The sequence below is a fragment of the Argiope bruennichi genome, chromosome 1 (genome assembly GCF_947563725.1).
Source record: "Argiope bruennichi chromosome 1, qqArgBrue1.1, whole genome shotgun sequence".
Lineage (NCBI taxonomy): Eukaryota > Metazoa > Arthropoda > Arachnida > Araneae > Araneidae > Argiope > Argiope bruennichi.
This window is the reverse complement of record NC_079151.1, coordinates 113,388,322-113,532,500: the sequence shown is the minus strand read 5'-3', so window position 1 is coordinate 113,532,500 and position 144,179 is coordinate 113,388,322. Positions and strand designations below refer to the sequence as shown.

Genomic DNA, 144,179 nt, shown 5'->3' with positions numbered 1-144,179 from the left:
TTACTAATGCATTATTATCTTTTAAGAGAAAAGAGTATTTCTTTTAAATTCTCTTACGTTACATGCTCTCATATTTTTAATCGCAATTGTTCAATTCGGAGTTAAAAGCATCATATATTTTTTCTTTAATTTTACATTTGAAGAAAAATGAATAATATTGTATTTTATTAGTTTATAAAATTTATCTTATTTATTCAAAAAAAAAATTATGTTTGCGTTAGAATCAATTCTCCATTGTCGTTATTAGAATCGCCTCATCAAAATTCTTTTAGAAGTGTTTTTCTTGTAGCATATTTTCTTAGATTTATTTAAATTTATGATTAAAGTACCTATCTGCACATTTGATAATATGTTTTTAGAAAGATATAAGCTGCAAAATTTGATTTATAGAAAAAGGTTGCCATGGTTTCGTAACAAGATATTTTCAATTTTACCTGGTATATATGGGGGTTTTATGAGAGGTTTTTATTCTTAAGACGATTTTATAGAAAGAGAAAACGTTTTCTTCAATAAACGGCATAAACATAGGTCGAAACCTATCCTTCCAATTTTCACTCTATTTAAGCATTTAATATTTCAGGGCTGCTAACAAAAAATAAATGTTTTTTGCTACAAACATCTTACTCTTTAGATAAACAGCCGAATAATAACTTATTTTGACGCTTGCTGAATGGTACAAACAATCCCACACGATTCACCTTTCCAACTTAGTTATTTGTCATTAAAGAATGGTACCCCTAACAAAACCAATGCAATCAATCATCAAAAGTCTTGACAGATAATCGAGTCTCCACATAACGCACACACTCGTCACAAAAAGTAATCCGCTTTTCCAAGACATCCAAAAGAGCTTTATTAACTCCCAAACACCCAATTAAGTTGGATTAAAGCTCGCGTGGCACACTCAGGTAACAGAATATATTTGTCATGCTGAAAGTGTGGTGTTTGATTCGACACTCACATAATCAGAAGATGCAAGATAATAATTAAAATATTTATTTACAAACAGGAAGAATTAATTAAAATATTATAATATCTATTTTACGTTATCTTCAATATACTGAATTCATACGGACTATTATGCATGTACATATATAAAGACTGTTGAAAATACTGCAGACCACTGTTACCCATTAAAGACAACCTGAAGCCCAGAGAGATCGAATGCTGCCAGCAAGAAAGGAGAGAGTTCTTCTTCAATCTTCACAATAAATGTATCCCACTGAAATCTGATGGAGTTATTCACAGATGATTCCAGATTATTCCGACAGAATAGTTGGTTTCATAAATTAGCGCATGTTTGCGAAAAATGACGGAATGTCTGGCGACGCAAACTGGTAGATTGGCTGGAGACGTAAATTAGCACAATGACTGCCAACACAAACTAGCAAAATAGTTGGCGGCCTAAACTGGCGGAATAGCTGATAGCATTCAGATAATAATTCTCTGTTTCTGAACCGTTACATCTTTGACAAAAAGAAGACATAATGGAAGAGATCCCCATGCATTATACTGCTCCAGTCAATTTTCTTGAAAAGGAACTTTATCAATCGAACTTCGATAAATTGATGGAACAACAAAGACATAGGAGGGAACGGATATATCATCCTTCAAAAGGCTATTATTCCCAGCATTATAACGTCATGTTTGTAAAAAGGTAATGATTCTTTCCAAACTTATTTTTAAAAAATTTAGCAACAGAACAAATAAATGATCAGTGTAATTGTGGTGCATTGGAAAGCCTTCTGAATTTCGCAGCCAATTGCAGTCAAACGAGTTTATTCGACTTATTTAAGTCTTCAAACATCATAGAACTACTAAATGGGAAAGAAGAAACCCTCTATCAAGTCTAAAGTTAAAAAATAAATAAAATATGCCTCTTTGAAAACGAAAATATTCTCTTCTCATCCAACTAGCATGATATATTGGGCTTTTGCTCCACTAAACCCCAACATTCCTCACTTATTCAGACTAATATAAAAGATACATTTTACTCAACCAGGTACTTTGCTCCCTGACTATCATTTCCAGCAATTTTCTTAAATCTATTTTTTTTAATTATTACACGATGTATTTTTTCTTTTCAAATGTCTGTACTTTTATTTTTTTTTTCTTTATTTTGGTTCATATCTATTCTCAATGTTAAGATACGGTTCGTCTTCTTTTCGAGTATTTTCTTTGGCATTGTTTCCCTTCTATGTTGCCAATCATATCCCTATTTCTTTATAAAAATGCCAATCCTGCATCAGACTCTGTGAATTCAAAATGTCTCTTTTATGTTCATCTGTAATCAAACGAGAAAGCTCTTAAAGCATCAATTCAATTGTTCGCGATTGTCTTGATCATTGCTGTTCCGACGAATCGATCGGGGAGCATCAGAACTACATATAACTACCAGCTGACAAAGAATATTTCAAGTTTCCAACTGGAAGGCGGGGGTGGGGGTATACAATCGCAATAATATTAATGTAAAATTTTTCTGAAATGTAAGTATTGTGTCAAATGCTGTTAGTATTTCTTATTGCGAAGGAGTTTTGTTACTTATTTTCTGTCATCCTCAACATGATGATGTTTTGCAGCGTATCATGTATTATATGATAGTCAATAATCATAGTGCCTTTATCATCATGGTGAAAATTAGATAGATACCCTTCAAAAGCTGTTTGTCTTTCAGAAATTGTCACTTTTCATAGCAATCAGCTGATTGATACTTATTAAAGCTTCGAATGATGGAAATTCCCAAAATATGAAACAAAACAATGGAAAAACTTTATTATATAGAAATTATTTTCATAATATGGTGAGAAAATAATGTATGAGGTGTCATTGAAATTCAGGGTTCTCTATAAAATTTCGTTAAATAGAAATCTTTGTTAAATGGTAAAGATATATAGTATATTTAGAAATTCCTGTATTCTTCTTTAAGTGTGTTTGCAATCAAGAGTGAAGTAAATAGTTGCCTAGAAATTCTTGCACAAAAAAAATTAAAATACAGGTAATTTTGATAAGTATATTAAAGCACAACATAATAATGTTAAATATGAAAAGTGTAAAATTTGAAATTACCATTTATAATGCAAACACATTTATCACAATGCTTACAAAAGAATTCTTTTTAAGAATATTTATTCGTTATAATGAAAGTCCTTATTCCAGATTTACAGAAGGACATTTTTTATTCAGTATGGCAAACAAGGATTACATTTTCTTTCTTTTTGATGAAGCAAAAGTCAAGGAAAAGAATATTTTCTTGTATTTCATTTTAAAACATTCATCTTTCGTTATTTTATATTCGAGCTAAAAATAACATAAGACGAAAGCTTTTTCTGATTTAAAACCTCAAGGGAAATTCAGCTTTCCCCCTTTTTTGGAAAAATGCTGAGTTTTGTCAGGAAGAATTCAAATATTTAATGTAAAGCTGCAGCACGTTCTCATCCGTTTGGCTTTTGAAATTTAAATTTTCTCCAGCATAACTAAGTTGTTTGTAACTTTTTGCAACAAAATGAACATCTGGAGTCTAAATATAAAGTTATGATAGATTATTACAATTTTTTTAAATCTTTTTAACAATTCATTCGTATAATAATGATGACCACTATCCACAAACTTCATATAAAAAAATGGGTTATATTTGGAAAACAGGAGAACAATTTTAGAATTTTAGGAATCGACTTTAAATTTACACGAGTAAATAAAAGTTAAAATCTACTTTAATGTGTTCTTTCATATAATCAATCATGCCTGGCCGCAAATGTTTAAAAAACGAGAGAGAAAAAAACCGACACATCTGCTAAGGCAAACAATCCGCGAACCTAAGGCATAAGTCACCAATGGGTTGCTAGGGGCATTAATCCATTGATTGTTTGGTTACCATATTGGCGAAAATCTCAAGGAATACAATAAAACAGATTTCAAACTAAATCAATTATATCAAGGTCTTTTACTAACAGAAATTGAGTTTAATTATGTTGCTATGAAGATCATGAAGCTTAAAATTTAAATAATCATTTGGCATCGCATTATACCACAAATATTATTTGTTTATTAACACGATGAGTAAATTAACATGCAAAAATGAAGTTGTTCAACGAATAATCTTAAAATCTTTCATGATTTAAATTGTCAACCTATTGAAATTTAATAATCTTCAAATGCACATTTAGATAAAGTATGGAAAGTCGAGTATGGAAAAGAACTTAAAAAGTGGAAATGCCTCAGCTAAAAGAAAAAATCCGATTAATTGAATTCTTTTCCAACGTTCTGAAAATTCTCCCAAGATGTGAAACCATTTCAATATTGAATGCTAAGTGAAAAAATGACTTTCTGAAGGTATTTGTTCAATTTATCAATGAGTTTTGAGTTACTAAAAGCAATTTTTATATTTACCTCTATAAATATTTTTAATATGAATTATTTGTTATTTAATATATCTTTCTCTTATCCAATGCGTTATGTATTTCAATGTACTAATATCCTCTATTCTGTCTGATTTTTCGAATATTTTTTTTTTCTCTTTAACCTTTTAACTGTTTTGCCCTAGTGCCATACGTACATCGATTTATCGAATTTTGATTGTTGTAAGCAAAATAATAAACCAACGATTATAATTCAATAGTAAAATTACTTCGAATGCATAGATAAGTCAAGCATTCAATGGATTTCCATTTGAATCAAAATAAGAAAATATTTCCAAAATGGAAGGCGTCATCTTATTAGACAGTAAAGAAAATAAAACAGTTAAGGGGTTAATCAGTCTAAGTGATTTTCTTATAGCAAATCCAGAAGTCTTAAGAAGATTTTCTTTTAAATGAATATTACAAAAAGAGGCTTATAATTAGCCGTGAAATAAAGTCGAATTCTGTTAACTTCTAATGACAAAAACTGAAGTATTAAACCGCAAACTTCAGTTCCTTTTCTATTTTAAGCACAAAGAGATCACCTTTAATCTCTTTCAAGAGTACCAAAGTCAAATATAAAGCCTGGTTTAAAACCAGCCCAGGGAATAATTTAATTAAACGCTCGCGGATGACTCTCCTCCAATGGCCTGCGAGGACCTAAGAAGGTTTAAATAAATGGTGCTGCCGTCACAATGACGTCACAGGGCCCGATAGCAAACATTGCTATGACGTCAGACTCCTATCGAATCACAAATCTTCGTTTTTCTCATCAGAAACCGAAAGAAGCGAAAATAACCCGGGGCTGATCCCTAGGGGTTCCGCTCTCTCTTTCTCGTTTCCTTGATTTGTTGCAGCGCGTGAAGATTTTTGGTAAAGACGATAGTCTTCCTGAAATCCTATTTTTGAACTGTCGTCTAAAGAAATAAAAGACGAAATGGCGTCGTTTAGTGTTTCGTTCCGAGAAAAATTACTGTAATTCGAAGGTACAGAATAAAAGAACGGAAAAAAAGGTTCCTTTGGCTTTCTTAGCGGTTGTCTTTTGGACAGAAACTTTGTATCTGATGCTTCGCTGTCAGTGGCGTAATTTTTTTATTTGGCCTCTAGAGAACTCACGACTTTCACCTTTAGAGAAAATTTTATCATAGGTAATAACTTTTCCCTTGAGTTTTCGTAGTATGTCTGAAATGATATTATTTCCGAAGTTTTTCAGGAGCCTTCAAGTGTATTGTAAGAATAAAGAATAAATAGTTACTACAATATACATCTTGGTTGTTAAGAAAGAGACATTCGATTACCAGTATGAATGTTTTTTAATGTTATTTTCTTCCATTCCATTTGGCAGAGAGATTGTCAACAAGATATTTTTTTTATCAGTGATTTATTCATAAATTATTGCAACCATAACTGCAATCACCAGTCTTCCCAAATAGCAGAAGATATTCTACATTATTGCAGTAAAATCTTCAACATATTTTAAAATATTTAAAACGATGCAGCAATAATGTAGAGCTGCAATTGATATTTCTGATAAGTTTACTTTGATATGTGAATATTTGCCATTTCTAAAATAATAATCAACTAAGGTTTTCTAAATTTTTAAAATATTGCAATAAAATATGAATATACTTTTGTCAATCATCATGCATTGCCCAATGAGAAATTGTAACCCTACAGTGTATCGTGTGGTAGTTTGGCTACACATTTTTATTTCCATTTATAAGCTTCACGTGATTGTTCCAAAGGAAACAATGAATATTTGTAAATCCTTTTTAAATGCTTTTTGATGAACATTTATAGAAAAGACCGATATATTTCAATAGCGGTACTAGAATTAAATGCAAACTGGGAACTTGGTAAAATACCTGGATGGTTGTTGCTTGAATAACTTCTACCATTGAAAAAACTTTCAAAATATAATTTTTGCATTCAAAAAATGGTAAGTCAACCATCTAACTCTCCGACCCGCCACGAAGGCACACGGATTTAAACCATAAAACTGAATGACCAGACCGCCGCAACAGCAACATTGGCTGGAACTGCGGTTGAATCCTAAGAGCCCTCACCGGCCACGGTATAACCCTCCCCGAAGGAAGGAAGTCCCATCATCGATGGGAGGAGTCAGATCCCCCACCTATTAGTGTACCCTCCAGGGTGGCGAGATCCAACCACCATGCCGGAAGCATCTTATCCTCATTTCGAAGTGCGTCCCGGAGGTCTTCAAAAAATGGTAGAAAGGGTCTTATTTTTGTTACAGAATTGTTATAATATAATTTCTGTCGCTGAGATATTGTTTAATTCATAATGTAGCCATTTGGTACATCTTTATTTTCTTAATTTCATGGGGGAGGGGGGGGAGTAACTAAAAACTTTTTCAAACTGTTTTCCAAAATTATGGGCAGCTACTCAAAACGTTTATATTTTTGTAAAAAAATAAAATAAATAAAAAGTTGTGCATTCTAGGGTTAAAGTCTCAATATCATTACAAGGATAAAAAATATTGATGATTGAATTATTAGACTCTTTACAACCGCCTTTTCCTTTCTGTTCATTCTTTAATTAATGAATTTAATTGGACAACCCTGCTGTAATCCATATTCTGTTGTAAAATCTTACACAGTTTGGAATAATTTGTTAAGCTCCAATATGATTAATTAAACAGCATATCTAAATATAGCACATCGCCGATCAACCTGACAATGGTTTTAAGCTGGCATACTTTCTGCAAATTGCGACAAGCAAATTCAAAAATAGTTCAAAACACTTTTCATGAAAAGCCGTTGCATTTACAGCGGCCAAATTCGGCTCATAATTGATTTTTGGATGGCAAGTGCTAATTAGGAAACGTTTTTCAAATTTTACTTAGAATTTTAATTGAAGATTTATTGTTTTTCTTCAGTAATTATTGATTCAATTTTAATATATTATTGATAAATTAAAAACTATTTTTACATTACTTTAAAATTTAAAAATATAACTTTTTTAGGGATAGCATTTTCCTTCCACTCAATTTTCTGCTTAACTTTTTATATTAAAAATATTTAAATGTATTTTGCTACAATACTTTTTGATGTTTTAATTATTGAATTTCTATTCGCGCGGATTGTGCTGTCACTTAACATATTTTTTTTTCACTACTATATAAGAATGAATAATTTTTTTAAAAAATAAATAAAGGAAAATAAATTCAAACCTAAAATATTATTATACTAAAAGTTATCATTGGATGTTCTAAGCCCACATTTTATTTTTTATTCTTATTTTATTTTCATTTTTATTTTTGTTGCATTTTTGATTAATTCTTAAATAAACAGTATCAAAATTATATGAACTTATTTTTAAATAAAAAGAAATCAGGAAATTGTTATTGTTTTTTATAGTTAAAGATTGAATAAATAAAATAACAGCAAAGCATATTAACATACATAAAAATTCACTTCTATCGAAAACTGCTTAGCTCAATATATTCTGGAAAACAAACCACCATGAATATTAAATATAAATAGTAAAATAACACAAAAAAGATTTTTCAAAATCAGACTTTAATTTCCAATTTTAAGTTTTGTTCAATAGAATAAAAATAGATTTCGAATAAAATAGATTTTAAATTTAGTCGAATAAAATAGAATAAAATAGATTTAAAATTTTGGAATAAAATAGATTTAAAATTAGAATAAATAGATTTTTAAAAATAGATTTCGAATTAAATTGCCCTCATTTTCTCATAAAAAAACAAAATTTTCGATTTAGTTATTTGATTTTATGAGGAATAATTAATCGTTTGCTTCTAGTTCTCGTGTGTACTCTAAAAATATATTTATTCTTTTCGCCAACGTTTATTCATTCGCTTTTGCTTTCACTCATATGACTCAACAAACGTAGCTTCATTTTTTCCTCCTTTATGCTTTTGACTTCATTTAGTTTAATATGCACTCCGTTAAGCAGAAAATCTTATTTCTATTTCGAAACATGACTTAATTAATAATTAGTTAAGTCTTCCGAGTCCTGAAATCTTAGTTTTGCAAGTTAATTGCTGAATTTTTCATTATTTCATGTTACGCCAACAATGAATTATTAGATAACTCTTACATAAAAGGTCTAGGAAAAGCCGTTCTAGCCTAATAAGATAAAAATCTGCAGTTGATTATTTTTAAGATGCATGAATTTGCTCAGAGAATCTTGGCATTATAACGTAAATTATTAAATGTGAAGTTTGAAATCATAATAATCGTTTATTGTAATTCTCTGGAATATTTATTATTTTAACAACAAAAATTATTATTATTATTATTATTATTGCAGTTTAAATAAAGAAATGTCGGCAAACCTGTGCGAAAATTTAGAATTATTGGAACAAGATTTTTAGGATGCGAAAGCTTATAAAATGTTGTTAAAGGGAGATGATCTTTTATAATACCATAATTTATTTAGAAGTGGTAGGGGAGGAAATAAGTACTAAAATCTATTCTTAAGCATTTCAATAATGACGTGAGCAAACTCGATCATTTCCATGAAAAGGCGATATTGAAAATATGTTTGAAAATTTCGAGTTGTTCGGAGAGTATATATTTTTAGAATTTGAATGTTTTGTCTATGCAGTAGCCTTTTCCACTGTTTATTACTTTCTCGTAAACAAAGTGTAGAAGAAATATTGCAATCTCCAAAAAAATTCGATCTCGAAATTTTGATGTATTTCTAAATTTTAGGCCTTCGCTAAAAAGACATTTTTGGCACTATCCCAGTCTGTCTGTCAATCTCTCTATCTCTGAACAAATAACTCAAAAACGCCTTGAGTAAGACAAAAGAAATTTCGTTTATAGACTTACGACCAAATTTTGAACGAAATCCATTCATGAAATGGTTCCCTGACTGGCTGTTCGATTAAAACTGAACTCGATAACTCCAAAAACGCAAAAAGCTGAATAGATAAAATTTGGTTCATAGATTTAGTATTTAAAATGAAGATTATCATCAAATTTTGAACCAAATTTGTCAAAGGATGACCGTCTCTCCGTCTGTACATGTAAGCACAATAGCTCATTAATGATATGACTTAACCCTTTAAAGGGCCATTTTTTTCTAGTCATATTATGTTAAAATATTTTTAGGCTTGAAATTAGAATAAGAAAAAGGATTCATTTAGCTTATTAGATCAATTTAATTTGATTAATTAATTGATTTGGTTCATTAATAATTAAGTAACAAATCAAGACACATCATTTTGTGTGAGATAAAGAACTGAAGTATTTAAATTTCTGCCTTTCTAAAAAAAGTTGTCAGAACTTGTGCCAACCTACGTAATTTCATACAAATATTGATAAATTTGGTGGGAAGCATACTTCCCACGGCCATAGAAAGGATTAAATCAATGAAATTAGATATGACATCTTGTGACTACAAATGTAATTCCGTGTCAAATTTTCGGTTTCGTTTAGTAGGCAAGAAAGCTTTCAAAATACATATTCGCACGATAGAGTCAGTAAAAGTGTTAGATCCATGCCAAAGATCAATATTTCGTAAATATTGCTTGCTAATGCCACGCAAGGCAGTTTCTGTTTTACCCAAGTTCATTATTTTATGCCAGAAGACAGGGTTAAGATTTTAATTCGAGAGTAAAGAAGAAAATTTCAGTGAGACCATTTTCTATAGTTAATTTATGATTTATGTAAGTTGAGATCGTAATTTCACCTATCAATATATGTCAATGCACAATAATTCAGAATTTATAAAACGATCATATTAGTCTCGTGACCAGAATAAGTTTGGATTTCAATTTCCCATAATCTCTTCCTAATGCAAGGCACACGAAAATAACTTGTGCAAAAGAAACCACCCTGAGATTTAATTTCTCCTCAAAATAAGCCAAGTGCTCGAAACCAGTTGTCTCTATTGTTAAATCAAAATTACTTGAGCTCCTGGAGCCGCCTCGCTCGATGCCAGAGGCGGCTCCAAAATCCTTCGACTGCCAAACTGTGCATTTGTCCTCTGGTGAACTTTCGAAAGAAATTCTCATAAGTGTCATCATCATCTGACTAAGATTTAGAACTACGAGATCCATCCCAGAATAATATTTGTACAGCTTCTAAAAAAGGACTTCTGGATAATTATTCATTATAAATCTTCACAACCCATTTGAATTTACACTACTTGCGGATTAATATTTTGTTGCTTTATGTATGTATAGATGAATTATTGACCAGAGATTCCTACATACCATTTGCCTTCATAATACTCATGGATTAATATTTGGTTGTTTATATGTTTATACTGAGGATTTATTGACAAAGTTTTCACACACCATTTCAGTTCGCAATATTCGTGGATTCATTTCTGATAATTTTTACTGTTTATTTGCATAAACAGAAGAAGTATTAGAAAATCCATTTAGAAATTTCTCTGTGAATCGTTCTGAATTTTCTGCTATCATGCGGTTAAAGAAACATTTTCTTTCTCCCGTTCTCCTAACTAGGCAGTATCTCGTATCGGAAAAATTCAGAGGTGAACGCAGAAAGAATATGATAAAGTACGAAAGGAAAAAAAAAGGGTGGTTGTAAGGAAAGGAAATTGATTAAAAGCTCTTGGAATGTCGCTTCCGTTTCCCAGAGAATAGCCTTCAGCCGAAACCCGAAGCAGGAATTAATTACTATTCACGTGTGCGTGGAATGACTTAGAATCGGTCGTTTCGGCACAAGGTAATGTGACTTTTCTTTCAGATTATTTACGAAAATACGGTACTCCATTTATTTATTTTTTTTGTTTCAACATCGAAATGTGCAGCAAATGCGCATTTCTTAAATAATGCAATGGTTGCTTTTCCATTAATCTTTATCATAAAGCATTTCTCTTATTATATTTAAGTAATCTTGTCATAAAAGATGAGAAAACGCTTTGCATTCCACTGTAGTTTTATATTTATTTCTTCAAAAATAATTAATGAAAATAAAACACGCGTCCTTGTTTCCGAAAAAAATTTTATTGAAAAATCTCGAATGAACATTTTTTTTTAATATTGTCGTTTCTTTTATAACTATATATTAATTATAATTTAGTTGCAGTAGATATGTCAGAAAAAAATACGCTCCAAAATTACATTTCTATAATCATTTTTTGTAGAGGTTACAATCACTATAAACAAGAAACACTGGAAGTATATTAATCCTCCAAGGGATTATTCCACGATTGTCGCGGGCTAATTTGTTAGTCTCTTAATGTTTCAGAATTTCTTTATATTATATTATTAAAGGTTAGTATATGAATGACAGTTCTCTTCGTTTTTATGATATTTGAGCTAGTTTGCAAACGTTGAATGCTCAAAATAGTTATTTTTAGGAAACTGCTAGTTGATATTGTCTTCTTAAATTTTCTTGATACCATCCAAAAAAAAAAATCTTTTTGCTATTCCTAACTGCATATATAAATAACAAAAATATTACAATAAATAATCATTTTATAATAAACAAAAAAAATTAATTTATCTTATTTGTGAAATTTAAATCAATTGTTCCAAATCAAGATACCATTTTGAAACCTTTTTATCTTATATAATGATATCAAACTATTAATCTTTTTAATAAAAATTACTATTGCCTGTATTTTTGAGTCCCTAATAACGATAAGCTATTTCATTTAGAGGAACCTATCTTAATTTAAGAAACTATAATTGTAATGATACAGGTTATAGAAATCTACATAATTTCTGAAATGCAGTATTAATTGCATAAGATATTTTGTTGTTAATTGAATAATGTTGTTTTCTCAAGAAAAAAGATATTGACTATTTTTATGTCTTTGAAGAAAATTATATTGAGCCATAATCAGTTAAATAATTCGGTATTATTATTTTGTAGATTTTGGGTACATTTTTTGAAAGCTTATGGCTTGTAATTTGTTATGCAAATTTACACTACTCCCAACCGAACAACCTTTTTTAAATGCAATTTTATAACAAGCTTCGAAAAACGTAAAATTATAAACTTTTTGTGTATTGTGTATATTTTCTGTTTTCCTTAAAATGTGTATTTTTGCAAATGGTTCCTCATGCACCTCAGTATTCAGGTGCAAAATATTTTCTTAATTTTTTTTAATGTTTCATTTAAATTTTCAATTTATTATAAATTTTGAAAAAAGAATTTTGATAGGAAAATTAAAAAATAGTGCATATGTGCGTATACTTATTATATCTTATTTATATTTAAGGTATTCGACTACGTTGAAAACACTGGTTATAGACCACATTGGCGAATTCCTTTTTTATTATTATTTCTTGTAGTTCAGGCTTTCCTCTTTCCAAAATAGTATTTTCTAGGAGAAGGAAGGTCTGATCTATCATCCAGGATAATTTTAAACACTTTTTAGCTAAAATTTTTCTTCAATTTTCTCAAACTTTAATTTTTATAAAAATTATAAACCGTTAACATGATATCTCAAAAACTAACAGAGGTATTTACATAAAAATTTCAGCGTGTGTTTTAAATACTGTGGGCAATGAAATGAACCAAAAGTTTTATTGTTGGTGAAATACTTTTTCATTTATAGGTGTTTTTAGAAAAATTAAGTTGTAAATTTATGGAAAAAATGTATATATACGTACATTTTTACACATAATTTCTTTGCATCTCAAAATGTTTCTTAGATTTTGGTTCATTTCATTCATCATTATATTCCATAACTTGTGTACAAAGAAAAATAGGATTGCTGCATTACAATTTTGTGTAGAGTATTAGCCGTTTTGGTTAAATTTCATTAAAATTTACTACAAATTTTTCTATTTCTCAAAATATATTATATTTCCAAATAATTTTTTTTGTATTTATAGTGTTTATAATTGACAATATATCTAAGAACCATAAATAGTTTTTAAAAAATCCAATTGTTTAAAAATATTCCTTCGAATGTAGTCGGTTACCTTAATAAAGTTCCGTTGCTTTTATCGGAAACATAACTTTACAGTTTTCTTTAAAATTCCATTTGTGCCCCCGCTTTAATCAAGAGAAAATTATTTAAGTTGCATTCAAAGATAAATTAATAGTTTTTCTCGACTAATTTATCTTTGAATTCGTACAACTGACATTCTAATTCCGTTATCGTTTAAAAAAGTTTTGAAGTCTTTCTTCGAACGTTTCTCTTATAATATAACGTTTCTCTTTAGTCTTTTAATTCGAACGTTTCTCTTAGAATGGTCGAGTTATTATTTCACTATAGGAAACAAAGATCCATAGGAAGAACTTTTTCTTCTTGAATCACTTAGCACTGAGTCAAATTAGGAAATAAAGTTTCATTTTAGTTATTTTTCTATAATTCAAATTCTAATAGCATCACTTGCAGCAAACTTTCTAATTTTAACATTTCTTTCTCTGTTTTAAACGTTTTCATTTTCAGTTATTTGTTCCGATTTTTCTCAATTAAAAGTCACCGGATAATATAATTATCATTTGAAAAGTAACTGAACAAAATCAGCCTTATTTTTTTACTACGTTATCCTGATTTCATTTTATGTTATTGTATTTGAACTTCGCTGACATTCATCTTATCACGGCATCACTATGCGGGTTCTAATACTTGAGCAATACAGTTACAGTGAAGATGTCAACGGGAAAAAATATTAAGCAACTATTGCCTCTAAATCTGCCTGCATGTAATCATTTATCAATTTCTAATAAGCTTTTACTTTTTTTCTACAAATTTTAATGTACTAATTTGCATATTACGAAATTAATGAAACGTGATTTTTAATTTGTTTCGCTTTGAAGGATTTTCTCAAAATTTCTCGGATATTTCTCGGAAGCACTTCAGATAGAAAAAAATAAGAAAAAAACTGATGATTTATAAGTAAAAAAAAAAAAAAAAGATCCAGAGAATCGCAAGAATTAATGACTTACTGCTGAAAGCATGCTGTAAAATATATACAAGACTTACTACACAGTTAAGTTCTCTTTAAATTGAATGAAGGCAACTTAATAGCGATACCATGTTTATTTAGTAATTTAAGTGGAAATGAAAGTGAATGAATAAACATGGATGGAATAAATAAATAATTCTGAGAGTACATATGAGAGTTAGAGGTAAATGATTAATGGACGTAATAGTAATAGTAATGCACTATAGAATCAAATCCAAATTATCATTTTAAGAATTAACGAGGAACAGAAATAGAATATAGAGGTGATTAGAATCCTTAATAGGAAATATTGTAATTTAAAAATAATTTATGCTTGATTTGTTTAATTTTATTTGATTTTTAGAATTTGTTCTTAGTTATATATTAGCAGTGATAATGTGTACGGAAAAAAAGTATTTAATATAATCAATAAATTTCGTGAAGTGTAAAGCCTGTAAGAAAAATTAAGGAAAAACATTGTGTAAAATGTATCCTTAAAAATGTTTTAAATATCACTAAGAAATAAATATTTTCGATTTATGTCGTCTATAGTCATAATCATTTTCATCTTTATTATAAGTATTAGATAGATATAAATTCAGTTCTGCTACATTTATAACCAATTTTTATATTTTTTCCTGTGCAGTTATAATAATTAATCTTAATAAAAATTAAATTTTATGTTTTTCAAAAACAAGAATTTTTTTTTTTATGTTAAGCAAAAAAAATGTCAAGTTTTTTATTTACAGATTGTAATATGCTAAAATTATTGAACAGATGCAGATTGTTCACTCTTCTTTTAAGCCGAACATTTACGATCACTCTACGTCATCCCAAAAATCTGTTGTCAAAGCAGTAAACTTAGTCTGAATTGGCATTACGAGGATGAAAAATTTGATAACCCCATTCTAATATTTCTCATTTTTATCATACTATTGACTGAGGGTAAGTGGGAAAACAGATATGTGGGATGCATGGAGAGGGGACTTGGGTTGTAGCAAAACGATCAAGAGACGGAGAAACACTCTTACGTGGAGTGATCGTAAATAATTGGCTCAAATGGATGAGTAAACCAGCGGGAGTGGTCTCTCAAAAACTTTCTCGCATACTCTCTTATAAAATGTTATCCCAGAGAACGCCTTGCATGGAATTGGCGTACAATTGTTACGAAACATTAACCTTTGGCGTGAATTTAGCATTTTTGCTCAATCTATGGTGTTATCCTTGGCGAATTATTTGGCGATTAATCCCTAGCATGCGCTAATAGTATACATAAATCGGATTTGTGTTTCAGCCACGTTTTTCCCAACCGATTGAAACAGAAATTTGATTCAAAATACACTTGCAGTTACAAAATTATATGTCAAAATTGATATATTTAAGTCATTGTGTTTTCGAGTTATCGCCTTTTCAAGTTTCTGGAAGTGCAGAGGGACAACCGTAGTCGGATTTTGCTCGAAATTTGATAGATGTCTGCACTACAGATGCTTATTCTGGGTACCGAGTTTTATCGTTCTAGCTCTCTTCGTTTTATATTTATCATGTTAACTTACATTCGAACAGCCTGACAGACGTACTTTCTCTGAATATATTTTATTCAAAATTTATTAAAGATCTGCAGATTAAGTTTAAAGCCCGTATACCAAAATTTAACCATCGAGCTCAAATAGTTTTTGAATTATCTTTGTTGAGACCGACGGACATTTTCCAAAAATGTGTTTTTTGAACTCAGGAAAGTCTAAAACGTGGAGATTAATCAAAAATTAGAGTTTGAATTTTTGACTTTCTCTGTACTGGGTATACCAGAAAGTAATGGAATGACGTAGAATTCTAATACTGCTGTTGCTGTTTCTTATGGCGCTTGCCATGGACAAACCCACTGTTACGAAGACAGAAATTTTAAGCCGATGGGGGAACGTCTCTTGTTTTTTTAGTAGCGCCAACTAAGGCCAAGAGTACGAATTTGCCACTCACGCATCACTCATTCGCTTGCACAACCCCTTTTTACAGGAGGGCACATTCACACTTCTCACAGATAGAACAACGGAAGAACAACCACGCCCAAACCGGGACGCCCAGATCACGGGGAAGACGCGCTACCCCTATGCCAGGACGCCGGCATACTAATACTCCATTGGCATGGCGTGAAGTGAACGTGAATGATTGGTTTAAGTGGATAGGCAAGAAAATTGAATGGCATGGAGTGCCACCATTCCATTGGTATGATATGAAGTAATTGTGAATGCTCACCTTTTGATATTGTGACTATAGGATGATTAAAGTAAATATTTTGTTAATTTTAATCAAGAGAATTCATTCCTAATGACTTATATTTATTTTATTCTAAATAAAAATGCCAAAAGCTTTTTTTCCCTGGCGTTAAAATCGTTCATTATAAAATAACAAAGCTTCTTTTTCTCACAAATCCGGGATCCCTGACTTAAAAATGCTTTGTTATCTTTCTTCCTTCATGAAAAAAGAAAGAAAGAAAGAAAAAGAGTTAAAACTCTTTTTTTGGTTCAAGACTAATGCAGTTTAGAAGTTCCATTTCACGCTTCGTGGCTCTTTAAAAAGAAATATTTGTTACGCTTTTCGGCCCTGTGTTACAAATTATCCCCCATAAAAAGAGTAGGAAAATACTTCCGTTGTAGTGCTGCTGTTTCATCTCATAAATTATAAGAAATCGTTGGAGCATTTATTTGTGAACATTTATTTTAAAAGGTGAATACAAATTTTGCGGTATCGTAAAGATACGGATAATTTGGTGTTTTATGGGTAAGTAGAGTTTGGCTTAAACTGAAGTCGATAATAATAAAGTTTGAGAAGTAATTCAAACAGACGAATGAAAATGGCGTTTTGAAAAGAAAACAAAAAGTTCTATCTTAAATATTTCAAGTAGTAGTTTAACTTAATTAAAAAAAAAAAAAAAAAAAAAAAAAAAAAAAAAAAAAACTTTTTTTTTACTCCTTTTTACTTTCTCGTATACGTAGTCTAGTGAAAGTATAGTAATCGCCAAAAAATTCGAGACTTTGATGAATCTCCACATTTTAGACTGTGGTAAATAGCTTATAAGCCAGTTAACAACTACGCTGCACGAGCAATTGCTTTTGTATCATGGGCATGTTACTAGACTGCGAACCACAAGGTCCCAGGTTCTATTCTCGCGCATTCCAACTCGCCACATTGGTGACCCGGACGTGATTTGAAAACGCAATCTTCTGATCTTGAGTCAGACTCAATTGACGCAGCAACAGCAACCACACACGCTCGCCATAACGCTTAGCGCTACTCAAATGGGTACAGGCGCATTAGAATCAACAGCATAATACATGACCAATCAACAGCCATATCGTGCGTCTCACCTCCGTCTCACTGAAGGGAGAATCTGCGGTGAATAGCATATAAGCCAATTAACAACTACGCTGCACGAGCAATTGCTTTTGTATCATGGTCATGTTACTGGACTGCGAACCACAAGGTCCCAGGTTCCATCCTCACGCATTCCAACTCGCCACAAGACCTCCCTGAGTTCGAAAAACACATTTTCTGGAAATTGTCCGTCTGTCTGCAGGCGACAAAGATAACTCGAAAACGCTTTGAGTCAGACGAATGAAATTTGGTATAAGGTCTTTATTCCAAGTGTGTAAATTTTGAGCAAAATCCGTTCACGAGAAGTTTGTCTATCCGGCTATTCGTATGTAAATTGACACAATAATTATAAAACGAAGAGTGCTAGATGGAATAAATTCGGTACACACATTTAATATCTGTAGCGTGCCGGGGTTCTGGAATAAGGGTAGCGCGTATTCCCCGTGATCTGGGCGTCCTGGGTTCGAGTCCCTGTTTGAGCATGGTTGTTCTTCCTGTTCTATCTGTGAATGTGCCCTCCTGTAAAAAGGGGTTGTGCAAGCGAATGAGTGATGTGTGAGTAGTTAAGTCGTACTCTTGGCCCAAGATGGCTCTACGATAAAAATAAGAGGCGCTCCCCCTTAGGCTTAAATCGGCTGTCTAAGTCTTGTCAGGCAAGGCTTGTCCATGACAAGTGCCATAAGAAGCAAAAAACAGCAACAATATCTATAGCGTAAACACCTATCAAAGTTTGAGCCAAATCCAATTAGTGGTTGACCGTCTGTCGGTCTGTACTTTTAGAAACATATAATGTGATAACTCAGAAACGCAATGACTTAAATATATCAAATTTGGTATGGGTCATTGTGATTATTAGTGTAGCTTTTTAACAAATTTTTGTTTCAATCGACTGGGAAAAACGCATCTAAAGCGCAAAATCGATTTTTAAATTACATTGATCACATGCAAGGGCCTAATCGCCAAACAACTCGCCAAGGATGACACAATACATTCAGCAAAAATGCTATATTGACGCCAAAGGTTAATATTTCGTAACTATTGTAAACCAAGGAGTTCTCTGGTATAACAACTTTATCAGAGAGCATGCTGTTGAAAATGTTGGGGGCCACCCTCTATTTCTTATATTAAAACATTAACTGAGTGTAATATTTTCATTGCTAATTTTAATTTTGCTAAATTGTTAATTTTAATTTTTCATTGCTAATTTTAATTTTTCATTGCTAATTTTAATTCATAGTAATTTTAATATGTCCAAGAGAAGAAAAAAGAAATATTCTTAAACCAAAAAATTCCAAAACGATTTTCAATTATAAAACTATAATCTGATATTGATGATTGGAAAAGAAAATATAATTTTACTTAACTACATAACTTTACTTAAAGTGCCAATATAAAATTTCTACATGGTTGAAATTGGTTCCTCTTCTTTTCACCACTAGACATCAAGTCGCCATTCTTAAAAAGGAAGATGGCTATTAAGGCAATTAATGCAAAAGAAAAGTAATAGTTCGAGATTAACTGCATAAAATTTAAAAGATTTTTTTTTCTTTTTTCGATTTATTTGTTCTGTTATTAGCACACATTGCCCATGAGAAAAGGTATGAAATAGTGAATTTCAATCAAATAGAATTTTAATATGCAACTCTTTGAATTATTATTTTTGTATTGACTTTGAAAATTAAAAACGGTGAAATTTTACTAATTAGATACTCTTTAGTATGATTACTCGAAATTATGTAAGAAGTGAAGGTGAGGGTTCCAATAAGCTCAATAATGGATGATGACGCTTTAATCCACAATAAAGCACCAAAACACAGCTAGATGGCAGCAGAAGTGTGCGCAAAGCCAGAACTTGAAGAAATCTACAACACATCTTAGCAAGCAACAAATCGTATTAAACAGCAGCAAAAGTTAAATAGTACAACTACAAAGCTCGCTTTGCGATCAACAATCAAAAGATTTCATTCTCATGCGAATTCATCCCTTTATATAGTCTTTATGACAAATTATGAAATTTCCTACAAGGATCCGTAGATCTCGGCTTTTAATAGATCTATCTCTCATACATTTCCATCTCATACTTTTCCGAACGATCATTTTTATCGTTTAAGTTGTGAAGTCGCTAAAGAGTGGACAAGTTCGTCTCCCCGATCAGCGTTCATTGATCTGGCATCCATTAAAAATATTTGTAAATCTCTTGAAATCACTCTTGGCGAAATTTTCACATCTTACGTATTATAGAGATTGGCGGTCTCAGCGTAATCTAATAATCGACAAGTAACTCCCCTGGACTGTAAAAATAAATAAAAGCCAATTTAAATACTAAACTATTTAATACAATTAAATTTAATTAAAATGTGATTAAATTTGCAAATAAAGTAATGAGACCAAAACGATAAAAATTGAAAGAAATTCATATTAAACAGTGTTTGCATTGCGTAATAAATTGAAAAATTAAAATTATCGGTAGATAGTGACTTAACTTTTAATATTGGCAAAAACACGGGCACGAAAGATAATTAAACAATGAAATAAATTTAATATTTAAATAAAAAAAGTTGTTTAAATAAATTGTTGCAGAACTAATTCTGTAAAATCAATTAAAAAGCAGAAGATAAGTGGACAAAAATAGAATTCATTACATAATTTATTTATTTTTTAAATTTTAAGATGAAGCAAAAATAAATTTTTGCAGTGTCATGTTCTGAAGCAGCTGCGTGAAAAATCAAAATCATCTTACTATGGAATGTAATTGTCTACTCACTTTTTTTTCTGTCATTCGTTTGTCAACGGAGGTTAAGGGTTCTGAGTTCGCGCTCTCCCACAAATCGGCATTTTCATTTTACGTAATAACATGATCTAATATCCAAATTATCATGAACTGAATCAGCTGAAATTTTGAGATGAAATATCTCTGTCTATTTTTGTCTTGCTGAAATTAACCTTTATGCGTTTTATGGATGCGTGTACGCTTTTATTAAATATCAATGCAAAACGGGAGACCATATAAAAAGATTTTATGTTTTTTTTTTTTATAAAATTGGATTTTTACTTTCTAAAATCACATAATATGAATGGTTAAATTATTTGAAGGATTTTCGTGTTTGGAATGATATGTTTTCCACCATCAATTGCGAAAATGAAGGCCGGGTAGAGGTAACAGATTGCACCTTGTGTGGATAATCGAGTTTATTTTTGAAGTGAGAGTGTGAGAATTTTTGTTTCTCTTTAGGTTTCACTTTGAAATAAACTAATTTGTTTCCTAAAGTTGTATTTTTTTCATGACAATATTGTTACATTAGTGTAAGCAGGATTTAAAAAATTCTACGTCAATGGCAGTGCGAAGTTAGCTATCAGAAATAGTTCTTTTATATTAACTCAAACACTATGGTTTCTCCTTCGTGTAACTAATATCGTTATCGTCGTTTATTTCACCTTACTGATTCACACAATTCTCAGCAGTCTGACTTAGTTGCAACTGTCTGCTCTGGAAACTTATCGATTATAGAAACTTTCTGTCAGTAGCTTCTGAGGTATATATATCACGAGTTCTTCAAAATTAATAATTATAAATGTTACTTTTTCTTTGTCAGTAAGTTTATTTTTTTTTATTTCGGTTACCGTCTTTTTTATCCAGAAAAACAGCTTTTCTTTTCACTTTGTTTCTCTTTTCATTTTAAAATATAAGGATTATCCTTTAACTTAGGAAGAGTTTTACCCAGTACAAGTTTATAGCTTCTCTAAAACGTTTAAAAAATATGTTAAAAGGAATATTTTATGTGGCAATGTTTTTTAAAATAATTCTTTCATCCTTTTTGGGTTCCTCAAAGATATTTGTAAAGTACATGAGATAAAAACTTGCATTCCCTGTACACTATAGAATTTCATGTTTAAGAGCAAGAAAGAAGTAAGGAACACTTTTTTTTAACAGTTAAGAACTTCTAACCTGTTCAAATTCTTGTAAAAAATTGGATTTATCTTTCTGTTTTCTGGAACATATCCCTTGAGAAAAAAACAACCGTTTCACACTGGAACTCCCTAAATAGACAGAATTTTCTCTAGAGAAATCTTTTTGATAATACTTTGAGTGTAGTTTCGTATTCTTTTCATGTAAGAAAATAAAAGTAGTTTATAGAGTTCCTATACAACGCAGTGCTTTTTATAAATACTATCGGTCGTTGGTTTTTAACAGAAAAATTTCTGAGTATATGCAAGTTTTACGAAAACTGTTATTCACTCATATTCGTTAAGATGTCTACCATTTTACACAAAACTGAATGCTAAAACTTTGAAATATTGTGTCTTAAGAGAAATCTCAAAATATTGTTCCATCAGTCCGTGAGAATGGCATATTAGAGGCCTCTACACGAGTTGTTTTGAACTACTTTGAGGATTTCTATATACTTTTCATGCATACCACAAAAGAATCATTGCTTATTTTATACTTCAAAGGGAAAAAAAATAGATTTTTTTTCCATCTTATGATGTACTAGTTTCAATCTTCAATTCTAGATGGCATTATTTTATTTATTGCTGCCGCCAACAATTTTAATACAATGAAATATCTATGCCATAAAACTCTGAAGTTGCTATATTTTTCTTTTTTTGGTCTTCAGGTTTTTGTAGGAAAATATGCTCCACATGTTGATCTTAAGAGATCAATAGTGTATTTAGACATTTTGCCACTTTAGGCAATGCATATGATGAGGTCACTCTTTTAATAAACTCGTCAATTTAATTTGAATTTCAACTAATTTAATTAATTTTTAAATTAACATGCTAATTATTTATATTAAGTTAAATATTATTTTATTAAAACTGAGAAAAATATTAATTTTTGTTAATTTATTATTACTCAAGACAGCGTGGCATCCACTTTCATATACAATAATATTTAAGAAGACATTCAATATTTATAAATGCTTTAATAGCCAACTGGATGTGAAAAACATTTACTAACCTTAACAATTATGTTTAATGAAGAAATAATACTATTCTAATATTTTATAATCCATAATCGTATTTTGATAAACTTTTTTTATTTGGCAAGTTGTGTTTTAATTTGCCTGCCTATGAATTCAGAAATTCTTCAGGAACAGGTTCTAGGCAGCTGTTTAATCAAATTTTAGTCCTCCTAGACATGATGATGATAATAGTTTATTTGAAATTTCCATACAAAATATATTGTAGGCTCTAGGCAGCTGTCTAATCAGATTTTAGCACTGTTAGACATGCTGATGATAACAGTTATGTAAAATATATTGTAGTCTCTAAGCAGCTGTCTAATCAGAGTTTAGCACTATTGCATATGATGATGATAATAGTTCACTTGAAGTTTCCATGTAAAATATATTGCAATATGATTCCTATAATAAGTCCATTTTGACAGCACCCTTTCTTTCATCCCACAGAAATCTATCAACCGCCATGGGCTGCATTTGTTCCTTCTTCAAAACCCTTACTTCTTACCACGGCAGCCACTTGACTGCTCACCAAGTGTCCAGGCAACGCCAGCAGAGAGCACGCAGACTCCAGCAACCTTCCAGAGATAGCCCACCTCCGATGACCCCGCAGGACAAGGACCCTGATCGAGTGTCCACACCACCGATATTAACGAACCTGAAGCCTCCCCTCAAGGGGATGGGTCACATGGAAGAGGAGAGACTACTGACTTTCAGCCCTCAGAAACATAAGCTGGGAGACTGTGGAAAGCAAAGCAGCTTTTCCCAATCCAAGTTCAGCACTTCCTTCACCAAGTCTTAATCTGCGACCTTGATAGACAGATAATCAAGGGCAGTAGTTGTTGGAACTGATGTCTGGTCCGAAACTGGATCGGTATAAACTCTGTTGTTTCATGTCGTGATGACTGTATAAATAATATTAATCTTTCGTCGTAAGTTATGATTATGTGTATGTTGTGTCTGTGTCCGGACCGGCGGGGTTCGATATTTAAAGAAGGTGCACTATTATTGTTAAGTTTCGACTGTATTTTATTCAGATGGCATGATTTATTATTTGTTGTCAAAACTGTTAATTAAATTGTGTCTCTTTGTAAATTGTTTCTAGTCGATGTGTTATGATAATCAGAGCCATTATGTAAAAAGGAATCCTATTTACATAAAGAAGAAGAGTGTTTTGTTTTTAAGTGTTTAGTCCATTTCACTTTTCTAGCCCAATGACCATTATATATAATTATGGTTTTCAATGTAATTTTATTTTCATTAGTATTGTTAATCTAAATAATGATGACATTAAATTTAATTTAGAATCCAATATTCAAGCTTCATTCGCCAGCTAAATGCATGAAAATAAAGACAAAAAGATTTTTCTTTCGCCAGCTCAAAACCTAAAATAAAAGAACAATTAAAGTCTTTACGAACATATTACATCGCAGTATAAAGATGAGTCAGATGTGAGAAATAAAGACCTCTCTTCCTAAATTAAATAGTCTTGTTTTGTAATCTGCATTTTTTTTCTTAAAACCATAACACAGGGGAAAATGCTTCTGTAAAATCTATTCAAACTCGAACATTTTTGCATATTTTTGGTTCACACCGGTTAACTCAGTGACTAAAACTTGTCTTAAATATCAGATAATGATTTTTATCTTGAAAATGAGTGTTTATAGTTTATAATGCACGAGCTATAATGCATCAGCTACTCTAAACTTTACGCCCTTTGCACTATTGGTGATAACTTTGTGGATTTTCTCACTTTATATCTGAGTACATAGTGAGTAAAACTAATGATATAATAAGAATATTATTTTTTCAACATCGTTCTTTGTCTTTACGATACAATAAGTGCAGGTGCCCACAAATTTTGCATTCTCTGGGATAAAAAGTTCATTTGATTCATTGCCCAAATACTAACGATCCGCGTCTTATGACATCCGCATAGTGTATTAAGGATTCCAAAATGGTGGATGGAATGAAGACCAAAATTCTAGGATTAAGTACTAGAATTTCAAAATCTAAGCAACAAATAAATGCAGTGCCATGTCTTGCTTTAACTCCATGAATCCTGACCTCCCAATATCGCCCCGTTCGACAGGAACCTGACTCAGTCTCTTTGGGGCGATTAAATATGTTTAAATGAATTTAAATGAGCACTCGTCGAGAATTACATTTTAACCCTTAAACTCATTTAACCACTCCAAAGCGCCTGAGATAGGCCCCTGTCGAACGGGGCGATATTGGGCGGTCAGGGCTCATAGGGTTAATATCACTTTCAGCAACAACAGCACTAGGCAAGTGATGCTGATGACGAATTTAACCGTCACTACATTCCGGTCTTTGATTAATTTCAGCTCTTGGAGAATCCCCAATCAAAAGAAATTGAAGATGGTCTCCTGGGTCTTTTTAAAGTATGCTGCTAGTGGTTTTCCCTTCGAAAAAAAAGGAGGGGGGTGATGCCATGATAACGTTCTCACATGACCATAATATTATAAATTCTATGCAAGCACACACAGAAACCAGTCTTTGCATTAGAACTATTTTTTAAACTCTAAAAATAACTTTTATCTTCTCTATATAATTTAAGAAAAAATTTAATTTCTTTTGATGAAAAATATAGCTTTTGAGTAAAATATTTTGTTTTTGAGTGGAATGCTGAATAAATAGTCATGAACATCTGAACCAAACTAGCTATAAATATAAAACACCGAGCCATTATATCGAAGACGCAACGGAATAATCATGAGTTATCTAAAAAAATCAGTTACCAAAATTAAATGAAATCTAAAATTAAATTAAATATCAATATTCTTTTATAATATAAATATATAATTCCTTTCAAAACCTAAAACCACATTAAAGAGAATCGCTTCCTTTTTTAAAATTGTTCAGAATTACTTTCATTTGACTATACTTTATGACCCGGTCATCATGAATTTTATCAGTGGTTTAGAGGCACCTTCATAAGCATTTCTGGATTTGAATCCACGAATCCACTTTCTTATTTTTGAAAAGTGGAAATGCTTAACTTAATTGCTTTGTTTCATATGCAATATAAATTTGTATCTTCCTTATTTTGAAAGCATGTATTTATGACATATTAGCATTCCTTATGTTCACAAAACTATAATTTTGTTTTAAAAGAGAATTACTTTAAGAATTCTAAGTGATTTCACTTTGTAAATATTAAGTAAATCTTAAAAAAATCAATATGGTAATCGTAATGAAACCAATCATTTCAAACTCCAAGCGCAATTTATGCGAAGCTGCATCAAACTTATTACTTTTATTTTATAGGCAGCTATGAAAATAATTAAGAGAAAAAAATAGAACTATCTAAAAGAAAGACTCTCTGATGTATTATGTATGAAACTTTCATGCAAGCTACTCTTTTGGCACATTTTCTAATTACTATAAGCATTGTGCACATGATTTTTCACGATAAGCCCATTTTCTACTTATTGGTAATTAACTTTTTAACTGAATATTGATAAGCCTTTACAAATGTATGCAATTTTTCATCTTTATTTTTGAAAAATTGGAATTATTAAAATTTCTCAATATCTGATGCTATTTCAAATATTTTAGTCGAACTATAATATTTTATGATTTTTTTTTGACAAATGGTAACTTTCTTAACCAGCAAGTCGTTACAGAATTGTGCTATATTTTTCAGTATATCCGTCTTTTTTGTTTTTAAAATGAACAAAAAGTATAAAATTGTGAATCATTTGTTTATTTGTTGGTAGCAAAATTAATTAGTTTCATTATAATTTTGTTATAGTTAATTATTTCGATTATAGTTAATTTAATTAATTTTAATTTTCTTTTAAAAATTGAGGCTTTTAAACACTGTTATTTAAAATGGTAAAAATGAAATAAATTTAAAGTTCTTGAATAAAATTTATTTATAAAAAAATTTACGCTTTTTGCTCAAAATATAAGAACTGATCAAATATTGCCCATTTCCTTATGCAAATGCAATGCATACAGCCAATTCCATAAATAACTGCTTAATGTAAGAATTATAACTGCTTAAGTGTAAGAATAACTGCTTAGTGTAAGAAAATATTAGCTAGCAGTATTACTGGTCTAACAAATCATATCTTCCTCGTTGGTTTGTAGCCAATGAACCAACAAGGAAGTAAAATATTTAGAAGTGTCAGTAAAATGTTTGTAACATTAAAGGGCCATTTTTTTCTAGTCATATTATGTTAAAATATTTTTAGGCTTGAAATTAGAATAAGAAAAGGGATTCATTTAGCTTATTAGATAAATTTAATTTCATCAATTAATTAATTTGGTTAATTAATAGTTAAGTATCAAATCAAGACACATCATTTTGTGTGAACTAAAGCATCTAAGTTTCTGTCTTTCTAAAAAAATTTGTCAGAACTTATGCCAACCTACATGAATTCATACAAAGATTGATAAATTTGGTGGGAAGCATACTTCCCACGACCCTAGAAAGGGTTAATTAATTATTTAACATATTTAAATTAATTAGTGAGATGTTTGAAAGTTAATTAATTTCGTTAATGTGATTTTCGTAAAACCTTTTTGGAAGACTGGTCATACCATATTGAAATTTTTTAATAGTCTTGTAATGTAAATGATTAGCTAGGCTGATTAGGTACTAAAATTTTATAAATTCCATACTTTAAAATATCTTAAAGTTTGGAATATATTTAATATTTTAAATATTTACATGTGCTCAAAATTTTAAATTCTTATACAAAAAGGTTCTATCAATTTATTACATCGCTTGCATTTTAATGTAAATTTTGGAATTTTGTAAAATACTTTGTATCCTGAATTATCAATTGTGTATCCGCATGGCTCTTACTGTCACTTTCCTGTACTGCCTGTATACTGTAAATAAACTTGTACGCTATTCTATCCTTATATTATAATGATATTGTGCTGCTGCATGCTTTGTATGTATGTACCTTCCTAAGAATAACAAATGATCAATGAGAATTTACATATCACTGTTATATTAAAAGCACGCTGTAATGTATTTATGCATATCTTTGAATTTTAGAAATAACAAGTAATTACATTTTTTGAATATAAAATGCATATATTCTTTGTATTAACAATTTTAAAAATTTAAGTCATTTCAATTGATATAAAAATGTTTTATTAAAGTTTTATGAATATAAAAATTTATGGAAGTTTATACATATTTGTATTTAACTAATTACAGGTTAGAAATATTTAGAAGAATGTCACTTATTCTAAAAGTTATTATGTTCTTTATTTTGAAAAAATTTCTAAAGCAATTTTATTAACAAATATACGTGGATTTCTCAAATATATTTAACCTATATATTTAACCTATTATAAGAAGCACGTTGTTATATATTTATCAAATAAGTAATTGCATTACTTACCTGATAAATAATTAATCATATCGGTCTATGGTTTATAATTTTGAAAGATAAATTTTCACTCATTTCAATCATTTCTTATTTGTGATTTTAATTTTTAGTTTTAAAAATTAATACATTCGCTCATATTAATCAAATTTTCATTACTCACTAATACTTGGTTACTAGTTCAATCTAATATTCTTTTTTATGAACGCAGAATAATACTTCATTTATGTTCCCTTATTTATCTTTAATATTATTTATGTATAATCATAAAAAAAATTTATTTCATATTTATCATATTTACCATTAACTATAAGAAATATTTTTTATTTATTTATTTGTTTGTTTTTACTAATGTGATAATAAATAGATGCATTCGATATCTAAAAATAATATTTCATTAGGTTCCAAAGATTACAGGTTCAAAAATTTCATAAATTGCTTATACAGTTATTAAAATGTTTTTTTCCTTCAGTTATTAAAATGTGATTAAATGTTTTTTCCTGCAATTTAACAATTTCTTTAAATTTTCTTTTGTTCTTAAATTTATCAAATTTCACCGAACTTATAAAGTTTCTTAAAGATTAATTTTAAATGTACGTTCGATTTCATAAAAATAGTAAATAAATTCATTCAAATTAGAAACAAAATCAAATTACTAAACTTTGAGAATTTTCACTTTGGTTTGCAAGGTATGAGTCGGTTCATTTTCGGTCGAATTCAGTCGAATTTTTTGAAAAGAAATTCCACGCTTGATTTATTGCAAATAGCTTGATTGTGCATCGGGTATTTTCATCGATTTCTCTAAAATCTATTAATAGACAAATTGGCTAAGAAAGTCGTTTTTATGGCATTTTGTATAAATTTTCCAAATGAATATTTTATATTAAAATTCTTTATTTATTTTTATAAATTTTAATGATTTTCTTTCCTTCCATTAAAACTATCGGCCATAAAAACAAATTTTTATGCAAAAACGACTTTTTTTCCCAACCAAAACGGATAATAAAATTTAAAAAATACTACTTCAATCATTTAATAAAGATGGTTCTTTTTAACGTCTTCCTTGACTAATAATTGTATCTTCTTCATTTACATTCTGTTAATAAATTAATCTTGTTTAAAGCTATATATTACAATTATAAGTGCTTATTCTCAATTTATTGAAATTCATTTCTAGCTTTATATGAAACTACTTCGTTTACAAAAAGTAATCATAAATCTACCTATTTATTTTCTTTCTCAAGAACCAAAAGACCTATTTTTCGATGTTTTTTCTCGTGTCATTGTAATGTGCAGTGTATCTTGTGATTTGCCCCGTCCAACTCCGTACTTCCACCAGATGTATCCTATATGTAGAAACGTTCCTGATCGATCAACCTCTCTACCATTGTTACCTCGTATTACATGTGCTTGCTACATCTACTTATGCGCACTCATGAGTTAAATCGCCGTGCTCAAAACTGGTTACTTTCAACTGTTTGAAAAGATTGTTTCTATTTTCTTGAAGCTCTATTTTTTGACATGGATTTCATAATGAGATTAAAATTGCACAATTTCGATTTTGGTCTTCGTTTTTGGCACTCCTGTTTGTTTGTTTTTCATGACGATGTATTTTTCACAAAAGTACCAAATTAGTGTATATCTTAAAAAATAAAACATATTTTAATCCTTACATGTGTCCTCATTTAGTTCTAATCAAACAAAAATACTTCTTTATATGCATTCAACTTTCTAATAATCAATCATAGAATGAGTCATAAAAAAATTAGCTTATCTCAAATTTGCGACAGTCCATCTAGAATATTATACTCTATTGTCATGATTGACCAAAGTTGTATACTGTTATGATATTGTAATGTGAAGGATTAATTCTTCCTTAGTGGCCTTTTAAAACACGATATTTCTATGTTCCCATTTAGCTTGCCATATTCGAGATTGATATGCTATTTGGAAAATATAGAAATCGACTCAATGTCCATTTCGATGATAATGGATATAGAGTCGAAAGGCGAATTCTCTGTAACGCTGTTCTAAAGTCGACGCTACACGATGCTATTAACGTTTCCAGTATTGACCATGGATAATTTGTTGCAACACCTTGACCTATGAGCTTCCAATATCAAAAGACAAACCTTCGAGTTGGATGATGTTTCGATAAATCTTGGCTTTTTACACCTGAGTCAAATGAAGCCTTGGGCGTTCGTAACAAGTTTCTTTTATGTCAAAGTATGATTACACAGAAAAGTCATATTGTCACCTTTAATTAGGCAAATGATCCTCTTTTTAAGTCTCATTTTTTAAAATTATCAAATTGGATCAAGGCAATTCCAACACTGCGACAGCAACAATTGCAGCTTCTTCTTAAACCATCAACTGCATGCTCAAATCCTCAAACGTTAGATCAAATTTAATTGGATCAAGCATTCACCACATCATGTATTAGCATCACCATGTAGTTGTCTTTGCAAGTGACGAAACATTTGATTTAAATGTTATAGTGAAAGATTAAATGTTGAAGTATAGTATAGAGCACACATCATTCTGCCAGCATGGTTCCAATTTAACACGACTTACCAGGTCTTAATACTGCCATTAAGAGAAACTTGACTACTGATTTACAAATTTTGCTTAACTAGTTTTCGATATTACAGAGAAGGAATTACTTGTATTAATATATGAGCCATAAATCATCAAATTGCATTGCATTCCAATATAAGTAATGACCACATCTACTATGTTACTGTTTTGAGCTCTGTATATTGGATAGTAGTTATAGCTAAATCATCAAATTCATTGTTTTATCAATACAACCCAATTCAATTTAAACCGACATCTGAATGACTCAGAACAATTAAAAATATCAATCAAATATATATATTTACTCCTGCTTATTGTTAGATTAATTTTTTTGTTTAATGAATATTTGTGTTGTTATTAGTAAGTTACTAAGATCAGGCGAACATGTGACACCACCCGATGACTATACTGGGCAGTTAAATTTCCTGAAGATTTCAAGCTGATTAAATCTGTCTTGTAGTGAATATACTTGCTAATTCTAAATTTTCTTTTAATCAATCAAATTTCATTTATATTTTCAGTATTATTATTTTATTATAGCGAATAAAAAGAAAAGAGTAGTTGATTCATTAGAAAATTTTAATGAATAATAATCAATCATAAGTGGTGTTAGACCGAATACTTGTAAAAATCAATAAATACAACTGAAAAAAATCAACAAATACAGTGAATATCAAAATACAGCGCAATATCCAGTTTTCTTTAAATAGTGTAATACATCAAAGAAACCAACTTACTATCACAAAAAAGAGCCGTATCGTCTTTATTTCTTCATTTTAATGTTGCGTTCCTCTTATGTTAGGATAAACAACAATGGCAGACTTTTTTATTACATAATTACTCTTCTTCTTTTAAATACATTATATCGTTAGCGATATTAAATTAAATACATGGGGTAAATAATTCCATAATATTTTTTTTTCCTTCCCTGTTACTTGACTTTTTCATATATCTGACAATAGTTACCTTATCTATATTGAATAGCTTAGACAACATAATGGAAAAGGATGAACTTTATTTCATAAAGGAAATTTTGTCAATTTTTCAATAATAAAGCAATTATGGAAAATATTTTCCAGCTTGGGTGGCTTAAAAATTCAATATTCCTCATAAAACACCAATTTTTTACTTCACTATTTTCTTGGTATTAAATAAAATAGTTCCGCTTAACATTTTTCCATTCATTCCTATTTGTTATTATCTAACATACGAAATATAGAAAATATTTTAATCGACAAAGAATTTAAGCTCGATATTTCGATGAATCTCATCTTCTCCCACCTTTCAGACCTTCCCTGGGTGCGAAAATGCATTTATAGCGTTATGTCTGTCTGTGGTTTTAATTGCGCAGCAGAGGAGTGTTCAAATATTAATTTGGCTCTCTGGTACTTGTGTTTTAACCACATCCCAACGATTAATTGTAAAAAAAAAAAAAAATCGCCAAAGTTTGCACTCAAAAAGGTTTTTTCGCAACTATTGTTCGCCAATGGTATATGGCTATAATGCAAATATTCATTTACTAGAGTGTATACGAGAAAGTTATTGGAAGACTACTACAGTTGGTATTTATTAGCAGAGAACTGATTTATTGTAGAAGAATTGAATCCAAACTATTTTCTACTTTAAATTAATTTAAAATAAAAAAGTCTCAAAATTGATGTGCTCAAAATTAACTATCATAAATCACCAAGCAAGAATAATTGATCGTGCCATCCAATATGTAACTATAAATTGCATTACTTGGCATTGTACCATTGCCCACCTTCTAAAATTCACTGATGTGGTTAGCTTTTAACTCAAACTTAAGATTCTTTTGAAAATTTTTGTTTTTGAAAATTGTTTTCAATTATTTTAACAATTTTGTGAAAATTAAAAAATTTAATAAATATTTCAGGAAGACTAAAAAAATCCAAATAAATAAAGCTGAAGCATTTAAATGTTTGTTTTCTTTGGAGATACAAACTACTGAAGATATTTTTTAATCTTATTCATATGACGAATAATATAACAACGAACAAAGTTTGTTTTCTATAAAAAAAAATCTAATATAATAAATATATAGAAAAAAAAGATATTTAAAAAAAATTTATCCTTTTCGTATCAAAAAACCTCTTTTTAATTTGAAAATTGTTTTGAAGTATTTTAATAATTTTTTACTTGAAATTTTTTTCTAAATTTGATTGCTTACTGTAAATACATATTTAAATTTCCATTCACAATGTTTAATTTAATTTAGTGATTAAATTAGATTTTTTTAAATTATCGGTCACTTACAGACAAAATTAACTTTTTGCAGTTTGTAGAAAAAATTTGAAATAGTCCATCATCTTCCGAAAAATTCCAGATGCCAAAATTAATTGGTGCTTTAAATTTTAACATTTTAGCTATAAAAAAACAGTTTCATGCAATCTCAAAAAATTCTGTGATGCTATACATGTAAAATAAAACCTTGGGATTTTGTGAAATGTTAATTTTTAATGCATTTTTATTTTCCCACAAATGATGTACACTTTAGATATAATGTATAATAACATTAGGCTTTTGTTTCTTTGCAATGGATTTTTCTCAATCCAAGTACACTCAAATCAAAACTAATCAACTTTCCCACAAATGATGTACACTTTAGATATAATATATAATAACATTAGGCTTTTGTTTCTTTACAATGGATTTTTCTCAATCCAAGTACACTCAAATCAAAACTAATCAACTTTCCCACAAATGATGTACACTTTAGATATAATATATAATAACATTAGGCTTTTCTTTTCTTTGCAATGGATTTTTCTCAATCCAAGTACACTCAAATCAAAACTAATCAACTTTCCCACAAATGATGTACACTTTAGATATAATATATAATAACATTAGGCTTTTGTTTCTTTACAATGGATTTTTCTCAATCCAAGTACACTCAAATCAAAACTAATCAACTTTCCCACAAATGATGTACACTTTAGATATAATATATAATAACATTAGGCTTTTCTTTTCTTTGCAATGGATTTTTCTCAATCCAAGTACACTCAAATCAAAACTAATCAACTTTCCCACAAATGATGTACACTTTAGATATAATATATAATAACATTAGGCTTTTGTTTCTTTACAATGGATTTTTCTCAATCCAAGTACACTCAAATCAAAACTAATCAACTTTCCCACAAATGATGTACACTTTAGATATAATATATAATAACATTAGGCTTTTCTTTTCTTTGCAATGGATTTTTCTCAATCCAAGTACACTCAAATCAAAACTAATCAACTTTCCCACAAATGATGTACACTTTAGATATAATATATAATAACATTAGGCTTTTCTTTTCTTTGCAATGGATTTTTCTCAATCCAAGTACACTCAAATCAAAACTAATCAATAAAATTAGATTGAAACAAATAGAGATACAATAACATAAAAGAATGCAATGCCAAATACAATGTTGTTGTTTTTTTAAATTTTAAACATGAATCATCATGAATATTATAATGAATAGTATAATGAATCATCATGCATATTATAATGAATAGTATAATGAATCATCATGAATATTATAATGAATAGTATAATGAATCATCATGCATATTATAATGAATAGTATAATGAATCATCATGAATATTATAAGGAATAGTATAATGAATCATCATGAATATTATAATGAATAGTATAATGAATCATCATGCATATTATAATGAATAGTATAATGAATCATCATGAATATGATAATGAATAGTATAATGAATCATCATGCATATTATAATGAATAGTAAAATGAATCATCATGCATATTTATTCGTCATTAGATTTATTCATACACCGATAAATCAGTGACTCTGAATATAAAAATAAACCCTCGTTAAATTGCTTGACGCTAAAATATGATGCAGTTAAGAGTATAAAAATATTTTAAAACTCCACCCAGCATTACAGACAGCGATGGACGATTATATATACAGTTATTTAGTAAGAAGTTTTCAAATATTTCTTTCAAACTATGCCGATTCATCACTATTTACTTAAACTCTAACTGAATCGAATTCTTAAGTTCTCATATTTGATGACTTCAAAATTAAAATGATATGTTCAGATTTTTATGAATACATTTTTAAATTATATTTAGTGCTCGAAGCCATTATTGATGTTCCATGTCTTTGTTTTTATTATAATTTTCTAACTGGGGTTGTAATATTAAAAACCAAATAATTTTTGATAAATGATATTTGTTCATTTATTTCCATTATACTATCAAATAATATTTCCAAAATTAAATGATATCTACTTTATAGTATGTAATTCAATATTCGCACCATTATTCTGATTTTTTCCTCGTTTATGAAGCTGATATTCCATTACTTTTATTAATGCTTAAATTCTCATATAATTATATTTTTATATTAAAGCTTTCTTTTTAAAGAATTAGTTATAAACATCTAAATTGTATCAACTTTAATTTAAAAAATTCATATTTTGTGACTTTTACATCTTTAGTTTTCTTTCATTCATTTATTACATAAAATTTCTAAAAAAAAGGTAGTTCATGTTTCTCATGCTTAGCATATTGTTCTATTATCTTACACGGACAGAGAAAGAAACAAGGAAATCCGCTTACTGATTTACATATTTATATCATTTTATAGTTATTTTATTATTATAAAAGAAATAAATCCTGTACCAAGCACAAACTTTCTGTACCCTGGTATCAAAATTGTGCATTCGCTAGCTTCATTACTTATTTACAATGCACACTTGCATTGCGAGCGCAGTTTGGATTCAAACACTAAATATTATATAACATAAGCTCACAGGGTTCTCATCTTTTGAATATTTAAAAAGATGTCTTGTTTCTTTGCTGCAACAAAATACATAAAGAAAGGAATTTTCCAAGAAAGAATATTTCACTGGAAAAAAAATATCGATGCGTCTCAAAATGAGAGCAAATAAAAGATAAGAGTATGGATATAATAGTTATGATTACATATTTTATGCATTGTACAATTATTATAGAAATATTTATTTTTTGTGTGCTAATAAGTTATAGCAAATGCGCTAAGAAGTTTATAAAAATTTTCCTTTGTAAGTCTAATATTTAATTGATTTAACTTGATATTTATCATTTTAAATTAAAAAGCACTGAAGATTGACAGTTAAATTTAAAGGTCACAAATAATTAGAATATAGAATACATAGAATTAAAAATAATATTATCATGGTTTGTATTGTTATTATTATTATTAAAGAAATATTTGCTTTTTCTGTGCTAATAATTCAAAGCAAAAACGATGTGAAGTTTATGTAAATTTTCATTCACAAATATAACATTTAACTAATTTAACTTGATATTTATTAATTTTCAATTTAAGAGCACTGAAGATTGAAAGTTAAATTTAAATGAGCAAATAATTAGAATACATAGAATTGAAAATAATATTATCTTGGTTCATACTCTTATTATAGAAATAATGGTTTTTTTCTGTGCTAATAATTCATAGCAAAAACGATATGAAGTTTATGTAAATTTTTATTCACAAATATAACATTTAACTAATTTAACTTGATATTTATTAATTTTCAATTTAAGAGCACTGAAGATTGAAAGTTAAATTTAAATGAGCAAATAATTAGAATACATAGAATTGAAAATAATATTATCTTGCTTCATACTCTTATTATAGAAATATTGGTTTTTTTCTGTGCTAATAATTCATAGCAAAAACGATATGAAGTTTATGTAAATTTTTATTCACAAATATAACATTTAACTAATTTAACTTGATATTTATTAATTTTCAATTTAAGAGCACTGAAGATTGAAAGTTAAATTTAAATGAGCAAATAATTAGAATACATAGAATTAAAAATAATATTATGTTGGTTCATACTCTTATTATAGAAATATTGATTTTTTCTGTGCTAATAATTCATGGCAATAACGATATGAAGTTTATGTAAATTTTTAATCGCAAGTCTAAAATTTAACTGATTTAACTTGATATTTATCAATTTTCAATTTAAGATCACTGAAGATTGAAAGTTAAATTTAAATGAGTAAATAATTAAAATACCTAGAATTGGAAATAATATTATCTTGGTTCATACTCTTATTATAGAAATATTGGTTTTTTTCTGTGCTAATAATTCATAGCAAAAACGATATGAAGTTTATGTAAATTTTGATTCACAAGTCTAAAATTTAACTGATTTAACTTGATATTTATCAATTTTCAATTTAAGACCACTGAAGATTGAAAGTTAAATTTAAATGAGTAAATAATTAGAATACCTAGAATTGGAAATAATATTATCTTGGTTCATACTCTTATTATAGAAATATTGGTTTTTTTCTGTGCTAATAATTCATAGCAAAAACGATATGAAGTTTATGTAAATTTTGATTCACAAGTCTAAAATTTAACTGATTTAACTTGATATTTATCAATTTTCAATTTAAGATCACTGGAGATTGAAAGTTAAATTTAAATGAGCAAATAATTAGAATACACAGAATTGAAGATAATATTATCATGGTTTGGAGATAAATAATATTACTGAATTGGATTAGAAATTAAGCCAGATTTTGGTTTTCACCACGATAACTTATGAAAATATTATTGCATAAAATTGATTTATACACTATTTTAGAATTTAAAAATGATAATTATATCCGTTTAATTATAGTGCTATTTTCTTTTGAATTTTAACATTTTTCTAAAAAAAATACTTTTTACATAATTTTCAGCAATATTTTTAATTGTTGTATTGGAATTTAAACCGTTTTAATTATTTTATCAAATATGCAATAGCGTGGTTTTATCCTTTTGTTAAAAGCTAAATATAGAAAGCTTTTTCTAATTATCTGTATTATTTACCTAAGTAAATAGAAAGTGAAACATACCGCAGCAAAAGACAACATGCAATTTTAAATAATCGTCGAATCATTTTTTTAAATTTATTATGATATCATGGGATTTGACACCCTTAAGCAATACACAAAAAAGATATAAAGCTATTAAAATAAAATTTGATTATTAAAAGTATAGTGAAATAAATCATGAACATCAAGTTGTATGTAAGATATTTAATTAAAATAAAACGTAACCAATATTCCCGGTGGAGAAAATGATAGGCAAAGACGGTTAGTCTAAAATACAATAAAGTATCACCAATTATAATTTCTCATAAATTTTAGAGTAGATGCATAACAAAGCAAAAAGTTAGCTTCGAGTTTGTCTTTTAAATTTAATATATATTGAAAAGTAGCTATAAATCTCTCGATTTTCTCTCTCGGCGCTTTATGTTATTAATATTTATTTATTTATTATATTTTTATTTAAATAATATTAAAATAAAAAATGATAATAAATTTATTATTGTTAAATGAATAATAAATTTATTATTAAGTTTATTAATTTTATATAATGATATAATAAATTTTTTAATAGTAGTAGCAAAACATAAAACTGATTCTAAATAGGCATGGAAAATTTTTTTACTCAATATCCAATAATATCCTAAGCTAATAAATTAGGCTGACATTATTTTTCTAAGTAAAAGCAAAGGATATTAATGCATCTATTACGATTTTTGATATTAAGGTTTAAAAATCAATCGTAAAATAAAAGTATTAGATAACAATTCCATGAACATCTTCACTGCTTCAAAGATATCAATGTACATTTCCCTGAAATCTCATTTTTCCTGCTGATATCTGCCCTAATCTTACTTTACTGCCGCTAACGAAACATTATTGTTTCAACATGATACCAACATTATACCCTTCCATGAATCGTTTGTGGTTCCAACATCCGATGCTCCATGAATTTGTTTACTCATTTTATTGATCCTCAATTGTGAAGCATTGATCTCTGGTATCTACTGACATCTGTATAGATCTCGCATTGCCACCCCTATCGACGCACTGTTTATTTCGACATGACTGCATGACCAAACACTTCTTTGAACCTATTATGGATTTCAGCAACCGCAGGGTCTATTCATATCACCTAATGACTCGTGCTTCCTCCTATAACTATTGCAAAACATGTTTTCTCTGCAGGTCTCTAGACATCCGTCTAAATTCATTATGCTGCCACCATCGGCATTCAGTTTTTTTTTTTCTAATATATTCTACAATTATATACTTCTCTGAATCAGTTACAGATGTCAACATCCAATGTTCCACGGGTGCATTCATATCACATGATAACTCGTGTTTCCTCCTTTACCTATGATTGCAAAGCAGGTATCCTCTGCAGACGCATTTCTTGTGACTGTTTACATTTGTCTAGATCTCACTGTGACACCACCATCGGCGCACTGTTTGTTTCCATATGACTCTAGATCCTGGACTTTTCATGAGCCGATTATTCATTTCAAAACCCTATATCGAACAAAGCTGTTCACATTTCTCTTCCTTCTAACCCACTATTGTAAAGTAGTTCTTCTCTCTAAATCTGCTTTTAAATGAATGCTGACATCATATCAGATCTCTCTATGCTGCCACCACCGACACATCATTTGTTTCGACGTGAATCCAGCATCATATACTTCCTAGAATCGGTTATTGGTTTTAATATCGAATGCCCTACTTATCGGTTTACAGGTTTACGCCCAAATAGTCATTTGCCTTTTTTTTTCTTTAAATAAAACTTCAAAGCAGAACTATTTTCCTTAACTGCTGAACATAGAAAACTTGTACATTTTATATTTCTGATCCTTTCATATTTAGAGGAATTATGTTCAGATTTATATCATTCAATAAACAAATGAAATATATATTTTATATATTCCTTTTTTTTAATCAGGCTTTTATTTTTCTGACATTTATTTACTCTTTGATCCTCAAACCGCTTTTTAAAAAAAATTAAACTGGAGTTTGAGGAGATATAAACTGAGAATTATTGTAATTCTACAAATATAATTTGATTTATTGAAGACTCAGGACCATATAAATGCCGAGAATTCTACTGCAATTTTATTATTTTGGAACTTCTGTAATTACATTATATATACGGTTTCAATAAATAAACTCATGTTAGCATACAGAACTTAAATTTATCGTAAACGTAACCAGTGAGAATATTAGTTCTTGATTTTCTAGCATATTTTTCCTCGATATATATTTGTCCATTCATTTCGTGTTTAACGTATAATAAAGAATATAGAGCATGGATTACAGATATCTTCTCTTTGACCAACTGGTTCAAGAGTTTAACACGGATTCACAATTTTTATGCCAAGATTCCATGCCAAATTTAAGATTTAGATTGTTGCGTTCTTAAATAGCTACATTCAGATACACACCAATAAGCATAATGACAGATAAACAAATCATTAATGAATTTGGTACAAAATTTGACACAAAAATACATGTGATACAAATATATTTAATACAAAATACATGTGAAATAAGTACATTTAATACAAAATACATCTGATACAAATATATTTAATACAAAATATATGTGAAACAAATACAATTAATACAAAATACATTTGATACAAATATATTTAATACAAAATACATGTGAAACAAATACAATTAATTCAAAGTACATTTGATATAAAATATTGTTGATTAAATCATATGCCATGTAGTCAATTTTCAATTATAACAATTTGTATGCGCAGACAGAGTTCAATCAATGTTTGCGAAATTAATAGCTTTAATGTTAAGATTATATTCTAAATTTCATCCATCTAGTTCCATTATTTAATTGTCAAATTTAGAGACAGAAACACAATTTCAAAATAAATATTTAAATCGTGGAGATTTGTAGAAATTTTTGGATCGACATTTTTTGCCAATTACATTAGAGTGGCCATGCAACAAATTTTCATTTAACAAAGTTTCTATTTAACGAAATTTTCTACCAAAATTTGACTTGGAGTAACATTTATGCATTCTCAATATTGCGATAGATAATTTTTATTTAACGAAATTTTGTACTTTTTGCCCCATTCTTGAGATTTCTCATTTATCTAAGGTACAACAAAAAATCTATCAAACAAGATCTTGATCTGTAAATAGAAGATATGGAAATATCTAATTTTTTCTTCACTGATGAAAATATTATGATTTTTGAAAGTCCTAGGAAGCAGGGGATATTGTTATGAAACTAGTCGAAATGGTCTCCCCAAAACTTTCTTGCATACTCTCTCATAAAGATGTTATCTCTCTCCACTCCAACCCACTCCTCACTTGGGTAAGGCCCTAAATGTCTTACCTGGCATTGACGAACAATAGTTATGAAATAAAGATCTGAGGCGGATTAGAATGTGCGAGGATAGAACCTGGGACCTTATGGTTCGCAGCCCAGTAACATGACCACGATACAAAAGCAATTGCTCGGGTAGCGTAGTTGTTAACTGGTTTATAAGCTATTCACCACAGACTCTCCCTCCAGTGAGTCGGAGATGAGACGAACGATATGGCAGTTGAGTGTTGATGTATTAGCTGTTAATTCTAATGCGCCTGTACCCATTTGAGTAGCGCCAAGCATTATGGCGAGTGCGTGTGGGTAAGTGATTGATGCATCAAATGAGTCTGACGACTATGGTTTCGGTTAGATGGTGCCACAACAACTGTATGAAGGTTCATCATCCGAGGTCACCAATGTAGAGCATTGTTATGAGTGAGGATAGAGCCTGGGACCTTATGGTTCGCAGCCCAGTAACATGACCACGATACTAAAGCAATTGCTTGAGTACCGTAGTTGTTAACTGGCTTATAAACCATTCACCACAGATCTTTGCCAGGAATATAACATGCTATCTTTGGTGGGTTTTTTTTCGGCAATTATTATCCTTGGTATGCGGTTAATTTACCAGGGCCAGAAAATCAGATATGTATATTTTAGACGCTTTTTATCCGGCTGATTGAAACCAATCATTACAGTTGCAGCCACAAGATCAAATATCAAATTTCAGTTATTGCGTTTACATGCCTACGAAAGTACATATCGATAATGGTGAATTCTTTGATAAATTTGGTCCAAAATTTGATCTACAATAATCTTACAATCTGAACTTTTAGAACTATTTTTAACTATGGGAAAAAAAGAAAATTATGTGAATCAACGTTAAATCTGATTTTGATATCTTGATCTTTGACGTATTAACTAGCTGATTTTAGTAAAGGCATAAAAACTTGTTGGCATTGCAATTTTATGTAATGAATAACTTAATATATTGTAAAAAATATTTACCAACATTTTTAGAAATATATCTAATAATTTTGCTTCTACAAAATTCATTTTTTTTTATTTAATAAAAATCTTACTAATTTTATTTTTTTAACAATTAAACAATTTATCAACATATTTTCAGTATTCTGGTTTTAAAAAATGAAATTCATTAAAGAAAATTAAAATGGTAAAATATTAAAATTCCTCGACTTTGCAAAATGAAATTAATTTCTTATAACCTGTTAGAATGCTACGTAATTCTATTTGTCATTTGTGGCAGCAAGTTTCCTCTTATCATAATTTGTGGCGCCATCTACTCGAAACACATAAAACTAAAATTGAACTGGATTTTCCCCTGATAACCATTGGTGTTTATTCTTTATTTGCGTCGTAAAGATGCACTTAGAAGCATGGTAGATCACTTAAAAAGGAAACTTAGTTTCTTTATTCGGTGATATAACATTAAATGTGAGATTTATTCATTATAAAAACAAATTTTCTAATTTATTTTACATTTTATTTCTAAATATTGCATTAATTTATTTTGCACACAAAAATTTCATATAAAGTGTAGTTTCTGAAAAATAATGAATTATTTTCTTTACAATACAAGCAAACGTTGTAAAATGTTTTTTTAGATATTTGAGAATATCTAAAATGCTATGAATTCGAATTTAAATCAGCATTTTCATTCTCTTAATATATTCTAGATAGTGAAAGAGAAACCTTTAGAAAGTATTCTCTGTTTCCTAATTGGATTCCTTTATTTTTACAACATTTAGTTACTTTAATGTTGAAATTTTGATTACCTGATGTCGTGAACTGTGATAGAATTATCTGTTAATTTTATATGTATTGTCCATTACAATGAGTTAGTGACCTACAGAGTTAAAGCTGAAATTTTCATGCATATATTCATGCATATGCATATTTTCATATTATTATCTGGTGTTGACAATCATTTTTTTTATTATATTTCTTTTATTTTTATTTTCTATTTTTTGCATTTTGTATTATTTATTTATTTTAAATCTTTTTATTTTTATTCTTTTTTCTTTTTTTACGATAAATCGGTTATTATTAAAAATAAAATAAATAGTTATTCAAAACCAAGAATAAATAACAAAGCATTCATTAATTGGGTACAACATAGAAAATTATGCTCTTGTAAAATAGTTGTGCAGATTCTGGTTAGAAACGATGGAGTTAAATAACTATTAAATATTTTTCTATTTATTAGAAGTTTCTTTAATAAATAGATATTTTTAGCATTCGGCCTATCGAATGTAGAAACTTGGAATTAAAATACCTTCTTTGTTCTGAGATTCTAAATACCAAAGAAAAATTTATTCTTGTAGAAAATACTTCAAAAAAAAGTGACTACTTGTAAAAAAAATGTATATTTGCTTTATTTCTCTTTTACCAACCTTTAAAAATTTCTTTATCGAACGATTTTTTTTTTCCTCTTCCTATCATACCAATTTTAACATGATAATGTTTATAAGCTAGCATACAATCTGTTTAAGCCATGCGAAATGCTTGAAAAAAAGTTATTCTTTATCAAAAAAAAGTTTTAAAAAGTTATTCTTATCTTCATATCTTTCAAAAGAACAGATTGAGGATATTTTTAGTATTCGACATATCGAATGCAAGATCTTCTTCGAATTAAAATATCTTTTTGGTTCTGCGTTCTTCCACATAAAAAAAAAATAATAATAATAATTTTTTAGAAAAGACTTCAAATAAATTCGAACAATTAAAATTATTTTGCGTTATTTCTCTTTTCGTTCAAAAAACAGTGATCTTCATGTAATCATTATTTTTTCACTTCTTATCATACAATTTTAATATGATGATGTGTATGAGCTAGCATATTATCTATAAATTGAACCATGCGAAATGCATCATAAAAAGTCATTCAGATCATTGGACTGAGCAAATAATTTTACTTATAGATAAAAATTTAGCACATAATTAATTTTTTTATAATGGTTGTTTTCTAAAAAAGGATACGTCGAAGTTTTAATTAGATTTTTAAGCAAAAGTTGATGGAAATGCTATTTTTTCTTTAATAACTGTGGAGCATATAATTGCTCAGAAATCATTTTTATCGTTCTTAAAATTCAAACAAGTTGGATAAATATGTTATCAGTTTTATTTCCGTACAAAATTTTATTTGACTTGAATAATTTTTTTTTAATTTTAAGTTATTTTAGAAAATTACTTTTTACAGTTTTAATTATTGCATTTTGTTTTGCATGCGTTGATAATTATATGTATGGCAACTGTATTTTTTTATGTGCTTATTACTGTTATATTATTGAGAGTAAATTTTTAAAATAAAATATCGATAGATGAATCAAACCTAAAATATTACCATGATTCATTTTTTGGATTAGAGCTTTGAGCTTTCTTTTGATTTTTAAAATATTAGGAATTGCTATTCATTTTATATCGTCTTATATACTTATTATCATTAGTTTTATTACAAATTTTTTTCAATTTTGTTTCATAACAGCTTTCTCTCAAATTTAACAAATTTAAAAAAGGTATTAAGATCTATTAGAGCACTTTATTGTTTTAGTTACTGAATTCATACTTGTGGTTATTAAGATGAATATTACGATGCTTTTTTTTGTATATGCGCACTATGAATCTAATGTAATAAAAAGTAAAATTTAAAAAATGAAATAAAAATAGACTAACTAAACCAAAAGATTGGCATTTTACAATGTTTAAGACTAGAAATTCCAATCTCTTTAAATTTTTTTCTTTGCTTTACTACTTTTTTTTCTTTCGAAATATTTCAGCTTAGAACTTTAAGCATATATTCGAAAAATGATTCGTCACATTTTATGGAATTTGAAAAAGATGCATTTATACAATATTCTTAATAATTAAAATGTGTAAATTATCACCGAAGATTTATTACAATAATATTCGCTGAAGTTTGAGGATGATTTTTTTTAATGATAAGTAATTTTTTTATTTGTAATATATATATGTAATAATATTTTAAAATCTAATTTCAATTGTAATTAATTTCAAAAAGTTTTGTCTTAATTTAGCCCATATTAACTTCATTCTAAAATATTCTCTTATTTCCTGATCCCATTCCATTTTTTCTACTTAATTAATTCAACAGAATTTTTGTAAAAATGCTTAGGTCGGCGGTTTACACGCTTTGAGTGAAGGGATAAAAAATTGCTGAACTAAAAAATTCTTCTAAAAGATCCCTATAATTCCCTTACCTAATTCAACACGTGTAGAGAAATCCCTATCAAAATCTCACCGTATATAATCATGGGGATAAATTTTGCATTAGCTTTTTCTTATTTCACTTTTGTGTCGTTCTATCTTGATATGCTTGTACATAAATCATTCCTCCCGAATTGGAATAAAACGAAGTTAAAAATTAAAATTGCATTCTCTGTCTTCGGCTAAGATTCTGCTTAAAAATTATGTTTATATATATATATATATATATATATATATATATATATATATATATATATATATATATATATATATATATATATATATATATATATATATATATATATATATATATATATATATATATATATATATATATAATAAACTGCTTATTTAATGAAATTATAGCTCATAAATTTTCTAAGGAAAACAGCATAAATAAATAAATAATGGAATAATGGAAATATTTTATTTTTATTCCATATGTATACTTCTGAAATTACTGAGAATATAATCAACTACAAGATAAAATTGTTGAATAAATAAATATTTTATAAACATTTGAAATCGTCATTAATGTTGTTTGTCGAAATAAAAGTGTTTGTAAAATATGACTAAACGAAGCTATTTTAAAATTTAGTGTTTTATTATTAAGGTTTTTGATGCATGCATACTAAATTTAATAAAATTCTATTGAATAGTTTTCCGAGAACTAATAAAAGAGAAAGATCAATCTTCAGAAAATATATTTTTAAAATGCACTTGCACGTTCGTTTAAATATAATAGAAACAAAAATTGTTTTTAATATTTTCCTAACAGAATAGTCTGAAATATGCCAGCTGCGCCCTAGGGTAGAGAATTTATTAAACATTTCAAATAATTTATTTTTGGAGAATCTGACAGTAAAAATGGAATAAATAAATCGCTTTCGATATAAAATGTCATTCTTTCCAGTTCCACTTTTATTTGTTATGTGTTATTGAAACTGCTTATCTATAGTTTTATTTTAAATAGATTAAAAACAAGAACTGTTTTAGAATCTTTAAAGTTTTGATTTTATTTTTTGACCATTCAATAAAATTCGAATTTTTCAGGAAAAAGCACCTTTGCAATCGATTTGGGTACCTTAGGAAAGGAAATTCATCAATTATTTTTTTAATTTACTTATTATTTTTCAAATTTACTTCAATTTTGATTAATAATATTAGAATTTTTCTGGAAAATACACATATGCAACCTAATTGGATACCTTAGAATAAGAAATTCATTCATTTCTTTTTTCAAATTTACATTAGTTATTTTTCAAATTTACATAATTTTACGTAGTAGAGTTAAACATCTTTTGAAACACACTGATAAAAGCTTGCTTCATACAGAACGATAATAATAAGAAGTGACCTAATTTTTATTTCATAAAATTTATATCAGTCTAAACTTTTGTGACTTTTGCTTTAAAAAAGAATCCTATCGGCAAGCTGGAAGGCAAAGGTAGATTCCTTTTCATCTAAGTTAATATTTTCAAATTCCTCTCATTCCTTAGAGAAAAAAAAGAAGAAAAAAACGAAGGAGAATGGTTTTCCCGAAACATTCTGGTATACTTTCCAACTATCCCCTCCCTCATCCCTTCCCGCATAAAATTGTAGGCCACGAATACCTTGAATGGCGTTCACTAACGCTATGCAAAGTAGCTGCAAATTACAGATGTGATGATATTTACAAAGCCCATATCTTAGGTATGAATCTATAATTTTTACTAAATTTATATTGAGAAAAAGTGTTTGGGACGCCTTTTTTCCCACCAATTCACACTAAAATTTGACATGGAACTGTAATTGTAGTCATAAGGCAATATAAAGAATTTTATTGATTTAAACCATTACATTTACGAATTATTGCATTTACATGTATAAGAAAGTACGGACTGACAGATGGTCAACGCTTGGCAGATTTGATTCGGATACGAATCTCTATTCAAACGCAATTTCAAGTGCAAAACTTATGTACGAAATTTTATTTATATTTCTCTTTGCGTTTGGAAATTATTGAGCCCATCTGTAATCAAACAGCCAGGCAGACAGACAGACTTCTTAACAGATTTTGCTTGATAGAAACCTACAAAAGTTTTGAATAGACGGTATATGAAATTTCATTTGTCTACCTCAAAGAGGTTTTGGGTTATCTTTGTTACAGACAGACAGACAGACTGACTGACAGACAGCCGTAATGCCAAAAATTTGTATTTAAGACTCAAGGTGGTCCGAAACAAAGAGTTTCATCAAAATCTCCAGTTTGAATTTTTTGACGATCAGAATTCCTTTTCGATACTTCGTTTACGATGAAGCGAAAATGAAATATTATATATTAAAGAAACTATAGATAATGTTTATATTGCTGTTGAAGAATTTAGCATTTATTGAAAAATACATAATATAAAATTACAAATATTATACAATTATTACACTAATCTAGGCTTGTTACAAAGTTTATATTATTGAAAAGCTTTGAAGTTTTTTGCAAGCATCAAAATTTTATACTAGTTGGCAAGAAGTGGAAGTTTATCTCTACGATTTAAACATATTTGAAGAAATTATCGTTTGCAAATTTCGTTCGTTTAATTAAATGCAAACAATAACGTTTTATGGTCGAAAGACAAATTTCTCGTTTGAATTTTCATTTATATTGGAAGAAACAAATTGTCTGCTGCTCCTAATTAATATTGGAAGTAAAATTTTATTGTTTCGGATTTAAACATTTCATTTATAACTATTGGGAATTAATTTAAAAGGAAATTTATAATCCGGATTTTTAAAAATTATTCTTTGGCACTATTATATTTATTATTCATGCTACTGACAAACATAGTCAATAAACTATGATATCTTTGTCGATCTTTTTTAGCGATAAATTGTTATTGGTCGATTAATAAAAGTAGCCATACTTCGTTAAATTTATGATGATTATCTGTTATTATTATTACAGTATTTTTAATACAATATATTGTCAGTAATACGGCAGACATTAAACTAAAAAACCATCAAATTATCAAAAGCTCCGGAATAACAAGCTCCATTTAAATATATATATACAGTGGCTCAAAAAATTGAGAGTACACCTTACTTTTACTTGATAAATCCGACTTTCAATATAAATAACACATTACCGGGTAGTGCAAACATGTTTTCGTTTTTACACATGACAAATGGTTTAATTTAGAGTAAAAATAAAGAAAAATCAACGAAAAACTTCTAAATTGAAAAGTTTCAGAAGCGTTTGTTTTAAATAAACATACGCAGAATTTTCCCTCAAAAAATTGAGAATACAACAATGAAATTCTTGTAATATCTCGCATAGAAAGAAGGTGCCAATATTTATTTGCATGTCTTTTGGCTCTTATAATGTCCTCTAAACATCGTGGTACCGATTCGACCCATTTTTTGTGGTATCTGAAGATATTTTACTCCATTCTTCTTGTACACTTGTTTTATATGGGTTTTGTTTCTAATTTTGTGTTTTAGAACCACTTTTTCGAGTATGGCCCACGAATATTCAATGGCATTGATGATGCCATGATTGATGAGGCTTCTAACATGGTGTGTGTAACTGCTATTTACAATAAAAAGACACCATATTTTGACGTTACATGCATTCTGTTTGGGGTCGTTGTCCTACTGAAAGATGAAATTTCTATCTAAACCCAACTTTCAAGCACTTTCCTTTAGATTGCTACGAAGTATATCAAAGTAAATAATATCGTTTATAATGCCATCTATAAAAAATAAATTTCCTACCCCGGATGAAGTCATGCAACCTCAAATCATGACATAGTCAAAACCATGTTTAACTGTAGGAAGTAAGTTTTTTGGATCCAAAACAGAATTAGGCTTTCTTCATACAGTACTATGGCTGTGACTGCCAAAAATGTTGAGTTTTCTTTCATTACTAAATATAGTTTTCTTATAAAGGTTATTGGTCTTTAATTGATGAGATTTTGCAAACTTCAAATGGTTTTTCTGAATTTGCAAGCTGATGAACGGTTTCTCTCTAACAATGGGACTTTTATACCCAGCTTGTCTAATGGCATTTCGCACAGTTTCAGCACTTACACTTCTGCCTATAATTTGAAAAGTTTCTGCGACAAGTTGGATGAACCATATGGTCTCAGAAATTTAAGGGGAAGTGTTAAAAATTTGGATTTAGATGGAAATTCCATTTTCCAGCAGGACAACAACCCCAAACAGAATGTACGTAACGTCAAAATATGGTGTCTTTTTCATTGTAAACAGCAGTTACACACACCACCACAGTACCCCTACATCAACTCCATTGAATATTCGTAGGCCATACTCGAAAAAGTGGTTCAAAAATACAAAATTAGAAACAAAACCCATTTAAAACAAGTGTTGCAAGAAGAATGGGGTAAAATATCTTCAGATACCACCAAAAATGGGTCGAATCGGTACCATGACGTTTAGAGGCCATTATAAGATCCAAAAGACATGCAACGTAATAGTGACACTTCCTGTGCGTGAAATTGCAAAAATTTCATTGTTGTATTCTCAATTTTTTGAGGGAAAATTCTGCGTATGTTTATTTAAAATGCTTCTGAAACTTTTCGATTTAGAAGTTTTTCGTTGATTTTTCTTTATTTTTACTCTAAATTAAACCATTTGTTATGTGTAAAAATAAAAACATATTTGCATTACCCGGTAATGTATTATTTAAAATGAAAGTCGGATTTATCAAGTAAAAGTAAGGTGTACTCTCAATTTTTTGAGCCCCTGTATATATATAAAGAACTAAAAAAACCACAGCTTCTGGAAATTTGTAGGCTGATCGTTTTTACATAATATTGCTATTAAATCTTTCTCTTTTATATTAGTATTCAATTAATTGTATTAAAGCTTTTAATCTTTACTTTAACTGCTTTTAAATAATTTCAAAAAACAAAAATGAAAAAAAAGTAAAATTTTTACCGATATTCCAAGCCGATTAAAATCCAAGCAAAATTACTTTAAATATCTTGTTCACAAAATAACAAGGGTAAAGCGGTTCTAGGGATCATGATCGGTGAAAAACTGCAGGAATTTTCCCAGTCTTGTAACGAGAACTATTGCAATAGGTAGTCTTCCTACAGGAATCTACTTAAAATGTTTAATAGGGCTGAACCCAAATGAGCATGCTTTCATTTTTATCATTGTGCCGATTAAAATAATAGCTTTTATTTACCTTTACATCAATTAAATTCTATATGTTTAGTACTTTTTATTTTCTGTATCTGTAACTCCAGATTTCGACGAATCTCCACATTTCAGATATCCATGACCTCGAAAAAAGCGTTTTTGGCATTATATTATATATTTTATAAACTAACATTACTATCTATTCCATGAGAAATTACTTAGGAAGTTAAAAACAAGAAGCATCCATCAAAGGAAATATCATTTTTATTATTAATTTTTCCTTGAAGATTCTACATCATGTACCAAGATTGATTTCATTTTTCTTTGCTTCCTTTCTTTGGCTGGCGTTCATCAATTTATCTGAATCTTTGAAAATTCTTTTCGTCATAATAAGAACTTTTTTTTGTAAATAATAAAAGAAAAAAATGTGTTAGTTTTTAATTTTTTTAACTGATTTGCCTGTCAACACATTTCGCTTCGAATGTCATCTTTAAACTTATTAACAAAAATTAAGTTAGTTGTTGATTGTTTAATTCGATGACATTATTTTAATTCAATGCAAAAACTACGTGAAATTTTTGAACATCTCAAATTTTCTATAGGCTTTTATTTTAATCAAAATTCTAACGTTTAAAAAATATACGATATAATCTAATTAGATTGTACAGAAAACTGAATTTAAAGTGATTTAAAACTTAAAACACAAAAATATTAATAACTTCTCACTAGATTTAATTCTACCTATTCCACTGACAAAAAAAAATTAAAGAAGCATATGATTTGGAATGTTCAAACTTAAATACAGCTACTGTAAACCCCTTATAATTTTTTTAATTGCGGCATTGCGATTTTAATACAAATTAGTAAAACATCCATGATTTCTTTAAAATGTAAATGATCATTTAGCATGACTTCATTCTATATATTCATTTAATTATTTGATGGCACAGTGAGCGATCACAGAGCAAATTGGTCACTAAATGCATGCAAGATAATGATTAAATTATTAGTGAATGAATATGTCAGTTTCTTGAAATTTGATTCAATCTGAAGGTCCAATTCAGTAATAAAACTCTATCAAAAAAACAGTCTCGAATATTCTCCGCACATTCCAGAATTCTAAACTTCGGACAATCATTTTTGGATTCCTTAATAAAGTATTAGGAAGAAAAAGATTTAAAATTTCTTTTTAATTGTAAAGGAATAAAATATCTTAAAACGTTGCAAAAAATATATCGATGCCAAAAATGGATACATGAAAAAATAACATTGATAACATTTTGTTATCTAGCATTTCATAAAAGATTTTTTTTAAAAATCATCTTTATATTAGATATATTTTGGTACAAGTATCATTTAAAACTGCTTAATAATTTACATTATTAATTTTTCCCCGTGTAAAATTGTTAAGGTGTTTTCCTGCGTTCGGGATGAATTTTTGAAAAACATTAAAAATAAATCGTTATATTTTTGAATATTTGCATAAAAAATATCTTTGAAGCAAGTATATCTTATGCATCTTTATAAATATACAAGTTAAGTGGCAAAAGTTCTTTAGAAATTGGACAAAAAGGCGTGTTTTTAATCAAAAATGATATAAAGCAAAAATCTTTTAGTTTAGAGGTTTATCAAATCATTTACTAAAGGTTATCAAATGATTGACTTAGAGGTTTAACGAATGATTTTGTAGACAATTTAAGAAATATATTATCTAGTTTCTGAACTAAAAAATAAATTTTATTTCTATCCATTCTTTAAATATCCGGGTTCGATTGATAAATAACAAAAAAATCAATTTTTGACATTGTGAAGCACTAAAACAACTATAAAGTATTTCTAAATAAATAATTTATTCTCAAATTCAGTGCAGCAGAGCATATTGAGAAATTATTGTATCAAATTTGAACAAAATATATGCATTAAATTTTAATTAATTAGGTTTTTCATAAGAAAATTCGATCAAAGATTAGAATTTGAGAAAATAACATCTAAAGATGTAAAATAGCATTGAAATGAATCTAAATGCAAATACAAAAATCAGTGTCAATTCCCAAAAAAATAGGCTTAGAAACAAAATTCTAACGGGTTTTATAAAGAGGCCTGTTCAAACATTATGAATATTAAATTTAAGAAATCTTATTTTCGCAAAAAGTCGACTTTTCGACATAGTCATCTAAATTACAGTTGCAATAGTTGTAGCACACAATAAAAAACGGAAACAAAATATTAAACTTACAAATAAAATTTATTCAAATATATACAACTCATTTTGAAACATTACAGATAGCACAAAAAAAGCAGCAGATTCTACAAAACAAATTCTATGGTTAACGTGTATGGCTTTCATTTTGAAGTTTTATTCACCGAAATATTTATATCTACCGAAAAGCATTTTCACGACGAAGAAAAAGACAGATAAAAAAACTTTTGAGATAAATACTATACACATATAAAACACAAAATATGAAGGTCATGGGAAGTCTACATTTTGAATTTTGAGACGCATTCTACGATGACAACATGGCAACTAGTTGAAATGACAGTCTCTAATAACACACATCAGACATGAGAATCTCTCTCCGATTCTCGGACAGTGTCCAGTTTCAGGTATCCGGATATTCTCTTGGATCGCTGCGACTTGATGTAAGGGCTGAGAACAGCCTGAAAAGAAAAGAAAAAGGAAATTAACGAATGTCCAAGGGAAGCAACATGTTATAAACATTTAAAATATCAAACAAAATTATGTTTTTTTTTTTCTGTTGACCTTCAATATAATTTTAACTTTTTTGTATGAGTGAACGGCAGTAGTTTAAAAAATATAATATTGAAACATTGCAACAAAATTTAGAAAAAAATCATGCGATTGTAAATTGATATGATTAAAAAGATAATTTCTTAAATTTAAAAACTGTATTAAATTCATCTTTATGTGATATTTTTGAACGTTGTTGCGGGAAAATGCCAAAATATATCTTAACTTTTAATTAATAAAATTCTAACAAATTTTGTTTAAAAATCGCTCTGAGATACACATTTTTACCACCCAAGGTATATATGTACCAAATTTGGTATTTGTAGATCAAACGAACTGGCTTATAGAAAACCAAAAATACACAGAGATATTTGTTTTTATTATCAATGGAAATGTTTTGTAATTATTTTATGTAATGTTTGCGTCTTAATTAAATTCAGTTGTAGGTATACATAATTTATTTTCAATTTGTATTGTACCTCTTAATGAATTTTCAGCTAGCCGAATACATATTGCTACATTATTTCATTTACCATTCTTTATATGAAAAAATATTTTGTGATAGTGCCTAAGTCCAAGTTCTGCACCAATTTTGCCAATTGTATTTCATATTGAAATTCTTAGCTCTTAAATGCATCATCATTGACAGCTTGCTCCCCCCCACACACACACACACCGTCCGTTGTCAAGAGAAATAAAAAAAAAAAACTTCGCTTCATTTCACATTTCCCATAAGAATTATTTGATGCTTAAATTTAGTTTGTTGAAGTAACTATAAATATCAAATGATGGAAAAAGAAATTTAATTTAAATTAAAAGCAACCAATATTTTCCGCGAAATAAACTGGTTCCCAAAGGTGGTTAGTGTTCATTTAAAATAATATGGTAAGTTATTAAAATTAGTTTGTTGAAGTAACTGTAAATATCAAATCATGGAATAAGAAATTTAATTTAAATTAAAAACAACCGATATTCATGGAAAATCAAGCTGGTCCCCAACGGCAGCTAGTGTTCATTTAAAATAAGGTAAATGATTAAAATTAGTTTGTTAAGGAAACCATAAATATCATATTATGGAAAAAAGAAATTTAAATTACATCAAAAGCAACCAATATTCCCTGCAACCAAACTAGTTCCCAAAGGCGGCTAGAATTCAATTAAAATAACAAGGACAATAATAAGAAAGTAATCTATAATCAGCTTCATTAATAATAAACATTATTTTCTCACGTAATAATTTCACAAATAATGCAAAACAAACTGAATTTATGACCTATGGATAAAAGCATCCTTCGAACAATAACAATCATTTATAACATCAACCCAATTTATGAGTTAATAAATCTCTCATAGGTAATTTATTTCGGCTCTGCAACTGCGACCTTAATTCGAACAAGACAGATTCCTCTGTTTATCAAGAAATATGGGAATTGTTCTTTATTTCAGAAGAACAGCCGCTTTATCTTCCCAATGCTTTTATTTCTTCTTTTCCTCCAATATATCCCTTATTTTCTTTTTCCTTCTTTAAAAATTGATGTGCCTGAATAAAAAATCAGATTTCAACCGCGGAGAAGTGTTTAAAAAATGCTACTTACTAGATATTGCGGTTACGTGATAAAATTTACCGTGAATCTGCTATATTAATAACCTCGGTATGAATTTTTCTGCGCCGAAAACGTATTTTCCTTGCCTTTACCTGAAGATAGTTCCTGCCTCCGAAAGCTCTGGAATTTTGATTATATTCTTTTTTATGATTTATTTTGAAATTGGCTGATGATAATGGGAGGAGGAATCGAAAATAAAAAATGAGAAAGAGGATTTTAAGATTTTTAAATTATTTTTTCACATTATATAAATCTTTTTAACGCCAAAAGGTGCAAATTAATATCTTCAGATGCTTTCATATTCGAGAACAGGATTTTTTTTATTCTTTTATCTGTTGCATCAAAATAGGTTGATAAAAAAAAAGTGGAGGGCTAATGGATAATAAATCATTCTTCGTTGTTTTTAAGTAAATCATTCTTCGTTTTTTATAAGTAAAAAAATAATTCCATGTTAATACAAAACCAGGGGGAAATGGTCTCCACAAACTTTCCCGCATATTCTCTAATAGAAATATTATTCCAAAGAAAGCCTTGTATGGCACTGGCGTACAATAGTTACGAAATATTAACCTTTGGCATGAATTTAACATTTTTTACTGAATCCTTTATGCAATCCTTGGCGAAATTTTTGGCGATTAATATTGGCATGTGATTAATAATATTCGAAAATCGAATTTGTCTTTTAGACGCGTTTCTCACAATTAATTGAAACAAAAATTGTAAGTCACTTAATCCCATAACAAATTTGATATATTTAAGTCACTGCATTTTTGAGTTATCGCTTCTACGTGTTTCTGAAAGCAGAGACCACCAGACGGTCAATCCCTTATTGGATTTGGTTCAAAATTTGATTTTGTAGTTATTGCGTTTACTTATATTAGAACAGTTGAACAGATAGACTTTCTCTAAATTGCATTTACTCAAAATATGATAGAAATCTACAAATTAGGAGTAAAGGCCGAATGGAAAATTCCATCTGTCTAACTTAAAGCGTTTTTAAATTGTCTTTGTCATACACAGAGACGGGCATTTTTTTAATACCTTTTTCGAACTCAGGAAGATCTGAAACGTAGAAATTCGTGAAAATTTCGAGTTCGAATTCTTTGAGAATTATAGTACTTTTTCATATGTTTCGTATACGAGAAAATAGAAAAGAAAATTCGAAACACTAGCCCAAAAAAATCTAACCATGATAGTGTTTTTGCCTTTCGTTTATCTTTATTTTATTTAATAAAAATTTATCCCTAATTATAGCAAAGATAATGTGAAAGCAAGTGTGTATAAGTTCAATAACTGTACCAACGCATAGTATTTGTCTTAAAATATATTAAGATTAGAAATAAAAATATAGGAATAAAACTAACATCAGCGAAAAGGCGTTTACTTTTTACTTTCGCTAATAAAACTGTACTAAAATACTGTAATTGTCAAAAAATTTGGAATTAGAAATTTTTTTGAATTTCCCTGTTTCAGACTCCTAGAGTCCGAAAAACATATTTCGGAATTATGTCTGTCTGTTTGTGAACCAGCTACCCAAAAACGCTTTGAGCTATAAGAATGAAATTTGGTATGTGGTCTTTACACCAAATTTCTGCCAAATTTTGAACGAAATCCATTCAGAAGAAGTCTATCTGTCCATCTGTTCGAGTACAAGGGAACACGATAATTACAAAACATAAAAAGCTAGATAGATATAATTTAGTTCACAGTTTTAGCATCGAAAATAAAGATTTTTTTTTATCAAATTTTGAACTGAGCTAATCATCTGTCGGTCAGTATTTTTTTATGCATCTAAACGTCACAACTTAAAATCGCAATGATTAAATACATGAAATTTGGTGTGTTATCTTGTAAATACAATAATTATATCTCTAATTTTGGATTTTATGTCGACTGGAATACAAGCTTTGTAAATACATATTTGATTTTTTAGTATTTATCTAATAATTACAAGTCCTGTGGTAAAGCAAGTCAACCATGTGGGATTAGAACTGCCTCTATAATTATCGCATATCTTGAATCAAAAATATTTCTTTATGGGAACATAATTCGAAAATCAAGATTAAGAACTTAATTATTATAACAATTATTTTAAAATATCTCCCATGAATCACTTTGATTATCTTATTCTTTATTTATTTATTTTATTTACTTATTTGTATTTTACTTTCTAAAATTAGGGGGCGGAACATAGCTAAAAATATAATGCGCATGTCATTTTTTTTAATCAAAACCTTTCCTTTTTTCAAGCAAAATGTACAGTCAAAGATCTATATAATGAATTTGAATATATCTGGAAGAAGCTTCGATACACAGAATTTCGATATATAGAAATTAATCTTACAGAAATGCACATTACAAGATTTAACATGTTGTATTTAACATGTAAACAATTATGAATAATCAGTTGCTTAGGGTTTAAAAACCATTAAAAGAATTAAAATATCAAAAATATATAAATAACCATTTTTCAAGATTGTTTATCCTTTGAAAAAAATTCGTACTTTTTTTGGCTGATATGTATTTTTCATTCCTTTCTCTATATCTTAAGCTATGTTATTAAGCTGAACTTCTCCATTGTGCTTTAAGATTTTCTTCTTGAGTTTATACCCACCATAAGAAACAAAATTGAGCTGGCTGTAAAGTAAAAATCACGCTCCACATTAAGAAAGGGATTCGTAAAATAGAAGTTAAGAATAACCCATTGGAAAGTGTTTCATACTTTCAAAATTTCTATTGCAGTAAGAATCAATAAAACAGTTTGTTACCTTATTTAATTTATACGCCTTATTTAATTAAAAAAAATCAAGATATATATCATCAATAATACTTAATACAATCAAAATCTATTACTTGTTATCAAATATTTATGCAAAAATCTTCGTTCGATATACAGAAAAAATATTCGATACATAAAAAATGTCTTGGATCACAATCAAAAATTCCTGAAAAAATTCGATTATTCGATTTTTTTTTTTTTTTTCCCTTACTAAAAGTTTCTGAAATATAAAAGTTCCACTATATATCGTATATTTTTTCCTGACAATTATTCTAAATTTTAATCAATGGAAATAAATTACTTCCTCCAGACAAGATAAGGCAGTGAAAGTACCCACGGTGAATTATCTGGAGTAATTCAAAAGGGTCTTACCTGTTGCGTGAGGCGCGTGTCCTTGAACTTGTATTTCTTGTAGTAGAGAACAATGGATTCGAGGTAGGGAAAGGGAAAGTCATTGAAGTAGAACAAATCGTTTAATTTCACGATGGAGTAGTGGACCACTTCTCCCTCCGTCGTCCTGCATTTAAAAAAAAATAATCAATCTTTGCATTAAATGAATGAATAAAATTCAGGAAATGGAAGTGGAACGTCCGATAAAAACACAATGCTTCTATAATAAAAGTACTTGATCAAAATGTTAATGAATTTTTCATGGTGAATGCACTGAAGAAAAATATTTTATTAAGTCATATCACTGGTATAAAATATTTAAAGAAGATTCGAATTTCTACTCTGAAGCACCACATCATAACAGTTTTTTAGGTTTGAATCACCGTGCTTTATTTTAGAATTAAAATTTGGTATTAATTACTTAGTATTGATAACAGGCATATAATATTTTTAAATATCGACACAACGAATGCAAATGCTAATTCAGCAGCTATAACAATGAAAAGTATTATTGTAAAATATATTTAAAAACTTTTTTTAAAAAAATTTGAATCCGACAAAGAATTGATTGAAAATGAAATGCATATCGTTAAAAATTAATTTTTTATTAATTTTAAAGTAGTTTTTAAAGAACTAAAAATGGTTAGTTTTTGAGCAATAATATTCGATTTCGAGTAATACGTATGCCAACTACATTGCAAAATAAACAAAAAATTTATTGCATTATTTTTAATAGTATTAATCACAATATTGGCATTAATATTCCTGAAATCAAATGTTAAACAAAGAAATTGAGGAATTGATTCCAAAATTTTTATGGATTAACGGTCGAATGGTTTATTACAATCTTCATGTTGCCAAAATTTCGTAGACTGAAATGACAATGCCATCTACTGATAGCTAAAGGAAACCTTCTTTTTAAAATTCGTGCCTATTTATTGGAAACAACCGCTGCATTTAATTCAATTTTATTTGTGCTAAGAAATTCTTCGCAATGTAAACAAACTTAACTCAGCTTATCACATGACACAGTTTGGAAAAGTAAGAAAATATATTTTACCGATGTGACGACAGGTTAAAACTGTGGAATTTATGTCCAAAAATTTACGAACTTATAAACTAAAAAAGATCTATAATGGATTAAAATATACAGAACAGCAGCTGATTTCCGAATAAGCAGTTCCTTAAAGAAAGGGCATAAAAAAATTAAAGCCCAATTAAAAAATGTTTAATCTTTTTTAACACATAATAAATATATAAAAAATTGCTCATTTTAGGGATCATAAAATATTAGGATTATAATTAGTATTTATACTAAATTATTTAAATTATTATTTAAAATATTATTCAATTTAATTACTTTTTAAAAATACATTGGAATATTAATTTTTCATCAATTAAATAATTAATATATTTTCTTCACTTGACAGCTTTTGTAGAATAAATAATAATTTTTAATATTATATTTATTAATAATATTTCATAACAAGCCAACACATTTTGATTGCTTTGAAATTTCAGCAGCAAAATACTGCTAAATGGTTTTAAAAACTTCATTGAATACTAGCCGCCTTTAGCGACGAGTCGGTTCTCCAGTCTTAATGCTCGCCAAAATTTTAAATTAAATACTTTATCACTTTTAACAGCTTCTTCATCAAAATACCTTTTAAATTTTAAATTTTGATACTCATATAATTCAGTCACATTTGTACAAAATCTTTCAACCATAATGTACTATGTGTATCTCTAATATTCTGTCAGCTCCCGTAAAATTTCAACTTTAAATTAAAGTGGAAATGATTAAACTGCAATTATATTTTAGAAAATATTATATTTCTTATTTTATTTCATTTCATGCAGACACGTGCTGAAAATTACACTTTTCTAGATTTAATTTCCGGTAACATTTTCTAATTTGAGCTTTTATTAATGTGATGGCAACACATTAATAAAAGCTAATTTTTTCCCATGCACGCGAAACGTGCTCATGCAGGTTAAATTTTATTTTTATTTTGCGCGAGATAAATTGTTGAAAAATATAATTAAATTATTTTTTTAAAAAAATCATTAAAATAGAAATTTAATTTGTTGGTTAAATCCTTAGTATCATTAAAAGAAATAATTTTTCGAACTTTAACTTCATATTAAAATCGTATTTGTGAGATAATTCTTGTTTCGAAAGTAAGGAAATTATTAATTATTATAAGCAATTTTCTGACAAATTTTACAGCTTCAATTTTAAATAAATGATTTTAAAATAAATAAATAAAATCATATATTTTTAAGAAGTAAGTTACAAAAAGTAAGTAAAAAAACCGCTAAAAAATTCATTAACATATTGATAATTTAAAAATGTACTAAAATGTGAAAATAAATTTATTAATTATTAAAACAGATTCATCATGATGATAATTGCCTAGAATTTTATAATGTAAAAATCCACCTATGATAAAGAAATAGAACAGAAAGTTTGTGACTTATTGATGAACACAAAGATAGGGGCAATCACCTGAAAGAGAGACAAATCCTCTCCTTCTCGACATCTTCGTACAAGAGGTAAGTGCCTGGCCTTTGGCCTTCCCTCGCCAGAATCTCAGTGGCTTCTGCTTTTGTTAACACCACAGGGTCGATCCTGAAAAAGAAAGAATAATAATAAATTCCATATCTGGTATTGCTTCAACTTGGCTTTTTTTATCGTGTTGTGCCATCGAATACGTCAACCATTAAACCGAAAGGTCAGCCATTAATGACACAAACGAAACATATTTTAAGCATGAAAGAATTGTCGCTAAACCAGATAATCGATTAAACAATATTGGATTCCAAAGGTTTCCGTTCAGTTAACGCTGTTGCGTTCCGCTCGAGCGCATGTTGGTATTTGAAACATTCTTGTTTTTATGTATATTTTTGAATAAGACGACAAATAATTATTTTCATATTTTTTTTTTAATTTGTAAATGGTAACAGGTTGGGGTTTTTTTTGCGGGGGGGGGGATTTTAAAATAAAAACGTGTTATAAGTAGCCAATTTTATGCAAACCTATTTTGGCGTATCAAGTATTTGGTATATAACTTTAAATATTTATTGATTTGCTTGTTTTATGAATAGCAATATTTTGTTTTAGTTTTCGAAATTTTTAAATCAAATCAATTGAATTCTGGTTGCGTTGAGTTTTGGTTGACTCTGAAATAGCTGTCTTTTTATTGAAAAATTTTAAATCATATATCAATTGACATAATTTATGAAACAACTTGAAAATAATTTAAAGTGATAAAGTAATTTTTTTATGTTTATTTAAGAAATTTTTGATTTACACTTTGATTTAGAGATAATGTTATTATATACTTGCCGCCTTTGGCGACCAGCAGGTTCGCCGGATTTAATGTTCGTTAAAATGTTCAATTAAATATTTTATGTAACTTGGTCTCTTAATAGCTTCTTCAACAAAATATTTTTAAACTTCAAATTTTGCTAGTCATATAACTCATACTATTATAGAAGTCTTACGCCGTTCTCTTCATTTTACTATACATCTGTAATTTTCTGTTTCTAAATAAAGTAGAAGTGGAAGTTCAATTAATACAAAAATGTTTTTTGATGAAACCAAGTATGTTTTTTGAAAAATATGAGTACAGAAAACATAATCGTTCGGCATTGAAGTCTTATGTGCACTACAGAATTATTTTCATAATTTATGCAATATTTCAAAGAATTATTCAGTAAAAAATTCTCTAATTCATAATGAAATTCAGTTTCCAATTTTACTTTCAAAAGGATTTAAATTGGGTAAATAACAATATTTTATTTTGTTTCGATCAATAAATATATTTCAAAAAAGTCCTAATTGTATAAATCCAAAATTAAATTCAAAAAAAAATTGTAGCTTTATGTGAAATGGTCTGGCCTATAGATCGCCAACACAAACACACATTCGTCTTTATTATTATTATAGAATAGGAAACAACTACAAGAATTTTAATTTTTTGTTTAACTTTTCATTTACACATGTTTAACCCTACACTGCATGATTTTTTTTTCAACAAAAGTTGAGTATATCACCAAAATTTATTGTAATTTATTATAAATTATTTGAATTGCATTATAAGTTAATAGGATGTAGAGAAAAAACAACAACAAATATAATTTTAATTTCAATTTTTAATTAAAATTAATTACTTTAGAGTTATGAATAGTTTAAATAAAACTCCTATTAAATATATTTTTTTCGTGAAAACTGAAGTACAAAAACAATTTTATTAACTGTTAACTTGATCAAAATTAAAGTCAAAAATGGATGGTAGTGAGTGTGAATTCTTACACAGAATTGGAAAAAAGTTCCATTTGAATTATATAAATATATCTAGGATATTATAATAAATAAAAAGTACATAACAATTTTTTTTATGGTTGAAAACTTGTTTTAACATTTGAAATACTATTTCATTATTTAGGTATAACAAAAAAATAGTGCAGAAAAAAAAATGCAATAAGAAGGTAAGCAAAATAATGCAACGCTTCAATCATATATAGCTACTATTTCCTGTTATCTTACAACTTAATTATTCTTTTTTTTTTTAATTTTAAGAAATAACAACAAAAAAATTCAAACAGAGGAAAATATTCATGTTTGAAAATATTTTAAAGATTAAAAGAGACGTGAAATCGTGCTAATTATTAAAACCATTTCAACTGTCAATTCAATAACTTTTATGGAATTTATTTAAATTCTAAATTCAAATACAAAATTCTTAAAGATAAAATCATAAAATAATTTCATAGTTTTCTTTATTTCTAAGAATAAAACAGCTAAAATATTAAAGAAATTTATATTTATTCGTTTACAAGGAAGTATGCTTTTAAATAAAATGGATAAAAAATATTACTAATATCACCAGAAAGAATTCCATTAGAGAATAACTTTAAAAGTGTTTTCCTACAGAGAAACAAACATTAAAATAAATTGTTCTGAACGGTGCATTCACCTCTTTAAATATGCATTTTGTCTATATTTATATTAAGATCATATTTTAAATGTTATTCAGATCATGTCTGCAATGCTTTGAACGAATCGAAATAACCAGTTGTGTAAACTATTTAGTTTTGAACCCGCAAGCAAATACAGCAAAAACCTTCCTTATTTCTGTTCCAGATACAAGTAGCAAGCTGTGCATCTTCTATTTTTCAGAATATTAATTTATTTTGGTAATGTATCATTCTTAGAAATAATTTATTGAGAGAGCCATTTCTGCAAAAAATTATCATCTAAATAGCAAATGGTTAATAAATTATTCCTGATTAGGAGGTTGCTAAAAATGCTAATTAATCTACAATGTGTGAATGCAAACAAACCAAATGTAGTTTATAAGTCGAGGTTGTTGTAGAGGATATATTGCAGCGCATTCAAAAATTTAATTAAGTTTACTTTAATTACAGCAGAAATGATGAGTTTAACCGAGAATATTCGATTATTTAAATTACAGATAATATTCACAGTATGGTAATGAATGTTTTCATTACCAACGTCTGGCCGATATTCGTAGTTAAAAGTGAACAAAATAACAAAAAATATTTTGAAAAATCAAATAAATAAAATGTGTTATAAAAGAATATAGAATTTTCGGAAATAATGCTTTTTATCCAAAAGTTTTCTAAGAATATTCTGAATATCGTTTGCTTCTAATAAAAATCGTGCGATTATTACCGAATCGTGCCGAAGCCAATAATTAAAATAAATAAACAAAAAAAAATTCGTCTGCTACAATGTTTTTTATATTCTGTCATTTTTTTCCTTCAAGAACTCTAATTAAAACGTATTGGTTTTTAATATTCATAGGCAATTAAAGGCCATCAACACACAAATGTGAAGAAAAAAAATTTGAGACGAAAAACTGATAAAACATTTTGCAGTATCAAAATTATGTGCAATAAGTCTTATCTCGACCATCACCAATACAGCTTTTCCAGAAAATAATTAATAAGTAATTTAATATATTCATTTGCTTACGGCATTTTTTTAATCGAATGCGTTTTTAAAGCAGCATAATTAAATGAGCGTCTCTTTGGCGTAACGGTTTCAGTTAGTTGACCTTTCTGTAAAACACTTTCTAGTTCTAAATGCCAAAAATATAACCTAAATATTAATATGACAGCATAATTATGAAAATAAGTCTAAATTTTTATAAATATAATTTAACATTTCTATCATCTGTGTCACACAGCGAAGCAGCTCGTTAGAGCAGAAATCGTTTTAAATGAAATATAATAAACATTAATCGTAATTGACAAGTGATTTCAGAAATTAAACTTCGCTTTTGTTTAAAATTACCAAAATAATACATATATATAGTTTGTGAATATCAGTCCATATTCAAGAAAAATGAATAAAATCTTGAGGCAATATTTTGCCTCAAGATTTTATTCAATTATCCATTTAATTTTGTTAGTCACATAGAACATAAGATTTCTTTTTGGAATGCCATGTATGTCAAGAATGTAAACGATGTGATTGTCAAGACTTACACCAGAATTTAATTTTTCTGTTTGCATTCGTTTCTTTAACGTGATTTTATTATTAGAGAACAAAAGAATCTTCATTTTTAGAAGAAATATTATTTAATTTAAGCAGTCTATGTTTGTTTAGCTATAACCATGAGAAGGGAAAAAAGAAAGAAATTCTATTTCTGATCTGCTATAAATTATGTATAAATGAATGTTTACCATCAATTACAAAACAAAATATACAAAACATGAGATTTTTCTAAATAGATTAACTGTTATCAGATATTTTATGGAAATATATAATCAAACTGACTGGTTTGATATGTTAATAGAAGGAAAGAATGGCATTTAAGCATTTTCGATTTTCAAATGCCTACTTAATAATGCTATAAAAGGTAAAAAGGCGAAAGAATCAAAATAAATTATCGTATTCATCGAACTGAAAATGGTGGTGCCACCTCCGTTTAAAAAATAATATTATATCACTTACTTGTTTAAACGTGTAGTTTATAAAATCTTCAAGTTATTTTTATTGAAAAATAAACTGAAGCATGATTCTTTTCCATAACGAAATCTTTCAAAATAAGATCAAATGATGATAAATTATGGCTTTAATCCCATTTTTGAAAGTAATGAATTCATGCTTTTTCTTCATTTATAAAAGATTTTAAATCGTTTATAAATGAAAAACAAAAATGAATTTATTGTCTTCATAAACTGAAATTTTGCAGAAATTAATCCGTTTAACGGATTAATTCCTACAAAATCCAGTTCACGGATTCATCTGAACATATATAATTATAATATTAAGATCATATTTGTTTATGTCTTTCAGCAGTCTAATTTCAAATAAATATCGCTACATTTTTCTTTTATTCTCGAGACCTTTTTCTTTCAAGAAATATTTTTTCCAGTTTTATCCAAAGTTTTTATGTTTACCAAAAAAAACAAGAACTCAAGTATAAAAATATCAAAGTTAGTCTTTCGGAACGAACTAATAGCATTTTCTAAACAGAACACATACGAAAAATCGAAATGACGGTAAAGATTCCAAAGGAAATGAAGTGAAGAGCATGAAGAACTTCTGGTCAAAACTCGAAAGTCAAAAAGCGATTTTTAATGACGCTTTGATTACAGAGGGGAAAAAATCGATAAAGAATTAAGTCTCGGGTAATTTATAATAATATCGGAAGCACTGATACTTAATTTTCGATTCCAAAATAATTAAAAATTCATTCACTTTTTTGACGTTTCCTATTTTAAAAGGAAAGTAATTTTGATTATTTTGAACATACATTGCTACCTTTTTCCAATTATTCAACTATATTTTCATTATTTCTATATAATATAGTACTTTGATTATATTCTAACCAAAAATGAAATATTTCATAATTTAATAAAGAATTAATTGTAGAATTATACAAATTGAAATCAAAGTAAATATCGATTAAGAATCCAAAAGAAATAAAATAATCGTAACTGTAATCGAAAGAATTATTTGATGAAATTCAAATGAAATGGATTTCATCATTTTTAGAATTACCAATATCTCATACAAAGATTTAGAAACTACATTTATACATAGAAGCAACATTTCTCTGGAAGTAAAAATACTTTTTGACGAAGAATATAACAATCGAGTTGTTGTATAAATTAGTTAACAATTTATTTCCTTCATATATTATCTTAGCAATATATCAATATTTTAACTTCTGAATTCGGGATATTGGCCTTTTGTCTAACTTTTATATTATTCAATCAGAATGGCAAGTGTTCTTTCACCTATCTTATATTTAATCTTTACGACTGGTTTCCCTTGCCATCAATAACAATGTTGAGTTGTGTTTATACGATGTGCATAACTATATTTTCTGTCACTTCAATAAATGTACTATGAATACATGTACTGCTAAAAAGTTAAGTTTACGAAATCACTGGGCATTTTAGTCAATGTTAGAAAAATATTCTTGTCATAAAAACGTTTCGAACAAAAACAAATGGCACTCTTCTATAGCGAAAACCGAACAAGTTATGAAGCTTCGAATTTCATAACTTCTGGCCAATCAATGACCGCCTCGAGGTGAGGAGGGCATTAATTGGTTGATCCGTCTAGAGATGCTATTGAAATAGTCTAAAATACTGCGATTCAAAGCTTCATATCTTGGTCGCAGATATCTCGAAATTTTCTTGTTTAAAGTTTTCAAGTTGTCAAAAATATTTTTTGAACCTCACTTATAGGATCTGAGCATCTTATAAATATTCAGAATTTGTAATTTCTTCGGCGGTATATTTATTAACTGAAACAACATAACATAAGATTCTTCCCTTAAATTATTTAAATAAGTTTTCCAATTGGAAATAATGGCTTAAAAATTAGTTATTTAGACACAATAAGAGTGGATATTCTACAGATAGTGCTGGCGTCCTGGCATAGGGGTAGCGCGTCTTCCTCGTGATCTGGGAGTCCTGGGTTCGAGTACCGGTTCGGGCATGGTTGTTCTTCATCTGTGTTCTATCTGTGAGGTGTGTGAATGTGCCTCCCTGTAAAACGGGGTTGTGCAAGCGATTGTATGTGTTTCATCTTCATATGAGATAGAAGTCAGACTTCTGCCTGTGGATGCTCAGGGGTCTTTACCTTCAGAAGCTACTGCAACTCCTTTCCGTGGTAACACGGACACGACATCATCATCATATATATAAATCATTGAGGGGAAACCGTTTACATCTATTAATCATTAAGGCCTGAGTCAGTATTCACATTTAATGCAGAGAATTCGGATCAATAAAATTATTAAATATAGCTCATGCATTTATTAATAATATTATTGTAATTAAGGTGAGTGAATGCATGAATGAACAAATATGAATGTTATACGCAATGTAAATTCTAATGTTAATTAAAAATTCCCTTTCAATCTATTTAAAACAACTAGATAACATACTTTTGTAATCATTATATTAAGTAATCAGATTTAACGCCTGATATGTAAATACATGATGCATATACGTATGATGTATTCAATGTGAATTTCAATGTTAATTAATAATTCCCTTTCAGCCTATTTAAAGTTAGCAAATAACATACATTCTTTTTATCATTATTGTAAATTGAATGAATGATTTAACGCATGATGGTAAGCATGAAAGAATCAAAGCATGATTGCGAAATCCAATGTGAATTTTAATAAATAGTTCCCTTTCCTCCAATTTAAAATTACCAGGTACAAGCCTTTCTTTATAATTATTATATTAAAATTATTGAAAGGAAGAATATAATTAGGAAAGAAAGGTGAACGAAAATATGAGTGAGATATCTTATATATATGTAATAAATAATATCTCCATATAATAATATGTGTAATAAATAATATTTTCATATAATAATATGTGTAATAAATAATATCTCCATATAATAATATGTGTAATAAATAATATTTCCATATAATAATATGTGTAATAAATAATATCTCCATATAATAATATGTGTAATAAATAATATCTAAATAAATATCTCCTGTTAGGCTAAGCACAATTTCCCTTTAAAATACCCAAAAATTTATATTAAAAGCCGCATGTTAGTTTCGATCAATCTAGTTAAACTATCAAACGTCGGAGATTTCGAACCTTTAAATATGTGCTCTTCTGTAAATCCTCAATCTTTACATGTCGGAAAATTCATCGTAAGAGGCGAGGAATTAAAAAATCGCTTTCACGCTTTATTGAAGAGATAAAATAAGATGTAATATTTATAGAGGCCACATAGACCATCATTCTTTTACACAGACATAGTATTAAATAGATTATGTTGCATATCAGTTATGAATGTGTTATGAAATTCACCTTGAGCCCATCTCCGAAACAGAGAAAAATGAATTTAACAATTCTCATCAGATAAGCCGAATGCCTTTGGGATATTTCCATACATCTCACACACAAATATGCTAAAATGACGAATCTAAAGAAAACAAGCGAGCTCAAGATATGCAGCAAAAACCTTTTTCTATCTGACTTTGGAGGTCACATCGCCAGGCAAGTTATGCGGTGTTTAGATTTTTTTGTTCTGACACAGATTGCAGATAAGCAATCATGAAACGAGATTCAAGTAATCTTATACAATGCGGCTGTAATATTTTGGAAACAAAATGGCCGTGGTTTATCAAGTATAAAACGAAAATTGATGGATGCCACAAAATGAAAACAGAATTCCGAACTAACGCAGTCGTAAAGTCGGCGATTTTTATCTTACAAAACACCCTGAGGGAAAATGGAAACATAGTGAATTGAAAAATAAACATTCTTAAAGAAATCTATATTTAGAAGTGTTCGTGAACCTCAGAATCACATTTATCAAAATGATTTGTTTTTTATATGGTTTTTCAGTTTCAAATTATAATATTACTATCCGTCTTTGGCGACCAGCCGGTTCGCCAATCTTAATGCTCGTTAAATTTTAATAATTAAATATTTTAGGTAATTCCTACTTTAATAGCTTCTTCATCAAAATATTTTAAAACTTCAAATTTTGATAGTCATATAAATCACTCATAATATTATAAAGGCCTTCAGTCATAACGTAATATGTATCTCTTTAATTTTCTGTTAGCTCCCATAGAATTTATGATTTAAATTAAAGTGGAAATGATTAATCTGCAATTAATATAATAATATTTTTTACTGAAACAAAGCATTTTTTTTTATAATATGTTTACTGAAAACAGAGTCACTGAGCGTTTAAACTTTATGGGCACTAAAGAATAACTTTCCTAATTTATGTAATATCTCAAGAATTTGTCAACAAAATGTTCTCAGATTCATCATGAGCAGATCGATTAATTAACAATGTTTAATTTTAAATGCATCAAACACTAAGAATATAAACAGAATCATTTAAAATAATCGGTAGAAGACAGGTTTTAGAAAAAACTACTTTAAAAAAAATTTAAAACTATATGCATATACAAAAAATATATGACTAACATAAATACAATTTGCTTTCAAAAGTATACAACTAACCTAAAAATAATTTAAATCAAGAATCATCTGTTGAAAATAGTTGTCAACAATCAGAACACAATGACATGCGTGAATTTCAACGCTAATTATGGTAACTCAAATGCGTGAATCTTCTACGCCAGTTGGGGTAACGCTATACAGATTAGAAATTTTTAATTTCCTTTATTTTGTTTTATTTTAATTCAAAAGTACTTCAGAATGAATCTGAAAGATAGATTAATGAACAATGGTTAATTTTAAATGCATCAAACACTAAGATAATAAACAGAATCGTTGGAAATAATAGGCCGAAAATATTTTAAGCCTAACCTTGTTAGCGTGGGAGAAAAAAAACTGAAGCCTTATTCATTTGACGATGGGGAAATGAAAATATTTTTTTGGAGAGAAAGTTAGTTTTTAATTAATCATTAAAATTCTAATTAAAAATTTAAAAGAAAGGGACCCCAGGTGCACATTCTCGACCTGCAAGGTATGCATGTGCCAAATTTGGTAACTGTAGGTCGAACGATCTGGCCTGTAGAGCGCCAACACACACACACACATTGAGCTTTATATTAGAAGATAAACTAATTCTCATAAAACTCATTTAGATATTAGTTTGGATATTATTTTTTTAAATGATAATGTATAGAGGTTAACAAACTATCTCTTAATTGTATCATGAAATACGTGCAGACATTAGGCCTAGAACTATCCAATTTAGAACGCAGTTACTTTTAATGTTGAGTAGTAGATGGGTTAATAATTCACTAATATAAAGGTTTTCAAAATTTTAATGTGATTTATAATTAAAAAATAACAAAACTTTAACGGTTTTCTTCAATAACTTAGAACAATATTATTGCATAAAAACAATTTTTAAACCCCTTTAAGAATTAAAGAAATTAACGTTTAACTGACAACAATGTTATTTCAGTACAATTTATTTTCTAATTTTAATAAATATTTAAAATATTTCTTCTTTTATTTTGCTTTATTGCCTTGAAAAGAGTAAATTAGAGTGGATTTATTACATACATAATTTCTAAAAAAATTTAAGGAATCGCAATGTTCTAATTCGAAATATAATAACGTTTCAGGTTTGTTTCGTCTATTTTTATTTTATTTTTAATTATATAAACAGGATTACGGGCATACAAAAACTATATTTAATATCATCATTACGCGTGTGAGTATAAATCAAGTTACTAAAACAATGAAAAATATTTAAAATATACTTTTATATTTTGAAAGTAAGAAAATTAGTACTATTGATAATCTAATTTTGTTTTAAAGTTTCAGGCAATATAAAATTAATTTATGTGTTATACTATATTCGAAAGTTATGGAAAAATAACTACGTTCAAATTTGGCAGCTTTAGGTCTAACATAACTTTTTTAACTCATCATATGTATCTCAATTTATAAATAGTAATCTAACTTATTAATATTAACATGTTAAAAACTATTTTAAAGATTTAAAAAAAATTAGGAACTAATAACTAATATATTTCGCGATTAATTTTATTTCTTTTCAATTTAGAAGATTCATACATTTTGATCATAATAAAACTGATCATACTCTGTATAAAAACCTGAAAACTAAATTCCCCAGGAATTATTTATTTTTTAAAATTAAGTTTTGTTCAAAATTTCATAAAAAGAAATCATTTACTTATAAAAAAAAGATGAGGAAAAATATGTATGATTTATTTCAAATCCGGAATGAAGTATATAAAATCTTTGCTAATATAAAAGATATACTATCTTTAATCATATTTAAAGCTGAATTATAAATTTGAACAGGAGAGAACTGTGGACAAATCAAACTACATTGAGTTGCGAAATGTTGAAAAGAATTGTTGCATTTTTGTGCGCAACTCTATATTTATTTTATGTGAACCACAGATATGCCAAGAAAAGCTGCTATAAAGTGTCCAGAACAATAAATATTTTGAGAATTTACCACAGCACAAAAGGTTAAATATTTTAAAACAAAATATGTATAAAACTGCGGTTTTCTTTCAATAGAATCTAACAATAAAAATCTCTATCGCTATTACGCCTGCCGGAAGTACCAAGATAAGGTCAAAAATAAAATAATAATTTTTTTCTATGAAATATAAAGAAAAATAACGTTTCGACATCTTATTTTCAAATATCTATTTGTATGACAAAACAGAAAACCTCAGCACATCTCTGGGCTAATGTTCTCTCACGATTTTTTGGGCATTTCAAAATACCTTGACCTTTGCGTCGCAACCTTCCCAGTGCAAACCTAACTCACGTTGAGAAATAAAATACAAATAAATAAAAATCAAACGGAACTAACGCTGGTAGAAGCCCGCGTTTATCCACTTTGCGTTCACCGAACCTAACTCTTGATGACTAGCAGCGCCTCCCTTGTCCACTCTCTAAAGCTCTCTTCTTCCTACTTAATAGCACATCTTAACTTTTCTTTTTTCTCTACTGCCAGCAATTTGTGTTCTTTTTCCCCAACGTGCCTCGTGGAAAAGCTGGTTCCTGCTCTCTTCAGGGGAAAAGTAGTAATTTAACCTATTATACTTGGGACCCAAAGTTCTGAGGTAAGGGCAAGGACTTCTTGATTGAAGCGATTACTGCTGGAAGAGGTACGAGTGACAACCGTGCTTGTCAGGCTGTTTGAGTTAACTGACCAATATTTCTCTGGTCCTTCCGGTTGGTTTACGTTCGCTAATTGTTGCCCGGTGCCGTTAAATTGCCCAGGGAAGAAAACACCAGTTTAACAGGTGAATCTGCGATTTAGAAGGTATCAGTGGTTGTAAATTGTTATTTAAAAATAGCATATATTTAGAATGAAATGTTATTTTAAGTAATTTTAAGCAAAGTTTTTGAAAAAATTTTTACAGAGCGTTCTTTTCTTTACTTTTTCATATATAACGTAATATAGTACATTTTGTTAAGACATTAATTTTTTTAGTTATTGCGATCAAGTATTCCTAAATATATACACCGACAGACAGTTAACTCATTGTCTAATCGGGTTCAGAATTTGATATAGATCTTTAATGGACTGTACTATGAAGTATGTACTGTACTATGATCACTGTACTATGAAGCATTAAAATGCTTCATAGTACAGTGGAGTGATCTGACTAATTTAAGGTTATTAAGTAAATCTGATACAGCTCTAGAACTATTATCGAAAAAATCACAAGAAATATTTCATTTATTAAAGACATTCCACTTTTTTTAGTTATCGCTTTCACATGCTCCCAAATATATAGAGCAACAGATAGTTAACTCTCTGATGGATTGGATTCAAGATTTGACATAAATCTTCAGTTCTAAAGTTAAATCTGTATATTTAATTTCGGTTATTTTGCTGTTTTTGAACTATCGGGTTCCCATGGATAGATTGGCCTGCCACTGACGGAAATCGTCAAAAATTTAAAGGAAATTTGCGCGTTTGTTTTAAAAAAGCATGACAAACTCCATCCTAGTAGTTCGTTGTTTTATGTGGTTTACATTTTCAAAAACCTACAAACAGATATCGTTTTCATTTTTTTTAGAAAGAGAGTTGAATTGTAGCAGTTTTTTAGGTCTCATTTCCTGGTAAATTTTTTTACAGATTTTTTTTTTGACAATTACCGTTATCTTTCTTTCCATATCGCATATTTCGTGTATTTAAATAAGTAAAAAAAAAATACTATTATTATTATTAAGTATTAAGTAAGTTCTGTTATTTAATAGAATATTTTTAAATAAATTTAAATTGAAATAAAAGGAAAATTTATCAGTAGCAAAACAATTCTTACCTTTTCAGAAATAATGAATGTGGCTCCATAACTTAATTTTAATTTTGCTTTTTCATATCCGGATCATACTGGTGAAAATATAATAATAAAAAACAATTTTGAACTCGTGACTTGAACGAGTTCACGTGACTCACGTGAACTCGTGACAAATCTTCAAGTTGTAGTCTTTCTAAAGCATTTTTTTATATTATATTTGTGTGTGTGCTTGCACATTTGTCTATATATGAACAAGAGAACAGAAAATTCATATCACTGAAAGTCTAACCCGCCCAAAGGCACACGGATAAAGAAAACTAAATGACCGGACCACCGTAACAGCAACACTGGCGGTAACTGTGGTTGAGTCCTAAGAGCCATCGCCGGCCACGGTACAACCCTTCCCGAAGGAAGTACGTCCCGTCATCGATGAGAGGAGCCAGAGTCAGACCCCCACTTATTTGTGTACCCTCCAGGGTGCAAGATCCAACCACCATACCGGAAACATCTCATCCTCTTTTCGAGTTGCCCCTCGGAGGTCAAGACAACAGAAAAAAAAAACGAATTACGTAGAGAAAATTTAGTATGCGATCTTGACGAATCAGTTAAATCAAAATTATGAATTATAAAAGCATCAGTGACAATATATTATTTTTATTGGTAGCAATCGAAGGCATTTAATTGTCTAATATAAAGATAAAATTATTTTTATATGCTATAAAAATTGCATTCTTATGGGGAAGTAAACGAATTCGATTTTTCATAAAGAAATTTGTTCAGAATTCAATAGAAAATATTTATTTTTTATCGTTTACCAACTTCCATTCTATAAAACTCACAATCGTTAATCCTGTTGCTTGACTGATAAAATAAATCTAATAAATACGATTTGTCTTATCAAATTAATTTAGAGACATCTAAGAACAATTCTTTTTATCAAATACTTTATCTAGGATGCTTCTGTGTTTTTGTAAAATGTAAAATCAGATAACAGAGATTTATCTCGCTCTGGTGAAAGTTACATATTTCATAAAGGAAAAATTTTACACAGATAAATTGATTATGGCTTCATTTAGAAAAAAATATAGTAATTATATTTTAACAATTTTATTACCAAATAACATAAGATTTCGTACAAGAAACAGCAAAACTTTGGATAGATTTGTTTTCCTCAAACAAAAAAATTATTATTATTTATTTTATTTTATAGAAATTTAAAACTAAATTTACATTAGTAAATCGAAATATATACATTTCAGTATTCTTGCTAACCACCATTTGCGACCAGTTGGCTTGTTGGAAACATTTGTTTGCTTAATTTCAATTATGTTTACCATGAATAATTTGATTTTCTTGTACCCTTCAATAAAGTATTTTAACATCAAATTGTAATAACTTAAATGGCGTATTATTTTAATAACTTTACATTTGTTCTGTTTATTGCGTACATGGGCTTCCTAATGGAATCAAATCCATTGATGTTTAGGGCCATTATAAAACATAACTGTCCTAGTTACGTATCCCAAAATTGCACGTTGTCTTTCACTATATTGTAACTTCACTTCTTTATTTATCAAGTAAACTGCGTAAATAATGAACAAAATCTTCTTCTAAGCTTTCAATAAAGAAAAAAAATTACGTCATTGAATATCTCGTGTGTATAAATTTCTTTGAGATTAAAAAGTAAGCAAAAAAATTATTTTTGAGAAAAATATCAACTTTTATTTAATGCAGGATAAGTAAATTGGTATTATTGACAATATATATTTTTTTAATTTTAAAACAGTGAAAAAAATCTTTTTTGTGCACTAATAGTTTCAGCAATTATCCCAGAAAAACTAAAATCTCGATTAATTACTTTTATTTTTAATCAATTAAAATTTCAAAAACATATTGCTCGGAGGTAAAATATAATTGCACTAAATATATATGCACCCACTAATATAATTGCACCCACTAAAATATAATTTCACCAAATATATTTGCAACTCAATCAAAGTTAAGAAAACCAAATTAAATTTTTAAAATCAAAAATGTTTAACTGTGAAATTCGAAAATAAAAAGTTGCCTATAGCTTTAGCTATTTTATTACATATTTCTTAAAGTTTTTAAAACATTATAGTGGTAATATAATACTTTACAAAATGCAATGTAATATGAAAAAATTTCAATCATAAGTCATTTGTTTCCGAAGCCTAATATAGAGTTCAAGAGAAGATTTAACTAAAAATAAGCACTTTCCTATAATTCTACTACATTCTTTTAAATTAAAGAAAAAAAAATGCATTCTAATAAATTTCTCGTAAAAAATGAAGCTTTAAGAAATTTAAAAGAGCCTTGACAAAAAAAATTTATTTTCAGAGTTAAGAAATAAGCTATACATATATCTATCTTCCTGTGAACATATACCACAAAATTATTCCTTCGTCTCGTACCAAAAAAAAATTTTTATCTTCCGCCTTTGCAATTCTCACCAAAAAGTAAAATATGGTCTGCCATTTGGGGAAAAATCAATATCAAGCTCTCAAAATAAAACGAAAAAAAGTGAGTCACAATGACTTCTTCAAATTCACCTGCTAATAAGATATTCACGCAATCGTAATAAATCCTCTACTCAAACAAAACAAAACTAAACAAAATGCTTGCATCTCAAGTAAATGTTCACACTTGAAGAACTTCTGATTGAATGGGAGAAAGTGAAAGCCACACAAGTGTATGCCTTTTTCCACTCAGCTGATTTTATGGGCGATAAATAAGAAATGCAAACGTGAATAAATTTGGCTTCAGATCACCAACATGTAAATTTTGAGTGTTGGGTGTTTTTCCTGACTTTAAGCCTAATGTTTATTTTTTTAGAAGCAGGTATAGTTTGATTTTGCTTATTTTATTCGGTGGTGTCTTATCTCGTAGTTAAAATTCAATATCATTTCCATTCAATAGAATTTTAAAGAGATAAATATAAGCTTAAAAGTGAAAATGAAGCTTTCTAATATAAATAGAACAAAATAACGGTATTTATGATGATTATTACTTGTATGAATTTATGAATTATGAATGAACTGAAAATGATATACAACACTGTAGCTCGAGAAAATTATTTAAATATATAAAAAAGAAAATCCTCTTATAATGTAAACGAAATTGCTTTCTCAATATAAATATTAACAATTTTTTTCAAAATTGTTAAATACAAATTTGGAAGGAAAAAAAAGTCAAACTAACATATTAAATGTGAATGTGGCAATAAGTTAGTACGTTATATATATTCGTTTTGTAAAAATTATTTTTTTCATATTTTATAATAATATTATTTCGAAGATGTTTAAGAAAATTTCAAACAAAATATATTTTTCTTTTTTTTTTAGCTCTACATTATCGAATCCAAAATTCAACAATGAATAATTTTAAATATTATGTTTCTTAGAAGCATATTCTTTGGATTTTTATATAACACGTTTCATGTATTACAGACAATGTACAGAAGAACTCATGCTAATTGAGAACTCTACAGTTATAACTGTCTTTTCACATTTTCATGCTTACACTATTTTGAAATCCGAGGTTTAACTTTCAATACAATGGAATTTTTAGGAGTTGTATGGGGAAAAAATATTTCCAACTTTCTAAATTTTATTTCATAGAATTTAAATACTCCTCTTATCTTCTTCTAATAAAATTTTAAATATATAATAATCGCTTTTTTTATCGTCTCATATCTTTCCATTCACTTTCAACCCAAACTGATCAGGAGCGACCTACGCTCTAGAAACGTGGGCGTGACGAGGTGTAGTAATACATCATCACAACGTAGAATAAGATAACGTGTGGCTAGATATCATTTGTGTTTTTAGTTTGTCATAAGGTTGTGATAGCATATATTTAAAAAAATGTCTCTGTGCCTACTACTAAGCTTTACTTTGAAACCAAAAGGGCGATTTATTATGAAATTCGTGTGCCCGATTGCCATTCATTAAATGGGCATAAATATATTTCACTGAATAATAATATACTTGAATATTTCCGCTTTTTGTTACTAAACAGTGTATCTATACATATTTTCTTTATAAATAAATACAAAGAGATAATTGACAAATTAATCAAATTACTAAGGCTTTTAATTATAAAAAACAGAATCTATTTAAGTATAGATTTTTTTGAGAATATGCAGCAATTTTAAATTCCTTCATTGTAATTATTTTATGAAAACTTTTCACGATTTCTAAACTTTCCTTTAAAATATATCATTCCTATTATTAGTATATTGCAAGAAATAAATACATAATTTTCTTTTCTCTGAGACATCTTAACAAAATAAAATGGTTTTCATTAATTTCTCCGTATAAGCAAGATTCTTTTTTAAAAATTATTTTGAAAATAGAGAAGTAAAACAGATAAACAGACGAATAAAGAAATTTGGGTAACAAATTCAACCTGTTTTTTTTCCTTTATTTTTTAATAACATATTCTTTTTATTAAAAGATAAAAATATTTTAAAAGCCACTGAAATAATTTTCTGAACCGAAGAAAATATATTATCATAGAAGAAACATTCATCTGTAACTCGCAACAATTTGTTGAAAATTAAGTATTCATTCTGTTTCATGCCATTTCATTTTGATGCAAAACAAATTCAATTTTAGCCATTAAGACTGCTGACTTACGGAAGAAAAATGATAATGTTATTTGATGTTACGTTTGTTTGTCTAAAATAGAGCTAAATCTGGCAAATATGCAAATCTAACTAATGGGCAAATGACACGATTTTCCTGCATTCTTTGAATGGTGCAGCACATAAAAAAAAAAACAATAAAATAAAAAAATATATCGTTTGCTCTTTTTGCATGCAAATCTTTTAGATTAAATTCTCAATTCGCTCGAGTGACAGTCACAGTTAAGATTGTAAATTCAAACTTGAATAGTAATTTAACACTATTTATCTTCCCAACTGTAAATAAATGATACGACATTTCTAAACTCAAATTACTAACATTTTACTGCTATAAGAAAAGAATATCTAATTATTTGAGGAAAAGTTGACTAAAAGAGTAAATTCATTTCATGCTCAAGAAATCAATGTAAAATGCTCCTCACATATTTTATTTCGGAAATGAGTATATTGCAAAAGGAAAAAGGACGTGAGATCGCAGCAAAGAGTAAAATAATGTTAAATAATATGTGCAATTTTAGTTATTATGAGTGTAACATATCGTCAGCTTACTTTAAAGATTATGTTTCTGAAAATACCATACAGAATACAGTCAATTCATATTATATCATATTTACAAGATGAATTTCATCTAACTAAACATTTTTTGAGGATGTTTAGATAGATTAAATTCATGGGTGATTAGGTAGATGAAATTTTTTTGTGAGGGTGGAGGGTAAATTGTCTTGAAAATTTAATAGGTTCGGTCTCAGCTACCAGTTTAATATAAAATCCATTTCATTAAATTTTAATCACATAATCACGTTGCATTTATATGCAAAAATGATAACAAAGATCGTTTGTTTTTTCTAATATTTTAAGAAGATATTCAGTGTTCATAAATTTTAGCAGAATATATATATATATATATATATATATATACAATGCTGGTTATCTTTCATGTAAAATAGTAAAGAAGTGGCAAAGTAATTTTTAAACTACTGTACTCCAAGTACAAATTATTTTACAACAGGAGAATTAAAAGTTGAAATCTCCCCATGTTAATTTACAATTCTGTCAATTAATCTAGCATATTAAAATACATGTATAATTCTTTTTAGCATAGTCAGATATTAATAAAGTTTGATTTTTTAAAATTTAGATTTATTTTATTATTTCGATTTTTTTATATTTAAATTACATTTTCATGTTCATGAAATATATTCACACATTTTATATAATATGTCTGATTTAAATAGTTATATTTTTTCACATTTTATTTGCAGTGAAAAAAGCATAGTTCTCTGTATGCATTTTTGTACCATAAGAACTAATGTTGTTTACATAATTCCTAAATAGTAAGTTCAGAGGTTTGTAAAAAAAAAATATTTGAGGCAACATTCCCCACAAAATGCAAGTGATTGACCAATTGTGTTGTTAACTTCAACTCCTCCCGACCAGCTGGTCGGAAAACGAAATGACTCTCTCATTCAGCCAATTGCATTCAATTCACTACATTCAACTCTATTTGTTCCATGAAAAATAAAAAAAGGACAATATGTTTTGTACCATGAGATTTTATGCAGCTTCCTCTTGCGTATCTAACGAAATAAACTTTACGAATTCGAAAAAACACCAAACGACGAATTACTAAGAATTATTTTTATTCGTCGTGAAGGACTTCGTGACAAACTCAAAGGCAGCAGACGATAAATAAAAAAAGATGCAAATTGATTTGATGTTCGTCGTTCGTGTAGCTATGTCATGACTGAAGGCAATTTCTTTCAGAACAAAGCAATGACAAATATTTCAAGAAATATTAAATGCTGTAATAATAACTTCAAATTTCCAAAATAACTTCCTGTTTTTGGGAATTACGTGGTAACTATTATGTATTTGATACAAAGTAGAACCTTCTCTTTGAATTTCTTATAAAACTTTTCACAACAGCATTTTTTTTTCTTCTTTTTCTAACAGTTCACATACCGTAAAATGGGACAACTTTACCATGTGTGACAACTTTGTCTGATTTTTTTATTATTATTACTATGCTTGGTTCTTTACTAAGTTATTGAATCAAGTAAAAAAATTTCCACTGCTTTCATCCCATAGAGAAAACAATTAACGATAATCTTTTTGCACGTTTTAACCCTTATAAGTTGTTGATAAGTTTTAATAAGTGCTTTCTTTTCAACTTGTTGAACAAGCGTTTATTGGTAGTCAAATTATTTGAACAAACTATTCCTTCACACATAAATAAAAACTACTTGCTTTTCTTAAATCAGCATATAAAATCCATTTCAGAATCACTTTTCGATTTAAATTTTATGTTACAATTAAGTTTTATAATAAAACCGAGCAAATTTACACCAGAAATCTGGGTAATGTTGGGATAACTTTGCAATTTTCGAATATTGTCTTTTTATTGAATTCTTGAATATTTATTCATGTTCTATGTTTTCCATGTTCGTTTTATAATTATTTCAAATATCAAGATGCATTGGGATCAAATTGGTAAACCGTTTGTATCAAAATTATGATGATATGTTACAATTCGTTGTCTCTTCTGTGGACAATAAGGAAATGGCCAATGAAAAAGTATTTGAAAGCTTTAATATTTCCTAAAAAATATTGAGAATAAGAGTCAAATGTTTCCATTCGAAGGAATCAAGTCGTAAGACTTTATTGATGTGGAATATTCGTTTTATAATTATTTCAAATATCAAGATGCATTGGGATCAAATTGGTAAACCGTTTGTATCAAAATTATGATGATATGTTACAATTCGTTGTCTCTTCTGTGGACAATAAGGAAATGGCCAATGAAAAAGTATTTGAAAGCTTTAATATTTCCTAAAAAATATTGAGAATAAGAGTCAAATGTTTCCATTCGAAGGAATCAAGTCGTAAGACTTTATTGATGTGGAATATGAAATCTTTAAAAAAATATTTTCTGGTGCAGACAAGGGATACCTCTTGATGTTCTTCATGAAAGATTTCTTAGATTTTTTCTGAAGATATATTCCACTATTTCACAGAGGATAGGGGAAAAAAACTAATCCCTTTCAAGTATTTCCACAGCAAATCAAATTGAAGGTGAGACGTAAAAGAAAGGACCATACCAGCGGAAATGTATCTGATTGAGAATTTTCTTTAAATGACATTCCTGGCAAACATACGCAAATGTTGAAAGTCAACGTGACTCACAAAATTGATGACACGATTCTTCAAAATTTAAACTTGGAATGCTTGTTGTGGTAAAGTTCTTGGGGAAAAACAGAGTCATGCATTTTGATGGAGAAATAGAATTGTTGATGGAGAAACAGAATTTAAGGTATTATGTCTTCGTACGAATGAGAAAAAGGAAAATCTTTTATTAATGTATAAATAATTAACAAATTTTTTTATCATTTTTGAATTTTTTTTAACACAGTTGGCGACGTTTTTTCTTTTTCCATAGTATTTTTGCCAACGTTGTATATTATTTTTTAACATATATATGTTTACTTCCATTATCATGCTTGTAAAACTTGTTACTTAAATTGTCATGTAAACTAGTATTTGAGACCAATGATTTAAAATACTTTTATCTTCTTCTTCATAAGCACAACAGCCCCTTGCAGACCTTGGCTGCCTCAACCACGCGCACTTTCCAGCTCTTTCTATCACCAGCAACTCCCTTTCAGTTCAGTGCGTCTCTTTTAAACAGGGTGCGAATATTCTATGTACTAATTATCAAGTCCCTTTCAGTTCAGAGTCGAAAATACTTTTATACATTGTTAATTTACAAAGCAGTTGAAAGCAGAGAAAAACTGGCAAAGTTGTTCTTTTTCACGGTAACGATAGACAAAACTGCTTTTTTTTTTCCCAAGAGTAAAATTGAAAAAATGTTCAGCGCTCAGTAATTTTTGGATTTCACTAATCTAAGTAAACAAAAAAGATAATTTATGCAAGGTGAAAGTACTTTTCTAAAAGCAGCTAAATTGAAAATTAAATTTGTCTTTTGAAAAAAAAGGTGATTCAATTTTAAAAGATGTTCTAATAAAAAACAAGCCATGTTTGTGGATAATTAATTTTTATTAATTATTAGTATTTATGATAAACAATGAGATACTATAAACATGTTTTTAACTAATAACAAGACAGAATAATAATGAAAATAACAATGAATAACTAAGTTAATAGAACATTTCAAAATACGAATAACATATATTAAATCGCGTAGTTTTTTTTATAAAGATGGCATTTTAAAAAAGTTAAATCTTTTCGCCTTTTCTCTTAACTTCGTCACTTTTACCTGTTTTTAAGAATACGAGTCATTATATATTCCATAAGCAAAACACAGTTTTCTCTTATTCTAAATTCTTCTTCTTTAGCTATTTAAATAAGATACAAGAAATATTAAGTAAAAATAACGAATGGAACTCTGGACAGAAACAGGATTGTTAAAGAAAAGAAATTTTCAAGGTCAATATCTCCTTGATAAATGTGAATTCTAAATTCTTCATCCTACATAACACCGAAAGTGAATCTAACTTTAAGGTGGAAAACACCCACGTTTCTTCATTAGTATTCTAGTTTCATTTTAAGATGTAAAAATAGTAACAAAATTAATGGATGATACAAGTGCTAAGTAAACACATTTATGCAAAATAAAACAAATTTTTAATAGTTAAGATATAATATCTTGCAAACTAAATTATCGTTTGCATTATAAAAAAAAGCATCTGCTTAATATCAGTATTTAAATAATATCCATGATCATTTTCATAAATTATAAAAGATCTTTAATACTTCAGATAATGTGAAATAAATTAATTTAAAAGGAATTCGAAAATAAGTCTGAAATTTGCAGCCATTTGATTTATGATCTTTACAAAATGCAGCAGTTCAAATCAGATTCTTTAAAAATCAGCATCAATGTTTCACTTGCTATATAAATCCAACAACCTTAAACTACTGCATTCTTTCATAATCTGATTATACGTGTCGCTTTTAATTATCTTTCCCCAAATTTACATTAAACAGAACAACCTACATTTTAGAAGTCGATGGAACAACATAATACCCTACTTACGAACAGCCGCATGCATTTTCTTCCGTTTCAACATTAATTACCAATGCGAACAATGCAAATATTTAAGTTGTCTCATAATAAGATTGCCAGCGCACAAGAAAGTAAAGAGCATGAATGATTGCACCTGCATTAAATATTTTCGATTTCAGTTATTTATAAGGCACGCCTAATGTGGATTTTTAGACTTCCTCGTTATTATAATCTCAAAACAAATTATTGGGTTGTAATTATGGGATTAAATATATTACAATTAACAACTCACATTCTTGATAACATCAAGATAAAGACTGAATGAAACTAATTTGTTACATAAAGATAGATATTAATATAATTACACAATTAAATATTGTGGTCTTTCTTAAGTATGATTCTGTATTGTAGCCAACGCTGTTCTATAAATGAAATCTAATTTTGAGCAAACATTCAGGAATCATTGAAACAAATTATAAACTGCGATAATTATTACTGTCACTTTTAATAAAATTGTTATATTTAAATGTGACTCGATACATTTAAAAAAAAGAAAGAAATATTTAGAAAAAAAAGGAATTTACCAAGGCAATCATTATGCAAAAGATTTTCTGTTACAATACGTTGCCAAATTAAAGAGCCTTTATTGAATGCCGTTAATTAACTTTAGAAGCTTAAATGCAACACTCTCATGTATTTTTACTTTGTCTTAAACAAGTATAAAAGGATAAAGAATTGTTATCTTCGAAAATTTGATGAAATTTTGAGGTTTCATCATTTTATTTATTTATTTATTTATTATTATTTTGGTTTTGAGGTTTGAGGAAAAGAAAATTTTTGGAATTATGAATTCTGTATCTGTACATTTATATGTTTATGAACTCAATAATTCAAACATATAATGAGTTGTTAGATGTATGAAATATTGGATCTTGACACTCAAATCAGATATCAGATGTTTGAATTTATAAGAAATTTTAACAAATCTAATAAAGTATAGACATTTAAAATAATAAATGTGGATAGACATCTGCATAATAAAAGATAAAGGATAGACATGTGTATGTGAACTCTTATAACTAAAATTTTGAATATAAATCGAAATTATAATTAACTATCACTGCATTTAAAATATAACAAAAATGAAAAAAATATTTTTTTTTCATTGAATGATTTCTGAAACTAAATTCATAATATATATATATATATATATATATATATATATATATATATATATATTATTATTATTATTTATGTAATTTTTTACATCAAAACTAAGCAGACTTTGCAAAAAAAACACCTTAAAGATGGATACAAATAGTTTTATTCTAAATTCGTGCTTTGCAAGAAAGCTTTTTCAATTTCTTTGCAAAACACGATCGGCCTTGTCTGCAATCGACAAACTACGTCGAGAAATTCTTCCATTAAGAAACATTGGATCGAAGAATGTGCACTCTCTATGTACCCAGCTTTTGACTATGTGTATTTGGAAGACCGCAAGTAATCATGTCCAAAGGATATGCTTTTGATTCTCGTTGCTTCAGCTGCACATACCACGTAATTACGTCATTCAAGCAATTTTATCGTTCTTCAACTCACATAGTACTCAACACTACAGAAAAACCTAAGTTTCTACTTTCAGAAGTCTTAAGATTGTTGTCATAATTGTAATTGAGAATATTTCTTCATAATAATTCTGACACAGAAATTTTTTATTCTTTTTTTAGAAAAGAAAACAAAACAATGACTGATCTTAAAATATAAGTTAATTGCATATCTATAACAGAAACCAATATTGTGATTAATATATTACCATCCTAGTTTCCAAATAAATTGCTTTATTTTGAATAAAACGCACTGTGTGAATGGCCATGGAATGCTTACCTAGTAATAATGCAATAATTCCATATTGAATCAACTAAAAAAAATTCTAATTACAATGGTGTAAAATTCACTTTTCTCAACTTTATAATACTGATATTTTAAAACTTATACCTTTTTATTAACACTGCTGAATTTTGAAACACATTGGCAAAAATTTTCACAGCAAGTTTTTAACAAATCCGTTATTTTAGACCTCTTTGAAATTGAAAGCCCTGTTTTTGAAATTATCTATATCTATCTGTAAAACACAATAATTAAAAATCAGAAGCAATTAGACAACATAAATTTGTCAGCAGCATTTCCTAATGTAGAGTACAGTAATGGAATGCGCAAGTGTAGTAATATGAAAATTTAAAGTATTGTTTTTTGTATGAAATGTTTTTGTAACTATGTCTATTTGCATTTGAACATTATAACTCTAAAATACAACGAATTCGATATCAGAAATTCAAACGACCTTACTATAGAAAGCTGTGAATCTGAATCGACTTTTAACAAACCCATTAAAAGGTTACTGTCTACTCATATGTATACATGAATGAGATAATTCTTAAATGCAACAAGCTAGACGGTTGAATTTTAATAAACCATGTAAGAAAATTGTAGATCTAATGCATCTAATTTTAGATTTCTTCCATCATATGGTAAATTTTCTATTTACTTGTCTCCCTATTTGCATATAAATATGACAATTCCAATAATAAAAAGCTAGATAAATAAAAATTTTATGTAATTTTGGCATTAATTATGGATATGTATTAGATTTTGAATCCAATCAATCAAAAGGAAAGGAGGAGAAATGTATTCATTTTTTTTTATTATATTTCGAAACAACTAGAACTATGTCAGATTTATAAGCATACGTAAATGGTGTAAATGTCCCTAAAGATTTCAATTTAAACTTTTTTTTCAAACTATAACTGACAGACTCTTTTTTTAGCTTTGATTTTTTTCATGTCAAACTTGTACTTAAACTCAAGCGGCATGAAAATAACTGGAAAAAAAACTATAGAGAGAAGCACATACTGAAATACAAAAACAGTGTGAATTGTTGAAACGTCACAGCATACATAGAAATTTACTTTAAACGCGGCATCAACTTCTACTTTGTTTACGTGCTAATCACTTTAAAATTCCCCATGGTCTTCAAAAAGTCACGATCTTCTAAATTTTTCAGTGTTATTTCATTTTCTTGCTCCATTTTCCATTATTTGTGCGCTATGAATTCTTAATAAGAAGAAAATATGGAGATAACCTCTTCTTGCATCTCTCAATAGAAAACTGAGCTTTCGGGTCTAGGTCATTATCTCAGAGCATTTCAAAATTATACAAACGCGACTGAAAATTATATTTAATTGTGATTGCACATTTTGTTGAGAGACAAAATGCACGCAAGTGGAAGCGCAATAGTTGCGCAAAAAGCAGATATAGGAAAACTTGTCCTGTAAGTTAAACGGTCATTGACCAAATTTTTTGCATAATTTTCCTTCAGGACATTCTCAATTTGCAAGGTCGTACAGCATCCATTTATTTTGTCAGAGTTTTTTTTTTTAATATATTTATAAATAGATTCCTCGTATTATAAAAAGAACAATTCGATAGGAAGGATTTCCACTTGGGAATGAGATTCGACTCTCCTTTTTTACAACAAATTATTATCACCTTTCTTGCGAAGCCCAATAGCTTGATGATAATTTACATCTGATTTGAGGATATAAACATAACTAATCTAAAATCATCCCCTTGTGCTCTGACTCGAATTGGAATCCAGAATTAAATAAATTGGAAAATATGTCAAACTCCTAAAATGATGTTTACCAAATATAATCTTCAGTAGGAGATAATTAGACTAAAAAAATATAATAGATTTCGTAGAATTCAAAATATCAATAAGAATACAGATACGGAATAGGAAAGAATTCGCAGTATTCAAAATACCAGTAAGGATAGAGAAATGGAATAGAATAGAATTCATAGAATTGGAAATATCAATAAGAATACAAATACGGAATAGGAAAGAATTCGCAGTATTCAAAATACCAGTAAGGATAGAGAAATGGAATAGAATTCATAGAATTGGAAATATCAATAAGAATACAGATACGGAATAGGAAAGAATTCACAGTATTCAAAATACCAGTAAGGATAGAGAAATGGAATAGAATAGAATTCATAGAATTGGAAATATCAATAAGAATAGAGATACGTAATAGGAAAGAATTCGCAGTATTCAAAATACCAGTAAGGATAGAGAAATAGAATAGAATAGAATTCATAGAATTGGAAATATCAATAAGAATAGAGATACGGAACAGGAAAGAATTCGCAGTATTCAAAATACCACTAAGGATAGAGAAATGGAAAAGAATAGAATTCATAGAATTGGAAATATCAATAAGAATACAGATACGTAATAGGAAAGAATTCGCAGTATTCAAAATACCAGTAAGGATAGAGAAATGGAATAGAATAGATTTCATAGAATTCAAAATATCAGTAAGAATACAGATACGGAATAGGAAAGAATTCGCAGTATTCAAAATACCAGTAAGAATAGAGAAATGGAATAGAATAGAATTCATAGAATTCAAAATATCAATAAGAATACAAATACGGAATAGGAAAGAATTCGCATATTCAAAATACCAGTAAGGATAGAGAAATGGAATAGAATAGAATTCATAGAATTGGAAATATCAATAAGAAATAAAATAAAATTCTTAGAATTCAAAATATCAATAAGGAATTTAACAGAATTCATAGAATTCGAAATATTAATAAGGATACGAAATATTAATAAGGATATAAGTGGAATAGAAAAGAATTCAAAATATCAATAGGGATATAGAAGCAGTATAGAATAAAATTCATAGAATTCAATATATTGATAATGATATAAAAATAGAATAGAGTTCATAGAATTCAAGATATTAATAAGATTATAGAAACAGAATAGAAAAAAATTCACTGACTTCAAAATATTTGCAGTGCTAACCAAATCTATTGAGCATATGAATTTCATTATTAATATACAGCAAAAAAAAAATGAAAGTTGCCGCCAACAGGGAAGTTTTTCCCTCTACTTTTTTATATGTTAAAATAATATGAGGAATTTTGTACTTCATATTGAAAAACAAGTATGAATTATACTTCCCTTAGCACGATCTGGGTCCAATCTAACTATATAGTAAAAATACCGTATACCAAATTTCATTTGTATAAGTAATTGCGCTTTTGAGTAATCTCTTTCACACCTACGCGCGTATACAGACAGACAGACGGTAAATTCTTGACAGATTTGGTAAAAAATTTGATACACATCTAAAATTCTAATTATAAAACTATTTCCCATGGACCATCTAGCTTTTATGAGTTATCTTATTTATACGAAACATAGATGTGAGAGAAAGCAGACTTTCTCCAGATGGATTTAATTCAAAAAAGAGAAAAAAAGCTATAATTTTGGTGTAAAATTCATAGACCAAATTTTATGCTTTCATCTCTTTGTAAGTTATCATGTTCCCTGATAGATAGGCATAATTCCAAAAATGGTTTATTCGGAACCAAGTATGGAACTTGGAAATTTATCAAAATTTCGAGGTCGATTTTTCTTTTTACTTTTGCAGTCATTGTTCTTTCATTTTGTATGCTTCGCATATAAAAAAAAGAAAAGGGAGCTCTAAACCTTTGCTTAATAGACTAATGGTATAATCTAAACCCAGTTTGTGTTTTTATTTAGTAATGTAATAATAAAAAATATTAATTTAATATAACAATATAAATAATATATTAAATATATAAAAAATAAATAATATACTAAATATATAAAAAATAAATAACATATTAAATATAAATATAAATACTAATTATTATCTATAAATTAATAACTAATTTTAGTTGATTAGAGGTAAAATGTAATACATATTCTATCGAAAAAAATTCAAAATCAACTATTTCTAGAATTGTTTTAATAAGAAGGAAATTTCAACTGTAAAATAAATTTATATATTTGTAAATAATAAAAAGCAAATAAGATTTATAATCTTTATAGGTGTAGTCACAAAAGATCGCATTATTGAAAAATTATAAAAATTCTGAAAAATTCAATGAATAAAATGAAATTAATTGTGCATTGTATTATAAAAATTCTCCAAAGAATTGTGTAAGAATAAAATTCAATTAACTAATCTATTCATTGCAATCCTATCTAAAATTTTTAAAAATAAAGATTAATCATTCATTGATGGATTATAAAAATATCAAATTATCAACGCTTATTTTTTTATCATCTATATATTATCAAAGTATGTCCTTGTTCTAGCAAGACAGAACAATGCTCGCTATTTATGACACACATGGTTTCACTGATAAAAAAATACTTCCGCATTAAAAGCAATTATGACTAGAGTAAAAAAAATTAACCATAAAAATCGTTTGCACAAAAAAAACCGCTAATTTTTTTTTTTAAATTGAGGACGGCAATTTTTAACTTCTTAAATACAAATTAATATAAGACAATAGACAATAAAAAATAGCTTTAATTTTTTTAATAATCATAAAAATATATATAAAAATTTGATTAATAATGTGATTTAATAAAGTTATTATCAATATGAAATTAGCTAATGCGATATTAATTAAAGATTTTTAATACGGAAACAGATTTTGACTATTCAGAAAATTAGTCTAATCCGAATACAACGTGAACTCGTACTGTATTTAGATCTTTTTTCACATATGTTAAGAAATTCTTAATGAATTCTTTTATGAAAAGAGCATATACAAAGGTAACATCCATAAACCAAGCATTTAAGGCATTTCGTTGCCGTAAATCTGCTATCTACAGAAAAGGCCAAGTTTTCCATAGATACACAGAATAGTGCTTCTCCCTTAATAGTCGAAAAAAATCCATCTTTTCTTAAACCTGTGAATTTCACCATCAGTAGCCGGGACTGATGTTTCCTTTCAGCAAAAGCTCTTTAAATCCGTTCTAGTCCAGTGCTTGCCAGAGGCAATCGCTCGGAAAAAGCAACGTCCCTTCAGCATGCTAATCCAAAATAAACATCTCAGAAAACCTTGACCCTCCTTGATTACGTTCTTCAGTTTGTGGGCCACGCCTGTCTTCACCCGATGCGTCTGCCGAACATCTTCCCACAGGCTCGTCAATATTTTCCCAATTGTGAGGAAACGTCCCTGGGATCGCCTAACACCGTTCGATACAATGCAGATGGCCCTAATCTATTAAAAACAAGGAAGGGATATTGCCCACTTTTTTTGCATAAGTAATTTGAACTTCTCCTTAAAGAGATGTCCTTAACGAAAGTGACTTAAATGCAAGGCCTAGGCTGAGTTCCGAAAATTCGCCTTCCGTTTCAGCCCCTCCAAGTACAAAATACAAGTGTTGAGAATAATTGGACAGCACAAAATAATGTAAAACAAAAATGAGAAAGTATGGAAACTTTTACTACTAATATTGAAATTTTAAGTTTATTACTAGCAATAAAACTTAAGTCTTTACTAACTTAAAAAAAAAAAAAAAAAAAAAATAAAAAAAAAAAAAATAAACTTTGGTGTGATATCTCTCGGGTGAGTGTAATAAGTCCAAGAAATACTTGATTTCCTGCCATGTTTTTGCAAGCATCTGAAGAGTTGTTCATTGAACAATAATTGTTCATATAAATTATTACAAGGCGTTGTCTTTCACATATTCCTATATATTAAAATCCCTGAGAGTTAACTCTGGAGACAAGATTACATGATTACTTAGTGAAATGATTACATTATTACTGACAAGACAAGATAACACGATTACTGAGCTGTCTATCGTTTCAATGATAAGAAGAAAAGTGCAAGAACCATGTCAAAAATGACATTGGAAAAACGCCAATATTTGTAATTATGCTATTGCAATTTTTCCGAATTTTTCCAATTACTATCAGATTATCAGTACGATTAAGTAGGTACGAACCTGAACTAACTAAAACATAGTTAACGTGGCCGGTTTCTGCTTTATTTGCTAATTTAGAAAAAGGACAAGGATTGTTTTGAAATGAAGTTTCCAACAATGACTGAATGACAGTGACAATATGCCGTAATATTTTCTACATCACACCAAATATCACCAGTGTATACGATATACCTATGGAAAACAGACTTCTAACTCACTGCCTCTAAAATCAAGACATTGCACCAGGCTATCGTGCACCAGAACTTGATACGTTTCGACTTTTGTATGAATTCCTATGCAAAGCCTTCGTGACATCTTTGGTAAAAATAATGACATTTTTATCCCATAATTTTTGTCAGGCTTGCAGTTGAAACTAACGAATAAAATAATAAATCGCAAATAAAATTAAAAAAATATGAAAGGAACAGAACTTTTTTTTTTTTTTTTTCATTTTAGAGCTGTTTTGAGAAATGTAATATTCTACCTTCACACTGTATACTGATAGAATTTAAATGAAAAACAGCGATTTCTTATCTTAAAATCAAGGTTTAACTATCAAGCCATAAAACTCAATTTATTCAAATCAAAATGCATAGTAAAATTATGTCTAAAGTAGCTCACTTTACTTATAATCCTCAATATAAAATAAAATAAAAATATATTATGAAAGATTTTTCCAATTTTATCATATCCGCGGTTAAAATCGTCTGAGCTTCTAATTACGATAGAACTTGAATATTTCTTGTTACAGGAAAAAAAATCACAAAAGAAGTTATAAAATTGTAAAAAAAATACTTTCAAGAACTTAGTGTAAAGTCTTGATTCAAAAGCATTGTCCAAATCCTGATAAAAAAACAAATTCTTATGGATTAGAACAAATTTAATTTATCTTTCGACAATTTCAAACGAATTCATACACTAAACCATGACGAAATCTCCACTACAAACAAAAAGAATTAAGAAATGTGACCTTATACATTGCGCATTTACACAAGGAACTTCACTGTTTTTATCGGAATAAAATGAAATCGCGTTACTCAAGTGGAACCTTATTACAAACGGAATATCTTTATTTTGAGAAAAACCTAGTTATTAGTAGCTTTTAAACAATGAGAATTAATCACGCAGCAGGCTTCTTCCAGAGAAGTTTATTTTTATTTTATATTCTCTATCTCTTTCAGTCTTTTTTTTTCTTTCTCTTTTACTTTATGTCTACTTCAAAAATGAACGTGCAGAAGAATTATTTCGATGCTCAGTCGCTTCACGCAAAATGATGTTGTAACAAGCGAAGTTTAAAACATTTTGCTGTAATCTTTGTGCGTTGTTTAAAACATTAGCAAATTTCACATGATGGCATCCATTTATGCAATTATTTTTGTCAGGGTCACAGTTTTGTCTAACAAAACTTCCGAGTTCAGATTTCTTTACCAGAAGTTCCGACAGTAGTCCTTTCTTTTAATAGAGAGTATGTTCCATAGACAAATAAGTTCAACATGTGTAATTAAAATCAGAACATATTATCAAACAAATCGATATAATAATACATAAAAAATACCAGTGTCCGTTTTACCAAAAACAAATGTAGAAATTTTCAGATTTTTTTATGAAAACCATATTTGCAACTAACATGTTAAAGAAGGACCCTTCAAGTCAATATTTCAATATCAAATATTATATCTTGTATGCATGGCTTGTAAAATGGCTAAAAACAATATGCCAAAAATTCGACGAATGTTATTTCATTTTGGAAATTTCTAATTTGAAATATATTGGTCAGCTGCCAAAGAGTAATTAAAACATTAAATATCTTAACTATTCTCGTTATTTTTATTAACCATTCATATATTTTGTTTTACTTTCACTGTCAAATTAAAAATCGTACATATTCAGTTATGATATCGTGTTTTGTAACAGATTTAAGCATTTTGCATCTCTAGACAATGCATAGTATAAAGCTCTTCTTTTCATAAATGATCACTTTAATTTCAGATTTCAATACATTTTTCAACCTGTTAAAAAATTATTTAAAATTAATTTTTTTAATTCTCGCCATCTTGTGGAAATACATATGGTTTTAAGTATTTAATTATTTTGTTACGGAATTGTTAGCATTCAATTGAATTAGAGCAGATGCTTCGTGTTTATGAATGAATAATAACTAAATAAACGTAATGAGACAAATAAGGGTCTTGATAATTAAATTTAATAAAATTTAATTACTTCCTGATATTTTTTAATTTATACAATTAAAATTTTTCTTATAAATTTATTTATTTCTCTACTATACTAAAAATGCATTTTAATCTATCTGCACTGAGCCTTGAGGTTCTAGGCAGCTGCCTAATCCGCCACTGAATATGTTCCATATTGATTCAATGATGATTCCATAAAACAACTGGAATGCTTATGAATTCCAAGTCATTTTTGTCTAGAAGCTCTGAAAGATAAATTTGGCTTTTAAATTTTAAATTCTTTGCACGTAGCATTACGAGATAATTAATATATTGGGTAATGAATTATCAATAAATCAGTTAAATAATAAGACTAATAAAGATATTATAAAAAAATCTATAATATTATTTTAATTTGTTATATAGTATATTTAAATATTTCTTGAGACAAAAAGTGTCTTCTGTTTTGTAGGTGACCTCAAATAAGAAATGTTACTTTTTTAGAATTATTATTATCAAAAAAGATATTATTATTATTACCAAAAAAGATATAATATACAGTTCCGTCATATGAAATATTCCATTTCTGAAAATTTCCTCACAAAATGTTTTGAATTCAGTATCAATTAATGTTAAGGTGTGCGTGTGAAGCATCCGTGAATTAAAACATTCGAAATCGTTTTCTTTTTCTGCATTAACTTTATTTTGCAAGGTTGGGGAAAAAAAATCATGATCTAGTTGATTTTCAGTTCAAATCATCCCGTCCTCCTTTATGAAAAGTTTTAACATTTAAGCGCATTGAACCATGCATGTTAAACTATCACATGATTCCAAAAATAATTTTTTCGGATTCAAGAAAAAATCGAGATTTTTCAGAACCAGAAGATTTATCGAAATCTTATCAGATTTTTTTCGCTATAATAGAATTGCCTTCTACATATTCTATAAATGAAAAAAATTAGCACAAGTGTGAAAAACTAACAATTAACTGAAGCAATAAAAATTTATTTTAAAAAAAATTTTATTACGGAAATTTGGACAGTACATTTTTCAGTGAAATTTAAACGCACAATTAAAGCAGTTTAAAAGTCATCCCTTATTTTGCTGATCTCATTATAAACTTTATTATGTATAAGTATATATTCATTATTTTGATCTGTCGTTAATTATAGTTTCATTAGTTTATTTTATTTTTCAATTTAAAAATAAAATTGTATCTGTGAATATTTTTTTCTTACCAATATGATGGGTAAGAAATGTTAATTTTAATTTTCAAAGAACGATTTTAATAATATTCATTTTTATCTAAATAAACAGCACGATAATCAAGTTGGCAAAATATTATTACATGTCGAAAAATCTCTTCAAACAATATTCAATTTATGAGCACTCTATTAAGGCATGATATAACACAATATCTTCATAACATTATATTATATTCTAAATGCATAAAATATCGTGAAAATTCTAATAATGTGCTATTAGAAAAACGACATATGCAAAGATAAAAAGGCATCGTTCTCGACTTTACAAAGTTTTATGTCTATTTAATGCTTGTGCCTATGTAATTTCCTTCAATCTGATTTCATCTTTGAAGTTTAGCTATAGAACAATTTAGTTCATCTACAGAACCATTTAGAAAAAGTTTTTAAAATGAGTTTTTAAACTATTCGACTAATTTTCAGGTTACAGTGAAAAACTTCAAATAAAAAATTTCATCTCAAACTGCCTCAAATTAAGGCTATTGGAGAAGAGAGGAGAACAATTTGTTGTCACATATGAGCCTACATGTTTCCCTTGATTAGAAATAAGAATGTTTGGCAGCTAATCAATGAGTTTGGAAGATCCTTAATTTAGTTGAAGAAGTCCCTAGACAGCTCCTGGATGTAATCAATTCCCAGTTCCCATTAAACGACATTCCTGTTTTCCGCATAGAAGCTACTTCAAATTATAATCAAGAAAACGTAAACACGTTTTTAACAATATTATTTGAAATTATGCGCTTTCAAGTGCAAATCAAAACTTATCATCATCAGAGCGTTTGCTCCGTATAATATTTTCCGACTCCATTCATAGAAAATAGAAATAGAAAAAATTAAAGAGTGCTGTAGTATTACACAAAATATAGGCACTGGTAATTAAATAGCTTTCAAGCTGCAAATCTTAAGATTCTTTTAAAAAAAGTAAATAACTTTTAGTCATTATATTAAAATAGTGCATCACTTAATAAAATTACGTTTTTCCTAAAAGAACATATTTTATTTGACACGTTTTCTTTTAATTCTTTTCATACATTGTTTTAAATATAATATATTTTACATCAATAAATTGGCTAATAGAATATGTTAAATAAAAACCGTCGCTCAATTGTTTTGGTAACCGAACAAATATTATAGCAATTCACAAAAATCACATCACGCATCAATAACAAATATAAAATAACATTTATTATCTTATTTAGCATTTAAATTGCAAAAAACGTACTATCTTAAACAAATGAAATGTTTACATTTAGCTTGCAAACGATATTTTTTTCCGAATATAAAGTTATCCTTGAATGGTATACCGTTAATTGTTTGGGCATATATAACTATAAAAATATTTAACATAAAATATGCTTTATAGATGGATTATTGAATTAAATATTGTACAAAAATTATATCCATATCTGTACAAAACTTCTGGATTTGAAATATAGATAGAATGTTAAAATTTAATGAGATTAATTTTAATATTCTTCTAACTGTAACATAAAATTCTTCTCAAATACTTTAATAATTCATTAAGGAAAACTTGATACACGATTTTTGTTTTTAAAAACATTCTTAAATGATTATTTGGAAATTAATAATTAGTTAATTCGTATTGAAAGCAGAATTCTAATAGGCAATATAAATAAATTATTAAGTGCAAAATATAATATAGCAACAAAATATATATTCCTTACTTTGTCGTTGATCCCATTTTCTTATCCAAATTTCCTTCGTTTCAAACTAAATCCACATATATATAAAATCTCAAAAATATTTTTAAATCTTTTAATATCTATACAAAACCCGCAATTTTCATGCTGTACTTCTTAGATCCTATTTAAAATTCAAAGTATTCGCTTGAAAATAAGACTTTAAAAAATTCTTCTAAACTTTCGGTTTCTAAAGAAATAGTAGAGAAGGCCAATGGATCGCCGGATATACCTCATACATAGTAAGAGTATGGCTTTAGAATAATCCAAATCCCTAAAGTTCACTCACCCGTTTCGAAGGTTAGCGCCCTGACCATCGTAAATCATGGCAGAATTTTATACCGGATAGGGAAAATATAAAAGCGATCTCCGACTTTTAAAGTGGGCAAAGAAAAAAAAGCTAGGGAAAAACTTTTTACTACTTTTAAGTGGAACTGCACAAAAGAACGTAACTCACAGAAAGAAAAGGCCATTTTAAAATTGCTTAACACTACGCATGATTTAATCTGGATTATTGATATTTTCTACGCTCATCTAGCAAAGAAAGCAAGATTTTAGTTCTTTTGTTCAGAAAATGCAAAGAGAAGATATTGAAAATATACTCATTTCAAAGTTTTTCGGTCAAGTTAGCAGGAAATTATGCATTAAATAGCCACTTTCGGTAACCAGTAGATCTCCCATCATATTACTCGTATTAATTTAATCAATCAAACAATTTTAATCTTTCTCAAAAAAAAAATTATTTTAAATTATACTTGTACAATCAGCAGAGAGCATTCTGATTTTTTTAGTTGCCCATGAAAAATGGCAAAATTAATTCGTAAATAAAAATTGACTCTAGTTGTTGATTCTGGGGGCTCTGCCAAAATTAATTTTGCGATATATTTCGACACTAGAGAGTAGTAATGGGCAGATAACCGTTAATGTCGTGTCGTGTCTAGGGCTCAGTAAATGTGGCTGGGGCACTTTGCCAATGTTTTCTTCATAAAATATGTACCATGAAGTAGAGTTTTTCCATCGAAAAAAAAGAGTGATGGTAATCAAGAAACCATTGATGTCATATCTAGATAATCATATAACACATTTTACAAGAGTGATCTTCCTTAGACTTTCACACATACTTTCAAATAAATTTATTCGTATAGTATTAATTGCTTGCATTGGTGGATAATAGTTACGACAGAGCTTGGGTGATTAATCGTTGTAATGCGGTTAATACACACGTATAGAAAACAAATGTGTCTTTTGGATATATTTCTTCCATCTGATTAAAACCAAATTTAATTCAGAACTTTAATTAAGAGTCACAAAATCACAAATCAATTTTCATATAATTAAGCTTTTAACTTTTTTTAATTATTACATTTACATTACAGTGGAAATACAGACCGATAGACGGTCAGCCCTTTGAAGCATTTAATTCAAAATTTGGCTCATGTATACATTTTAGATATTAAATCTATATACCAAATTCTTTTCACCTCGCTTTCTTCGTTTTGCACTTATCATATTAATTTATATTAGAATAACTGGACACACAGACTACCTTTGAATGCCTTATGTTCAAAATTTGATGGGAGATTACAAATTTGATGCAATAACCCTATATTAAATTTCACCCGTCTAGCTCAAAACGTTTTTTGAATTATGTTTACAAACAGACAGACAGGCAGACATAATTCCAAAAATGTGCCTTTTCGGATTCTGGGAGTTCTACTTCGTGGAGATTCATCAAAATCTCGATTTTTTTTTTTACAATAAAAATTTAACGATTGCAATTATTCTTCGAATAATTTGCATATGCGTAATAGACATAGATAATTCGTATTTTGTAATAGAAAACTATTATGTTTTGTTGCAATGTTTTTTCGAAGCATACGGAACAATTTAACACAGTCCATCAAATCTTTTATTCTTGAAATACATGTTTCGCCTTTCATCAATAATTTTGAAATTTTACTTGCACTAGCGGCATTGTTATACACATTAAAGTACAAATTAGTGGTAATCCATTCATTAAAAAGATGGAATTGCGTCTTCCCCTAAAATTATTCCAAATATTTATTATTCTTTTTCTTTATATTTGCTCACTATTCCCCATTCAATTTTTTATATTCTTGAAATCGAGAGAATACTAAATAAAACAGAGACCTAAATCATTTAGCATACATTGTTTAAATGTTTAAACTGGACTCACGTTTCTGTCTGGCATCACATCATAATCAGAGAGAAAATCAAAAATCGACATTCTTCCGAGATTTTTTTTATCATTTTAGTTTCTCTTTCTCTTCTCCTAATTTGTGTCCCTTGACTTTAAACTTGAAACATTTCACTTTAATATTTGTGCGAAAAAAACTCCTCATGTTCACTACGTAAGCCTTTTTTAATCTTATCAATTATTTAAATAAAAATTATTACTTTCCGAGAAGAAAAAAAATAAAGATATTTTGGGGTATATTCGTAACACAGTATAGCTGCGTTAATCGAAAATGAGAGCCAGTTGCTGTTTATTTAGTACGTGGATCAAAATTGTTAAGTAGCTTAAAATGTATATTCCACTGTTTTGCTGAAATGAAATGTAATATTTCTTTATTATATATGTTATTGTTTTCTATACTCACGAAGTATTAGCGCGTTTAAATTGTTACAATGGTTAAAAAATAATTTCAAACCTATTATAGAGAATGGTAATTGATGTAATTTCAAATTCAATCAGTTTATATCCAGTCTAGTCACATGATACATATAATTTAAACAGAGCTTTCAATGATAGTTTCATTAATTTCATACAGTAAAAATGCAGAAAATATAACATTTAACTTAAAATGTAAGAATTTTGTTTCATTAAAAGATACAAATTACCTTTTTAATATTATAACATTAGCATGCTTATGGGCTAGTTTACAATTTATAAATTAGGGCAGGTATGGCTCTATATGCAGAATAAGTAATATCACTGCCTTTCCGACGCGCCCGAAGGCACATGGATAAAGAATACTGAATGACCAGGCCGCCGCAATAGCAACACTGGCGGGAACTGTGATTCAGTCCTAAGGGCCATCACCGACCACGGTACAACCCTTCCCGAAGGAAGTACGTCCCGTCATCAATGGGAGGATCCAGATCCCCCACCTATTTATGTATTCACCAGAGTGGCGAGATCCAACGACCATACCGGAAGCATCTCATCCTTATTTCGAGGTGCTCCCCGGGGGTTCTATATGCAGAATAAAAAATCTTTCAAACTGCCCTATTGGCAGATTGTTAAACTGAGAGCTAAAACAGTTGGACGAAGTTGCCTCTTGGATAGCAGATGCTAAATGAAAAAAAAGGATTTTTAAAAATTTTTATTAAAATTTATTTTTTATGCTCTTTTTGTCATTTTTAGATAGATGCCTATGGTAGAATGTGCTGGTAGAAATAGGCAGATCAAAAATGTCACACGGTAAGCTTGGACATCTGTCAACATAACGACAGCACCACATTAGCGAATTTGTGCTTGCATCGTAAATTTATTCTCGATCGAAGATGTCAGTTTTCTATCAAAATTCTTGTCATTTGCAGGCAGTTTTGATTTTGGGCTTCCATTTGATGAAAACTGCGATTTGAATGGTCTCAAACTCTTATGATGAGTCTGCTCTTAGTAAAAGAGCCTGTCATGAGTTCTTTTAACATTTCAGACCGAATGTTCATGGTCAAGTTTATGCTCAGCATTTTGTGAGGCCATCTCGGTGTGATACATTATGAGCTGCTACAACCGAATGAAACCATCACATGAATTCAATATCGAAAGCAATTAATGCGTTTGAGTCGAGCATTGAAGAAGAAACGTCGACTATATCAAACGAGAAACGGCAAATTTATATCCTTTAACATGACAATGCTCAACCACATGTTTCAAGACCGGTCAAAAAGTACTAGGAAACGGTAAAATGGGAGATCTTACCTTCCCCCACCGTATTCTCCAGACGGTATTCTTACCAACTACCATTTGTTTCGAAATGCTGGCTGATCCGCATTTCCGCTCTCATGGAGAAATCCAAAAAAGGAGCTATTCGGGTATCACCACAAATGAAACTTCAATTTCTCAAAATGGAAACTGACAAGTAACAAAAAGATGGGAAAATGTGTAAATAGCAATGGACAGTACTTCGAATCATGAATAGGTAAGTCATATCACTGACTCTCCGACCTGCCCGAAGGCACACAGAGAATAAATACTGAATGACGGACCACCACAACAGCAACATTGGCGGGAACTGTGGTTGAATCCTAAGGGCCATCACCGCCCACGGTACAACCCTTCCCGAAGGAAGTATAACCCGTCATCGATGGTAGGAGTCAGACCCCCACCTATTAATGTACCCTCCAGGGTGGCGAGATCCAACCACCATACCGGAAGCATCTCATCCACTTTACAAGGTGCCCCCGGGGATATATCATGAATATGTAAGCACATTTTAAGAATAATACCCCAGTTTCGGACGAAAATGATGAAAGCTAAATTGTACTCTTAACATAAACCAAGGTTCTTTTTCCCAATTACTTTGGAGTACATTATTGCACAAAAATTGTTTATATATCACATTAAAGTTCAGAAAGTAAGTTTTTTAATGATACAAATTCTATTTCCTTACAATTTTTTTTATCACTTTTAATAATTTTTTTCAGATATTTTAAATATATTTTACAATTGTATTTCCCATCGCTTTACTACATGGAGACGTTTACTGCATTGAGACATTTTGTTTGCTCGATATCTACGTTGAGACATATTCATTGCATTTTTTTTTATCAGCAAATAATCCCTGCAACATGATTAAGAATAGATTTCAAAAAATAAATAAAGATAGACGAATCAAGCTTGTAACATTACCATGCTAAGATCAGTTAAATTCTCAAATCTCCTTAAAATTCTATTACTCACATATTAAAATAATAAATGTTCCTTTTTTAATTGTTGTAAAATATTCACGGGGATCACTTTTTTTGCTAAGGTATTTATTTTCTAAATGACTTATGCCTACATGCATGCGTGTATGCTTTGATATAGATAATACGATCAATGTTATTAATCACTTATTATTAGTAACTAGCCGCCTTAGGCGATCATGTGTGTCGCAGTGAATACTAACTATGTTTACTTTTAATCGAATCTCTTGGTAATACATAACTTGATCTTCATGATCAAGAAAAAAAATTTAAGCATTTAAATGCGACAGAAATTAAAGCTATGTTGTTTTAAAGTCTTACATATATTTATTCACTGTATAAAAGAACCATCCATAATGAATTAAGCTCCATGACATCATAATATGATTAAAAATGAAACTATCTTCTAACTTTCGTGGTAGTGTGGCTTCTCTTTTTCATTTTTTTTTACTAGTTTTCTAAATTTATTCTCTTAATTTCATGATTATATAATTATTATTTACGTTGATGAATGTTATTGATAACTAGTCTTCTATGACGCCCAGTTGTTTCACCAGGGATATTGATTATATCTTATCTTATTCAGACATCACTTTATATCCATGATTCTGTCCACCTGTCAAACATTAAAGCTGTGCTTTATTAATAGTCGCACATATGATCTCTTCTTCGTGTATATGAACCTTTATAATTGAGTCTATACCCATGACATCATAGCTTTATTAAAAGCGTCATTGTACTTTTTATCTATCTAACTTTCATGGTAACATAACTTTACATTTTTATTCGTCACGTAAATTACATAGATATTATGCAAAATCCTTCTTTTTTAGCTTTCAACAATGAAAGAAAATCACGCGATTAAATTGCTGATGGAACAATGAAAATGCAATAAATACTGGTAATTAGACAAAGAAAATATTTAAATCTATCGCTAAAAATTAAGAACAAATATAATATTTTCAAAAAAAATTGCCAAAATTCAGGAAAAATCTGCAAAACAATAAAATTGCTATAATTTGAAAATGAATTTTATAAATTTTAAAATGGTGTAAAAATCAGTTTTGTGTAATAATATTTTATGGATTTATCACAAAAATGTCACTTAATTCTTAGCCAATAAAAATTCAACGAGAATTGCTCCGATGTGCACATTTTCACCTTCCAAATTATATATGTATGCAAGTTTAGGAGCTTAACGTCCAGCATCTGGTCAACATACACACGCACATTCCTTATTATTAGTAGTAAACGGTGACAATCTCGGTTAATATTAATAAACGGTAAAATGTAATAATAACAAGTTAATGTGATGGTGGATTAATCACTTTTATCGATTATTATTAATAATAATCGATTAAACACATTAGCCGTTATATAAACCTTAAAAACTATTATATAAGACAATCCTAGATTCCGTGAGCGCCGCTGACATTAACGGATTACATAAGGTTCCGTAGAAATGTCTCTTCCATGTCCTAACAAATCGATCAGCACCTCCAGAGCTATTTGTAGTAACTAGAGGGCGCTCTCCGAGGACCAGGGATATGTTTTCCCCATGAATAAATGCATGTATTGCATATATGGGATACAACCAAATCCCGAAACTGTCACTTCCATAAGCGAATAAGCACTCAAAGCAAGGAATTCTGCTTTCTTTCAAACACATTTGAAATTCATGCAGAAGCGTTTGAATACGAAAATATTTATCTCGGGAGTGAAATCGGAAACAAGAACAAGATATGCTTTTGTCGCAATAATACATAAAACTACGTATTGAACGGGTTATTAAACTGTATCAAGGAATAAAATTTTGTTTCACTAATCATATTGAGTGAAAATTTAACTACTAGCAATAAAAATATAATTTATTATTATGTATAACAATATTTCGAATTATTTAACGATGTAAGATTGAAGAATCAAACATTTATAATGAACACTGAATTTAATGCATTCTTGAATGAATACTAGAAAATGTTTTTATTTATCCATTTTCCATTGTTTAAGATGTTTAATTGAAGAATCAAACCTTTATAATGACTATTGCTTTTAATACATTCTTGAATGAATAATAAGAATTGTTATAATTTATCCATTTGTTGCCATTTAAGATGTTCGATTCAAGAATCAAACCTTTATAATAGCCATTTCATTTTAATATATTCTTGAATGAATAATAAAAATTGTTTTAATTTATCCATTTGCCATAGTTTAAGATGTTTAAATGAAGAATCAAATCTTTATAATAGCTATTGCTTTTACTACATTCTTGAATAAATAACAAGAATTGTTATAATTTATTAATTTGTTGCTGTTTAAGATGTTCGATTGAAAAACCAAACTTTTATAATGGCCACTGCTTTTAATACATTCTTGCATGAATACATTCTTGAATAATAAGAAAAATATTTTAATTTATACATTTCTTATTTTTTAAGATATTTGACCAAAAAAAATCAAACCTTTTTAACGGCCATCGCTTTTAGAACATTCTTGAATGAATAATTAAAAATAATTCATCCATTTGTTGCTGATTAAGATGTTTAATTGAAGAATCTAACCTTTATAATAGTTATTGCTTTTAATACATTCTTGAATAAATAATGAAAACTTTTTTAATTTATCTATTTTTTGCTTTTTAAAATGTTCGATTGAAGAATTAAAGCTTTTATGATACCCACTGCTTTTAATATATTCTTGAATGAATAATAAGAAAAATGTTTTAATTCACCCATTTATAATTTTTTCAGATATTTGACAGAAAAAAATCAAACTTTTATAATAACCATCGCTTTTAAAACATTCTTGAATGAATAATTAAAAATAATTTATTCATGTGTTTTTCTTTAAGATGTTCAGTTGAAGAATCAAATTGTTATAATGGCCAGTGCTTTTAATACATTCCTGAATGAATAATAAGAAAAATATTTAAGTTTATCCATTTATTATTTTTTAAGATGTTCGACCAAAAATAATTAAATCTTTATAATGGTCACTGTTTTCAGAACATTTTTGAATGAATAATTAAAAATAATTTATTCATTTGTGATTGTTTCAGTTGAAGAATTTCAATTATAATGGCCACTGTTTTTAATTCATTCTTGAATAATTAATAGTAAATATTTTAATTTATCTATTTGTTATTTAAAATTTTTTACTGAAAATTCAAACCTTTATTATAGCGATTGTTTTTAACACTTTCTTGAATATTGATGTTATATAAATAATAAAAAATGTTTCAATTTATTCGTTTTTAACAATTGAATTTCACATTTTAAAGATATTGTTATGGAAAAACATTAAAAGCTACAAAGTTAGAAAGCTGTATCTTGCTTTTTTTAATATTTCTAGTCTCCCTCTTTTCTCGTGAATGAAGCATATTTTATATTAATATTTTAATAACTTATTCAAGCAAAAAACAGGGATAGCTCATTTGTTAATAAAAATTAATTAATATTACAAGAAGGTTTTGAGTTAGCGAAGAATAGGCACAAGTATTTATAAATGAAAAAAATATAGCTGTAGATTATAACATTCTGAATTCCTGAAAAATTCACTTATTTTTATGTTAATAATTGTTCAGAAAAGTGTAAAAGAATGTATAACTGAACAAGGATGAAATTTTCAAGCTGAAGTTTAATAACAATTTTACAAAAGAAAGAGATATTGGTTTTTTTTTTATCCAGTAATTAAAAATGGCAACTTGAAACTATCTATCTTGAAATTCTATCTTTAAATTAAATTTTGAAATTACTTTTTAAAAATATGTATTTCTTATGCAGATTTCAAATTATTATTCTAGTTCTAAATTATTCAGGATTAAAATGCTATTTAATAAATGTTAAATGGCATCATATGAGCTCCAATGACATGCAAAATATTTAATGCAAAAACAGTGTTTTATAAACTTTACTTTCAAATAAACTTGCATGCATTTAGAGACATCACACAAACATTAGGGCGTGTTTCATATCCTTCAGTGTCCATTCTAATTATTACCTTTCCGTGACGCTTTACGCGCACATTAAATAATCATTCTGTCAACATTTTCATGACAGCATCTCGCCATAATTATTTATTTCGCTTTTGTTTATCTAAAAGTATATTTCTCACGAGCTGCAGGGTTGTATTTTAAATGAACAGTAAAACAACCATTTCCTTTTTTAGAACTACAATCAAAATTTTTCTGTTAAACAACAACAAAACTCATAAAAACCTCGGAAATCAACTTTATAGTTGGTATACAAAAAGAGATCTGTCATTTTCGGTAAGTTCCATAATTCGTTCTTTTGACAAAGCGAAAAATTCATTCACGTATTTATCCAACTGAATAAACAACGCCAAAATGCTTTTAGAAGACGACATTGAATGTCTATCGCTTGTTTACAAACCAGCACGAGGAAATCGACTGCCAATCGTGTATAAGCACCTGCTTGTAGGAGGAAGGAATTATTTTAATCCAATAAATATCATGATTGTTCTCACTGGTTTTTATTTTTATTTTTATTCCCTTAACGAGTTAACTGTTTTTAACGAATATATTTATCATGAAAAAAGTACAACGTTTAACGTTATGGCGAGTTTATTCGTCAGGAGTAATTTGCAGTTTGAATTAGAATTTTAGTAAAAACTCAAACATATTCATAAATTTCAAGAAATAAATTTCAAGTCGAAATCAAAGAAACAAATAAAAGATTATTAAATATTGTAGCATGCTTTGCTCAGTACCATTCTCTAACAGCAAATTAAAATAATATATTATTTTTTTTATGTTTCTTTTCGTTCATATGCAAAAAATAAATGTGATTATTGAAATAAAAAAATAAAAGTCATTTCATTACAACATAATTTCATATTACACGTACTCAGCGTTTGACGAGTATACTCGTCGCTAAATTTTTACGATACAATTTAGATACGTATTTCCCGAAGAGGTCTAAGCAGTTAACTAGTTAAAGTTCTTTAACATTTGAAATTTGACGTGTCCATAGTATCCAGTTGTATTGACAATCGAATATAGATTATAATATCCTAATGATGCTGACAAATTATATTTCTTCTTGATTTTATTATTAAGGATATAAACAATTCAAACATCAATGTGTTGTATATTTTCTTTTATAGTTGAGTTATTCACCATCTTTTATTTGATCGTGATGTTAAAAATAAGTACTTCTTGAATTCGTAAATGGAATCAGATGTCGGAAAGTTTATCTTGAGCGATCGTGATTAGTTTACAGATCCGATGTTAGTGATGCCACGAATGAAAACGCATTTGGAAGAATTTCATTTTCCCCCCGCCAGTAATAATCCAAGTTCGTGATCGCATTTTCAAAAAGTCTGTCTGAGAATTGCGACATTTATTTGTGGAAGGATTTCGAGATGAAAATCTAATCTACTTAGGACGTTTAACATGCTAACTTACTTAATACTAGGTGGAGAGATACTTTAACAGCAACAAAAATGTTGGCCATAGAATAATAGACAATGAATAGAATCGTTTGCAGTTAATTATGAATCCAAGTGACAATGATCATAGATACAAACTGTCACTGAAATCACACAAAAGAATTGCAGCATTGAAATGGCATTAATAGTTAAGAGAATCAAACTCATCACAATGAATAGTTTAAACATTTTTTTTTTATGGAAGAGAAAGAAATATGAAATGGAGTTGGATTTGATTGGCTAGATTAATCTTCCTGGAATCGTCTGAAAACGCATTATGAACAATACTTCATAATGTTGAACCATTATCAGTCACTAAGAAAGACATCTGGATTGCTATACAAAGATTAAAATGACTAGATTTTTCTGATTTGAAACCTAGACATTATAGAGGGATAGGAACCCAAATTGAGATAAAATTTCAGAAATAAGAACGGTCATTTTATTATGGATTTTGGTCGATGAGGGTAAGAAATCGTTTGCATCGGAGCAAGAATTGACGGGGATATATTTAATCATATGATTCCGACTTGTAATAAATCCATTAAATCATTCTTTTAAAAATCACATCTCAATAATAGTAATTTGTATGTTTCACTGAATTTTATTTTCATCACATTTCAAAATAAATAAGATTAAAGTAAGCTTTGGCAATTTTAATGAAGCGCTAAACTTGAAATATGCACTTTTATTATTAAATATATTTTTATTACTAATAATATTTCTTTTAGCAGGAGTGTTCTTAAAGTTTCTCTTTAAATTAATGTCTTAAAATATTTACATTATAGATATAATCGTTAATAATTCGCCTGGTCTAAAAGTGGGCGAGTTTTAACTCATTTGGGAAGTACAAAAAAAGTGTGGTAAAATGTAACCCTCAACCCCCAGTCAGAAAACTCGTATTATAAATATTGAATTATAATAATTTATAAAGAATTTCCTATTAAAGTTCCATTTCGCAGCACCTCACAGGCTATTTCGGGATGAACTTTTAAATTTTGATTCGAGGTCAGAAAACAACGGCGACACTTGAAGAACTACCTTTTCTATACGCTTTCATGCAGCATCCAGAGGCAAGACGATAAATCCTTGACATCAGATTTCACGTGCACAAAACTCAAAACAGATATCTGGGGAAATCGGATTTTTAATACATTTCCAACTTTAATTTTAACGCCATTTACAAAATTATTTAATTATATTTGTAACGGTAACAGTAATGAAGTCGGTGACAAGATAAGTAAATATAAATTAGACGATGGCAAAGTCAAATTCTGGTTTGCCTCGGTTGATTAATCGTCTGGGACAACAATAGTGGCAATAGGTCGTAATGTGTTACACAGCGATCTGCTGTATAAACTCCTTGATTATGAAATAGATACTCTGAGCACTGTATTGTCCTAGCACAAGGAACATTCGATAGGGTGAAGAACAAGATCTACTTGGTGATGCTTAGATTGTATCATAGATTAAAATTAACAGGGACGTAGCTAGTCAAATGGAACAAGTGCTAGAGCGCAAAACAAATATGGAGAATATAAATAGTGTTTGCTAATTACTAAGTGTAATTCGATATCCAAAAATAAATTTGGCGCAATGTTATACCACAGAAAATTAGTAATAAGACTTTTAAATATGTTATGACTGTAAGAAATAGGGTAGTTCGCAATATGTGCGAGGAGCTTCTCATACTTCCAAATTAAATCGGGACAGTTTTTTTTATTGATAAGCAATAATTTATGATAATGCTTATAAGTTTATATACTCACTGTTAATTCAGTCATGTGACATGTCTGCTGAAAAGAATAATTTTTCAAAAAAGTTCTACGAGGTAGACTATTGTATCCAGACTTACCAAAATTAGCATGTAATTATTTCTTGGATAGTAAGTACTCACTCACAAAGGAGTTTTCAAAATTTTAATTAGAAATTAATTAAAACTTGCTGTTTTTCTGTAATAGCTCAGAGCATATAATTAAAAAAATATTTTTAAATCACTTTATAATTCGAGAAAATAGTTTTTCAATGATATCAGTTTTATTTCAGAGCCATTTATTTTCCAACTTCAGAAAAACAATTTTAAAATATATTTTACAGCAACACTTATCATTATTTTAGTTACTGGATATAATGTGCAAGTTAATGTAGTATAGATTTAAAAAAAAATCAAAATTGGCAAGTTAAGCCTAAAACATTAGCATATTAAGATGTTCCAGACGAGTGATTCGAATCCTTTTTCATTTTCTTATAGTAACTATTTCTACAAACTTTAAAAAAATCGTCTATTTTTTTAAAAAATCAAATATAGCTATAAAAAAGTTTTTCGCAATAAGAACATATTCATATAGTTTCAGGTTTCAAACTTTTTCTCAAGTAAATCGAATTCTATAGTTTTCCTACACATCTCATGTTTAATGCTGTTACGAAAAAGTTGACACATGATGCAAAACAAGACATTTCCCGACAGAGGGCCAGCAAAATCGATTCGATCTGACAGAAACATGTGACTTTTTAGCCGAAGACTAGGAAGAGCTGTAGAACAAACCGTTCAAGCCTCATATAATCTTAAGTCAATAATGAAACATGTTATCTAACATATGGATTGTATTAATTCATGTTAGAGTATTATGCTTATCAAGCTATTTGAGGAATTATAGGGCTGATGTAGTAAGAAGTTTGGAACAGAGATGCTTGGATTAGACATCGCCCTCGTCATGTGATAGGGCTCAAGATTACAAGATCCTTCCCAAGCAAGCCTTGATGTTGTTTCTAAATGAAATGGTTCTATATCAAGTTCAAAGATTACGAAACTGATGACAATACTGTTGTCCATCTAAAAAGTACATCATTTCGGAAAATTCAATCAAATGATAGCCAAGCAAACGAAGCAGGCTATATTTCTTTTGACTACATAAAAGCACCGATGCCTTCTTTTGTCCAATTCTATTGTGTTTTGAATTTTTGAAAAAAAAATTTACATAAATTAACAAACCTGTTAAAATTAGATGTATAAAAGTAAAGCCTTCTGCATTAAGCTTTTCTAATATTAGAATTGCACATTAAAACATTTAAATAAATCAGTTAGAAACATTATTGAATAAGATTTCAGGAAAGAAAGCAAGTTCCAAATTAATTTTGAAAGAAATGTGTAAAAGGCTTCATTTTTATTTTAATTATATTTAAATGTCAAATTAAATAATTTAGAAATGAAGACGTGCTACCCCTTTCTCTCAAATATCCACTAGACATGCGCTGCTTTCTCCTTGATTTGAAAGTCTAATATTTAATTATTGCCCATGCATTTCTCTAAAACGGCATTGTTTGTCTAACCAAAACGAACTCATGTTAGCACATGATAATAATCGTGAAGATAATTTTAGAACGAATTATACTATCATTTGAAGACGATCGAATGGATTGCACTTATCTATCATAAATATAAGAAATTTTAGAAAATCCTTATAAACAAACAACGCAATTAAAGCCAAAAAGCCATTGATAAAAAAGTGGAATAAAATAACGCAGAAGTAAATTATCACTTAGAAACAAATGTATTTAATTACAGTTATTGTTATTCGATTGTAATTATTTAATTAATTGAAACCTTTGGAAATATAATAGATAAAGTAGTAAAAAATATTAAGCAGTATGCTTTGAGAAATTGTTAGATTGCATTTCAAGCAAAAAAAGTGCAATGCAAATTTTTGATGCTACAGAAAATGTATCATTTGAAAACAATTACTTGACTTGATTAAAATTAAATTATAAATTCTTGATTTGGAGCGGGATTGAATAAAGATTTCAAAGTTAATTTAAGGAAAGAAAATTGTAATATAAAATTGGTTCATTTTCAAAATCCAACAAATGATTAAAATTGAATTAAATAGTATAAAAACACAATTAATAAATAAAAATAATGAATCACCAATGAAAAAGTTAGCTCTTCCATAATAAAATATATTAAATCATTTGAATCGTTGTGAAGAAAGCAAAAACTCCAATATTTATTATTTCTTCTGGTTTGAATAATATTAATATAAAATCTATCTTCGGTAACTATTTCTTTGTTATTATCAAGATAAAAGCAGGTCTTATTTTTTAAAAATTAATTTTGGATAAAGCATTCGAATTTTGTTAAGAAAATATAGCAGATTTTCATAAAAGTTTTTTTTTCAAGCATTTTTTTTTCAGGAATATTCTTTCACTGTGTCTGTAGTTATCATAATTATTAAGGTTTAAAAAAACATTTCCTAATTGATGGATGGAATAGATGATATATTATAATTATAAATGAAACTTCTTAGTAGAAAATAAAAGGCAAATATATTGAGTTGATATTGAATATTAAGAGCAAAATATATTTGCTCTTAATTAATAATGTATTATAGAGTCATAAATTAAATGATTAAATTTTTATTATAATAATCATCGTTTCAATCAATCTCATATATATACAGATATCCACACGTCTAATCATTTACAATAAGCAACAATTTTCTTTAAAAACACTTAGTAATCATTTAAACTATTTAGAAGATTTCCCGAATTTTAAATAGTCCATATAAATAAAATTAGACAATTACATCCCACTTATATAGAAAAAAAAATTCTAAATTGTTTAGAAAAGTATAAATTTTTAAAAACTCAGATTGCTACTGTCTTTTTTAGAAATTCTACAGCAATTCTTGACAAAATACAAAAATAAGAAAAAGAACATTCAACAAATGATTGAGAAATGCAAAAAGCACATATCAAATTTTTTATTCGCATAAATTCTACCGTTGGATGAATCTACTTCTCTACAAATAAAAAATATCGTGTCTATTTCAAAATAATCACAGTCTTATAAAAATAGAAATCCAATACTTACCTAAACCACTGCTTATCCTTTTTGGCGTTGAATCGAAACCTGCCACCGCCACACGACAAGGCAATACCCATCGGCCCATCTGCTCACGGAACTTGTCTACCTAACACTGATTCTCCTCCGACAGCCAAAGGGTCGACATCCAATTCGACCCTTCGGCATAGGATGATTTTATGCTTGAACAACAGATGGCGCTGTAACGTGCCATCGGAGCACAGATAGCTCAGAATTTCCGCAAGAAATTCCAATTTAAAAATTTACTATCAAATCTTTAAAAAGATTTACATTTAAAAAAAAGCATGTAAATAATTATTTTTAATATTATAATGTTTATAAGCTCTCATGCTATCTTTAAACTGCGACATGAGCAATGATATTTGCATGAAAAATCGTTCAAATCACAATATATATATATAAGATAGACGGATGGTTTTAAGGTAACAAATTCGACACGAAATTAACTCTTGGATAGAAAAATTGTTGGTTTCCAAAATTTTTGTTTATTTAATTAAAAATTTATCGAAGTTTCTCCTTAATCACTTAGGAGCGTATGTTTGCATAAAAATATGGTTTACAGCACTTACAAATTTCATTTCCATAGATTTTTCTCTAATTATGGTAATATTTTTAGAATTATTTTTAAATAAATCTTACAATTATGTTTTTAATTGTTCAAGATAAAGAATTTATATTCATACACGTATAGCAATATTTAAAAAAAAAAGATGATAAATAGTAAAAGTTTTAAAAAAATTTAAGAATAAAATAAAGTTAGAAGGATTAAGTCAAAAACATTATCATGCTAAGATATTCAAACCTCGACTTGGACAATCAATTCATAAAATGAGTTCAATTCTAAATCTGCAATTAAAAATATAATCTAAAAAATGCTTTGGATTTAAACTACGTCATTTAAATTTCAATTAACCATTATGAAATATTTTTGTCTTTTTTAATGATAATCTGTTTCGCAAAATTGTCTACCTGTAATAAACAGTAAACAAATTTGTCAAGCCGCATGAAATGTGTTATAATCTTTGCCAATCTTCAGCTAAGATTTCCTTTTTATTATATCCTCCATATAAAAACGAATATAATCTTTTTTTGGGCTATGAATGCAAATTATCGTTAACTTTGTTAAATTAATATTTTCAAATGATAATAATTATTAAATAATTTATTACGTACTTTTATTAAAAGTAGCCATTTTCCATTCGATAGTAATTATTACTCGAAATGGGTCAATTTATGTTCAAATAGCGCGCACAAAACATGCAGTGGCCATTTTGGAATCCATAGTGCTTTTTGTACCCCAACTAGCAGTTAACAAGTGCGTGCAGAGATCTTTACCACGTGATTGTCACGTCATGAGAATTGATTAGATTTATAATTTAAAATCTTATAAATGAATAATAAAGAATTATTTAAACAGTCCTCGAAAATATAAAATAGCAATTAAAAGTTTAGCAAAAAAAAGCAGAAAAATAAGAAAAATATAATTAATAAGAATATTTATAAAAAAAATCACACAAGAAGAAATGGTAGCTACAAGAATTATTGTTATCTACGCTTTGTATCGTTACATGAAAACGATTTTCTTACTGAATTCATTTCGAGATATAAGTCTTTTCTGTCAGGAAACCATCAATCAATTCCTTAAATTTATAAATTTTTGCCTGTCATCTTACCACGACTGAAAGTCATGAGATCCACCCAAAATAGCTTTGTTGAAAACGGGACGCGTTAATCTAGCAAATCGTATCAAATAACGAAACCTTGAATTCGAAGCTGCGTTACATATTTATAATATATGATTAAAAGTTTTAAATTTGCTGCGATTCTTATTTCGTTTCAGGAATTTTAATTGCGTTAATTGTGCAACAAAATTACATGTCTTTGGAAGATTAACAAGTTTGACGTCACCAATTATAGTAAGCTTCAATAATCCAGCACTGCATCAATCCTTATCCTCTTGCAGATGGTTATAGGATCTTTTAGTAATAAATTTTCTGTAGATCGAATGCAGAGCATTTCAGAAAAAAGCAAATCATTTCATGTGGATTTTAGTGACCTTGGTACTATGTAAGCAGCAATAATCTGAATTATGTCTTTTATTATTTATTATATAACTAGCAGTACCCAGACAGCGCTGCCCGTGGCATAACATCCAAGAGGAAAAATTAGCTTTAAACTTAAGTGTAGCTTCCACACGATATGACATGGTCAGTTTTCACAAGCGCAGACAAGTGCAAAGCACAGATACTGCTGTTTTACACATGCTCAATTCGTAGTAGGAAAATAATTAAAATCGTAATTATAAAACTCCTTTTTTTAATTTTGATATGACTTCAACATACTAAAACCTTCCCCAATAAATGTCCTACAAAATGGTACAAATATCTCCAATATCAGTTAAGTATTTCTCGAGTTTTTCTCTTTCAAACATACGGACGCTTTCAGGAGACTTCATTTTATACTATGCATTATACATTAATAATATTTGTAATATTTTAATTTTAGTCTTACTTTGTGTCCTTTAGCATCTACAACGGTTTTCAACCGTCTAGTAAGAAGTGCTGTAGATTGGTTTATATATATATATGCATTATCTCGCTTAAGTTTACTTTCTGTTTTAAAGTCATGTTTTCCATCTTGAGTATTTTTCTAATATATTCATTTGAATTTAAATCTTGTTACGGGGTCGTTTTTGTTAGAAATTCGAGATATTCACTACAAGACATACCAGTGTTGAACATTGCGAGTTAAATACTATAGATCATTTCTTGATTTACAAAAAAAAAAAAAAAGAAACATTCACTGTTTAAATTTGGGACTGGCATTTTAAAATTCTTATTTAAAACATTTATTTACAAAAAAAAAAAATTATTATCTAAATTTTGGACTGACAGTTTAAAATTATCTTTTAAAATATTTATATAAATTTATAATATATTATACCATAAAAAATATCAAATTACCTAGTTCTGATATTGTCAAAATATCCATCCCCCCCCCTCCACCACCATACATAAGAACATTCCACCACCATGCTTTACTGCTCCGACAAATTCTTAGGATTCTACTTCGCACAATTATGCGCTCATCGAAATTTAAAACATTAATGTTGATATCATCTGCAAACAAGGCGTTACTTCAATTTCTCAAAATTTCAATTATTTCAGTTTTTTTAAATGAAATTTTGATCATCATTCTCATACACACGCACACAAACACAAAAAAAATCTGGGCTGAATATCCACGAACATCAGCTAATTATACCAGTTGTCATACAGTTTCCTATGAAATTGAAAAAGAAATTTTTTCTCTGAATTCTACTAAAAAATTTTTTTAATAATAAAGTATAGATTCTCTGGAATCTCTAGATCAAGTCATGTCAGCTTTTTCGGCTGAACACATCTGATTTTGTCACCGAATCGATTTTCCAGTCAAAGCATTTTTATCACAATGTGGAGAGTCAAATGGAATAAATTTACTAATTTATTATCATCGCGAAATTTATTTCTTTTTTCAAAAAAAATATTCAGTTTTCAAAAACGGTTCAAGGTTTTATTATGCTTAATAGGAATTTTTAAATAAACAGAATATTTTTTGCGAAATAAATAAGCAAAATAAAAAAATCAAACGATATTTAAAATTCCATTACTATATATAAATAAAAATAATGAATGATGATAATTTTTTTTTATGAATTTAACCGAAAATGGGTGGATGTTTAGATCACTTTTGTGCCGTGTTTTTTCTTTGTCTGTTTATATTTTTATTTTTAAAAATTGTTCCGTATTTATATAAAAATATACATCAAGTTTTATACAGAATAAAATTTATATGAAAAATTGTTGAATATATATATTTTTTTTCTAATTTAATACCAGATAGAAGTTTTTTCCCGGGTCATATCTGTAGAATCTGATGTGAGCAATTCACTACATGAAAAATATTATAGCAAAAAAATAATACTCAAACCAATTTTTTTATCAATAAATTAACACGTTTCCAAATTAGATATTTCGAGTAATTAAATATACGTATTCTTTCTTTTTACAAAATCTTGTTTCCGATCTTACAGTATATTAGCTATTCTATTTATGGCTTATAATACGATATCAGTTCCTGTCTGACACACAGGAAATACAAAACGGTATGCTTTATTTATAATTGAAGAATCATGTGTCGAACTCTAATGACTGTCTTTATGAAAGAAATACTCCACTTGAAATGTGAGTATATGGTGAAATAAAAGACAATATCTTCTATGAATCAATTAGTAATGTTTTATCTTGTTCGTTGGCATAATATAGTAAATATAATATGTTAAAAGTCAATATGCTGAAAACCATATACAATTAACGAATTCCAAGAATTCTTTGAAGAATTTGAAAACTTTTTTTAAATTCTCAAAACCATGAGTTTTTAATCACAAATGTGTTCACAGCATTTAAGAAAATAAAATAAATGTAGTAATTCTGAAAAAAACATTTTATGGTATAAAAAAACAACAACACGTGAGTGGGGGGAAGGATGTTCGTTTGCGTTGCATTGGATTCATGAAATCCATTCGTCATCCGAATCTAAATTTCGTCAGATTCTGCAGTAATAAGAATTGAAACAATACTTCCTGATTTAGAATATCACAAAAACACAGGAATAAAGATAAAAAAAATAAATAAAAGAATTTCTATTTCCCGATATAAGGTATTCCATTTCTTGCCTAAATCAAAATTATCATCCTATTAAAATAAAATACGGTTTTATGTCATTTAGTGAGTTTTTAACAAATGTAAGGAGAGAACATTTTGTATTTTTAAAAGGAACATAACGCAATCTCTAAGAACAAAATAGTTATTTCAATTTCATTTTTGTTCACTTCGTTGTTCATTACTTCACGTCATTTTTATTTAAAGACTAGCCGCCTTTGGCGATTAGTTGATTCGCCTGGATTAGAATTCAATTTCAATTAAATATATAATTTTCAATTTAATTAAATATATAATTTTCAATTTAATTAAATATATAATATAATTTTATGTCATTCAGTATTTAAGTGTGCTATTAACAAATGTGAGAAGAATACTTTGAATTTTTAAAACAAAAATAATGCAATCTCTAAGAACAAAGTAGTCATTTAAGTTCTATTTCTGTTCAATTCGTTATCTATCACTTCACGCCATTTTTATTTAAAAACTAACCACCTTGGCGATTAGTTGATTCTCCAGGATTAAAATTCAGTTTCAATTAAATATTTTATATAACTTGGAATCAATGGCTTTCTCAGCAAAATAAGTTAAAACTTCACATTTTTATATATATTTAAATCCATACTATTTTTGAGCTCTTATAATGTTCTGCTGATTGGACTACTCATTTTTCTAATTTTCTATGGATATCTTTAAGCATCAAAATTATAATATTACACTAAATTTCCATATTACCATAATTTTGAAATTAAATCTTAATCATAAATTCAACAAAATTTCAATGCAACAAAGTTTTTATTACAAGTAAATCTTAGGATAAGTACTATTCGACGTGAAAAAATAAACCTAATCTTTGCATCTTTATCATCAACAATGGGGAAAAAATAGGGTTAATAATAATGAAAAAAAATCCTGTTTCGATTCAGCAATGCAACACATTTTGTCGCAAAATATATTTCAATTGATTTTTTTAAATGATTAATAAGGGGACAAAACTTATAGGACAAAATAATTGCTATAATCAATCAGATAATGTTTTAAACTTTAAAATGATGCAAAAATCATTTTTGTGCAATACTTTTCGGAAATTATCGTAAAAAGAAACCGCCATAATTGTGCATAATTTTTAATTAATTAAAATTCTTAAGTTAAAAAATGCTGCAGAGTGCATATTTCTGCCCTATAAAATATGTATGCGTATGTTTTTTGCTTTGTAATAGTCTGGCCTGTAGTGTGCCAATATACACATTCAGATATGCATACATTTATCTTTATCATTAGTAGAGATAGAACTCGGATAATGTCTGATCCAGTTGAAATTACAAAACGATAAACAATTTTTTATTTTGTGACTTCTCAGAAAAGGCATTGCGTCATTGATATGAATGGGAAAATATATTCGGATTTCCTTTTGGTAACTTTTTTTTTTTTCAGTATCTTTGTTTCTTTCTGTAAAAGATCCAATTATTTTTATGAAAGGATAAAAGCATGTTTCAATAATATAAATAAATCTGTAAAAAATAGTTTTCAATTCCAGAAGTTACATCGACTTTTGTGTATGCGTGTGTTTGTGTTTTAGTGTATGTGCCTGTGCATGTGTGTATGTGTGTGATTGCGCGTGCCATTGTCTATCTTATATATGTTGCTGTACAATTGCCAAGGGCTGATTGCAAATTGCAATGCAACATTGAATGGGAGTGGGGACGTGGGGAAGGATAAAATATTATAGCCACTCTTTTTGAATATTAGAATAAAAATGATTTATTGTTCTAGAAAATACAGAAGATTTTTAAAATCTCTAAGAAGAAAAAAAAATGTCCATTTGAACCTGTGAGAATAAAAATGGAAAAATTCATATGGACGATATCAGATATTTTTAAGAATGATGTCTGATATCTGTCTTTTGATGAATAAATATGGAAAATATCCACATTAATTGCGATGCAATATTCTAGCCTTGCTTTTTACAACATTATAAAACATTTGTTGACGCAACTTAACACACTTCTCTGTCAGTGCCTGAATGAGAATGTTCTTATATCCTAAACGATTTCATTGGAATTAGATCCGAAGAATGTATTATGTTTTATTTTTCGTAAGAATTGTTGAATATCCTCGCTGTTTAGACCATCCCGAACAGAAAATCCTCAATGACGTGGTACGTTATCAACCTTAAAAATAAATTATACCGGACTGTACTACTAACTAGGGGGACAGAAGAACTGCATCAATATATTGTTAGCCAGTCATAGTCTCATTTACAACTGCATGTAGGAATGTTCTGTCATTGATTGATTCTTTCTTTGGTTCGTAATTAGGGATTGCAATACCGGACCAAAATTTCAATACCGGTATTCAGTATTTTTTAAATCTTAATACCGGGATACCGGTTTTAATACCGGTATTAGAAATTTCAGAAAAAGAAAGAAAACACAGGTGTTTCTTTGTTTTATTTGCCAGTTTTGTTAGAGAGTGTAAATATCACAAAAAATAATTTGTAACATAAATTATAACAGTATATAATCACAAAAAAGTAAAGGAACATCTTGTTTATTTAAATCACAAAAAAAGTGTAAATATCACTATTCAGTCTGTGGTACTATTACAAATTTTTGAAATGTGATCTTAAAAAACATAATGCATCAATTGTACTGTCATTAAGCCTGAAAAGTAATTTTGTGTAAAAATGACCAGCTGAAAATGCTCTTTCGGCATCTACGCTAGCTGGTGGCACCGTTAGCAATGCGCGATATATTTTTTTTTCAAGTATTTGCACCTCTAAATCCCTCATCTTCAAATAAATCGATTTCTCGTCGGATGGTTTTGGATATAGCTGATTTCTGTATTGTATTTTGGTTCGTTAAATTTTTTTTTATTTATCACTAATTCTAATTTTTGTTCAAAAGACAATTTCTTTTCACTATCGACAGTAGTGACATCATAATCTTCGATAACTGAACCAAATTCTGAATGTGGATAGGTTTGTGGGTAAAAAGTTTTAAGAAAATTTACTCTAAACTTAATCAGATTTGAATTGGTTATTTTCTTTTCTTCTTTTTCATTTTCCTTTTTAAAATCATTATAATTATTTAAATACCATAAGAAATTTCTATTTCAGTATGCCTTTCTACTGTGCGATTTTTCAATGTAATATATAAATCTTTAGATAGTGATGTGTGCTGTTCTTTCAGTGACTGCAACATGAAATTTATTGTTGCATTAGCTGTTAATAAATTAGAATCTCTCCGGCATAACGCCTCAATAGTCAGTTTTATTGGAAGTAGAGCTGATATAGTTCTGGATATTAAGTCGAATTCACTATCTGAAAAATTAATTTACTGGTTTAAGTCGATTATTGTTTTTTGGATTGGATTTCTCAGTTTCAAAAATCGTTCCATCATTAAGAGTAAACTATTCCAACGTGTTTTAGAATCTAATATTAACATATATTCTATTTTATTTTCAGTTAGTATATATTTTAGTAATATATCCTTTTTTATAAGGGAACATTTAAATATCTTAACAATTTTTCGAACTTTATAAATTATAGGAAGCAATTCTTGATAGGTTAATATTTTATCCTCATTAGCAATATCTTCTTCAACAATTAAATTGTCATTATCTTCATTGTCAATATCACTCTCACTCTTACTCCCTTCAAAGTTGGAATCCGAAGTTTCTATATCCACAGTATTTGGATTCTTCTGTTCTTTCTTTCTTTATTTATTTTGGTATAATACGTCTGTTACTCCTAATTGAATTCCATGTGCATAGCACAACTGCTGATTTGCACCAATCAACTTTGCAACTTTTTTTGTAATTGTTACTCCATCAGTCGTTATGTATACAATATTTTCTTTCAGGGATAATCCATGTTTCGCTAATTTAGATTTAAGCAATTAATTAAGCCATTAATTAGTTAATTAATTTCGCCCGTTAGGGAGACATAAAAACAAAAACGTATGCTATTTTGTCATGTTGGCGATCCCTGAACATATAGTGGAGACGAATTTTAAAAATTTCTAGTAAATACCGAAAAACCGGTATTTAAACTTGTGAATACCGGTATTACAAAATTGTACAAATGGCTCAAAATACCGATATTCGGTATTCCGGTATACCGGTATTGCAATCCCTATTCGTAATGAACCAACGACATATTCATCTCTGAAAAATAATGTAATTTACGAATTATTCATCTCTGAAAAATAATTTAACTAAAACTTAGATGAAATTCAGTTCTTTCAATATGTATTTTATGACAATCTGTATTCTAATTACCAAAAAAAAAGATCAGATTAATACAATTTTCTTTTATGAAAATTTAACCAATGAGCATCGTTATTGTTGTTAATACTATTTTGAAAGCTTTTATATTGCCATTTTGTTTCGACTTGTTTCATCTAAGGCTCATATATGTTTTAATTGAGAAGATATTTGTATGTGTATTATGTAATTGTTTTTAAGTTTATTTGTTAGTAAAACGAAAAAAAAATTGACATAACATAGCGACAGTCACTTATTAATAACGAAACATCTTTTTAAATTAAAAAAAATTAATGAGAACTCAAAACCCTGATACAGTGTACAACTATGTCAGGCTGTCAAAAAAAAATATATTAGAAATTGCTTTCAGAAAACGTCTCCCCAACAAAACATCCTGCCAATAGAAATAACCTTCAATAAAGAATGTTTCGGAAACAGCTGAGTGAAACATAATAGAGAACAATTCCAAAAGTAATCATTTGTCTCTAAAACGTTGGCAGGCTGTCAGATCTTAGGAAAGCTGTTACGGAATTTTCTCCCGATCAAACTCAATCGAATCTATCAAAAGTATTTCGAAAAAGAGCATTTTCTGCTTTTTTTCGTACAAACTATTGCGAAATTGTTCGAGTCCTATTAATTCCTTTTTTTTTAATTGTATCGAAGAAGTTAATGAAAATTGATTTAAAATTTAAATTTGTTACTTAAATGTGCATTATTATAAAAATACTTGAGACCATTGTACCTTGTATATACGATACAGGTGGCAATTAGATCATCAACAATAACCTGCTAAATTCTTAATAATATAAAAAAAACCTGTATTAATGTAGATAATAATTTAATTGCACAAAAGAACACCACTTACTCAAACTTGATCAAAGATATTATCACTTTTCGGCAAACAAAAAATTAAATTCATGTGAAATATTTTAGAATAAAATTTTTCTGGCAACAGCTTATTATAAAAAATGAGAAAATCGTCTGCTACTTTTAAATTTATTCTTGTTTCAAAATGTCGAATATATATAAGATATGGATTGTTATTGGCTGTTTTTGAGCTTTGAAAAGACAAATATACCTATTCCATAATTCAAAAATGTTGTAAAATGTATGGTATTAAAATTTCGAAGAACAAAATAAGCAAAGTTATAAATAAGAAAATGAAAAACCGTCAGTTATTTCTTCTACTTGGACAAAAATACTCCAAATGAATATTCTGAAAAAGGTAAGTTCTGTTTAAACTATTTCTACTGTGAAATCGCTGGTAACAAGAAAAATTCTACCGATGTAGAAATCAGTTGCTAAGTTTTTAAATATATCACTAGCAACAATTTATAAAAAAATAAACCCCTATTTACAATTTAAAAAAATGTAAAAAAACATAATGTTTAGCAGCTTTTGCCATGGTATGTGGTTTAAATCTCCATAGTTTATAGAATCCTGAAAAAAAAAACTATTTTACATGCGATCAGTGGAAATAGATAGAGGCCCGGGAAACATGGGCTCCCTAAAAGACTATAACAAAAATAGGTCTATTTATTATTTAAAACAAAGCGAGAAAACATATACAAACCCGATTCCATCAGTGCAGAGAAAGTTTTAGTAAGAGACTTATAATTGTAACAGGGCTCCTCTACAGTAGAAAATAAAAATTAATTGGAAAGTGTAAAAAATGTTCAACTCACCTCATTTATCGAGAGAAAGTTTTGTATTCGATTCAATTTCTTTATCCCAATGAATTTTAAGGAGTGAGCACTCAATGAGAAGAAATACAAACATTTCAAATCTTTGAAAGGCAATCACTTGTATGGAGATTTCGTGTTGTGGAGCATTTTCCAAAAAGTTGGAGAGACATGCACAATGTGGTGAAAATTCTCATTATCAAACAAAATATGTGTATTCGAAAATATAGTCCGAAATTTGTCCGAATTTTGAATGTAAGTTCTTTGTTTACTTGAGTTGATTTTATTTTCTATTGCCGTTATTGTTGATACGGACAGCCCGATCTAAGCTGCTTCATAAATATATTCCTTATAAGATGCATATATATTTTTATATATATGACGCTGCACCCTTGTTATAGAGTAATTTTGATTGGCTTTTAACCCCCTCCGCCTCCGGGATATGTTGTAAAGGGAGTAAAATTCTTTGATGAGTTCATAGATATAATAAATAGCTCAAAAAGGTGGGAAATGCTAGGAAGTTGAAATTTTCTCTCCTTCATAACTTCATTACGATTGAAGATACAAAAGTAAATCTAATTGGTCGTGTTTGCCTATGTCTCGTTAAGATTAACAACTGTTTCATTGAAAAGTGTTTCTATTGCTGCGATTGCTAAGGAGTTAAGGGCTGAGAAATAATTTTCAATCCCTGATTTTGACTGTTTTTAACATGATTTATATATCTAAATAAGTAAATAAACATTTTCTGTGCTTTCTCTTTTTCCTTTTTTAAATTTCTTAAATGCTCGCGAACTAAAGTTTAATAACTTGGAAAAAATGATTAAACAAAAAAAAATGGAGCAAAAATAATTATTGACAACATTATATAAAAATGGTCAGCTGCAGAAAATTTTGGAAACTACATATGCTTTAATCCTTTTGAATGCACTTCGTTATGTTATGAATTATGTTAGTTATATCTTTTTTTGTATATGCTTATAGTTTTAAGTATATCGTTTTTATAAGTAACTCTTCTTAACCTGTTTTCGACCGATTATTTTAAACGATTCTGTTTATTTTCTTAGTGTTTGATGCATTTGAAAGTAAACATAGTTAGTTCATCTATCTGCTCATGATGAATCTGAGAAAATTTTGTTGAAAAATTCTTGAGATATTACATAGATTAAGAAAGATATTCTTTATAAAAAATGCTTTGTTTCAGTAAAAAATATTATTATATTAATTGCAGTTTAATCATTTCCACTTTAATTTAAAGCATAAATTCTACGGGAGCTAACAGAAAAATTAGAGAGATACATATTACGTTATGGCTGAAGGCCTTTATAACATTATGAGTGAATTATATGACTACCAAAATTTGAAGTTTTAAAATATTTTGATGAAGAATCTATTAAAATAGGAGTTACATAAAATATTTAATTATTAAAATGTTAACGAGCATTAAGATTGGCAAACCGGCTGGTCGCCAAAGGCGGCTAGTAATATATAAGAACATTTATGAGAGAGTAGGTGAAAAAGTATTTTTTTTTTTTTTGAAGGGGGAGTACCATTCCCGCTATTTTTTTTTAATTATTATTTTAGTTAATGTTTAAAAGTATTGTTATGCATATTTTATAAAGAAGTATTTTGTGTTGCTTTAGCTATTGTAGTTATTCATTTATGCAGTATTTTTCTAATATGTTATCCATATAATAGCTATGTTATTCTGTGTACATTAAAAAAAAATAACGATAAACGAATCAATTGTAAAAACATTATAATGATAAATATTTTGAACTAGAAATCCGAATCGTCTTTAATTTTTTTTAAATTTTATTCATTGCAACAATTTATATCACCATAATATAGTGTTTGAAGTGTGGAAGTCATCTAGATATAAAATGATATACACCTCCAAGTTCTTTTTTCCTCAAGTAAATAATGAAATTCATTATTTACAAATTTGAGTTAAAAAAGCAATTTTGAGCAAAAGGTGAGTCGATATTTACTCGTAACTACAATGCATATTAGTATAACTTAAAGAAACGAAGTTCAAGAGTAATTAATGGCTTTTAAAAATATGAAACATTAAGAAAGTTTTTATTTTTTTTAAACTGTTTACCATTTTTAGTTCATGAACTGTAAATTTTCGACTTCAATAATCAGTGAATCAGAATTCTGAATAAGACGGAATTGTTCATTGTATCTATGGATAATTTACCCGAATTGAATAATTTGAGCAGATTAAATTAGATTCACACAGACTGTGCTAATGTCATGGTGTCTTTTGACACTGGAACCGCTCAAAAATTTGACTCTACATAGTCCAGGTCTTTTTCTTGAGGTATCAACCGCATTATCAATACCAGAAATATAGTTACGATATTTTCAAAATATTGTAAAATTTAGAATATCGTTTGACATTGTGGAGATATCTTACAACATCCCTGTACTAATAACTGAGGCATAGAAAGTAAAAAATTTACATTACTCTATTATTCATTTTGTGAGCAAATATTTCTGATGTCAATGTGTTACTATGCCGATGTGTATTCCGAACAAAAGCTCTTCTCAGGAAAATAAATTGAAATTCAATTCTGAAGTTTTCAGGACAAATTTCTGAATGGAATATATAAATAAAAATAATTGAGTAGAATTTCTTTTAAAGTATTTTTCCTAGATTTTTTTATGGTGGATTAGGCAGAATAAAAGAAAAGGATTCAAGTTTCAAGAAACTTATAGAAGTGAATTATCTACAAGTAGTTCATATACCGGGATTGCTCGGGTTGAAAATCCTTTCATATATAATATTTTCAACGTAAAACGTTTGTATAAAATGTAAAATACAGCAACGCCTGAAACATTATTACTATTATTATTGTTTATAAAATATTTAATTAGTTTTTAATATTTGAAAAATTATCAGTAGTACTTTTTTGTCTTATATAATAAGAGTGCAAAATTTGTCAGAATTTTGTGCAGTTGTTTAGAAGGAGTTGTGGAACATACATATATACATAATCACAATGACTTTTATTTATAAACTGACTGCGTATCCATGAGTCTGCTAATTTTAATGCATGTAAATTTATAAAAAATTATATTAAATTGAATTTTAAAACTTTAAGAACTATACTAATTGTTCTGTCAAATTGTACATTAATGTTTAAAAAATTAATAGCAATAATTTTATTGTTTAAGTTGCTGAATCAGCTTTCTAAAACAGTTCTTTAAGTTTAACACCGGATGAGATTGAGAGTGGGGAGAGAAACACTGGTTTTTCGGCATTAAATAAAGGGTCATTCACTTGAGAAGAACATTATAAGCTTAAAAGGTTAAGTTTTTAAAAAAAATCCTGTAAAATAAATTGTTGATCTTTATAACAGCTTAATTTGGTCATTAGAGCGGGAACAGTCTTTCGAAACTTTGTCACAATCTTATTTATAAAGGTGTTTTCTCTCTGCCTCGCATGAAATTGTGGACTTCGAGCAAGGCTGTGAACGTCACAAGTACTCAGATATTTATTTTCAGAGTCCCATACATGAGATTTCGTACTATGTAATTTAGTAAAAAAAAAACCAAGTACACATTTTGGATGTCCTCTTTGGAGCGAGAGAAAAAAAAATTGACACAGAGCTGCAGTTTAGTTTTATTAACGTCCTGTTTGAAACAACACTAGGGCTATTTTGGGACGGACCTCGTAATTTTGAACCGCGGTCAGATGACGAGGACAACACCTGAGCTGGCATCCCCCTCTCCACACCAGCGGGAGGACGTTGGGTCAGGACGGATTTAACGGGCAACAGACCCCCTTACACAACGGTTCTTCTGTGGACTCGGGTCTCGAACCGGAAACCCTCCGGTTCCGAAGCCGAGACCTTACCACCACGCCACCGCGGCCTCCAACACAGAGCTGCAATAGTAATAGCAATATTAAATTTTATTTATCCAAGTCGTGAAGCATTTTGTATTAATTATTGTCTGAGCAGTTTTCCCAGGGAACTTACGCTCTCAAACTTTACTATTTAATGTTTTTCGGAAATCAACCTCTACAGAGTAAGATATTTAAAAAAAGTAAGTTATTTGCTAATTTAATTTTCGTCACTTTCTTTTGAAAATTGACTGTAATGATACCATTTGAAATCGAAGAACACCACTTTTGGAATAGCATTATTTTTTTAGTCTGCAAATTTTTATTGATAAACAAGTACTTATAAACGCTTCTCGACCATATTGTTTTTCCCAACATAATTGAATTTTTCAAAAACTCATGCAATATTAGTATGAAATTATTAACAACTGTTTTCATCAATGCAGCTCATACTTGAGTGGAATTTCAAGGATTGTCACAAATTGAAAAAAAAAAAATAATAATAATTTTCAAAATTTGTGCTTTTTTAAAATTTATTCCTGACCTAATTAAGTTGTTACAACGTCCAACAACTTATTTCATAGGTTTTTTTCGTACCTAACTTTTTCACTTAAATCTTTCCTCTGAAATGAATAATTCTTAAATTCTATCCCCTTATCCAGTAACATATCTGATTTAAAGACCTGCTTCAGAGGGGTCAATTCTACAACTTAAAACAATAAAATTGCTGTTATGCATTTTTTATCACAAAATTTTTTATTTCAATTCACAAAATAAAACCAGTGGGAGTGACTCTCCTCCAAACGTTTTCGCATACTCTCTAATAAAGGTGTAATCCCAGAAAACGTCTTGCAAACATCTGTGTATAATAGTTACGAAATATTAATCTTTGGCTTGAATTTAGCATTTTTCGGAATCTGTCGTGTCAACCTTAGCGATTTGTCCCTGGCATGCGATTAATAGTATCCGAAAATAGAATTTGTGTTTTAGATGCGTTTTTCATAACCGATTGCAACATAAGTGACAGAGAACTGCATATGTAGTCACAAAATAAAATACCAAATTTGATATATTTCAGTCATTGCGTTTTGAGTCATCGAATTTACATATTTCTGAAAGTACAAACGGACAACCAATTGCTGAATTTTGTACAAAATTTCACAGATGTCTACACTATAGATGCTAGACCCCCGGGGGGGGGAGCATCTCGAAAAGAGGATGAGATGCTTCCGGTATAGTGGTGGATCTCGCCACTCTGAAGGGTGCACAAAAAGGTGGGGAATCTGGCTCCTCCCTTCGATGGCGGGACGTACTTCCTTCGGAAAGGGTTGTGCAGTGGTCGGTGATGGTCGTTAGGACTCAACCACAGTTCCCATCAGTGTTGCTATTGCGGCGGTCCGGTCATTCAGTTTTTTTTTATCCGTGTGCCTTCGGGCGGGTCGGAGAGTCAGTGATATGACTTATACTGTAGATACTTAATCTGTGTACCAAATTTTATCTATCTGGCTCTTTTCTTTTTATAATTATAGTGTTAACTTAGTGGCTTTTTTTCAAAATTTGACATAAATCTATAAATTTGGTGTAAAGATCGTATACCAAATTTCATCCGTCTAGATCAAAGCAATTTCGAATTATCTTTTCCCAAACATATAGAGGGACATTTTCCAGAAATGCATTTTTCGCTTTCAGGGAGATCTAAAACGCGGAGATTCGTTAAAATCTCGAGTTCGACTTTTTTTGACAATTACTATATCTATATTACGTATAAAAGAAGGTAAAAAAAAAAAAAAATCAATTTTTTGACAATATCATTACTTTTTGCTTGAATCATGATCAGATGAATGCATTACAAAATGGAAACTTATACATTTGAAATGCATTTTAACTACTTATATTTATAAAATAGAAATTTTTAAATGTTACTTAAAAGAGAATCTATCTAACAAAAATAGTCTATAATGTTTGTCAAACCTAATGATTTTTAATTATATGATGATTTATTTCTCAGTAACATGCTTTTCTAAACTATAAACATAGGTATGAATTACAAGGGAAAAAAGAAAAATTTACTATAAAATAATTAAACATTTATATAAGAAAGAAAAATGGCACTGAATTTGCAATATATCTCCTCCAAAATCAATTCAGATGATGTCACAGTCACGTGATTCCAATCATTTTCTGTTCATCTTCTGGAGTAGTGCCGCCATCTTTTGACGATACATATTATTAAATTCCTGCGAAAAAAATTATGCGGTATAATTTAGAAATGCTTATACAAACTTTAACCATGTACTAATTAATACTCTATTTCAAATGAATTTTCAAATAAAAGAAAGAAGGAAGGAAAATCGTGAATCATACACTCGCTACTCGCTTATTTTCGAGGATTCGGATTCTTGGACCAGTTCAGATATTAATAGTGCTGAACAGCATATAATTATAAAAAAAAAGAATTATTTCAATGAAACATTATTTTATTCTGTTTTAATTTTCATTGTTAATTAATTTATTTTTATGAATCATCATGCACTCGTTTGCAATCAACTTTACAAAATGCTTCATTTTAGCTGAATCTTCTCAACTCCGCCATATTGAATGATGCAATCCTGACGCTGATGAAATAGCTCACCGGCTTGAGTTATAGCTTCTTTCCATTTCGCGGGATTGCAATTACATTTTGAACCTTCTGATGATAGTTGGATCTTTTATCCCTTCCGTTTCACATTTCAGAAAATTTGCTTATAAGAAATAAAATTCCAGAGGTAAGTTATATATATCATTTTTAATTGTACGGCTAATCAACATGATGTTCTTTTTGGTACATCAAAACGAAAGATGAAATATGATTTTATATGCTAAAAACTGATCATAATAAATATAAGATCAGCAATAAAACAGTAGTTCAATCTGATTTATTATTCCGTAAAAAGATGCAGTGGTATCATTAAAGTTCGAATGGTATAATTAGATCTCCTGTTGTCGCCGTTATTTATTTATTTATTCCCCCTTTTCGTTTATACTATTATTTATGTTTGATGGTTAGACAGCTTTATCGTACATTTTATTGGAATGAGAATAATTCTTGTTGAAAAAATTATTTTCTTTATTACCATTATGTTTGCTTTATTTATGGGCATGTGTCATTTTAATATTAAATTTTTTAAATAGTCGGAATTTTGTAATGGTTAATTCAAATTCGTTATTTGATATGAAGAAACACTGGCTAAAAAATTATTATGTGATTTTAAATATAATTAATTGAATAATTATAAAAATATTTATATAAAAATTATTCTAATAATTAATACTAATGCTTTAAATCTGAATCTGTAGTCACAAATTTGAACCAAAATCAATGTTCCCGTGGCTTCTGCACGTTTAATGAAATCACTTATGACCATGCGAAATATGTGTCAAATATAGTCTGTCAATTTAATGTTAGCATCTGTTAAGGATTTTAATTGAGAAAAAGCACAAAACATTTGCAGTTAGATAACATATTAGATGTTTCTTTTGTCCTGATATACCATGAATTGAATTCATTTTGATTTCACATAAAGTCATTTTATTATTCCAAGCCAAAGTCAGTGAAAACAAAGCTGAGATATGAGAACAAAGTATAAGCATGCAGGCCTCCATTTATATTAAATAGTCTCATTAACCCAGGCCCTGGTTATTTTTCCTTCTTTTCTTGATAGGTGTTCAAATCAGAATGAGGATTTTCATTATTATATCATATTTAAAAAATAGGAGCTTATTTAAGAGTTGATTTTTATGAATAAAGAAACAAGTTTAATTTATTTTATTTTACAATTTTAATACTTAATGAATTTAAGCATAGAATTTGAAAAAAAAAAAAAAAAAACCCCTTCCATATAGTTTTTAAATATTGTTTTATAATTAAAAAATTATTTTTGTTTTTTTTTTTTTTAAATCATAATTTAACTGTATATAGCATGATTGCAATAAAATGTGCAATATTTAAATTATTGCATCATTAATTTTTAAAGTGAAGATTTATTATCTGTAAAAAAATTCAATGATTAGCTCTGTTGTAATGTCATAAAATTCACAAATAATTTGTTCATAATGTCATAAAATTGTTTATTAATAGTATTGAGAGAAACTATGAAACTTTGAAGAAGAAAAAAATATTTATTGTTAGAATAGAAAGTTATGTATCAATATTTAAATGTATTTCTTAATTAAAATTAGTTTCCTTGTAAATTCAAAATGTTTAAGAAATTGCCAAATTCAGATTAGTGCATTATAATTTGTTTTTGTTGCCACATACTATTGATGACATAAGAGGCAATATGTTAAAACTTTATTTAGAAGTTCTACGATTTAATGTCTTATGTATTGAATTTCATGGAAGCATATAAGTATTGGGTTGCATCACTTCTGACCACAGCAATATTAATTAGAAATAAACAATGAGGAACTAACAAATATTCAGTAGATATCAATTCACTATTAACAAATACACATAAATATGCACAGTTTACTATATAAAAATGAAACAATTGCTATTCATTGCTGACACTGCAGATTTCCTTTAATGTAATGATTGATTTTTTTAATTACACATTAGAATTTTTTCTGAAGTTTTGCAAATGGAGCTGTATCTCAAATTGTGTATTTTGAACTTTATTTCTGATTCATCTTATGATATTTCATTGGCTACAGGAATGAAAAGATTTCGTGAAGTAAAGAAAAATGTAAATAAACAATTATAATTCAAAAGAAATGATAATTTGAAGAAAAAAAATAGAATCATCACCTGAACTTATGCAATATATAAACTGTTCACATCATAGTAATAGTGCATTAATTCTTTTTCAAAGCAAAAAAAAAACTTTTTTTTATTTTTAATATTGTTTATGAGTTCAAGAAATGTCAATTTTTGCAAATACTGATTAAGGTTTCTCTTTGTTTTGCAACTCGCATTCAAATCTTTTCCCCCCTTATTAAAATGTTATTGAATAAAGAGTGCAAAATAATACCCAGAACATTAATTGTGTAATATTTTTTTCAATTCACTTTCATTCGTTAATACATCTAATTTTAATCTTATATATAATCTGTATAATGTCATCTTGAGATAACAATCTTGCATTTTATTTATCAAATTATTTTGATTTGTTATTTTTTTTTTTTTTTTTTTTTAGATTAAGTATAGATTAATGCATTTTTTATTTTAAGATTCTACATTTTACTTTACATTCTAAATCGTATTGAAAGTTGTAGTGAGATGAGTAGTTTTTTAATTATCTTGGTTTATGAATGAAAAGCTTGATAAATTTCAATAACTGAAATAAATTTGCTTTAAATATTTCATATATTAATACATTTTCCACTGTAATAATGAAATCCTGTACTTATTGTAAATGAAATGGTAATGTCAGAATGTCATCTTCTTTATTTTGTTTGTTTAATTAAATCGGTAAAAAGAAAGAAGGAAAAAAAGAATACTTTTATTCCAATATAATTTATTTTTACAAAAATTCAAATTTAATCCTTATCTACATTGACTGAAAATGCAACACTTTTCATTATTTAATATATCATGAAAGTATATTTTATATTCTCATTTATGAAATCCTTTTAATTATTTTTTAATTTAAATGTTAATTCTCATTATTTATTTAATTAAATTAGAATTTTGATAATTGCCATTTCCTTTTGGTAATTATTTGCGACAAAATATTCAAGGATGAAATTTCTTAGCTTTAAAGAGGGAGAGAGAGAACTTATCAAACCTTAAGTAATCAGTATTTTCACTTTAATAAAAATATAAGTAAAACCTTTTTTTTTTTTTTTTTTTTCTTTTAATCCAATGCTTTAGAAGTTTTTGATCCAATCTAACTATAAACATCAAGATTTAAAATTTTTAAAACATTTATCATTGCTTTAAAAAAATGCTTTCTTTGATGATATTAATTATGTGATAGTTGATTTTTTTAGAAGCTACAAAGTTTGCTGCGAGTTAAATTTAGAATTCAGTACGTTATTTTTCTAAATAATTTTATGGAAAATCTTGCTCTATTCTGCTCGTCTTCTCATGTTTTGAAAAAAACATAGCATTTCTTATAAAAAGGCTCTTCTTTCTCATAATTCAATATCTGAACACAACCTGTGCAGCTGCATAGACCTAATTTATATGTAGTTACGTCAGAAGATTCCATTAATTTTCCTGTTTAACTCATTTATATTCTTTAAATCTGCACAAAAGAACAAACTCAAATAAATCTAAAATATTTCGATCCAGGATAAAATCAGCGATTAATTTTTCTATTCATTCTTTATCAATATTTATTTTACCAAAATAATTCAATATCATCAGCATTTTCCAATGACGGCTTTTGGATAATGCCGACTTCCGTAATTTGTGCAACATCATATTTGTATATACACGAAATTTTGAAATGTTAATTAGTTAAAAGAAAGGTAAGAATGAGTTGTAAATTGTTTGACAGTATTTTATTAACACTTTTCATTTATGCTAGTTTTAATGGGACCTCTTTCTTTTCTAGCTGTTGCTAAATTTTGCGATTTATTAAGAAATCTGAAGTGCACATCTTTGTGCAGATTTACAGGTTTTTGTGGCTATTGCCAATGATTTCGGATTAACTAATGTCAATATTATTTCTTATCAGAATATTACAATTTAATTATTGCTTAAAGTTCCGGTTATAAGCTGTTAAAGCGAATTTTTTGGTTCTGAAAACACCCGTATAGAAAGCACCGAGAATGTAAGAGAAAAATCTGGAATGTATATTAATACTTAAGCTAAATCGATATCTCAGTTTGTCTCATTGCAAAACTATGTGTTTCCTTGAAACTGCCATAATCAGCCATAACTTTAATCTTATCAGTGGTATAGTTCTAATTTCCTCTTTGGCGAACAAGCAGCTTTTAGCGAACAGCTGGTTTGAGAATTTCATGTATGGGATCATAATGTTGTTTGTAAGAAAATTATAGTTGCTCTATTTAAAAGGGAGAGGGTGATTAATTGTAGGAATAACGATTATCTATTAATGTTTGTAATTAACTAAAAAAATAATTTATTTATCGCGATTTTCAATTCATATGTTCGTAAATTTTCATTTCATCTTAAACTGATATATTGACCAAAATTTTATGGGAGTGCATTTATTTTACTGTACAGAAGAATTCATTCTATAAGCATTTAAAAAGTTTTTTTTTTTTTTTTCTGTTGGCCTAATTATTTTCATTAAAATTAACTTTTAAGTTATTCAATTTTCTGCCGCAAACTATACACCGTCCTTGAGATTGTAATTTCTGAAATTTTCATATTATCACCATCTCTTTGATTCTTTTCAATGAATTTCAAATCTTATTATACGAATTGCAATTCGAGCTTTTTTCGCTACAAATAGATTCTTTGAGTATAACTCCAAATCATTTATTTTGTGTAGTATTTCAGATTTCCAACATGAACCTTGGACTTTTATTACTATTGTAGTATGGGGTATGTAGTATTAATATGTATTATTATTGTAGTATGGGGTGGTGCTGTATTCTATTTGTTTGATATAGTCTTCAGAATTTCTTTTTTTATTATTATTTTTAATGTTTATTTCGCAAATAGGCTAATAACGTCTAACTTTTATTCTCTCCTCAAGGCAAGCGGACCTAGGTGTCGGCCTAATAAAAAATCTGCCATTTGCAAATATACAATATTGCAAACAAAAATACAATCTGAATTTGCGTTTTAATTTGAAATTAAGTTTTTGTGGTCATAAGCTGAGATGTATAGGTTATTACTTTTTGATACATTTCGGCTGAGCATATTACAGTTTGGGTTTATTATTTAGAGTAATAAATTTTCTAATTTGTTTCCATGAAGCAAGACTTATCATTCCTGCGAATTTACTGTAACTGTAAATAGGCATTTAATATATTTTTTTTTTCCTTCATAAACAGTTTATCATGATTGTTATGAGAAAATTTTACGAGAGGATGATTGTTCGTTTTATAACTGCATAATTACAAAAACACGTTTTCATAATAAAAATGATAAATTTTTTTTTCTCCTTTATTTTAGGAAAGTTGGTGAGTTCTACTTAATGATGGAAGAAAGTAAACCACCCCAAATAGACGAGGACTTTCCTCCAGAATTATTGGAGTTCATCGGACAAAAGAAAAAGAAGAAAGTCAGATTTCTACCTGTTGGATTGGATTCTGTCGAAACTGTTAAAAAAGACAGTGAGATTATTTCAAATGACAGTCCCGATGAACCTTCAGCACTTAATGTGGAAGACGACTTGAGTTTCCAAAGTTTGAAAAAGAAGAAGAAAAAAAAGAGAAGCAATATCGACGAATTGCCATCCTCTATTGCCGATTCTGTTTCAAGCACAATTGATGCAATTGAAATTTCATCTATGCCAACAAGTACCGACAACGATGCTGACTACACATACGAGTCCCTCCTTAAACGAGTGTTTGACATCATGCGAGAGAAGGATCCGAACAGGGATGTCGAGTGTAAGAAGAAATTAATAATGAAACCTCCCCAAATTCTACGAATCGGTACAAAAAAATCTTCTTTCGTTAATTTCATCGAAACGTGCAGACTTCTCCATCGCCTTCCTCAACATGTGCAATCCTTTCTCCTAGTGGAGTTGGGCACCAGTGGATCCGTGGACGGTAATAACCAACTCATAATAAAAGGGAGATTCGATCAGAAACAGATCGAAAGTGTTTTGAGAAGTTACATCAAAGAATATGTCACTTGCCACACATGTCGCTCTCCCGACACAATATTGCAAAAAGACACTAGGCTGTTTTTCCTACAGTGCGAATCTTGCGGGTCTCGATGTTCAGTAGCAAGTATAAAATCTGGTTTCCAGGCTCTCACTGGCAAACGAGCAGCTATGCGAGCTAAAGCTACTTAATATCGTTTTTTTATTTTTTTTAAATATATTTCACATCATCATCTTGTAATTTTAATATTATTTGCATCTTTTGTCATGTTGAAGGTTATTTTAATAAATTATAATAATGTTTAATGTGTGGATTTGAAAATCAGCTTCATCTTTTTATCATTTCGATAGTAAATATATAATGGAAATAAATAGATAAAAATAAGATCATTTGGCCTACAGCTACCAAATTTGACCCATACATACCTTGGAGGATGGAACTATGCAACTGAGAGAAGTTTTTTTTTTTAAAAAAAATGAATTAAAATTTTAATTGAAACTTGAACAAAATTTGAGTATTTTTTCACTACGAAAAATATCACAGTACAAAACTTTTTTTTTTTTTGCATAATTTTTTTTATTCGATTTTTTTTAAATATGTTAATTATCTTTTCCAATAAAAATACAAAGAATTCTGAACGAGTTTTAAACGTAATTAATATTAATACAGAGACGGAAGAACCCTACAGGTATTGATAAAAGTCAATAATAAAGTTGCAGATGCTTTTAAAGTTTTTTGTTTCACAATCCTAATTACTATCGATATTAGTATAAAAATTAAGAGATGTGTAAAAAAGTAAAATTAAACTTCTCGCTAAACACAAATTAATTATTGGCAAAGCAGATTTCATTAAAATAAGCAATATATTTGCTTAATTTTGAGAAGAATCTGTAAAAGATTTATATTTAAAACATGCTATTAATATTTAAAAAAAATACCAAATTTTGAAATGTTTTAGGTTAGAAATAAGGTTACATTTAATAAAAGGCTAGAAATAGCAGAATGTATCGAATTTTTTTACGAATTCTTGGAGATCTGAAAGAAAGTTAGGGAAATGCATGAAAATGAGTATAGATACATGAAAAAAAGGCTTAAGCCTTTTGAAATAGCATTAATTAGATTTTTGAAGAAGCTTTTGAAATCAAATTACGTAAAATGTTTAATTGAAGTAAACTATTAATCCTGCCGAACCAATTGGATCATAAAAAGCGGCTCACTTATTATAAAGATGATTATGTGTTTGTGTATATTGATGCTCTCTACAGACTAAGCCGTTTGGCCTAAGCTACCAAATCTGGCACATGTATACTTTTATGACGAAAATGCGCATCTTCGCACGATTTTTCTTTTCAAAATTAAGCGACTCTTTGAAATTTTCCCGAAAATATTACTCTACAAAACTTATTTTTACATAATTTTTAAATTCAAAATATTATCTTTTCAATGATAACAATTTTTTAATTCATAAATTAAGTTTCTTTAAAAAATATTTTAAGCATTTTTCCCAACAATTTATTTCACAAAAGATGAAAATCGACGCTCAACTTATGAATGGGAAAAATTAGTTTTTATCAAAGCTTGAATGAAAATATTAACTTTACTAGTTTTAGCTTGCAATAAAGAGTTAAGTATAATTTACTGCACTTGTCTATAATAAATGAAATAAACGTAGTGTTTTCTGGAAAGATGAGTGTAAGAATAAATTTTCTATCGACTTTTACAATATTTATATTATTCATTCAATAATTCTTTTGCACTTAAGACATGATATACATATATCTATGTAAACATATTTTAGCAGTTGCGTGCCCTTTTGAAATTTTCAATTTATTTCATTCCAGTGGCATAATTTATACTTATAAAAAGAGGTAACAGATACTACAAGGCGACACAAGTGCAAAGGGATTGAAATTTTCCCTTGAGTGGTTTTACAATGAGATTTTTATGGGGATTTCTTTGTCACGTGTAGATTTAGAATAGAGAAATTTAGGTATCTTTAAAAGAGTTTGCAAACATTAAAGATTTTTATCCCTTCATTCGGAGCGTGAGAACCTGCAGGATTTACAGTTTTCTAGAGCGCGTGCAGAATTAATTAAATAAAAAAGTGGGAATTGGATCAAGAAATAAGAGAACATTTTAGAATGAAGTTAATATGGGCTAAATTAAGATAAAATTTAGGAAAATAATAAGGATTTAAATTATTTCAAGAGATATCATTACATATATATATATATAATTCAAATTTGATATGTAAACAGTGCTAGACATATACATCTAAAAGAGAAAAATTTCTAAATGAAATAAAGAACACTATTTTATGCAGTTTGAGTTAATAAATGAATTACGAATTTTATATTTTTATGTAGGCTCTCAGTCTTATAAGTTATACTTAGTAAGATATTCTTGAGACATTGACATTTTAAATAAAAAGAAAAATTAACTCTATTTTGATTAAAACTGAGTGAATTGGGGAAATGTAAATATTTTTATAAATATTTTATAAAAACGCGTGATTTCAGATCACCCTATTGGCCATTTCAAATAAAAGATACCCTGTTATAATATATATATATATTCTTAAATCAACAGGATCTTAAATTTCTCAAGCGCTCGTTTCTTTTCTTTTTTTACCTTAGAAGCAGGTGTTCACTAAGAATATATTTTTCAAAATTTCAATTCAAATTAATTGAAAATAATATTGAATTTTAATGTTTTCTTCCAATATCTTCAGAACATATAATCTCGCCAAAACTATTGTTACAGCATCTTAAAATTAAAAAAATAATAATAAATAAATAAGCTTTTTAGCGACATTAATTTTATTTCTGTGCGATAATTTATTTAATTTCAATTAATTTTTCAAATACGATTCGAAATCACGCTTTCTATTGCACTAATGAATTGCAAACTAATTTTATTGTTCCCTAAAAAATTTCATTCGCATGTTTTTTTTTTTTTTTTTTTTTTTTTTTTTTTTTTTTAAATTTTGATAAAAATATCGCTTTTTGCGGATATTTACTCACAAATATTATATTAGACTATTTTAATGTCTAATGATTGATGAAAGTAAAATATATAAATTTAATTTGCACCAGCTCAAAGCGTTTTTCTATTATCGTATTCTCAGACAAGCAGATGTAATTCCAAAAATGTGTATTTCGTGCTTAAGAAGTCTAAAACGGGAAAATCGTCAAAATCTCGAATTTTTTAAGAATTACAATAATTTCTCTCTGTATGCGAGAAAGTAATGAAAAATGCTGCTGAATCATCAGCTATATGTTTCCTGGGATTACAATAATGATGGGGAGATATTATTTCTGCGAAAAGGCGAAGTTACTGAATTGTAGAATTCAAATGAAATAATTTATGTAATCTGTCTATGTTCAAATATTTCTGTTTCTTCTTGCGACGTAATTTCACGCATAAAAATTTTTCATTACTCTTTCAGCTTTCTCAATATAGCTCAATTCCCCTAACATAGCTCAATAAGTCATGTATTTTGAGCAACAGAGTCACAGACATCTTCCACCTAGTCCAATCTTTTGCCGATTTCAATTTTTCAATCGTGAATTTGAAATCCATTGGTGCCATTTTTCTACTTTATTCCGCCAATGCCTGCCCGGGGTTTATTAATTTGAAAATAATGATCCAGCTTTTTTAAAGAACTATCATAATATTTTTATTATAAAAAAAAGAGGCATTCTGGCAACGTATACTCTTTACTTTGGTGGGATCAGTCTTATTTGTTTGAATCAAGTACGAACAAATGCAACAGCTACAATATCCAGGAAATCATTAGAAATTATTTTGAAATATAATTGTCTATAAACGAAATTTTGAATCATAGATCATTCTTTGATAATTCTTAAAAACAAATTAAAATGGTCTTTATGTGGAAAAGACCATTTTAATTTGTTTTAATAATTCGTATTTAAAAAAAAATTACTCCTTAAAATTGTTTACTAGCCTAACCGAAAAATGAATACTAAAGAGTCATTTTAAATTCCAGTCTTAATATACAAAATAATTTAAAAATAAGGAAAATGCTTGTTTAAACAGAAATTTTTTGAGATTATATTTTCTGACAAGAAAAAAAAAATGAAATGAATGTCTATGAAAATTTAATGTTGATTCATAATATCTACTGATAAAAGAAAACGTGTTATGTCCGTATACACGTTAACACTCTACGAATTATCTAGTACGCTTAATCTAGAGTTACTAAATTTGGTGCATATATACTTTGGAATAAGGGAATATACACATAAGAGAATTTTTTTTTTTAATTTTAATTAAATAAAAATTTAGCGAGAATTTGGGAATCTGTGGCTACAACTTTTGAAAACATTGCAACACAAAAATCATTTTTACATTTTTTTTTTTTTTTTAAATTTAAAAAATCACATTTTTAATGATACCAATTGTTTTGTCTTGCAATTTTTGTTCTATTTTTAATCAATTTTTAAAAATCATTTTAAATATTTTACAACAGTATAATTCATTGTTGTCGTGAAAGTAAAATCGTTTTCATTTTTGCTCCTGATATTGCATCCTGGATTTTTTTAATTTTTTTTTTCATTGTTAACAATCAAAATATGAAGATTCTGCTTATTTTCTCATTCTGCGTAGATTTCACTATAAGAATTGCTTTTAATAAAATTTTATTGTACTGTGTTTAACTTTAAAAATGGTGTTTTAAGCGATGGTGAAAAATGTTTAATGCATCATATTTCAAATGTTATTTTTTTTTTCCCATGAGACATAATTAAAGCAACAGACCTAAAATTACGGAAATGCATAATTCAGTGAATAAAACGGCGTAAGATTTCTAAAATAATATGAGTTATATATCTATCCAAATTTAAAATTTAGAATACTTTACTGAGAAAGCCATTAAAACCAATAAGGAAAAAGATTTAACTGAAATGTGTAGTTACCATTTGTTCTGGTAGACTAACTGATCGTAGACTGATTAGTGCTTAATAAATATGAATAAATTGTCCTATTTTGCATAAACACATGTAGCTAAATGTTTTTATTCGTAGTTTATTTATTTATTTATTTTTCGTTATTGTTTTGTCATACTATTCCATGTCACTATACAGAATTTGAATTTTAAAAACACTAATAACAAACTTTGTGTGAAATCTCTTCTGTTCGAACAAACATGTTTTAATCTTTCCAAATATTTATAAGAAATATTCCACTTATTTTATCTTTTCAGATAACATTGTTGCTCCATTTCTAATTTGAAATACTCCTTTGTGATAGATTAAATTCACTTTATTCGGTTACAAATTTATTCGTTATATAATTTTTGATCGCAGAATTATTTTTACAAGCAAACCAAAGCTATTCAACAAATAATTATTGTTCAAAATAATTATTTGTTTTTTAAGTAACAAGAAAATAATAATCATTATGTAACGAGAGCGAATTCTGGAGTTTAAAATGCAAAACAAACCTTTTGTATTTCAAATTCGAAACTTTTCGCTTTTACATTTTTGTAAAAACATTGGAAAATGAGCATTGTATTATTTTATCAAACATACCGTTGATTTTATTTTCTTTTTTTTGGAAAAACCTGTTTTTTTTATTATTATTATTATTAGATAGATCTTTCTATTTTATAAAACAAATGAATCATGTGTCTAGTATTTATTTAATGCTACTAATATCCGTATGAGAGAAAAAAAAAAAAAAAAAAAGAGAAAGAAAGAAAGAAGAAGAAAAACAATGCTGCAAAAAAATTTCAAAAGGCTGCATTTGTTTTCATTTTAATCAGAAATCTAAAATTTCTAATAAAAGCTATTTTATTATACTCTATATATAGAATAAACGGATAAAAAGAAGTTATTCAGATATTTGCATTCTGAGTAATCAACGATAGCTAAAGAATAAAAAAATTACTCCTTTGGCATTGTTATAAAATAAACTAAATAGAAAACTGTAATAGTTTTGATTAAATAAAAAGTAAATCACGCGAAAATTAAAACCAAACAAAACTTGTTCTATTGCGCAATATGATGTAGATGCATTAAATAACTACCAATTAATGGGATATTTTTATCCATTCTTAATATAATAGAAAATTTTCTTTACTTTGGCAGCGGAATCAGATTAACAATATTCCTCTGATTCACTTAGAACCTTTCTAATCATAAAAATATAGCAGCGGATAGTTACAGATTTAGTTCCACGTCGATAAGCGCGTAGGATCCCTTATACACGAGTAAATTAAGCTGGCAATGCAAATCTTAACGGTGCCCTCTTTTGCTTTTCTCATACTATCTTTTAAAACAAGATTATTTTTAATTTGATTTACATGTAAGCAGTTTTAAATTTTAAAAAATGACATTCTGAAATATCAAATCAGCAAATTGCGAATCATTTTCAAGAGAATGGGTTTCAACATATCATGTATAAAAATAATGCGAAATTGGTTAATTAATGCGTTAGTTAATACCGCATAAAATGGTCTGTTGGCCTCATGTAATTAAACATGTCTTGGTGAAAGACACTACTTACATGGGTTATGGGGTGTCAGAAGTGAAAAACTACAAAATATACCTTTAATTATTTGCTAAAAGTATTATTTTAAAATTTATGGATATATCTATTTTTGCAAAAAAAAAATGTTTGTTTGTGCAAATTAACGCTGAATAGAATAGACCGTTAGACCTAGAAGTACTAAATTCAATATGGATAGGCGTTAAAAGATGAAAATGAACGCGAGTACTTGAAAAAAAAATAAAGAGATATTTTTATGTTTTTCCGCAATAACTCTCGAAAATATTATTACGCATAACTGATTGTTACATTTTTTTTTCTTTTCTTTTTTAACTGTTGAGGAATAGGAAGATGAAGTTACATTGCCGCAAAAGATAACGTATAGTTTCAAGTAGATTACCCAGGTGAATTTTGAAAGATACTATTTAATTAGTCTAAAAGTTACTAAAATGTTAAAGTTATAATTTTATGACCCTATAAGAAAATCTTATTCTTTATTGATAAAATCATGAGCCTCAAATTAACATAAAAAAATATAATTTAAATTAAACGATTTCCTAATAGCTCGAAATACGATTTCATTTTAGTTTTAACTTCTGAATTGTGCGGACTTCATTTCCTCACACAATTAAAACGCCGAGGTCAGCAAATTCCTTTCTGAAACTATACAAGTTCAAAATGCTTTCTTTTTCTCTATTTAATATGTTGCGTCACGCTCGTCATAGTTTTGACAAAGAAGATAATAGATAAAAGTTGGAGTATTTCCTTAAAATCATGATTAATAAGAAGCGGCAGAGAATTCCACACCTGTCCCGTAAGAGAATGTTTTACATACATAAAATTCTAAAATTAATGAAATAAGCAATAATTTCCGAAGTTTTCTATCAATCTGAAATTTTAATTTTCAGGAATAACAAAATAAAGTGATTTAATTTTGATTCTTAGAAAATTTGCATAGATTCATTTTTATACATCTGTGAATATCAATATTGATTCGAATATGAAATTATTCTCTCTGTACTCAAGAAGCTAAGTAGACACTGACTTAAGTTTATACTAGGTACCGGCTCAAATGGACAGTGTCAGAAAGACAGATGACATAAAATGTACGAGTATTCTTGTATTTTTTGCTTAACGTTGCATAAGCATCTTCATAAAATTAAACAACTTCTGTTTTACGTAGAGCTGCATTACAACAGAATATTGATCTTGTATAAAAATTTATATTCAGATACTTTAAGCTTTAGTAAGATAGTATAAGAGATTATTTATCTTAGCGTAATGATATAATTCATTGCTTTTCCTGTGATGTCAACTTAAATTATTCCATACTCAAAGGGCGTAGCAACCAAAAAGGCAAGAGATGTACAGATGTCTAGGGCCACACTCTTAGGGTAACCATAGAGACATAATATTTGTGTCTTTATGTCCTTATTTAAAATTAAATATGTTGTTGGAGAGAGAAAATGATAAAATAACACGACGCCCCTTTTATTTTATTCGGTCAGTAGTGGAATAGAGGCAATAATAATAATAGTAATAGTAATAATTCCCAGAATGCCACTTATTCTTGCTAACTCACGTACATTCTATGACGATATGCTCGTTTTTATTCTCTCACATTTCTTCAGCCTAAGTCCAGTTAGATATTCTAACCATTTGAACAAAAGGTTGCAAACTTAATGTGAAAATTTTCTTTTCTTTTAATTTGGATTGTTTTAAAAATAGGAGATATTTTATTATCATGATGTTGTTTTCTTCACGGGTTTTGAATAATTGAAGGCAATGAGTAATTGAAGCTCGAAATCACGTAGGCAATGAATAAAGCATAAATGGCAATATTCATCTTCATTTTCTTCACCCGCTTTTACCAGTATTGCATTGTTATTATGTATGCTTCTTTGAAAGCAGATGCGTTTTTAAAAGATTGACCTGCTGTTAGAGACATGGAATTTACACCATTGTAATCCTACGGGGCTATCTATAGAAGACCCCCCCCCATGGAGTCCTCTATTGTGCATGCACAGATGATTTTCGTTATATCTCGTAAACTACATATGTTGAAGACATGGGGGTTTTACCATAGTAACCCTACGGGGCTATAGAAGACCCCCATGGAGTCATCTACTGCGCATGCGCAGATGGTTTCCGTTATATCTCGTAAATTACATATGTTAGAGACATGGAGTTTTCACTTAGAAGCACCCCGGTGGTCCTCTACCTCCCTCCAATTTTTGCATTCATTGCGCATGTGAAGTACGAATTTTGCTTAATATTGGTCAAAGCAATGTCGGATCGATACCATAGAGTTCCTATGGGTCTCGGAATGTCGATGACGTCAATTTCCGGTCAGACCGGAAGTTGAATTTTCGAGTGAAGTTTTCGACCTCCTTTTTGTAAAAACTCTCTTTACGCATCGATACACTCTACTCGATGTCCTCTATCGAACGATACCACATTTACGTCGCTTACTTTATTAGGAGCCGAGAAACGGAAGCGAGAACGGAAAAAGGACATGATGTTGTTTTGGTGTGTGTGTGTGGGGGGGGGGGGTTGAAGCTCGAAATCGCGTAGACAATGAATAAATCATAAATGGGACGTCTTAAGTTCTCTCCCGATGAAGCCTTGCAAAGAAAAAAAGAAAGGGAATGAAAGAGCAAACAGAGGCCGGAACAAAACCTTCAATAAAACCGTCAGAGACAAAACCTTCAGAGACAAAAACGAATGATGAAAAGTTAAAATTAGAAGCCGAATATTTAAAAAAAAACCTCTCAAGGGTTCTTATGATTCATATTTATATTAGGTACAAAACAAAATCAAAGTTTCTTCCTTGGTTTTTTATAAATGAATTTACAAAGAGAAAAGCGCATTCAAGCTTTAAAAAAAATAGAAAAAAATATCCAATAGCTTGTTGGTCTCTCCGCATCTTTTTCATCGCTTTTCCTTTCCTCCTTTTTTTTTTTTTTGCTTATAATTTCTATACCAAGCATTTTTATTATCAATGAAGTTATTCCAGGTTTTTCTTATTCAGTTTTATTTATAGAAATTCTAAACGAACGATAAGCATTTCAAAATACTAATCTTCTTTTTTTTTTTTTTTTTTTTTTTTTTTCTGACTGATGGAAATCTCTGGTGAATAAAAATACGACCTTTAAAGCTAATTTATATTAAGTCTTGTTGAGTCTGTATCAAATATTACTCGGATAATTCTCGTATTATGCAAATACATTTGCTTTGCTTATTAATCAAAAAAAAATTTTTTAACATGTTTGTCTGCGTCAGAAATGATGTTTACATAAGGAACTTAAATAGTGATGTCAATTTAGGAATTAAGCGAAATAATTGTATGTATAGAAATTTTGACGTCTTCTTCTTAAAAAGAAAAAAATCTTTTTTTTAAAAAAAGTATTTTAGTTCTGGAGAATAAGAGATAAAAAATATACCTTTTATTAAATATGACTAATTATTTCACAATTTTGCGCCCGTTGGTAATATCATTCGGAAAACTTTTTCAACTTTCTCATCCTAGTAAATCCGCTTGACTCACCTGATATATACCAAATGCACCTCACTGCTTTGATTTTTAATTTCATT

The 144,179-nt window shown here is 28.3% G+C and overlaps 2 protein-coding genes across 3 annotated transcripts; one reads left to right on the top strand and one right to left on the bottom strand.

The window, feature by feature from the left end:
* Nucleotides 1-52,361: 52,361 nt before the first annotated feature.
* On the bottom strand, nucleotides 52,362-110,954 carry LOC129968844 (uncharacterized). The gene is made up of 4 exons (XM_056083128.1): nucleotides 110,833-110,954; nucleotides 60,170-60,292; nucleotides 57,643-57,787; nucleotides 52,362-52,796 (listed from the first exon to the last, which is right to left on the bottom strand). The coding sequence occupies exons 1-4, from the start codon at nucleotides 110,901-110,903 to the stop codon at nucleotides 52,695-52,697; spliced, it is 441 nt and encodes a 146-aa protein (XP_055939103.1). The 5' UTR covers nucleotides 110,904-110,954; the 3' UTR covers nucleotides 52,362-52,694.
* A 16,997-nt stretch (nucleotides 110,955-127,951) lies between these two features.
* On the top strand, nucleotides 127,952-134,380 carry LOC129968456 (eukaryotic translation initiation factor 2 subunit 2-like). Of its 2 annotated transcripts, none has more exons than XM_056082337.1 (2): nucleotides 127,952-128,107; nucleotides 133,417-134,380. In XM_056082337.1, the coding sequence occupies exon 2, from the start codon at nucleotides 133,439-133,441 to the stop codon at nucleotides 134,264-134,266; it is 828 nt and encodes a 275-aa protein (XP_055938312.1). In that variant the 5' UTR covers nucleotides 127,952-128,107; nucleotides 133,417-133,438; the 3' UTR covers nucleotides 134,267-134,380. The 2 variants fall into 2 exon arrangements, with proteins under 2 accessions (XP_055938312.1, XP_055938321.1); XM_056082346.1 differs by lacking the exon at nucleotides 127,952-128,107 and adding an exon at nucleotides 132,239-132,314.
* The last annotated feature ends 9,799 nt before the right edge of the window (nucleotides 134,381-144,179 follow it).

Coding starts and splice junctions, on each gene's coding strand:
- LOC129968456 (XM_056082337.1), top strand. CDS start 133,439: ATGATGGAAGAAAGTAAACCACCCCAAATAGACGAGGACTTTCCTCCA.
- LOC129968844 (XM_056083128.1), bottom strand. CDS start 110,903: ATGGGTATTGCCTTGTCGTGTGGCGGTGGCAGGTTTCGATTCAACGCC. Junction 60,293..110,832: donor AAGGATAAGCAGTGGTTTAG/GTAAGTATTGGA, acceptor TTTCTTTTTCAG/GATCGACCCTGTGGTGTTAA. Junction 57,788..60,169: donor AGGATTTGTCTCTCTTTCAG/GTGATTGCCCCT, acceptor TTTTAAATGCAG/GACGACGGAGGGAGAAGTGG.